Raw genomic sequence first — 144,179 nt, 5'->3', positions numbered from 1 at the left:
CAGACACAAGCAAGATGTTGAATCAGAATTTAGAATCATGATAATAAGAATACTAGCTGGAGTCGAACATAGATTAGAATCCCTTTCTGCAGAGATAAAAGAAGTAAAAAAAATAGCCAGAATGAAATTAAAAATGCTATAACTGAGCTGCAATCACGGATGGATGCAGTTGTGGCAAGGATGGACGAGGCAGAACAGAAAATCAGCGATATGGAGGACAAACTTAGAGAGAATAACGAAGCAGAAAAAAAGAGGGGGATTAGGGCAAAAGAGCACGATTTAAGAATTAGAGAAATCAGTGACTCATTAAAAAGGAACAACATCACAATCATAGGGGTCCCAGAGGAGGGAGAGAGAGAAATAGAGGTTGAAGGGTTATGTGAGCAAATCATAGTGGAAAACTTTCCTAACCTGGCGAAAGACACAGACATCAAAATCCAGGAAGCACAGAGGACTCCCACTAAATTCAACAAAAACTGACCATCAACAAGGCATATCATAGTCAAATTCACAAAATGCTCAAGCAAGGAGAGAATCATGAAAGCAGCAAGGGAAAAAAAGTCCCTAACCTACAAGGGAAGGTTTGCAGCAGACCTATCCAGAAACCTGGCAGGCCAGAAAGGAGTGGTGGGATATATTCAGTGTGCTGAATCAGAAAAATATACAGCCAAGAATTCTTTATCCAGCAAGGCTGTCATTCAAAATAGAGGGAGAGATAAAAAGTTTCCTAGACAAACAAAAATTAAAGGAGTTTGTGACCACTAAACCAGCCCTGTAAGAAATTTTAAGGAGGACTTTCTGAGAGGGGAAAAGATAAATATATATATATATATATACACACACACACACACACACACATCTATATACACATATATATGTATGTATATACATATATATATACATACATATATACATATATATATGTATACATATATATACATATATATACATATATATGTGTGTGTGTATATATATATATATATATATATATCTCAAAAGCAACAAAGATTAGAAAGGACCAGAGCACACCACCAGAAACTCCAACTCTACAAGCATCGTAATGGCAATAAATTAATATCTTTCAGCCTCACTCCAAATGTCAATGGACTCAATGCTCCAATCCAAAGACATAGGGTAACAGAATGGATAAGAAAACAAGACCCTCTATATGCTGTTTACAGGAGACCCACTTTAGACCTAAAGACACCTACAGATCGAAAATAAGGGGATGGAGAACCATCTATCATGCTAATGGTCAACAAAAGAAAGCCGGAGTAGCCATACTTACATCAGACAATCTAGACTTTAAAATAAAGACTGAATCAAGAGATGCAGAAGGGCATTATATCATAATCAAGGGGTCTATAGACCAAGAAGACCCAACAATTGTAAACATTTATGCACCAAATGTGGAGCACCCAAATATATAAATCAATTAATCACAAACATAAAGAAACTCATTGATAGTAATACCATAATAGTAGGAGACTTCAACACCCCACTCACAGCAATGGACAGATCATCTAATCAAAAAATCAACAAGGAAACAATGGCTTTGAATGGCATGCTGGACCAGATGGACTTAACAGATATATTCAGAACATTTCACCCTAAATCAGCAGAATACACATTCTTCTCCAGTGCACATGGAACGTTCTCCAGAATAGACCATATACTGGGACACAAAACAGCCCTAAGTAAGTACAAAAAGATTGAGATCATACTGTGCATATTTTCAGACCACAATGCTATGAAACTCGAAATCAACCACAAGAAAAAATTTGGAGACTGAAGAATATCCTACTAAAGAATGAATGGGCTAACCAAGCAGTTAAAGAAGAAATTAAAAAGTATATGGAACTCAATGAAAATCATAACACCACAACCCAAAACCTCTGGGACACAGCAAAGGTGGTCATAAGAGGAAAGTATATAGCAATCCAGGCCTTCCTAAAGAAGGAAGAAAGATCTCAGATACACAACCTAACGTTATGCCTTGAACTGGAAAAAGAACAGCAAATAAAACCCAAAACCAGCAGAAGACAGGAAATAATAAAGATTAGAGCAGAAATTAATGCTATCAAAACAAAAAAACAAACAAACAAAAAAACCCAAACAAACAGTAGAACAGCCCAATGAAACCAAAAGCTGGTTCTTTGAAAGAATTAACGAAATTGATAAACCACTAGCCAGTTTGATCAAGAAGAAAAAGGAAAGGACCCAAATAAGTAAAACCAAGAATGAAAGAGGAGAAATCACAACCAACAGAACAGAAATAAAAACAATAATAAGAGAATATTATGAGCAATTATATGCCAATGAAATGGCAATCTGGAAGAAATAGACAAATTCCTAAAAAACATATAAACTACCAAAACTGAAACAGGAAGAAATAGAAAATTTGAACAGACCCATAACCAGTAAGGAAATCAAATTAGTAATCAAAAATCTGCCAAAAAACAAGAGTCCAGGGCCAGATGGCTTTCCAGGGGAATTCTACCAAACATTTAAGGAAGAGTTAACACCTAGTCTCTTGAAACTGTTCAAAAAAAATAGAAATGAGGAAACACTTCCAAACTTTTTTATGAAGCCACCATTACCCTGATTCCAAAACCAGACAGAGACCCCACTAAAAAGGAGAACTATAGACCAATTTCCCTGATGAACATGGATGCAAAAATCTTCAACAAGACATTAGCCAACTGAATCCAACAATACATTAAAAAATTATTCACCACGACCAAGTGGGATTTACATCTGGGATGCAGGGTTTATTCAATATCCGCAAAACAATTAACGTGATTCATCACATCAATAAAAGAAAGGACAAGAACCATGTGATTCTCTCAATAGATGCAGAGACATTTGACAAAATACAGCATCCTTTCTTGATAAAAACCCTCAAGAAAGTAGGGATAGAAGGATCATACCTCAAGATGATAAAAGCCATATACCAGCAACCCGACGCTAATATCATCCTCAATGGGGAAAAACTGAGAGCTTTCCCCCTAAGGTCAGGAACAAGACAGGGATGTCCACTCTTGGCACTGTTATTCAACATAGTATTGGAAGTCTTAGCCTCTGCAATCAGACAACACAAAGAAATAAAAGGCATCCAAATCGTCCAGGAGGAGGTCAAACTTTCCCTCTTTGCAGATGACATGATACTCTATATGGAAAACTCAAAAGATTCCACCAAAAAACTGCTAGAACTGATTCATGAATTGAGCAAAGTTGCAGGATATAAAATCAATGCACAGAAATCGGTTGCATTCCTATACACCAACAATTAAGCGACAGAAAGAGAAATCAAGGAATCGATCCCATTTATAGTTGCACCAAAAACCACAAAATACCTAGGAATAAATCTAACCAAAGAGGTGAAAAATCTACACACTGAAAACTATGGAAAACTTATGAAAGAAATTGAAGAAGACACAAAGAAATGGAAAAAGATTCCATGCTCCTGGATAGGAAGAACAAATATTGTTAAAATGTCTATACTACCCAACGCAATCTACATATTCAACACAATCTCTATCAAAGTAACACCAGCATTCTTCACAGAGCTAGAACAAATAATCCTAAAATTTGTATGGAACCAGAAAAGACCCCGAATAGCCAAAGCAATCTTGAAAAAGAAAACCAAAGCAGGAGGCATCACAATCCCAGACTTCAAGCTATACTACAGTGCTGTAATCATCAAGACAGTATGGTACTGGCACAAGAACAGACACTCAGATCAATGGAATAGAATAGAGAACCCAGAAATGGACTCACAAACATATAGGCAACTAATCTTTTACAAAGCAGGAAAGAATATCCAATGGAATAAAGACAGTCTTTCAGCAAATGGTACTGGGAAAACTGGACAGCGACATGCAGAAGAATGAACCTGGACCACTTTCTTATACCATACACAAAAATAAACTCAAAATGGATGAAAGACCTCAATGTAAGACAGGAAACCATCAAAATCTTCAAGGAGAAAGCAGGCAAAAACTACTTTGATCTTGCCCGCAGCAATTTCTTACTCAACACATCTCCAGAGGCAAGGGAAACAAAAGAAAAAATGAACTACTGGGACCTCATCAAAATAAAAAGCTTCTTTACAATGAAGGAAACAATCAGCAAAACTAAAAGACAACCGACAGAATGGGAGAAAATTTTGCAAATGACATATCAGATAAAGGGTTAGTATCCAAAATCTACAAAGAACTTATCAAACTCAACACCCAAAAAACAAATAATCCAGTGATGAAATGGGCAAAAGATATGAATAGACACTTCTCCAAAGAAGACATCCAGATGGCCAACTGACACATGAAAAAATGCTCAACATCACTCATCATCAGGGAAATACAAATCAAAACCACAATGAGATACCACCTTACACCTGTCAGAATGGCTAACATGAACAACTCAGGCAACAACAGATGTTGCTGAGGATGCAGAGAAAGAGGATCTCTTTTGTATTGTTGGTGGGAATGCAAGCTGGTGCAACCACTCTGTAAAATAGTATGGAGGTTTCTCAAAAAACTAAAAATAGAACTACCCTACAACCCAGCAATTGCACTACTAGGCATTTATCCAGGGGATACAGGTGTGCTGTTTCGAAGGGGCACATGCACCCCCATGTTTAAAGCAGCACTATCGACAATAGCCACAGTATGGAAAGAGCCCAAATGCCCATCAATGGATGAATGGATAAAGAAAATGTGGTATATATATATGTATGTATATATATATATATATATATATATATACACACACACAATGGAGTATTACTCAGCAATCAAAAAGAATGAAATCTTGCCATTTGCAACTATGTGGATGGAACTAGAGGGTATTATGCTAAGTGAAATTAGTCAGTCAGAGAAAGACAAAAATCATATGACTTCACTCATATGAGGACTTTAAGAGACAAAACAGATGAACATAAGGGAAGGGAAACAACGATAATATAAAAACAGGGAGGGGGACTAAACAAAAGAGACTCATAAATATGGAGAACAAACTGAGGTTTCTGGAGGGGTTGTGGGAGGGGGAATGGGCTAAATGGGTAAGGGGCATTAAGGAATTTACTCCTGAAATCATTGCTTGACTGTATACTAACTAATTTGGATGTAAATTTTAAAAAATAAAAAATAAAGTTAAATTACAAATAAAAAAATTCTTTAAAGAAAATTTATTATGGATCTTAAATTTGAATTTTATATAATTTCACATATCATGAAAGGATTCTTTGTATTTTGTCAACCATTTAAAAAACATAAAGACCAAGTAACATAAGTGACATTCATCTTCTATCCTCCCATGAATGAAGATTAACAATTTAAAATCACAAGATCAACCATTTAAAAACATAAAGACCAAGTGACATGAGTGACATTCAGCTTCTGGTCTCCCATGAAGATCAACAATTAGACAGATATCCACAGCATAAACAGCTCTAGAAGATCTCTGGAGTCCACTTAAGAAACTTTAGCAACAGAGTGGGATAAAAGCCTGAGAAGAACTGCAAAAGAAGAGAAGGAAAACAGCTTCAGTTTGCCTGCATCATCCCATCCCCAAAGTAAGCATTGCTCAGTACCAAGGGAGAATTTTGTCACTAGAAAGAACTCTTCTCACCAGAAAGGGTAGAGTGAGCACCAGCATTCCCAGCCTTTTGGAGAACCACACAAAGGTCTCGCTTTGGTTTTATCCAGCCCAGATTGGCAAAGCTGAGATGTATGGGCATGGCTAAGAACAAGGGAAAAAATGCAGAGGCTATCAATAGCTAGGAACAAGGAAGAAAAGAAAGGGCTACCAATAGTAGCCATGATGAAGGAGCACTTGTAGTTCACAGTGACCTGCTGTGCAAACAAACCCAGCAGATTTTGTCACTGAAAAAACAAACAGTCAGCAAAACCACCCTGGGCCCTCTGCAGACTTCACCAGCTTTTGCACAACAGGTATTTATGTCTGTTGACACTTGAGTCCCTCCTTACTTTCTCCACCCCCTACCTTTAGAACCTAAGAACTGCAATGGCAGACAGACCAGGACATTGTGGCTGCACAGCACAAGACACCAGCCTAAACACCCACAGCTGACCATCCTCCTCAGTATGCATGTGCTCAGGGCTAACCCCTCTAGCTATGTGCCTGCATGCCTACAGCCCAACTTCCATCACCAGCCTCTATTACTGTATACATTGAACAGCCAGGGAGAGCATGCTGACAACCTGGGCAACTACAACTGCCAGTGAGCCTATACTTGGCTCTGGCCCTTTTTTCCTTCATTTGCCCCCATTACTAGGTGTGTTTCTGCACCTTGCACCTAGGCACCTACAGGTAATCCCTGCAGCCAAGTCTCCAGCCACCATTGTTGCCTGCTCACTGGAACTGGAGGTATACTGAGGACCCAAAAACCCTGAAACACTTCCTGCAGTGCTCACCAAAACCACATGGTTATCAATGATGTGGACTCCAGTAGCCTTAGCTGAAGAGACATCACACACCCTTAGACCTATGCTATCATATGCCCCCACACTTGGCACCCTGCACCACTAGACCCAGGGGTACAGTATATTCCAACATGCCCCCACCTGCAGGTGAAAATCTTCCCTTACCAGAGTCATTTCATAAAGTTTGGAAGAGGAGACTATTTCTTCAAATGTACAGATACCTTTGCAAATCTACAGGGGTAATGAAGAATCAGGGAAACATGACTCCACCAAAGCAATACAGTAAACCTCCTATAACTGGCACCAAAGAAATGGAGATCCAGAAATTCAAAATAAAATTTCTAAAGATGCTCAGAGAGCTACAAATGATATAGATAAATGATTCAATAACATCAGGGAAACACTATGAGAACAAAATGAGAAGATTAACAAAGAAATAGAAGACATAAAAAATAACCAAACCAAAACTTTGGATATGAAGAATACAGTGATTGAAGAATCCAATATAGAGATTCAATAGAAATTAAACCAAACAGAAGATGTGATTAGAAATCTAGAAGATAAGATCAGTTGAAATTATCCAATAAGAGGGGCAAAGAGAAAAAGAAGAATGAAAAGGGATGAAGAAAGCCTACATGACTAGTGGGATACCATCAAGATAAATAATATAATTATCATTGGAGTTCCAGAGAGAGAAGAGAGGAAAAATGGGGTGGAAATAAAGCCTGAGATATTTCCATACCTGGGGAGAGATTTGGATAAGCTAATAGGTCACCCCCAAAATTTCAATCCAAAATAATCTTCTCTAGGACACGTCATAATCACACTGTCTAAAATGAAAGACAGAGTTTTAAAAGCAGCAAGAAAAAACAATTTTCTCATATAAGGGAATTCCATAAGGCTACTAATGGAGTTTTCAGCAAAAATCTTCCATGCTAGAAGATATTGGGATGACATATTAACAATGTGGCAAGAAAGAAACTGCCAATCAAGAATACATTACCCACAAAAGTTGTCCTTCAGAAATGAAGGTTAGAGAAAGACTTTTCCTAACAAACAAAAACTGAAAGAGTTAATCACAACTAGATCTGTCCTACAAGAAATGCTAAAAGGTGTTTTTCAAGCTAAAACAAAATGATACTAATTATTTACATGAAAATATAAAACACATTGTTGAAGACAAGCATACTCAAGCAGATTCAGAATACTCTAATACTGTGATGTGGTGTTGTGTTAACTATTAAACTCTAGTATAAGCCCAGAACAAAATGGTTTCACTGGTGAATCCCACCAAATATTTGAAGAAAAACTAACAACAAACTCTTCTCAAGCTCTTCCAAAAAAAAATTCAAGAAGAGGTAACACTCCCAAAGCCACTTACAAGGCCACCATTACTCTAATACCAAAGCCAGATAAGGGATCTACAATAAAGGAACATTACAGGTCAATTTCCTTTATGAATATAGATGTAAAATTTTTCAACATAATTTTAGAAAACGGCCCACCATGATCAAGTGAGATTTATCTCTGGGATGTAAATATGTTTTAACATATACAAATAAACAGATGTAATATATCAAATTAATACCATGAAGGATAAAAATTATATAATTTCCTCAGTAGATGCAAAAAAATTTGACAAAATTCAACATCCTTTTGTGAAAATACACAATGCTGGGTATAGAAAGAACATACATCAATGTAATGAAGGCCACATGTGACAAACCCTCAGCTAACATCGTACTCAACAGTGAAAAATTGAAAGCCTTTCCTCTAAGATAAGGAAAAAGACAAGGAGGTCCACCTCACCACTTTTGTTCAACATAATACTGGAAATCTTGTAGCGAAATCAGACAAGAAAAAGAAATAAAAGACATACAAATCAGAAAGGAAGAAATAAATCATCTCCTTTTTTTGCTGATGATATGACCTCATATATAAAAAATCATAATATTCCACCAAAAATTGTTAGAACTAATCAATTAATTCAGTAAAGTTACAGGGTATAAATCAACATACAAAAATAAGTTGCAAAAAATAAGTTGTATTCATGTGTAATAATGTTGAAACATTTGAAAAAGAAATAAAACAATTTCATTCACAACAGTATCAAAAGCATAAAAATACTTAGGAATAAATTTAACCAAGGAGGTAAGAAATATGTACACTGAAAACTATAAAACACTGATGAGGGGTGCCTATGTGGCTCAGTCAGTCAAGCATTCAACTTCAGCTCAGGTCATGATCTCAGGTTTGTGGGTTTGAGCCCCACGCCGGGCTCTGTGCTGACAAGTCAGAGCCTGGAGCCTGCTTCAGATTCTGTGTCTTCCTTTCTCTCTTTTCCCCTCCTCTGCTCATGCTCTGTCTCTCAAAAATAAATAAACATTAAAAAAACAACAAAAAAAACCACAGATGAAAGAAATTGAAGTAGACATGAACAAATGGAAAGATATCCTATATTCATGATTCAGAGAATTACTGTAATTAAAATGTCCATACTACTCAAAGCCCTCCACAGATGCAATGCAATTACTATCAAAATTCCAACGATATTTCTCATTGAAATAGACAAAAAATAACCTTAAAATTTGTATAGGAACCACAAAATCCCCAAACTGTCAAAAGAATCCTAACAAAGAAGAAAAAATCTGAAGACATCACACTTCATGATTTCAAACTAAACTAAAAAGCTATAGAAAACAAAACAATATAGTTCTGGCATAAAAATAGACACAAAGACTAATAGAACAGAATCAAAGCCCAGAAATAAAGACTTGCATATACAGTCAACTAATGTTTAACAAGCCAAGAATACTCAGTGGGGAAATGTTCATCTCTTCAGTGAACAGTTTTGGGAAAACTGGATAACCACATGCAGAAGAATGGATCACTACCTTACACCACTCACAAAAATAAAAAATAAAATAAATGAGTTCAAAGCTTAAATGTAGGACATGAAACCATAAAACTCTTAGGAAAAAAACATAGAGAAAAAGCTTATCAATATTCATGTTGGCAATAATTTTTTGGATATGACACCAAAAGCACCAGCCTCAAAAGCAAAAATTAATAAGTGAGACTACATTAAACTAAAAATTTTCTGTATGGCAAAAGAAACAATGAAATGAAAAGGCGAGCTATGTAATGGGAGAAAATATTTATAAAATATATAGACTCATACAACTCAATTGAAAAAAAAACCCACAAATAACCCAATTTTAATAAGGGCAAACAACCTAAATAGACATTTTTTCCAAAGAAGATATTCAAATGTCCAACATTTGAAAAACGTGCTCAACATCAATAACCTTCAAGGAAATACAAATCAAAACTATAATGAGATACCACCTGTTAGCTATAATTAAAAAAAAAACAGTTAACAAGTGTTGGTGAAGACATGGAGAAAAGGGAACTCTTGTGCACTAATGGTGGGAATGCAAACTGATATAGTCACTATGGAAAACAGTATGGAGCCTTCTCAAAAAATTAAAAATACAACCACCAGGGGCGCCTGGGTGGCTCAGGTCATCATCTCACAGCTCATGAGTTTGAGTCCCACATCAGGCTCTGTGCTTGTATCTCGGAGCCTGGAATCTACTTCGGATTCTATATCTTCCTCTTTCTCTGCTCCTTCCCTGCTTGTACTCTGTCTCTCAAAAATAAATAAACATTAAAAAATTATTTTAACTTTTATTTATTTTTGAGAGACAGAGCATGAGTGGAGGAGGGCCAGAGAGAGAGGGAGACACAAAATCTGAAGCAGGCTCCAGGCTCTGAGCTGTCAGCACAGAGCCTGACACGGGACTTGAACTCACGAACCATAAGATCATGACCTGAGCTGAAGTCAGACGCTTAACCAACTGAGCCACCCAGGTGCCCCCCAAAATTATTTTAAATAGAACTACCATTGATCCACTTTTGCATACATATCCAAATAAATGAAAAGATAACCAACCTCAAAGAGATATCTGTACCACATGCACATTACAGTATTATTCACAATAGCCAAGACACAGAAAAAACCTAAGTGTCTGTTAACAAATGAATGGATAAAGATGTGGTATATATACAATGGGATATTATTCAGCCATAAGAAAGAAAGAAATCTTGCCATTTATGACAATATGGATAAGACTTGAAGGCATTATGTTATGTGAAATAAGACACAGAAAGATAAATGTATGGTATCACTCATACATGGAATCTAAAAAAGTTGAACTCCTATACAGAGAAAGAGTAGAATGATGTGGTTATCAGGGACTGGGGGTTAGGAGGAATGGGGAGATATTAGGAAAAAATGTACAAACTTCCAGTTATAAAATAACTAAGTTCTGGGGATCTAATGTGCAGCATGGTGATTACTAATAATAATTACCAACACTGTATTATATACCTCAAAGGTGCTTAAGAGATTAGATATTAAATATTCTCACTACAAGAAATATCATTCCAATTTTAGTATATGTGCTGCCAAAGTGAGCAACTCACCACAAACAATAAATGGTAATAATTATGTGATGTGATAGAGGTGTTAGGTAACACTATGATGGTAGTCATTTTGAAATATGTAAATGTATCAAATTAACACCTTGTAGTTCTTAAAGTTACACAATATAATATGTCAATTGTATTTCCATAAAGCTGGAAAAAATTATCAGTAGCAAAGAAAAAAGAAAAAAATTAAAACACAAAAACGATTCTTAGTTTGTGGGCCATGCAGAAAATCTGAAAAACAGGCTCTTCTGAGCATTTGTTAAATCAAGAACTATCTGGGCTTCTGCCTAAAGGTCTGACCAGGAGGCCCAGGTGAGGCTGAAGCACCTCAAGTCCTAATCAGTTACCCAAGATTCTAGTACATCTAGCCCAAAACTGTGCATTCAAAATCACTGTGGCTGGTGGGGGAGAGTCATTGAAAGTTTCTATTCAGGGGAGTGATGTTGTTGAGAAAATCTCCCAGGCTGAAGTATAGAGGATGGACTGAAAGAGGCAGAACCAAAGGCAAGAAGCCCCATTAAAAGTCTGTAACCAAGGGTGGAAAAAAGGTTGTGACCAGGCTCTAGGAACAACACCAGAGTCTTGTAGCACAGTAGTGCTGGAAAGACCAACAGAGGCAGAGGATGGGGTGAGAGATAAATGTTTGAGAGGGAGAATAGATGAACTGATAGAACTTGTCTGGATATAACATGTTGGACAGACAGAGTAGGTTTAGAATGCCCTGTGAGACTGAGGACATGGGAACAGTGAAAAGAGCAGTTCAAAGTGAAGATGCTAAGCTCAGGTTGGAACGTGTGGAACATGGAGGTATCTGTGGGATAGCCTGTGATACTGAGTTCCATGATGAAAATTGATGTTGACTCCAGGGATAATAGGGATCCATTGAAAGTCCTTGAAGTAGCAGTGCAACATGGAGAATTTAGAGTTTAAGGAAGGTTACATTCATGTGGAAATTGCACTGTAGATGGGGTACACAGGAAAGAGGTCAAACATCTAGCCGGTGATGGGGCTTGTCCAAGTGAGAGGTGGTGTGTACTGAAGTTGGGGAACAGCAGGGTGCTGCTAAGTGCTATCTCTAAGGAAGAATATTAATAGGATTTGTGAGCTCCTTTGTAATGAACAAAAAAGTACTTATTAATTCATCTTGATTACAAACCCACCCATTCACACTTGAGATCTTAAAGTAGGGCCACTGTGTGCCTGACCAAGATGGGACAGCCATGTTGAGATAATGCCTACCGGTTCCATCCATCTTTCATCTTCTAGAAGCTGGCTGATAGACTATACTTGAATTCTGGCAGATGCTTCTTTGACTATTGCTCAACAGTCCTACTCTTACCTTGGTTTCCCAGTTGTGCTTTCCTAGAAATCATGGCCACAAGAAACCAGACCCTGACCCTTTTGTGCCCAGGGCTGGACTAGCTGACAGTGCATGTTATTTCTTCATGCTCATGGGCCCTTCTATCCTTCTCTGCTATGGCTGCCATGTTAGAGAACAAGCCAGGAGACATGTCTGTTCATTGCAGGCTCCACGTCAGGGCCTAGTTTGAGGAAACCTCTCCAAAACCACTTTGTTAATGACATAAATAAAAAATCAACCTGGCGTAGACTTTTGAGTGAGATTGGATTGGTGAAAATCATCTAAATTGTTTTGAACCAAACCTTGCTTAACCAAGTCTTATTACTTAAGATAATGATCAAGCTGGCTAGAGCTGTTAAAATATGGAAGAAATAGAAAATTATAAGCCCCAAATACTGTGATTCTGTCTTGGTTAAAATTGTAGTTAAACACAAAGGTCATGGTAATATTTAAAGAGAAAACCTGAGGGAGAAAAAAAAGGATTGATAACTTGTGTGCTTCTGGGAATGCCAGCTGTCTCAGTGTGTTCAGGATGCCATAATAAAATACCAGACCCTATGGCCTAAACAATTTATTTTCTCAGTTTGGAAAAGACTAGAAGTCCAAGGTCAAGGTGTAGGCAGGTTTGGTTTTTCCTGAGGCCTCTCTCCTTGGCTTGTGAATGGCTGTCTTCTTCCCTGTATTCTCACATGTCTTTCCTCTGTGCATACACAACCCTAGTGTCTTTTCCTCTTCTTATAAGGACATCAGTCAGATTGGATTAGAGCCCACCCTAACAGCCCCATTTTACCTTAATTATCTCATAAAAGCTCTATCTCCAAATACAAGTCATAAATGGAGTTACAGCCTCAACATATTAATGGGGGGAAGGGGAAGAAGACACTTTAGTCCATGAAACCAACCCTTTGAAATAGAATAAGAAGGTTGAGAAATACTTACTAGTTATCATTAAGGTGCAAGGGATAAAAATCTTATCCTTTAAATACTTTATTTAAAAAATTCTTATACAGTACTTACTATAAGTCAGGTACTGGTTCTAGAAATTTACGTATATTAATTCATAAGATGAAGGACCTATTAAAGGTCAATTTGAATATTTTTTCCATCTTGTCACGATAAATTGATATACCAGCTGCATCATTTACTACAAAGAACAAAAAAGTCCCTGGTAATAATGACGAGTGTTACATCTACATCCAGATCCTAAGGTCTGTAACTTGTGTCCTTGAGACCCTGGATAATTGTTATAGGAAACTGCATTTCTCAGAATGTTTACTATAGACAATTGTATCAACTCACTCCAAGTTATACACTATATTTGTTTCAGGAAATTAAATTTACTCACCAACTTTGTTGTGATTAACCCACTATTGCCTCATCCTTCATTGTATTAATTTGATATATTACATTATATTGATATATTACACCAAGATACTGGCAAATTGAATTCAACAGTACATTAAAATAATTATTTACCATGATCGGATTTATTCTTGGACTGCAAGGCTGGCTCCGTATTTGCAAATCAATCCATGTGATACATCACATTAATAAAAGAAAGGATAAGAACCATATGATCCTGTCAATAGATGCAGGAAAAACATTTGACAAAATACAACATCTATTCTTGATAAAACCTCTCAACAACATAGGGATACATTGAATATACCTCATTAAGGCCATATATGAAAGACCCACAGCTATATCATCCTCAGTGAGGAAAAACTAAGAGCCTTTCCACTACACTCAGGAAAAAGATAAGGGTGTCCACTCTCACCATTACTATCTAACGGAGCACTGGAAGTCTTAGCCTCAACAAACAGACAAAATGTTTATTCTTCTGATCTATGAGCATGGAATGCTTTTCCATTTATGTGTCCTCTTCAATTTCTCTCATAATCTTTCTATGGTTTTCAGAGATCTTTTACCTCTTTAGATTTATTCCTAGGTATCTTATTGTGCTTGGTTCAATTGCAAATGATGTTGATTTCTTGATTTCTTTTTCTGCTGCTTTTTGTACAGAAATGCAACCGATTTCTGCATGTTGATTTTATATCCTGAGTCTTTGCTGAATTTGTATATTAGTTCTAGCAATTTTTTTGGTGGAGTCTTTCGAGTTTCTACAAAGAGTATCATCATCTGAGAAGCTTGACTTCTTCCTGCTGATTTAGATGCAATGTATGTATGTATGTATGTATAAATGTATGTCTGACTGCTTCCCCTGGAAAGCCATTTGGCCCAGGAGTCTATTTTGTGGGAGATTTTTGATTACTGATTCAATTTCTTTGCTGGTTATATGTCTGTTTAAATTTTCTATTTCTTCCTGTTTGAGTTTTGGTAGTTTGTGAGTTTCTAGGAATTTGTCCATTTCTTCCAGATTGCCCAGTTTGTTGACATATAATTTTTCATAGTATTCTCCTTTAATTGTTTGTATTCTGTGGTGTTGGCTGTGATATCTCCTCAAATTTTATCTATTTGAGTTCTTTTTATTTTCTTTTTGATTAGCCTGAGTAGGGTGTTACCAGTTATTTTATTCTTTCAAAGAACCAGCTCTTTGTTTTGTTAATTTGTCCTACCGTTTGTTTTGTTTGTTTCTGTATCATTTATTTCTGCTCTAATCTTTATTATTTCCCTTCTTCTGCTGGCTTTCGGCTTTATTTGCTGTTCCTTTTCTAGCTCATTCAGGTTGTATAAGATTAGGTTGTATATTCGGAATCTTTATTGTTTCTTGAGATAGGCCTGAATTGCAATATACTTACCTCTTAGGAGCACCTTTGCTGCATCCCAAAGGTTTTGGACTGTCTTGTTTTCATTAACATTTGCTTCCATGTATTTTTTTTTCTTTAATTTATTGTTAACCCATTCATTCCTTAGTAGGAGTTCTTTAACCTCCATGTATTTGAGGGGTTTCCAATTTTTTTTCTTGTGGTTGACTTCAACTTTCATAGCATTGTGATCTGAAAATATGCATGGAATGATCTCAATCTTTTTGTACTTGTTAAGGACTGATTTGTGACCAAGTACGTGATCTGTTCTGGAGAATGTTCTATGTGCACTTGAAAAGAATACGTATTTTGTTGCTTTTGGATGAAATGTTCTGAATATATCTGTTAAGTCCATCTGGCCCAGTGTGACATTGAAAGTCATTGTTTCCTTGTTGATTTTCTGCTTAGATGATCTGTCCATTGTTGTAAGTGGGATGTTAAAGCCCCCTAATGTTATTGTATTATTATCAATGAGTTTCTTTATGTTTGTGATTAATTGATTAATATATTTATATATTTCTTTCAAGTTGGGGGCATAAATATTTACAATTGTTAGATCTTGGTGGATAGGTCCCTTAATTACCATATAATATCCTTCTTCATCTCTTGTTACAGTCTTTGTTTTAGGGACACCTGGGTGACTCAGTCAGTTAAGCATCCAACTTTGGCTCAGGTCATAATCTCTCAGTTCTTGAGTTTGAGCCCCACATTGGGTTCTGTGTACAGCTCAGATCCTGGAGCCTGCTTCAGATTTGCTGTTTTCCTCTCTCTCTCTCTGCCTCTCCCCTGCTTGTGCTTTCTCTCTCTCTCTCTCTCTCTCTCTCTCAAAAAGAAATAAACATTAAAAATTTTTAAATCTGGCTTATCTGATATAAATATGGGCTATTCAGGGTTTTTTTTTTAATGTCCATTAGCATGATAGGCAGTTCCCCATCCCCTTACTTTCAATCTGCAAGTGTCTTTAGGTCTAAAATGAGTCTCTTGTAGGCAGCATATAGATGGATCTTGTTTTGTGTTTTTTTTTTAATCCATTCTGATACCCCATGTCTTTTGATTGGAGCATTTAGTCCACTTCCATTCAGACTGATTATTGAAAGGTATGGATTTAGTGCTATTTTGTTACCTGCAGAATTGGTGTTTCTGGACCTTTTTAGTCTTTGTTGTTTTTGGTCCCTTTTTGTTTTTCTCCACTCAAAGAGTGCCCCTTAAAATTTCTTGTGGGCTAGTTAAGTTGTCACAAACTCCTTTCGTTTTTGTTTGTCTGGAAAACTCTTTATCTCTCCATTTTGAATGACAGCCTTTCTAGATAAAGAATTGTTGGCTACATATTTCCCCCATCCAGCATGTTGAATATATCCTGCCACTCCTTTCTGGCTTGCCAAGTTTCTGTGGACAGATCTACCTTGAACCTCATCTGTCTTCCCTTGTAGGTTAAAGACTTTTTTTCTCTTGCTTTTTTCAGAATTCTTTCCTTGTCTGTGTATTTTGTGAATTTGATTCTGATATGTCTTCGTGATGGTTGGCTTTTGTTGAATTTAATGCAAGTTTTCTGTGCTTTTTGGATTTTGATATCTGTGTCCTTTCCAAGAATAAGGAAGTTTTCAGCTATAATTTTCTCACATAAACATTTTGCCCCCTTTTCTCTCTCTTCATCTTATGGGACTCCTGTCATACAAATGTTATTACATTTTAATAAATTGCTGAGTTCCCTAAGTCTGCCTTTGTAATCCCTGACCTTTGTTTGCCTCTCCTTTTCAGTCTCAATATTTTCCATACTTTTACCTTCTATATCGCTAATTCGCTCCTCTGCCTCATCCACCCTCGTTTTTATGGCCTCCATTAGTGTTTGCATCTCAGTTATAGCATTTTTAATTTGGCCTGAGTAGATTTTAGTTCTTTTATGTCTGCATAAAGGGATTCTCTGGTGTCTTCTATGCTTTTTTCAAGCCCAGATAGTATCCTTATAATCGTTGTTTTAAATTCTAGTTCAGACATCTTACTTATATCTGCATTGATTAAGTCCCTGGCCATCATTTCTTCCTTTTCTTTATTTTGAGGTGAATTCTTCTGTCTTGTCATTTTGGAGGAAGAAAAACAATAACAACAATAATAGAATGAAATAAAAATTTAAAAATTAAAAAAAAATCAAATAAAGGAAGCTAGATCCTAGGTGTGTTTTCTTGTGCTTGTTAAGAGAAGCTTAATAGAAAAAAAAAAGGAAACAAATAAAAATAAAAAATTATAGGGGCGCCTGGGTGGCGCAGTCGGTTAAGCGTCCGACTTCAGCCAGGTCACGATCTCGTGGTCCGTGAGTTTGAGCCCCGCGTCAGGCTCTGGGCTGATGGCTCAGAGCCTGGAGCCTGTTTCCGATTCTGTGTCTCCCTCTCTCTCTGCCCCTCCCCCGTTCATGCTCTGTCTCTCTCTGTCCCAAAAATAAATAAACGTTGAAAAAAAAAATTTTTTTTTAAATTAAAAAAAAAATAAAAAATAAAAAAAATAAAAAATTATAAAAATTAAATAATAAAATAAAAATTTGCTCTTTCTGTATCCAAGAAACAAAAGAAAGACAACAACATCAACAAAAACTGAAACAGCAAAAAAAGCAGACAAATAGAGCTGAAACTTTGCAGCAGTCTATGGTCAGTAGACAGAGTGTGGACGGGATTTGTACTGGTCTTCTCAGGGAGGGGCTTGCTGCTCTGATTCTCAGGTCAACTTGCCCTAGTAGAGGTGTGCTTGGAAGGCACAGGTATAACAGCTCTATTCTCCACTTGGTGGTACTGTTTAGCTCATTGAGGTCCATCAGTGTTGGGCTACTGGTGAAAGTGGCTTCACCCCACTCTAGTCTCTGGAGTGGGAAGTTCAGACCCTCACAGCTGAGTGATCTATCACCACTCCTGTGTCTCCCACTTCTGTCAGCTCCCTGCCTTCCCCTGTCTGTGTCCAAGCTGTCTGCCTACCAGGTGGTACCTCCCTCCAGAGTTTTATCTCAGGCATGGCTGTGTTTCAAAACCACACACTTCAGAGACCCCTGTGGCTGTGCTTGGACCTGCAGTGGTCCTCTGGGGGAGGGTTTTACCACCCTGTAGCTAGTGCTGGCCTGTTTCAGGAAGTGGCACTGTGACTGGGCAATGGCAGTGTCTCAGTGTTTCTGGTAAATTGCAACACACAGCTGACACCAGGGTATGCTGCTCTCAGCCGGCATCTTTGTTCCTAAATGGATGAATACAGCAGATTGATGGCACCTGCTGGGTCTTTTGTCTGTGGAGAAGTCATAAAACCTCTACCAAACACACTCCAAGCAGGGGAACCACTTCTCTCCATGTGAAACAGGGACTCCTCAGACCACACTGCCTGCTCCTGTGACTCCATCCTGATTCCTCACTGGAGCACTACCAGGTGCTGACCTCTGAAACTTCAGACTCTATGCTCTGCTATTTATAAAAACTGACAGTATTGAAACCCTCTCTATTTCCCCCTTTCAATGGTTTTGGGAAATAATTTTCTTGTGCAGTCCACTGTGTGTGTTTTCACTCTTTCTAGCTGCTTTCAAGGGGAGTGCTTTCTCGCAGAAGCCTAATGCACTGCTCTCTCCCTGCCTTCTCTTTCTCCTCTCCATGAAAAAGGTTCCCTCCCCTCTGTGGCATCACAGCTCCTTTCTCTCCAATTCACCTCTCTGTACCATGTACTTGCTGTGTTCTCTCCCTGAAATTATATAAATTGTTCTGTTAATCCTCAGATCAATTTACTAGGTGTTCAAAATGGTTTCATATTGATCTAGCTCTATTCGAGGGATGAGGCAAGCTTAGGGTCCCCTTACTAGTTTGCCAACTTAACTCCTCCCATAATTCTATTTTTACTTTTTTTAAAAGTTTTGTTTATTTATTTTGAGAGAGAAAGAAAGCACAAGTAGGGGAGTGGCAGAGAGAGAGGGAGAAAGAGGGTGAGAGAGAGAATCCCAAGCAGGCTCTGCACTGTCAGCATAGATTCTGATGTGGGCCTGATGCAGGGCTCAAACTCATGAACTGTGAGATCATGACCTGAGCCAAAGTTGGATGCTTAACCTACTGAGCCACGCAGGTGCCCCCTATTTTTATTTTTTTGAAGAAACACCATACTGTTTTCGACAGTGGTTGCACCAATTTGCATTCCTATCAATAATGCATGAAGATTCCTTTTTCTCTACATCTTTGCCAACAATTGTTATTCCTTGTGTTTTTAATGTTGGTATTCTGATATGTGTGAGGTGATATCTCATTGTGGTTTTAATTTGCATCTCCATTGTGATGAGTGATGTTGAGCATACTTTCGTGTGTCTGTTGGCCATTTGTATGTATGCCTTCTTTGGAAAAATGTTTATTCAGGTTCTCCGCCCACTTTTTAATTGGATTATTTGGTTATTTTGGTGTTGAGTTGTATCAGTTCTTTACATATTTTCGATATTAACCAATGGGTATATCATTTGCAAACATCTTCCTCCATTAATAAAGGTGCTTTTTCTTTGTTGATGGTTCCCTTCACTGTGCAAAGGCTTTTTATTTTAGTGTAGTCTCAAATTTAATTTTCCTTTTGTTTCCCTTGCCTGACGAGACATATCTAGAAAAATGAATCTATGGCTGATGTCAAAGAAATTACTGCCTATGTTTTCTCCTAAGAATTTTGTAGTTTCAAGTCTCACGTTTAGGTCTTTAATCTATTTTGAGTTTAGTTGTGTGTATGGTGTAAGAAAGTGGTCTGGTTTCATTCTTTTGCATGATGCTGCCCGGTTTTCTCAACACCATTTGTTGAAGAGACAGTCTTTTTCCCATTGCATATTCTTGTGTCCTTTGTTGTAGATTAATTGACCATAAAAGTATGGGTTTATTTTTAAGTACTCTATTCTGTTCCATTGATATATGTGTCTACTTTATGCTGGTCCTGTACTGTTTTGATTATTACAGCTTACTATACCTTGAAATCTGGGATTGTCATACCTCCAGCTTTATTCTTCTTTTTCAAGATTGCTTTAGCTATTTATGGTCTTTCCTGGTACCAAACAAATTTTAGGATTATTAGTTCTAATAATAGAACTAGCATTTTCTGTGGAAAATGCTGTTGGTATTTCATAAAGATTGCGTTAAACCTGTAGATAGATTTAGAAATATGTACATTTTAATAATAATTTCCCAATCCATGAGCATGGAATATCTTTCCATTTGTTTGTGTCATATTTAATTTCTTTCATCCAGTTTTATAGTTCTTGGAGTCAAGTTTTGTCACCTCCTTGGTCAAGTTTACTTATACATATTTTATTATTTTTGGTGAAATTATAAATAGGATTGTTTTATTAATTTTTCCTGCTACTTCGTTACTAATGTATAGAAATGCAACTGTTTTCTGTACTTTGATTTTGTAACCTGAAACATTACTGAACTCATTTATCAGTTCTAGTAGTTTTTTTTTTAATTTTTTTAATCTTTATTTATTTTTGAGAGAGACAGAGCATGAGCAGGGGAGGAAAAGAGAGAGAGGGAGACACAGAATCTGAAGCAGACTCCAAGCTCTGAGCTGTCAGCACAGAGCCCAATGTGGGGCTCGAACCCATGAACTGTGAGATCGTGATCCAAGCCAAAGTCGGATGCTCAACTGACTAAGCCACCCAGGCACCCCATCAGTTCTAGTAGTTTTTTGGTGGAATCTTTAGGGTTTTCTATGTATAGTATCATGTCATCTGAAAATAGTGACAGTTTTGCTTTTTTCTTACCAATTTGGATGCCATTTATTTCTTTTCCTTGTCTGATTGCTGTGGCTAGGACTTCTAGTACTACATTGAATAAAAGTTGTGATAGTGAACATCCTTGTCTTGTTCCTCATCTTATAGGGAAAGCTCTCAGTTTTTCACCATTGGGTATGGTGTTAGCTGTGGTTTTCCACATATGGCCTTAGTATATTGAGATATGTGCCCTCTAAGCCTAGTTTGTTGAGTTTTTATCATGACTGGATATTGTACTTTGCCAAAATAGATTTTGAAATCTATTTGAAAGGATGAAAATATTTGCATCTATTGAAATGATCATGTGGTTTTTATCCTTTCTCTTATTGATGTGATGATCATATTAATTGATTTGTTCAAATATTGAACCATCTTTGCATCCCTAGAATAAATCCCACTTGACCATGGTGAATGATTTTTTTAATGTACTGTTGGATTTGGTTTGCTAGTATTTTGCTGAGGATTTTTGCATATATGTTTATCAGAGATATTGGCCTGTAGTTTGTTTTTTAGTGTCTTTATCTTGCTTTGGTATCAGGGTAATGTTGGCCTCATAGAATAAATTTGGAAATGTTCCTTCTTTTTCCATTTTTTGGAATAGTTTAAGAAGAATAAGTATTAATTTTTCAAATGTTTGGTAGAATTCATTTGTGAAGCTATCTTGTCCTGGACTTTTTTTTGTTGTAGGGTTTTTTGTTTTGTTTTGTTTTTTTGTTATTTTTATTATTTTTGCTTTGTTTTATTTTTTATTATTTCAATTTCATTGCTAGGACTGGCCTGTTCAAATTTTCTATTTCTTCCCAGTTCAGTTTTGGAAGGTTATAAGTTTCTAGGAATTTATCCATTTCTTCTAGGTTGTCCAATTGTTGACATATAATTTTTCATACTATTCTCTTAAAATCCTTTGTATTTCTGTGGTGTCAGTTGTTATTTTTCCTTCTTTATTTCTGATTTTATTTATTTGAGTCTTCACTCTTTTTTTTTTTCTTTGATGAGTCTGCATAAAGTGTTATCAATTTGTTGATGTTTTCAAATAACCAGTTGCAGGTTTCAATGATCTATTCTATTGTTCATAAGTCTATTGACTTAGTTTTGTTGAATGTATGTTTCTAAGGATTTGTCCATTTCATCTAGATTATCCCATTAATTGACATATAAATGTTCATAGCATTCTTTTATAATCTGTTTTATTTTTATAAAATGGTAGTAACATTCCTACTTTCATCCCTGATTTTAGTACTTTGAGTCTTTCTTTTGTTTTCAATCTAGGTAAACATTTGTCAATTTAGTTCATCTTTTCAAAGAACCAAATTTTGGTTTTGTTGACTTTGCAATTGTTTTTGTATTCTCCATTTTATTTATCTCTACTCTAAGCTTTATTATTTCCTTCCTTCTGCTGGCTTTGAGTTAGTTTTTTCTTCTTTTTCTCATTTCTTAAGGTATAAAATCAGATTATTGATTTGAGATCTCTCTTTTTTTAATGTATGCATTACAGATATAAATTTCTCTCATATTGCTTACTCTGAATTCCATAAGTTTTGGTATGCTGAGTTTCATTTTTATTTGTCTCAAGGTATTTTTAAATAAAGTTCCCTGATCCTCCATGTTGAGTCTGTGATGAGCCCATCAAAGGAATTCTTCATTTCTGTGCCAGTACTTTTGATTCCAAGCATTTTCTTTTTATTTATTTCTTAAAATTATTCTTGTAAGTTGTTATTACCACTGGTTATTACATGTTGTCTACTTTTTCTCATTAGAGCTCTTAACATATTAATCGTACTTATTTTATAATATTTATCTGATAATTCCAACATCTGTGAGTCCAGTTCTGATGATAGCTTTGTCCTTCAAAGTTTGTTTCTTCTTGAACTTTATAACTTTGTGTTGAAAGCAGGACATATTGTATACAGTAATATGTACTGAGGCAAATAGGCTTTTAGTGTAAGGATTTATATTAATCTAGCTAAGAGTTGGTCTGTTTTAATATTAGTCGCAGCTAAAGGCACAAGAGCTTCATATTACTCTAGTGAGCTTACTTTTTCCTCCCTTCTCATCCTCATCCTCCTGCTCCTCATCTTCCCCCTCCTCTCCTTCTCCCTCTTCCCCATCCTTCTCCTCCTCTTCCCCCTCCCCGCTTCTCCTTCTACTCTTCCTCCATCTTCTTCTTCCCCTCCCCCCTCCTCCTCCTGCTTCTGCTTCCCTTTGTTCTGGTCCTTAGATGGAATCTTTATCTTGTAACTCTTCTGGCTGTGATTCACTGTTATTACTGGATGCTTATTAGTGTGTTGATAGGGTGAGTGAGTAGGGTGGGGAGGGAAGGGATGTTCCTTTACACCTAAGCTTCTAAGTATGTCTCAGTCCTTTGTGGGTTTGTACTTTGGGGGTGGGGTTAGACCTTAAGAAGATTTAGTCTCTCTCCTACTGTTTCCAATCTGTTTTCTTGAAGTCCCTCTTCCAATTGACTGTCACTTACTTTACTTATTTACTTATTTATTCACACATGGGAAAGGAAGGTTGGAGAGGACTAGAGTGGGGTGGAGTTCTTTTCCTTCAGCTTGGAAAAGTTTCAGAATTGCCCTCTGGAGAAGTCCTTCCCATGTGAGGTAGACCTATTAGGGAGAATGGTCTGGAGGGTTTCATAGTAGCTACTTTTCCTCTCCCTCTGCCAGGCCTATGAGAAGATCTTTGTCCTCACCCTGAAAAGGTTCCTAGAGGAAAAGGCTATGAAAGCATAGCCCCTTTTTACTGTCCAGCCTTCCAGCTTCTTGCTCAGCCTGCAACAATTTGTCAAAATTACTTTTTATCTCTTCCTAACAGTTTTTGTCATTTCGTAGCTTCTGCTCCAGGTCTTGGTTGCTATATTTCTCTGGATGCACCTGTTTCTCCATATTTCAAGGAAGTTGTTTGCTCTCTTCTCTGACGGGTCATGAATAGTCATTAACTTTCAGTTTGTCCAGCTTTTTCTTGTTGTAAGGATGGGGATGGCAGTTTTCAATGTCTTACATGTAATAACAAAAAACCACCTTTCCCTTCCTAAATATGGGTGTGTGTGATATGTGTGTATCACCATGGAGCCCAGAGCATTAACATCAAGGCCTCAGGACAGCTGGGCAGGGGGTGAGTACAGGAAACGGGATGTATTGTTCACTTTTTAAATGTATCTTTTCATTGTTAAGTTTCATTTTTATAGTTTTTAAGAGGACTTTAATAAAGAAGACTTAGGAGAATAAAGAAGTGACCAAAGCATTGTTTTTTAACAGCAAAAATCAAAATAACTTGAATAGCCATCAACAGAATATCTAAATTAATTGTTACTTATAGGAGATTGCTGTGGACTTGTTCAAGAGAATGGAGAAACTGCCTGCTGCTGGCACCTAAGAAGATGTCTGTGATGCACTGTGCAGTAAAAAAGATTAACATTCATGTGTGTTTATTTCATGGGCATAAAAAGGGTCTGAGGACATACCCAGTGTTCAAGAAGCTCCAGGAAGTGGAAGCTCAGCACTTTGCTTTGTTTGGATTGTTTGTAGTAAATGGGAATAAATTTTGTAATCAAAACAACAGAAGGATAAAAGAAGGAAAGAGACTTACTTTTTATTGTCTTCTCTTCTGTGTCTTTTGAGTTCTGTATCCTGCTTATTTATCCCCATTCCATAAAAAGTAAAATAAAATAAGAAACCAGGAAAGGTAAGAAGTATCCCCTGATGTAGTTCACAGGCTCTTCCTGTGCTGGTCTTTACCTGTTTTCATCACCTCCCCCCTGTTCTCTGCCTTGCCCCCTGGTGTACTCCAGGTTACTCTGCTGTAGGTCCAGGCCACCACCACATTTAGGGCAGGCTTGGAGGCTGCCTGGCCTCCTCCCAGCACCTCCCATTTCCCCATGCAACCCTGGAAGACTGGATGTTTGAAAGGCATAGTTCACAGGCCCCAGGGTGAACCCCAGCTCTCTACTTGCCACTGTATGACCCCAGGTGAGTCAGACTCTGTGGAATATTTATGGGCTGCAACAATTAGACATACTTCTCTGGATTTTACTTTATATGGGAGAAACAAGCTCCTATAACCTCTATAGCCATGTGAATGAGAGAGTAAAAAATGACCGGAATTCTGAAAATGCCTCATAGGCCTCTGCTACTTCCAACACTGGGCTAGGCACTCAACCCAGGAGCTGGCCCTACAGTTCGATCCTATGCTCTCCATGGATCACCTGGAGAACATCCTTGAGGCCTGCAGAACCCTGACAGATGGGCACTGCCTGGACCCCTCTTGCAGGGGAGGGCAGCCTAAGGGATGGGATGTGGAGAGAGATGGTCTTTGGCTTCCTCAGACCCTCTGGACACAAGAGAAAGGGAAGTGCCTCATCCATTCTCCCAGCAAGGTGCCTAACAGGCCACTGCTGGGACTTTCCCCAACATTGCTGAGAATAAGAATTTCTAGGGTGTCAGGATTGCTTAAGATGCTTCCCAGAGTGACAGCCACTGGGTTGGGGGTTTCTCTCAGGAGGCAGGACCTGTTCCTTGTCTGTCCTGCCCTGCTGTGTGTCACTGTAGACTACCCTCACCATAACCTCTGGGTCCTGGGTCTACTTTTATCCTGTCATCCTGACCCTAGGCCCCTCCTGACTGTGCCTGAACCTCCTCAGTTCCTGCCTCTCCCAGCGCTCTTGGAGCTGGCTGGATTTGCCTCCATCACCACCAGTCACCACATCACATCAAGGAAATGTTCCATCAGAGCTTCTGCCAAGGTAAAACCTTAACTCTGCTACTCTCCAGACACAAGACTCGCATTTAATTAAAAAATCAGAAAGCCACAAGCAACATTTTGATATTTCATTATTTTAACAAGTAAATATGCACTGAGCACTTGCTCTGCTCAGGTGCAGTACAAAGTGATAAGGGCCATGACTGAATGAGATAGCCTGCTTACAGGGGGACATGTGGCTGGCACCCACACGGTGCTCAGACATCTGTGCCCTGAAAGAAGGGAGGAGTGGAGGCTTTGAAAGAGGTGTTTGCTGCAGGAGCTCAGCAAGAGAAGTTCTAGAACCTCGTGAAGAGCTGGGCCTTAGGAGTCAAAGTGTGGGATTCAAACCCCATCAACCCCACACACTAGCTGTGTGCATCCATGGGCAAGTCACATCAGCACTCTGTGCCTTGGTCTCCATATCTGAAAAATGATGACAACAATTATATCCAGGTTGATGCAGGGATGAGATAAACTATTCCACATGTAACCTGTTTCCAGCACAGTTCAATAACACTAATCATTTGTGGAGGTCCTGAGAGGAAGCATCATGTGTGATTTCCCAGGAAGACTGGCCCTGTCTTTCCTCAGTGTCCAAGGTCTGGATAGGCCTGGTCAGCAGCCTCTAGGAGCACACAGTAGGCTCCAGTAAGCAGTTGTTAATGAGGGCAGAGCATTTTCTATCCTGAAATGAAGCCTCAGACAATCAGGAGAGGCCCCAGCCTGTGATCAGCTATCAGACTGCATCCCTATGGTTGGCATTTCTCCCCTATCCCCACTTAACCTATCCCTTTCTGATGACCTTTCCTCTAGAAACAGGTTCGTATCTGTGGTGGCCATCCTTTACATCTCACTGCAGCATGTCAGGTGAGGTAGGATCTTATCACAGAGAACCTTGATGTGTGGTCTGTTGCTGTACCCAATATCCTGACACCTGCCCTTCCTGAAGATGTGGGCCACCTTTCACTCCAAGATTCTGGACAGTTGGTGTTGTGCATGTTGTTGTGGCTTTTGGGAAGATGAGAGAGTTGCAGCTTCATTCCAAGGTAAGTTTTCCTGAAGTGGGAGGCAAGGATGCTGACAGTGTGGAGGGATGAGAATGCCAGAGTTGCGAAGAATCAATCAACTTCTTCCCTAAGAATATTTTGCCATCCTTGGCTTCATTTAGAGAGTGCAAGTTTGGGGAAATTATCGGGCTGATTTGTAATTGAGAACTCACCAACACCCACAGGATCTTCAGGGTTTGGCTAGCCCTGGCAAGGTTGCACAGTAACACATGGTGTCTGCTGATTCAAGGCTCTTACTGAGATGAGACCTGTCCTGCTTCTTACTCCCATGAGAAGTCCTTCAGGGCCCCAGCACATTGTGGCTGCTTGTCCTGGAGGTAGAGATCAGGCTTGTGTGGGGCCAGTGGGCATTCCTGAGCTCATCTGTGGCCCCCTATCCTGCCTGTATCCCATTCTCTGCATCCCACCCATAAGCCTTGGATCACACATTATTATTCTCAACCCCCTATGCAGACTTCATGGCTCCCTCTACCTCTGATTTATAGGATGTTCTGTTATCTCCCCATCAGTTTCAAGCCTGAGTTCCTCTCTATGACATGCTGTATAAGGAGAAGCCAGGTGTGGCCACTTCACAGCCAACTGGGTTTTGAGTCTTTATTTCTCTGTGGGGAAATCAGAGAGGCACACTTTGAGAGCAATGGCAGCTTTTCAGCTGTCCTTGGCCTTAGGCTACCCAGTATCTGGCCTGGCTGAACTGGTGGGTTCAGGCATAGATGCCTCCATATTAAAATGCTCTGCTCCACTTGCTTGTGTCCTGCCACCTCCTACCCCCCAATAGTCCTTACATCAGGGACAAAGATGGAAAGTTGGGTCTTAAGTTCTCTTGAATGTGGCCACAAAGATGCAGTTCCTGGTGACTGGGGGTCCGTGCTACACGTGAGGCTCAAACATGGATGGCCTAGGGCCCCTACTTCCAGCTGGTTTCAGGGGAGGCTCTTATGGTCCAGGAAGTTTTCTGGGACACTTGCAGAAGGGGTTCACTCGTGCTGGTTTTTGGAAGTGAAGTCCAGGATTCCTGGCAATTTGCCCCAGGGTCTCAGCTGGGTAGCAGGGCCAAGAGGGGTTATAAGTCCAGCTGGCCCCTGTGTGCCCCTGCTCCACAGCCCTTGAGTTGAGCTACAGGGGCTGGTCCTCCACAGAGGCACGAGACTGGGCATCCATCCTGGTGTGCTCCACCCTGAGCTGGCTGAGGTCAAGAACATGGCCTGGGCACCTCTGGTCCTGTGAGCTGTGTAGTGGACTACCCAGGGAAGGCAGGCCACATGAAACTGCCACGCTAGGGAAGCTGTTAGGCTGTTTCTGCTGCAGAATTTCAGGGCCCCTGGTTTGAGGTTGCCTGCAGAGCCCACTGCTCATATCCTGCCTTGGGGGCTGTTTAGTAGGGGGTTGGCAGTCTGGTTGGATCTGCAGGGCTGCAACCTGGGCCGCACAACCTGTCAGGGTGGGCTCTACATCGAGGGTGCTTTCCCCAGGACCAGGCCTCCAAGAACCTCTGAAATACTCCAGATTCCCAGGTGGTCTGGGCTCCTGGGAGCTAGGCCAAAGGTTTGAGACTTTGTTTTTGCTGCAAGTGTCTGTTGTTGCAGCAGTTGCAGACCCCACAGGGGAGAACAAGCCTTCATAGCAGCCTTGTGTCCCTCCTTCCCCAGAGACCTGCACACACTCCAGAGATGGGTCCCTGGACAGAGAGCTAGTTACCTGCTCAGGCCCTGCTAGGACCTTGCTCTCTCCAGCAAGTAGGCCCTTGGTAAGCGAATGTGCCCACAGCTCCCGCCTGCTGGGTACTGAGCCCACAATGGTCCTACCTGCATCTGAAGCCCCAGGCCCCCTGACCTCCAGCTTCACTGGACCTGGGCTCTTTTGCTCAGAGCCAGCTTCCAGTTTCTCTGTCTGTCCCCTGGGTGAGGTTGCAGTATCCCCAGGGGCTGAGGCAGGCGGGGTGCGGAGCTCAGGGCTACGGCGAAGCCAATTGATAATGCCCATGGTGATGGCAAGCTCAGTGTCACAGAGCTTTAGCAGACACTCTTTGCCCTTCCAGGAGCTTTGCAAAAAGCTCTGGCTGAGTAGGTCTGGACCTGGTGTTGGGGCCAAGTTCTCCTCTGCCCCCACATGGAAGCTGCACATGGATAGTGGTGCTCCTAGTGCTGGCCCTGACAGACTCTCAGACACACACAGGTCATCATCCAGGCTTGGGCCAACAGGGCCCTCGCTGGGGTCATAGAAGAGCTCATAGAGGGCATCTCCACTGTAGCTATCCCGGGGGAAGGCAGCTGCAGGTGTGCCTGGGCTCGAAGCCTCCTTCTTATCCTCCTCGAGGCCAGGTGAGAAGGAGTCATAGTAGCCTTCATCACTTGTGGACACAGATTCTGGCTGTTCACTCTTGGGGGTACCTGTGTCTATGGAGCTGGCTTTGGAGCCACTGTGGGGGTCCCTGCAAGGACACAGGGGGAGCTCAGCAAGCCCAGCTGTATCCAGCCTGGGTCGGTCTGTATCTGTCCCCTGGGGACTCCCCAGCCATGGGCCCAGTAGGGTGCTATGCTGCTGTCTCACAGAGCGATTCACACTGTCCCAGAACTTGGCAAAGTCAGACATCTCATTTTGGGCGGGTGATGCCAGCTGTTCCATGCTGCCCTGGAAGGGGCCCCTAAGAACTTTGTTTTCAAGGGCCTGTGATACCTGAGTTGGGCTCTCCAGGCCCTCGTTCAGTTCCAGGGAAGGCACAGAACTTTCATCTGCAAAGATCTCCCCACAGCCTGTGAGAGAGTCAAAGCTCTTGAGTGAGGCCACATCCTCACACAGGGCCCTACAGAGGTCAAAGGAAGAGTCGGGCAGGAGCTCGCTGTCAGATAGGTCTTGACATAGGCCATCTGGCCCCAGTCCTTCACCAAAGGGAAAGAAGCCTGTGTCTGTCTGCCCTCCAGCCTCTGATGGGCCTCCAGGCGAGGACAGGCTCTCCCTCTTGGTTACCAGTGAGGCCAAGTTCTCAGTCTTGTTTCTGCGAATGTGGAATAGGTTCCGAAAGCACTTCTTAGGTCGTTTCAGGGAGATCCTCTTCCTTGGTATGCTCTTGGCCACAGCTGGCACGAAGGGCATCTGGGGCACAAAGTGGCGGTAGTCAATCATGCGCTGGCTGCTAGAGGGTCCTGGGAAACTCGCGCTGCCCACCAGGTGCCCTGTGGTGGCACTCACCCTGCCAGCCCCAGGCACACTGTCATGAGTCTTGCTCTTTCGTACCAGTTTGAAGGTGGCCCCACAGAAGGCTGTAGCTCCCACCTCGGGTTCTGGTTTCGCTCCCTTGTTGGGGCATCTGTCATATCCTTGGGTGTTGAGACTAACCTGTGGGGCTCTCTCACTGTAGGGCCTCTGTTGCCCTCCTGGTGAGACTGACCAGGGACCTGCATCCTCCCTGACTGGAGCAGTGGCTGCTGGGTCTGGGGGTTTCTCATGGGAAATCTGCAGGCTGGATTTGATGAAGGTCTTTCCTCTCTTCAGCTCCATGCTGCCAGTGCCCCAGGCTGCTGTGAAGGAAAACAGGAGGCACTTAGTATCCAAGATGGAGGCCTATGGTTCTAGAAGACCTCTGCCTATCCCTGCTTACATAGTTGCTTTGGAGCTGAACTCTGACATCTAAACTTGGATCCTTTCAGAGGTTAAGAGAGAGGAAGATGGGATGGCCCCACCCAGACTCACTGCCCCAGGGCTGCTCATTGCTCCATAGACAACTGATCCCAGAGAAGTTAAGTCACATGCCTAAAGTCACATAGTAGGAGCCTAAATGAGGACAGACTGGGGTCTGATTCTATTGTGTCTGTGATCTCTCAACTCAACCAAGCATCATCTCAGAGTTTACCTGGCCAAGTCAGATTCCCATTTCTATGCCCAGGCACTCTACAAATAGCACCCATACTCACAGGGGAAGTATCATCGCTCTTTCGAGTGGTGGAGGAAAGGATTCAACAAATAAGTTCCTGCCTTCATCTAAGAGACAAAACTGAAAGGGAAACCCAAGCCTGTATCCTGGGCTGGATGGAGTAGCTCATCAGTTGGAAGGGGAGGCACATACACTGCCCTTCACGGCTATTGCATCTGTCTGAGGAGGTAAGACTTGGTCTACACAGAGACCATCAGCAAGGCACAGCTGAGTATCTAATGGTACATGTTGAGCTTGAGCACTGAGAAGAGAGACAGCATGATGGTAGAAGGCAAAAGAGAAGAGGCAGGCATGAGGCCGGGATCAGACAGATTAGATAGACACAACACAAGATGGGCTGGAGAGCAGCCAGGTATCACCTTCTATGCACATCTTAACTGAGAGGCATTGATGCCTGGAATGCCATCCAGAGTGCCATCCAGATGAATGCCCAGTCTAAGTTCAATGGGAAAGGGTGTTGTGGTTGACTATTGATGTCTGTCCTGGTATGGGAGGGGGAAGCCACATAGGAGTATTAACTTGACCATTTTTGCATTGCTAGGGAGTATGGCCTTACTCTGAGATCAACGAAGAGCTATAAAAGTCTTCTGAGTGAGTGGGTGGGTGGGTGTAAAAAGTGGCATAATGAATTTGGTGGTCTAAGACCATTTATCTGATATATAAGTGGAGGACAGAATAAATTAGGAGAGAAGCTTTGAGCAGAGAAGATTCACAAAGGGCAACTAAAGTGGTCTGAGTATGTGGAGATAAGATCCAGATGGAAACTGCAGTCAAAGTCATGAAAAAGAGAGGTAAAGTTATAAGGACCTTTCAAAGGCAGAAATGCTAGAATTTGGCAACTGAATAAAGAGAGAGAAGTCATCAACAATGAGGAAACAGTAAATACTGATCCAGACAAAGAAAAGTGGGAAACAGTAAGGAAGTGGGAGTGGAGTGAAGGTGAGGAAGGGGCTTGTGCTAAGAGCTGGTTTGAAAAAGGGAAGCAAGGCTCTAGTTTTAAACATGTGGCCTTTGGGGTGAGCTTGGAGACCCCCAAGACCAGACCAAAAGAAGGTGATGTCCAAGAGCACCTGCAAACTTCCCCAGACTCTCCCTTGCTGTGTCTTCACAGGTACCCAGCTCACAGCTCAGTCTGTGCCAGCAGCTGGGAGTGGTGAGTGACCTGTGGGTCAGTCCTGTCAGTCTGGTGAAGGAAAGACTAGAAGAGAGAGTTTGGGGATGGTTTCTTTGACTTTCTTTTTTTTTTTTCTTCTTAAAAAAACTTTGTTAAATGTTTATTTTTGAGACAGAGAGAGAAAGAGAGAGCAGGAGAGGGGCAGAGAGAGAGGGAGACACAAAATCTGAGCAGACTCCAGACTCTGAGTTGTCATCACATGGCATGTGACATGGGTGTTGAACCCACCAACTGTGAGATCATGACCTGAGCCAAAGTCAGCAGCTTAACCAACTGAGCCCCCCAGGTGTCCCTCTTTGGCTTTTCATAAGGACTTCTCCATAGGGAGCATCTGAATTCACTCCCCACCCCCGCCCCTGGTGCACAGCCTGTGAGGGACATACACCACAGGTGTGAAGGCAAGTGGCTCTGTCAGCCTGCTTGCCTTTCAGACCCACTTCCCAGGAAGCTTTGCAGCTACCTTCAGAAAGCTGCTTGACAGTTATTAGCTGACCAGGGTCAGCTTCGGAGTCTCTCAAATGCTTAGACATGAAGACCTGGAGGTGAAGAGAGGGGCTGCCTCACAGCCCAGGTGACAACATTAAAGCTGAAGATGAGAAGTGGTGACAAAGCTGCCACTGCAGGGGCTCACAGGGACAAGCTGACTGGCCTCAACCCTACTCCCACTCATGGGCAGCACTTCCTCCCCCACAGGGGGACACTTGGGACTTTTGGCTGGAAGATAGGAGAAAGTGCTATGCCAGGGAAAACCACAGAACCTGGACTTGGCTCTGGCAGCAGCTTAGCTCTTGGTGACAGCATCCTGGACAGTGGGACAGTGCTTCAAGTTACCTTTCTGCCTCCTATGAGGTGTCATGCGCCCAAGCCTTTCCTACCCTATACCTGCAAATCCCATTTTCACTCACCACAGTCCTCTGTGGCTGAGACAAGTCCTTCCTTAGCTCTGATGAATTTTCTTTACACAGCATAGTGGTTAATATTTGGACTCTGGAGTTGGAGAACCCAGATTTGAGTCGTGGTTGCATCTACCTAACCAGGTGAGTTCTTCACCTATAACCATATAAGAGACATAACTTCCATTTTACAAAGGAGAGAGAATAAGGTCGAAAAAAGTCAGTCAATTGGCCCAGGTCACACATGTGGTAAGTGACAGAACTAAGATTTGAAACCAAGCCTGTCTGATTCTGGTCATGTGCTCTTAACCACAACAGACATTCTGTGAACCAAAAACCCAAACTCTTCTTCATGGGAAACTTAAAAATCAAATACTAAATGTGCTCTTATGAAGAATTTTGAAATCACAATGAAAATGGAGATTAAAAACCAAAGTGCAGCTTACACAAATTCAGAAAAATTATAATTGAAGGTCATATACTTTCTATGACAAGAAATCTTGGAGATATTTTATTATGAGATCTCTATTCTATGTTAGAAAAATATTTTTATTAACACACTTTTGGAAATAATTTCAAGTAAGCATGACAAAGATTACTTCACTGTGTGCAGAATTTGCAACTACAAGAACTAAGGTGGTTCATTTGATATCGATCTCTATCAATAAAACTGCTGATTTCTTATTTCTCAATTCAGTGAACTGATTTAAACTCATGAAGAACCAGAAATTTCACCACATTCTGAACTTGGAAAATAGCCTCTCAGAATAGCAGTCACTGCTAAAGATGGCTAGACTCAGTGTCACTGATGTTGCCAAACCTATTTCTTGAGTTCATTTAATACTTTGGCACATTGATGGGACAATAAGCGGTAATGTCCAGAATAATGAATGAGAGACTTGCAAAACACTGGAGCAATCATGTGAAATCCAGTGTATGTTCAATCTGGTCACATTCCACATTAAAATATTTTATCAGAGCCTGACTCTCTGGAAATGTGAGGCCCATATGTGAAATGGGTGGGAACACCCTGAGGGGTCAGAGGCCTCACTGTCCAACTGGAGATAAGCTGAGCAGTCTCCTTCCATGACAGTTCTCAGGGACAGAATGGAATTTATCTGGAAAGCCAGATGCTGGCACTGTCATTGCCTAAGGGCAGAGGCCAAATATGTCCAGGTTCCCAGCTGCAAAAATGTACACTCTGCTCTGTAACTCTCTGGCTAAAGACCCCCTAAGTGGATCCCAGCATGAAACCTGGGAAAGAATCCTCTACCACGTGCCACATCCCTCCCCAAAGGACAAAGTAGGCCTGTCCCTTTCCTGGTTTGGTGCCTTCTTGTATATAACACTCAGGGATCACTGGCTGCTCATTCTGGTGCTTGCTTGGTCTTGCAACTCCCCAGTGAGGTTGAAAACTTCTTTAAGATTCAGGACTCCAATGGTGGTCAACTGTGAGCTACTACTTATTTAAATGAAGTATTTATGTTTTTGAGACATCTTAGCTATATATTTACATCTAAGTTTCCTAAATGGAACACTGAGTCTAGTTTTTAATTCCATAATTTATGTACATCATTCTTTAAGAGAGTTCTCAGTGACACCAAGACCCTGGACCGAGTTCTTCATCTCTAAAATGAACTTGCAAATTCCACGAGAACAAGAACCATACCATGTACTTTATTTAATCAACTCTGATTCACGGATGTGCTATTTTAACCAAGATCTAAAAGACAGCTGAAGACAACCAGGCAAAAGACGTGGGAAGCATATTCCAGGCAGAGGGAACATCCTGCAGAAAGGCCTTGAGGAGCAAAGGAGGAAGAATGTTTAAAACTCTGAAAGCAGGCCCAAGTGTCCAGAGCAGCCGGATGAAGCTGGGAAATGGGCAGGGCAGACTGTACTCTGCCTGAGGTCACAGGGAGGGTCTTGGCTTTTATCCTATGCACCATGGAGAGCATATGCACCATGCTTTTATCCTATGCACCATGAGATCCAGCCATCAAGGGTGAGTAACATGGCTAATATTCAGTTTTTAGGGCTGCCTGGGTGGCTCAGTTGGTTAGGCATCCAACTTTGGCTCAGGTCATGATTTCTCAGTTTGTGGGCCCGAGCCCTGTTTTGGGCTCTGTGCTGACAGCTCAGAGCCTAGAGCCTGCTTCGGATTCTGTGCCTCCTCTCTCTGCCCCTCCCATGCTCATGCTCTGTCTCTTTCTGTCTCTCAGTAACAAATAAACATTAAAAAAATAAAAATTAAAAAAAGACAGATTAGGAGCCAGAGCAGGGTCTAGCTGAAAGTAGTGACAGAGACTGCTCATGTATGTAAACCTTTCCTCTCAGAACCTTACACAAAGTATGTACTTGCATATGGATTTATTACAAACTGAGCAAATGAAGTAATTCTAATGGCTGCTTTTCTACATGATAAATAACTTTAGCTCAACTGCCTACAATTTTTTTTTTCCTTTGGGAAGGTAATTCTGTGCTCTTCTTTCTTTTTTTTAACATGAAAGTGACTGAGTGTTTCATGGATGAAAATAAAAATCGCTCAGGTACACATATGTAAGAGAAGTGGTTGGAGATACAAACATTTTGACTAATAGTTTTGGCATTGCCATGCCTTCTCCGGCTCCGCCCCCAACATCCAGTAAAACCAGAAGCCTAGACATACAAAGAGGTGAATAGTGATTAGAAAGCAAAAGCCTCAGAGGGGAGCCTTGCCCAGGGACATCCAGGACATTGGGGCCAGGGTGAGAGGCTATAAATGGGGCCATAGTTTATCTCTGTAGAAGGTACCTGTCTAAGCCAAAACCTTCAGGATGGATGGAGTGAAGGCTATTGTGGGGAGAGAAAGCGTCGTGTTATGGGGTGGGTGTGGGTTGGGGAATGAAGCAGAAATAGAATCCGCAGTGAAAACATCACCAATTCACCCAACCCCCACGTCAGGGAGACAAAGGGCCCTTTAGGGAGAGAAGGTTCTGGCCCACCTCCTCTAAAGGGAGTCTCTAGGTGTTCCTGGGCTGCTCAACTGAAAGAAAATCGGTCTTGAATCTAATCTATTCTTTCCCAGCCCCTGCATCCGCGCGCAAGGGGTCTCTCCCTCCCGTAGCCAGACCTAAAAGGATCGTCTCCCTCAGACCCCAGATTCCTCATCAGCCACGCAGGACACCGCAGGGTTGAGAGGGTGCAGACCCTGGTTCCTCCACTCAGCCCGTCCACTGCGCAAAATAACGCACAAAAATTCCCCCCAAATCTTTCCTCCAAGTCTACATCGGAGGGCCGTTGGCGACTTACCGCTGGTGGCCGGCCGGGAGTGTCGCAGTAAGGGTCCTGGGCAGGGCCGGGAGCCGCTCCCGAGCCGCGCACGGAGCTCAGCACCACGGTCAGCTCCCGGCGCCGCGCGTCCCCGCCAAGTGGGGGAGGAGGAGGGCCAGAGCCCGCCCGCAGCGGCTGGAGGGGCTGGGCGGCTGCGGCAGGAGGCGGGCAGGCGAGGGTTAAGCTGCCGGAGAGCACTGGGGCGGGGGCGGAGCCGGGCCGGGAGCCAGCTCGCGGGAGAGGCAGGCGCCCCCAGCGAAGCAGTGGGCGAGATGAAGGGCTCTGGGCCTGGGTGGGGGATGCTCCCGGAGAACTGCAGCCTCCTTGTGCCGCCACCGCTTGGGCCCCGCTCGGTCTCGCTTTGTTAGTATTTCTCCCGGTCTCTGTCTCTGTTTGTCTGTCTCCCCGCAGCGCTGTGGTTTTACATCCTTCAGGCCTTGCTGCCAGGGCTGCCAGGATGTACAGACGCCCAATGGTCTCTCCTGGTCCGCGACTGCACGCCTGCGCGGCGGTCTGAACCCCTTAGAGCTCACAGGTGTGGGTGCACTAATCCCTGCAGCCGGTAGCGCCCAGGCAGATTTAATCCCAACGCTCTCGGAAGGGCTGGGCACACGGGGCCTAGTTAAAGATTCCTACTCAAGATTCCGAGCTGGCTTGGAAGAAGTGGCAGTCCAGTCTCGGATGCAGGGCTGAGTTTTACAGAACCTTTTTTACAGAGTGCCTTTCTTGTACCGAATTGTATTACTAATGGAACGCTTCCCTTAAAGCGCTTCCCTTACAAGTACTTACTGTGTGAAGTCAGCCGGTGCTTTGCCCTGCAGCAGTTTTGTGGGGAAGAGCAGAAATGTTGTGGGGACTCTCCCCTCTGAGCTCAGGACCAAGGACCTGATGGTGGGAAAGGAATAAAGTAAGGATTAAATAACTTCTGGATGGCTCTGGGAGCGGTGCCAGGACCATGGGGGAAGGTGTGTGGGGTGGAGAGGGGCGGGAGCGCACAGCTGGTGCTGGTGAAGGTGCCTATCCCTCAGGAGTGTGTAACAGAGACAGAGATCCGGGTGGTGGTGATGGCTGATCCCACACAACAGGGGTGAGTGCAGGCAGTGAATGATGGAAGGAAGGACTCAGGGGTCGCCTAGTCCAGCCTTGGGTTGAGACCCAAAAGAGGTCAGGACTAGGGCAAATGACAAAGACCATGAGTTCCTTTCAGCCTGATGGTCTCCACTTCGTCCCCATGTCCGAAAAACCCTCTAGACACAGGGTGTGTCATGTTGGTGTGGGCTGTCTTTGGCATAACCCATCAACCTTCTTTTTTTTTTTTTTTAATTTTTTTTTTCAACGTTTTTTATTTATTTTTGGGACAGAGAGAGACAGAGCATGAACGGGGGAGGGGCAGAGAGAGAGGGAGACACAGAATCGGAAACAGGCTCCAGGCTCCGAGCCATCAGCCCAGAGCCTGACGCGGGGCTTGAACTCAGAGACCGCGAGATCGTGACCTGGCTGAAGTCGGACGCTTAACCGACTGCGCCACCCAGGCGCCCCCATCAACCTTCTTTATAGTCATCTTGAGATCATTTCACCCTAGAGTCAAGAAGCTTCTCACTGCTGTCCCCTCCTCCAGAGAGTGTCTGCCACCACCTTTGGATAAGTCCACCTAATTAATTGCATTTCTTGCTATTAAAGGGCCTTTCTACCTAGTGACTGATGCAAGATGACCCCAGGTGTCCCCTCTCCCTGTGGTGTAGTCCTGACCTTTTCTGGCAGTTTCTGGCTATCAGACTTCCCTCAGTCAATTCTTCCCTGTTAGGTAGAAGCAAAGGCTGGTCTATGTTTCATCGCCACATACACCCTGAATCAAGAGGAGGACTCCCACAGACTCCACAGTCCTCACTAGCTGAAGTTAACAAACGTTACTTTCTTCTGTTAGGATCTTCCATCCTCTGCATTACAAGGACTTTATATTTTTCTTAATTTTCTCCTGTTTTGAGGATAATTATGGGCTTAACTTCTTCCAGTGGGTGATAATTGCTCTTTTCCATCTGAACCTGTCACCCTTGGGCCAATGAGAGCTATTCTAAGCCATCTACTCTCATCCTTTCAGAGAATTTTAAAACATCCTTACTTTTAGGGGCAGGTGGGTGGCTCAGTCGGTTGAGTGTCCGACTTCAGCTCAGGTCATAATCTCACAGCTTGTGGGTTCAAACCCTGCATCAGGCTCTGTGCTGACAGCTCAGAGCCTGGAGCCTGCTTTGGATTCTGTATCTGCCTGTCCTATGCTCATGCTCTGTCTCTGTCTCTCTCTCAAGAATAAATGAACATTAGAAAAAATTTTTAAATAATATAAAATATACTTTTAGGTAACAAAACAAACTATGTGTATAATTTATAATATATAATTTTTTTCTTTCCCAAAGATATGGGATCAGGTCTTCTCCAAGGATCCCCTGGAATGATCTTTCACAGCAAGATTTCCCAGTTCAGAAACTACTGATGATTTTTCTTTAATAGTGTCCTATTGTAAACTTCCTTTATGTAATTTTTATAACACACTTAGTTTTCTTATCAGACCTCACAATATTTGTGGGCCATGGCTGTAACTCTTTTCATCCCTGGCATGAGCCCTTAGGGTTCTCTGACCTTGCTCCCTGTCCTCTTGATTGGCCAGCGGGTCTCAGACCTTCTGGCCATAACCCTTGCTTTCTGAAAGACCCAAAAGATTTCAGTTGACTGAACACAAATACAATACGTAGGTGCTGATCTGTCAACTGCATTGGTCATGGTTCAAGAATCCAGGTTTGCAGCCTGAACTCAGTAGTTCCTTATGGATCCTACATCAGAGAAGACTGGGAAACGAGACAATGGGATCCTAGGAAGGCTGGCAGGGCTGGGACTGTCAACTTGGAGAAGAAATGCTTCAAGGGCCACAATTTGGAGTAGGTATCTGGGTGAGGAGGAGGAACTCTAGTACTCAGGCTAGTTCTCCTGCAGAAAGTTGTTCTCCCCAATCTCAAACAAACGCACATTAGAGAGTACATTCACATGATGTGGCCTACTGAAATGACTTGGTGGTTTCTTGTTCTTCAAAGCTATCTGTATTTTGTTTTATTTAAAATATGGAATACTTCATGGATCTGCATGACATCCTTGTGCACGGGCAATGCGAATCTTCTTTGTATCATTCCAATTTTAGTACATGTTCTGCAGAAGTGAGCACAAAATCCATCTATATTGTAAAACTTCCATTTAAAAAAATTGAACACAGTTTGTTTCTTTTTCTTTTTTAAAATTCTGGTAAAATATATATAACATTGAATTTTCCATTCCAATACGTTTTAGGTGGACAATTCAGCATCATTAAGTACATTCACATAGTTGTGCACCATCACCTCTAGCCATTGCCAAGATATTTTTATCACCTCAACAAAAACTCTACGAACTAAGCAAAAACTCATCCTTCTCTCCCTAGCTGGGGGTAACCTCTACTTTACTTTCTTTCTCTGTGAATTTGACTGTTCTAGGTAACTCTTAATGAGGGAATTATACAATATTTATCCTTTTGTGTCTGGTTTATTTCACTGAGCTTAAGGTTTTCAAGATTCATCCATGTTGTAATATGTATCAAAATTTCATTTCTTCTTAAGGCTGAATACATTGCTTTATCCATTCTTCCATTGATAGACATTTGAGTTGTTTCCATCTTTTTTCTATTGTGAAAAATGCTGCCATAAACATTGGTATATAAATATCTGTTCAAGTTTCAGCTTTCAGGTCTTTTGAGTATATTCCTGGAAGTGGAATTATTTGATCGTAATGGTAATTCTATGTTTAATTTTTTGAGGAACATTCTACTTTTTACTACATTCCTGCTAGCAATTCCAAAGTTCTCCATTTCTCTACATCCTTACCAATACTTGCTATTTTCCATGATCTTGTTGTTTTTCAATTAATAGTCATCCTAATGAATATAAAGTAGTATCTCATCATGGCTTTGACTTGCATTTCCTTAATGATTAGTGATGGTAAGAAATCTTTCATGTGATTATCAGCCATTTGTATATATTCTTTGGAGAACTGTCTGTTCAAGTCCTTTATGTATTTTTAAATTGGATTGTCTTTTTTTTCCCAGCTGTATTGAGGTATTACTGACATATCCATATGGAAGTTTAGGGCATACAACCTGGTTATTTGATACATGTATATATGGCAAAACATCCCTCCTCAATATTAGGGTGTTGTAGTAACATTTGAAGTTTACTCTCTTAGGAATATTCAAGTATATAATACAGTATTGTCAATTATTGTCATTATGTTGTACAGTAGATCCCCAAACTTATTCATCTTATGCTGGAAGTTTCATCCTTTGGTCAACATCTCCCCATTTCTCCCCCCACCATCCCCTGCCAACCACCCTTCCACTCTCTACTTCTATGAATTCAGCTTTTTTAGATTCTACATACAAATAAAATCATATAGTATTTGTCTTTGTCTGACTTATTTCTCTTAGCCCTCAAGATAGGTCCATGTTGTCACAAAAGGCAGGATTTCCTTCCTTTTTTATAGATGAATCATATTCTATTATGTTTGTGTGTATATATGTGTGTATATGTATATGTACATGTATATACATGTACATATTATTTATCCATTCATCCATTGATGGACACTAAGGTTATTGCCAAGTCTTGGCTATTATGAATAATGCTGGAATGAAACATGAGGGTGCAGACATCTCTTTGAGATAGTGATTTCATTTCCTTTGGATATATACCCAGAAGTGGAATTGCTGGATCATAAGAAATTCTATTTTTAATTTTTTGATGAACCTCCATTCTTTTTTTCATAGCGGATAAATCAATTTACATTCCCAACAACCACATACAAAGATTATATTTTCTTCACGGTCTCTCCAACACTTGTGGTCTCTCGTTCTTTTGATAATAGCAATACTAACAATTGTGAGGTAATATCTTGTGGTTTTGATGTGCATTTCCCTGATAATTAGTGATGTTGAACACCTTTTCATGTTTTTTGGCCATTTAGAAGTCTTCTTTGGAAAAAATATCTGTTCAGTTCCTCTGCCTATTTTTTAATCAATTGTTTTGTTGTTGTTGTTACTGAGTTGTATGAGTTCTTTATATACTTTGGATATTGGCCCCTTATAACATAGAGAGTTTGTGAATATTTTCTCTCATTCCATAGATGCCCTTTACATTTTGTTGATTGTTTCTTTTGTTGTGCAGTGCAGAAGATTTTTAGTTTAATGTAGTTGCACTTTATTTTTGCTATTGTTGCTTATGATTTTAGTGTCATATTTTAAAATTCATTGCCAAGACCAAGACAGCTTTTTCCCTTGTCTTTTCTTTTATGAGTTTTATAATTTCAGGTCTTAAATATATTAAGTCTTTAATCCATTTTGAGTTAATTTTTATAAGTAATCTAAGATAGGGCTTCAGTTTCTTTTTTCTGCATGTGCATATACAGTTTATTGAAAAGACTATTCATAGTCTATAAATATGCTATTGTATTTTGATTACTACAGCTATGCTATGCTATAGTACTATGCTATTTTGATTACTACAACTTTGGCATAAAATTTGAAATCAGGAGGTGTGATGCTTCCAGCTTTGTTCTTTCTCAGGATTTGTGCTATTCAGGGTCTTTTGTGGTCTTTTTGGAGTTTTAGGATTGTTTCTTCTGTTTCCATTAAAAAGTGCCATTAGAGTTTTGATAAAGATTGCATTAAATCTATAGATGACTTTGGATAGTATGGACCTTTGAACAATATTAATTCTTCCTCCACAAACTTGGAATATTTTCCCATTTATTTCTATCTTCAATATCTTTCATCAATGTCTTGTAGTTTTCAGTGTACAAATCTTTTACCTCTTTAGTTAAATTTACTCCTAGGTATTGTATTGTTTTTGATAATATTACAAATATAATTATTTTATTTAATTCTTTTTCAGATTATTGTAAGCATAGAGAAATGCAACTGATTTTTGTATGTTGATTTTGCATCTTTCAACTTTACTAAATTTGCTTATTAGTTCAACAATGTTTTGGTGGAGTCTTAGGAATTTCTATGTATATCACATCATCTGGAAACAATGACAGTTTTACATATTCCTTTCCAGTTTGGATTTCTCTTTTTTCTTTTCCTCAGCTAATAGCTCTGCCTATAGTTTCCAGTACAATGTTGAATTAGGAGTGGTGAAAGTTGTCTTATTCCTGGTCTTAGCAGAAAAGTTTTCAGCCTTTCACTGTTGAGTATGATGTTAGCTGTGTGCTTGTCATATATGGCTTTTATTGAAGTATACCCTTTTATATCCATTTATTGAGCATATTGATCCTGAAAAGACATTGAATTCTGTCAAATGCTTTTACTGCATCTATTGAAGTGACCATATGATTTTTCTTTCATTCTATTGATATGGCATATCATATTTTATTGATTTGTGTATTTTGCTTGCTTGGGAGTGTTTCATACATATGAAAGTATATAGCACACTTGTAAAGGTAAATATGCAATCAGATTTAGAAAATGATAATTTGTAATAGAATGGTATGTTAACCACTTAACTATAGTTTGAAAGTCAGAGGGGAAGAGTATTAAAAATAATTATGGCTACTATACTTTGTTAATGAATTCAATATAAAAAGAAGTAAAAGTGACATCAAAAATAAAAGCAGTGGATTAAAAGGTGAATTTTTTAACAGGTGATCAAAGTTAAGTTACTATTGGCTTAAAAAGGACTGTTTTATCTATGATATGTCTTATGTAAGCCTCAGGATCATCACAAAGCAAAACCCTAGAGTAGATTCACAAAAAATAAAGAAAGGGGAAACAGAGCACACCACAACAGAAAATCACCAATTTACAAAAGCAGGCAGAAACAGAGGGAAGAAGAAACAATGAAACTACATAGCATCAGAAAGCAATGAACAAGATAGCATTAGTAACTCAACAACAACCCAATTCACCAGTCAGAAGGCACAAGTGCTGGAGTGGCTAAAAACACAAGACCAGCTCACATACTGCCTGTAAAAGACTCACTTCAGCTTTCAGGACACATGTAGGCTCAAAGGGAAGGAATAAAAAAAACAACCAGGCAAATAGAACAAAAGTGGGGTAACTATATTTAGGTAAAATAGACTTTAAGCCATAAAAGTTAACAAGAGACAAAGAAGATCATTATATAATGATAATTGGGTCAATACATCAAGAAGCTATACCAATCATAAATATATACATACCCAACATCAGAACACCTAAATATATAAACTGAATACTAGCAGATCTGAAGGGAGAAACAGACAATACAGTAATAGTAGAGGTCTTCAATATCCCACTTTCAACAATGAATAGATCATCCAAACATAAAAAATCAATGAGGAAACATTGAACTTAACCATGCATTAGTCAAAATGGACCTAACAGACATCTATAAAATGTTCCATCCAACAGCAGCAGAACACACATTCTTCTCAGGTGCACACAGAACATTCTCCAGGATAGATCATATGATAGGTAACACAGAAAACCTCAGCAAATTTAAGAAGATTGAAAAGATCATACCACTGATCTTTTCTGACCACAATGGCATGAGACTAGAAATCAACAAGAAGGGGAAAGCTGGAAATTTTTAAAGCATGTGGAAACTAAACAGCACACACCTGAGCAACCAATGCATAAAAAAATCAAAATGGAAATTTAAAAATCTCAAAACAAATGAAAATAAAAACAACACACCAAAACCTATGAGATCCTGCAAAAGCAGCTCTGAGAGGGAAATCTATAGCAACAAATGCATATAGTAAGAGAATAGAAAGGTCTCAAACAACTTAACTTTACACTTTAAGGAACTAGAAAAAAAAAAGAACAAATTAAGCCCAAAGTTTGCAGAAGGAAGGAAATAATAAGGATCAGAGCAGAAATAAATGAAATAGAGATCAGAAAAACAATAGAAATGATGAATAAAACAAAGAATGGGTTTTATTGAAAGGTGAAAAAAATTAACAAACCATTAGCAAAACTAAGAAAAAAAGCAAGAAGCCTCGAATGAATAAAATTAGAAATGGGGGTGCCTGGATGGCTCAATACAATTAAGTGTCCACCTCTTCATTTTGGCTCAGGTCACGATTTCACTCACAGTTTGTGAGTTCAAGCCCTGTGTTCAGCTCTGTACTGACAGCGCAGACCCTGCTTGGGATTCTCTCTCTCTCTCCCTCTCTCTCTGCCCCTCCCACTCTCACTCTCTCTCAAAATAAATAAATAAACTTAGAAAAAATTCTAAATGAAAGAGGAGATATTATAACTGATACCACAGAACTACATAGGATTATAAGAGACTTCTATGAACAATTATATACCAGTGAATTGGATAACCGAGGAGAATTGGAAAAATTCCTAGAGATGTATATTCTATCAAAACTGAATCAGGGAGAAATAGAAAACCTGAGCAGACTAAGTATATTGAATAAGTATTCAAAAAACTCCTAGCACGGAAGTGTTCAAAACCACTGGTAAGTTTACTAAACATTTAAAGAAAATTAACCCCAATATTTATTAAACTCTTCCAAAAAATTGAAGAAGAGGGGACCCTCCCTAACTTACTTTAAAAGGCAGCATTATCCTGATACCAAACCCAGATATAGACACTACAAGAAAAGAAAACTAAATTCCTGATGAATATAGATACAAACATTTGCAAAAAATAGTAAACTAGGGGTGCCCAGATGGCTCAGTCAGTTGAATGTTCCACTCTTGATTTCGTCTCAGGTCATGATCCCCAGATCATGGGATCAGGCCCTTCATGAGGCTCCTCGCTAAGTGTGAAGCCTGCTTGAGATTCTCTCTCCTCCCTCCCCATACCTCCCTACTCACATTCTCCTCTCTCTCTCTCTCTCTCTCAATTAAAAAATATATATATTAGCAAACTGATTTCAATAACATATTAAAAGAATCATACACCATAACCAGGTAGGATTTATCCTTGGAATGCAAGCATGGTTCAGCATACACAAATCAATCAATGTGATAAGCTACATTAATAGAATAAAAGAAAAAATAATATAATCATTTCAATAAATGATTGAAAAATCTGTTGACAAAATACAACATCCTTTATGATAAAAATAATTCTCAACAAATTGGGTGTACAAAGAACATACCTCAACATAATAAAGACCAATGGAACAGAATGAAGAGCCCAGAAATAAATCCAAACTTATATGGCCATTTATTATTTGACAAGAGAGACGAGAATACTCAATGGGGAAAGGATAGTCTCTTCAACAAACGGTGTTAGGAAAACTGGGTAATCAAATGCAGAAAAAAAGAAATTGGAACCTTATTTTAAGCCATTCACAAAAATTAACTTAAAATGGGTTAAAAACAAACATAATTCCTGATGCCATAAAAATATCAGAAGAAAACATAGGGAAGAACCTCATCACAATGATTTTTTAGTTAACACACCAAAAGCACAAGAAATAAGACGCAAAAATGAATGAGACTACATCAAACTAAAAAGCTTACATATAGAAAAAGAAGCAATCAACAAAATGAAAAGGCAACCTAGAGAAGGGGAGAAAATATTTGCAAATCTGTATCTAATAACATGTTAATATCCAAGATATATTAAAAAATAAACAACTCCTACAACTCAATGACAAAAACCAAACAATTGGATTGAAAAATGGGCAGAGAAACTGAATAGAAATTTTTCCAAGACGACATTCAAATGGCCAACAACTACATGAAGAGGTGCTCAACATTGCTAATTATCAGGGGAACGGATGCCAAAACCACAATGAGATATCACCTCACACTTGTCAGAACGGCTATCAACAAGAAGACAAGAGATAACAAGTTGGCAAGGAAGTGGAGAAAAGGGAACACTGTACACTGATGGTTGGAATGCAAATTGATATAGCCACTATGGAAAACAGTACGGGTTTTTGAGGTTCTCAAAAAACTAAAAATAGAATTACCAAATGATTCACCAATCCCACATCTGAGTATGTATTTAAAGGAAATGAAAACAGGATATTGAAAAGATATCTGCATCTCTATGTTTACTTCAGCATTATTGATGGAAATAACCCAAGCAGAAAAAGAAGATGTATATATACATAGGCACACAATGAAATATTATTCAACCATAAAAAAGAAGAAAATTGTACCATTGATAACAACATGAATGGACCTTGAAGGCATCATGCTTAGTAAGATAAGCTGGACAAAGACAAAAACTGTACGTCACTCACACATAGAATTCAAAGAAGGCAAGTTCATACAAATGGAGAGTAGATATAGCATAGAAAATTGTTAAAGGATTCAATATTGCAACTGGAAGATTAGAGTTTTGCATGGCATAATGATTACAGATAGCAGTACTGTATTATATACCTCAAAATTGCTAAGAGACTGGATCTGAAATGTTTTAATCATAATAAAGAAATGATAATTATGTGTTGTGTCAGTGGTGTTAGTTAAAGCTATATTGGTGATCATATTGCAATATATAAATGTATCTAATCAACATATTGTACACCTTAAACATATACAATATTATATGTCAATGATATCTCAATTAACTAAAGAAAATATGCATGTGCAATGATAAGTGTAGGATAAATAACTAGGAACAGAATCCTGGGTCAGGTGTATGAGTAAAAACGCTCATATGGGCTAAGATTTGTGAGCATGTGATTTAACACCAGACTGCCTGAGTTTGAATCCCAATTCTACTACTTATTAGATGTGTGATGTTGGAGAAGGTACTTAACTTCTCTCTCTGTGTCTGACTTTCCTAATCTGTAAATGGGAAAGATGACATGGTGTCTATCACACAGCGTTATTATTGTGTGAATTTTAAACATTGTTAGTTACTGCAAATTGCCCTCCCTAGAGTTTAGAACAATTTATAATCTTACAACCCATGCTTATCACAGTCGTCAAAAAAAAGGTATTCTTTTTTTTTTTTAATATGTGAAATTTATTGACAAATTGGTTTACATACAACACCCAGTGCTCATCCCAAAAGGTGAATTTTTATCAATTCAAGAAGTGGAAAATGTTATGTCATTGTTTTATTTTCCATGTCTATTGTATTAGTGTAGTGAATCACCTTTTCAAAAACTCATAAGACTTGACTAGTTTCTTTTATGTGCACCGGGTATATGTTTTTCAGCAGTTTTTAATTGTGTGATTTGGGGTTAAACTTATGGACTATATAATACATATACATATGTATATATTATATATATATTATAGACTATATATATTATGGACTATATATATATTTATATATATATATTTAATGTTTATTCATTTTTTTTTAAATTTTTTTTTTCAATATTTATTTTTGGGACAGAGACAGAGCATGAACGGGGGAGGGGCAGAGAGAGAGGGAGACACAGAATCGGAAACAGGCTCCAGGCTCTGAGCCATCAGCCCAGAGCCCGACGCGGGGCTCGAACTCACAGACCGCGAGATCGTGACCTGGCTGAAGTCGGACGCTTAACCGACTGCGCCACCCAGGCGCCCCTAATGTTTATTCATTTTTGAGAGACAGAGATAGAGCGTGAGTTGGGGAGGGGCAGAGAGAGAGGGAGATACAGAATCCGAAGCAGTCTCCAGGCTCTGAGCTGTCATTAACAGAGCCCAACGCAGGGCTTGAACCCATGGACCATGAGATCATGACCTGAGCTGAAGTCAGAAGCTCAACCAACTGAGCCACCCAGGCGCCCCTGGACCTTATATTTTAAGGAAACCACTCATTTTTGAGATCAGTAGCAAGTATTTTGTCACAACTTTTGATTTGTCTTTTGACTTTACTTATGGTATTTTTCCCTTCTGTAGAGTTTTATAGCTTTAGATAAGTAAATCAATTAATATTTCCTTGTAACACTTCTGTGTTCTATATCCCATTTAAGAAGGCTTTCTACTGCCTTTGATGGCTTTATTTTTATATTTAAATATTTCTTTCATGTGAGATTGTTTTTAAAGCTAGATGGCCTCCCAGGTGTCCTAAAATAATTGAATAATTCATCATTTCTCACTGATATAGAATGATGCCTTTACTATCTGTTATCTATCATCTATCTATCTATCTATCTAGCATCCATTTACCATCTATATTATCTTATCATATTATTTTATCTTATCTAGGATTGGGAACAAAGGGAAGTGATTGGGGTTACCAGACCTAGAAGCTCAGTGAAGAGGTTTTGTGTCACTGAAACTCAGACTCTCAGAGGAAGAGGTGCTGTCTGATGATGATACTTCTGAGGGACACAAAGAGAGAGAATCCAAAAGGGTGGAAACTGGAACAAATTGTTACTGCTGAGGTAAAGGGCTATTATTGAGGTGATGCAGACAAGAACAGGGAGCAAAACTGGAAGGGTCAGTATTTTATTCCTCCTTGTGCCCTCCATTCTCTCTCTAGGACCCTTTTGGACAGAGTTTAACAAGAGACGAGCGGGCAAAGGAGAGTGTGGCTTGAGAGCCCAGCTCCAGCATCACAAAGATAAGTATAAAGGGTGGGAATTTTTGCAGGGGGACAATAGCTTACTAACCTGCATGCCATATGTTTTAGAACTACTTCTGGACTTTCTATTTTGTTCTGTTCTTCTGACAGTTCATGTGCTAGTACCACATTGTTTTATGTCTCTGCTATGACTAGTGCCCACTCATTAGTCTTCTTTTTCCGAATATTCCCCGTTCCTTTATCTTTGTTCACTATTTCTTTTTCCCAAAGCAACATTGCTGTAAGTATGGATTGGTATAATGTTAAACCTATCAATTGGTAGAAATAATTGTCCAGTGTATGATGTAGAATATTCAGGACAGGGCTTTCTATGAGTTCAAGGCTTCTTTGTTGTTGCTTAAACCCATAATTTATAACACCCCCACTTTCTGGACCAAATTCTGTATAAGTTCATGTTCTTAGTCGCCAGCAACAGAACTGTCCTCTGACTGGTTCATCCAGAGAAAAGACTGCACTGAAAAATTTTGAGTAGGTCTCAGAATTTTCAACAGCCCTGCAGAACAAGACACAGAGGCCATGTAGCCATAACCCAGCCCAAACCATAGTACCTCCTCTGCTCCTGGCAAGGTGAGGCTGTGGCTTGCACATTGACCACCCAGCATGGACCTGGCTCTTCTGCTGTCATCACTGGCTCCTGTTTCCATGTATGGGTTGGGGACATCCCACCAAACAAGCCCAAGTCATGCACCCACCACTGGCAGGACAAACTGTAAGGGAGGGGAAGCAGAATCTGGATGTTCTAACTTCCCAAAACATATCGAGAGAGTGCAGAGCTCTCTCATCCAGGTGTCCACAGATGGCTTCCATTGAGCCTACAAATGAGAAAATCTGTGTCCCATTGTCCAAGACTTCCCTGCCATTAACGGGAAAGTTAATATACATGCTCATCTCTGGGCCAGTAACAGCCAGTTACAGTTGCCCTAGAAATGCTTGTTCTCTTGACCACATTCCTTATCCTCTCTAGGTCTTTACCTTCTCATATATAAAGGGAGGTAGAAAGGTGGGAGAGCTGAAGAAGGAAAGGCTGTAGGTCATGTATTTTATTAATTCTTTTGTTTAACACAGCATATGTTAAACAGTATGTATAAGTTCTATGCAATTTTAAATATAAGAAATGGAACAAATACTGTGGACCCTGCTTATAAAATATATTAAACATAATTTAGAAAATCCCTGTTATCTCCAGTGACATCTTCTTCCTTCCCACATATAGTCTTTTTTCTGAATTTTGTGTTAATCACATTCTCTTTTATACTTTCCAAACATAAGCATGTATTGGTAAACTTCATGTTGTTTAATCTTCTCCATTTCCTTCTGCTTTATAGAAACGAAACTGGAAAATATGTATTCTTCTGTCACTTGCTTTTTCCAGCAACAATATCCTTATGAGATTCACCAATGTTAATGTGTACGCTCTTTGTTCACTTTTCAATGCTGTATAGTGTTCTGTTGTATGAATATTCCATAATGCATTTACCCATTCTTTTTTTCCTGGCCATTGGTGTCATTTTCCATTTTTAGCTATAGTAGCAGTGCTGCCGTGAACACAAAATACCTGACAAATGTTTCTCTAGGGACTGTATCTTGAAATGTAATTCCTGGATTATAGAGTAGGGCATCTTCAACCTTGTTATTTTCCAAAATGGCTTTAAATTGCTATAGTAACCCTCCCTGTATCCTTGTCCCTTGTAATGTGATTTGGAGCTTCTCCCATCAGGAGGTAGAGTCTGTTGTTTCATCCCTTGACTGTGGGGTGGTGCTGTTCTTTATCCAACAGAATGTGTTGGAAGTAATGGTGTGCTTGTTCCAAGTCTCTGAGTACTTCCCCTCCCTTGAAACTTCCACTGCCATGTGAACTGCCCAGGTTAATCTGTGGTAGATGTGACTATGGGGAGCAGAGAAGAGCCATCCATAACCAAACCCACTGTATTATTTTCCTATTGCAGTTGTAACAAATTACCAAAACTTAGTTGTTAAAAATAATACAAATTTATTATCTTACAGTTCTGAAGATCAGAAGTCAAACATGGGTCTTACTAAACTAAAATTGAAGTGTCTTTTGGAGATCATAAGGGAGAATCTATTTTCTTTTCTTGTCTACCTTTTAGAAACCTCCCACATTCTGTGGAAGATGGCCGCTTCTCCATTTCAAAGCCAGCAGTATAGCATCTTCAAACAGTTCCCCCTCTCTGGCTTGTGATTCCATCATCACATCTCCTGCTATCCTCCTGTTTCCTTACTTCTTTGTAAGAATCTTTGTGATTACATTGGGCCCAGGCAGATAATCCAGGACAATCCTCCCTTTTCAGGATTCCATCTGCAAAATCCTGATGAGACACAGCCATTGCTAACTGATAACATACATGTTTTATCTTCAGTTTCTTAATTTGGATACTAGCTCATTAATTTTGAGACTTTTTCCTTTTGGATAGAGCATATATGATTATGTATTGTCCTCTAAATTCTGCTCACATGTCAAAATTTTTGATATTTAATATTTTATTGTTATTCAATTCTAAACATTTTCTAAGTTCCAATATTAATGAACTGGTTTTTGGTCCATGAGTTGCTTAGATCATGGCTTTTAAATTTCCAAGCATACAGCAAAGGAAACAACCAACAAAACTAAAAGGCAACCAATGGAATGGGAAAAGATATTTGCAAATGACATCTCAGACAAAGGGCTAGTATCCAAAATCTATAAAGAGCTCACCAAACTCCACACCTCAAAAACAAATAACCCAGTGAAGAAATGGGCAGAAAACATGAATAGACACTTCTCTAAAGAAGACATCCAGATGGCCAACAGACACATGAAAAGATGCTCAACGTCGCTCCTCATCAGGGAAATACAAATCAAAACCACACTCAGATATCACCTCACGCCAGTCAGAGTGGCCAAAATGAACAAATCAGGAGACTATAGATGCTGGAGAGGATGTGGAGAAACGGGAACCCTCTTGCACTGTTGGTGGGAATGCAAATTGGTGCAGCCACTCTGGAAAACAGTGTAGAGGTTCCTCAAAAAATTAAAAATAGACCTACCCTATGACCCAGCAATAGCACTGCTAGGAATTTACCCAAGGGATAGAGAAGTACTGATGCATAGGGACACGTGTACCCCAATGTTTATAGCAGCACTCTCAACAATAGCCAAATTATGGAAAGAGCCTAAATGTCCATCAACTGATGAATGGATAAAGAAATTGTGGTTTATATACACAACGGAGTACTACGTGCCAATGAGAAAGAATGAAATATGGCCCTTTGTAGCAACATGGATGGAACTGGAGAGTGTGATGCTAAGTGAAATAAGCCATACAGAGAAAGACAGATACCATATGGTTTCACTCTTATGTGGATCCTGAGAAACGTAACAGAAACCCATGGGGGAGGGGAAGGAAAAAAAAAGAGGTTAGAGTGGGAGAGAGCCAAAGCATAAGAGACTCTTAAAAACAGAACAAACTGAGGGTTGATGAGGGGTGGGAGGAAGGGGAGGGTGGGTGATGGGTATTGAGGAGGGCACCTTTTGGGATGAGCACTGGGTGTTGTATGGAAAACAACTTGACAATAAACTTCATATATTGAAAAAAAATAAATTTCCAAGCATATTTTAATTATATTTTTCATATTTATTTCTAACTTAATTGCACTGGACTCAGAAGACGTGGTCTGCACAAGAATTTCAATTGTTTGAAATTTACTTAGATTTGCTTTGTGGGTAGCATGTGGTCAATTTTCTTAATAATTTCAGACGTTTAGATATCCTATATATTCGCCAATTGTTGAGTGTCATATTTTAAATTTGTCCATTGGGTCAAGCTTGTCAATTGTGTTGTTCAAAATTCAATATCCTTGTTTATTTTGCTTGCTTGATCTACCAATTAAGGAGAAATGATCCCCAAATTCTTTAAGAGGGTTGATTTATTCATTTCTCCTCATGACTTTATCAATTTTGCTCTGTTATTCTGTGTTATTCTGTGTTATTTTTTTGTCCTGATAAACTGGGCCTCATATCATTATGCAATGAGCTTTTTTAGTAATGCTTTTCTTGCTTGAAAGTCTACTTTCTGTCTTCTGTTAGCTTACATTTAATGAGCATTTGCTTTCTGTATCTTTTTCTGTTCTTTTTACTTCCAGCTGTTCTCTGCTATTTATTTAGGGCTATCTTTTATAAATGACATATATCTGATTTAAAAGAAAACTGACAATATTGTCTACCCATCATCAAATTTTAGTCAATTTAAATGTATTGTTTTTGTACATTTAAACTAGTTGTTTGGATTCTATCATATTATTTTATGCTATTTTTCCTGACTTTTCTATATAGTTTTTCCTTTCTTGCTTTATTTTAGATGATTTCTGTTTTCTCTTATTGTATTTGTTCCATAGATTTTTTTGAAAGCTTTCCTCTTTTTGCCTACTCTGTTAGTGGTTACCTTGGGTATTTTAACATACTTGCTTAACAAAGTCTTAGATTAATATTTCTACCCTCGTCCTGAAGACTGCTAGAACTTTAGAATGATTTGTGTGCAATTATACCATCCCATTCATATGATATTTTTGTATGATACTTTTTTTAACCCCCTAATTAGACATTTTTATTGCTTTCATACAGCCAACCAGACCATGACTGTTCAGATTTATGCACATAGATTTCAATGTTTATTCCTCACCATTTTTTTCATGCACCTCAAATCATCCATGTGGAATAATTTTCCATCTGCCAGAAATATATCCTTTAAAATTTCTTTAATGTGCACTGTTAAGAATAATGTCTTTTGGGTTTTGTGTTCTATAATGATTTTTATTTTGCTTTCTGAAAAGATTGTTTTCCCATGTGTAGAATTCCAGATCAACAGTTATTTCTCTCATTACATCAGACTTTTGCTGTTTTTGTCAGAAGTCAGCTGTCTTTTAAATTGTTATTCTTTTGTCTCTTATCTCTACCTGCTTTAAATAGCTTGTCTTTGTATTCAGTTCCCTGCAGTTTCACATGATGTGCTTCAGGTGGATTATTTGTCATCTGTAGTATTTGTAACTAGTTAAGAGTTCTTGGGTCTGAGGTTTGATATCTTTCAAACATCTGAAAAATTATCAGATATTATGTCTTTAAGTATTTTCCTTTCCACGTTGTCTCCATTGTATTCTTAGATGTCAGTCTTTTCTATTCTAAATACAATGTCTCTTAATCTCTCATTTATATTTTTTTATTTCTTTGTCACTCTAGGCTGAATTTTAGATCATTTATTTAAACCTATCTTCCAGATTTCAAAATATCTCTTCAGTTGTGTCTAATATACTTTTTTTGTATTGCATAAAAGATTTATTAACATAACTTCGGAGAGTTCAAAATTAGCTGTGATGAAGAATCTGCTGCATACTATACTTTTTAACCCATTTTAAATATAACCCATCTTTTCCAATTCTAATTATTATGTAAATATTTTTATTTCTAGAAGTTCTATTTAATTTTTTTCCCTAATCTTCTCAGTTATTGTAAAAATGTATTACTCTTTATTCATATGCCCATGTCATTTTTCATGTCTTAAAACATATTGAGGGGTACCTGGCTGCCTCAGTGAGTAGAACGTGTGACTCTTGGTCTCAGGGCCATGAGTTCAAGCCCCACACTGGGCATGGAGCCTACTTAAAAACAAACAAACAAACAAACATTGAACATTTTTGTATTAGCCAAGTGTCTGACAGTTCAAGGAGCTGGATGGAGTATACTGCTGCTATCTTTTTTCTTCTCACTTTCTTTCATGGTGCCTTATTCTTTTGTGTGATTTTGTGAGTTTTGACTACATGCAATTCATTTTCTTTGGCATTCTTTTACCAGGGAAATTCTTTGAAGCATGAGCTGAAGCTCTAGTCCTACAGAAGAGCCACATCAACCACAGTATGAGGTTTGTTGACCACAAAAATAATTTGAAACCTAGTTCTAGTCCTGTCTGAAGGGTAGCTTCTATTTAAGAATTCTTGAGGAATTTTCTTCCTCTTCTGCACAGCACCAATATCAAGGCAGTAAAGTCCTTGCTGTTTGTTAGTTGTCATATATCCTTGTTCTGAGACTATAATCGTTTGGGGTTCCAGCTTTATAGATGTCTTCATGACACTCCCTGGTATAGATGGGTCCTAGGTTTGCTCTCCTCCCTCTCACATCCTGAGAAGCTACCCAAATGGAGGTTCCTGGTCCCAGATTCAGCAAATCTGCTTGCTTACACTTCAGGTTCAGATTACTTTCAGTAATCTTTTGGTTTCTGTGTGTTTGTCAGCAACATGCTTTGTCAGTGGCCTTGGAGGATATGGGGGAAACCATTGGAAAGGCACAGATCTGGCCTCAGCTTCACTTTGATCAGAGCTCTGCTGAGTCATTTTACTTGCTTCAATTTTCAGGTAGGGCTTCAGTGAGAAGTTAGCTTTCTCTACTTAAAAACTTTTTTATTTTTTTTTTATTTTTTTTTTCAACGTTTATTTATTTTTGGGACAGAGAGAGACAGAGCATGAACGGGGGAGGGGCAGAGAGAGAGGGAGACACAGAATCAGAAACAGGCTCCAGGCTCTGAGCCATCAGCCCAGAGCCCGACGCGGGGCTCGAACTCATGGACCGCGAGATCGTGACCTGGCTGAAGTCGGACGCTTAACCGACTGCGCCACCCAGGCGCCCCTACTTAAAAACTTTTGAAATGTTGAATGCTGAGGTCATCTTAAAGGTCCTGTTGCACAAGTATATTACAGTTCTCTGGAGTTGATGATAATTGAACGCTGATGCATCCAACATGTAATTTTTAACCTCAGTTTGCCAAACTGTGAAATTTGTAGCTCTTAAAAATGGTGAAGATGTCACTGTGCCTCCTGGAGGAGAAGTGGCCCCCGACCATCCCCAACAGCTACCAGTAGTGGAGTGTATACAAGTATGGGAGCATGGCACGAGGAGCATCATTAGCACCTCGCTGTTGGCTGCCATGAGCCACACATGAGTTTTGGCATCAATGTGGTTGTACTTGGTTAGCATGATATCCAGGCAAAACACCATAACAGGGCTAACGTACAGTATGAGTAGCACTGTATGGATGAGCAGGGTGCCTATGGCCCAGGAATAGCCCTGGACCCAGATGCCTGAAGTCCTGGTCTCTGCATAGATCCTCCAGAAGCAGTAGGTGATGAGACCTGTGCATAGAAAGTGAATGCATAAAATGTAGGTGTGGGTAATAGTGACCAGGGGGCCACAGCCTGGCTCATTGCACAGGGTCAGCTGCAGGATGCATAAGGCCCCTTGTTTCTCTAAACTGGCATCTTGCTGCTTGCTAAGCCAAATGAGACATGTAGAGAAGAATTAGGCCAGCAGCCAGATGAGGGCCACCACTTTCTGGACAGCCTCACAGGACATGAAGGAGAAGCAGCACAAAGGATAACCAACTGCCAGGTAGGTGTGCAGCACGGTGGCCATGAAAGACAGGATGGAGACAGCACGGAGACAGGCACCCTGAGGTCCCCAAGGTTTAGGAGGTGTTGCTGGCTAACGTGGCCTGCTGATGAGCTGGTCAGAGGCTGGCCAGGCTGTTGTGTCCAGGGGGAAGGGTGCCAACTGAACCCCCAGGCTTCCTGGCAGGAATGGCAGGCTTTCTCACAGGCGGTTGGTTCTGTACCCGCCCAAGGTATAGATCTCCCCTGCAGGATCCTCATGGTGCTACTCCTCTGCAAAAATGTTGAGCTTGAGCAGGTCTTAGGGATGACTGTTTAACAAAAATAAAACAACAAAGCAAAATTCTGCTCATACAGGGCTTTCTACATTCATGCATAGCTGTCAGCTGTCCTGGCTGCATGTGTGTGGGCACATCTAAACGGATCAGCCTATTGCCATGATTCACTGGTCACTGATCTCTGATCTCTTGAGAAGTGTCCCCCATTTTGATGTCCCCCAAACCCATCTGGTTGGCTAGCAGGGAGTGTGCAATGAATGCTCACCACATTGGATTGAATTCTGTGGTCATAGGCAGTCCTATCTGAAGGGAAGGAGCAGCCATCTGGGAACTAGGATTTCTGGACTGTGGAACAGGCCTAGCTTCCGTCTGAGGCTGCACATGACAGGGCCTCAGGAAGTGGTACCAGGCTAGAGGGGCCTGGGTATGCTCACATAGGTGACCCTATGTGTGAATGTGTGTGTGTCCCACAACCCTTCTACACAGGACTCCACATGGGAGAGCATTCAGCTGCCCTCTTGTGGTGTCCCTGTGTGGCAAGACAGATACCCCACTTGGCAGAGGCTGCACAGATGCTAGAGGAAAGGGGCGGAAGGCAGGAGAGAGAAGAAGATGGGAGGTTCACAAGCAGCTGGGACATCACAGGTTATCCAGAAATGTATAGACGGTTATGTGCACTTGGTTGGGGCCCACAGTGGGGTGGCCTGGGAAAGAACAAGGCATGCTCCAGTTCAGGTAAGCAGGCTTTCTGTTATTGAGATCCTGGCTTTGAAACCTTAGGAAGCTTTGCTCATCTCTCTACATTTGTTTCCTTATCTGTGAAATGTGAGTGCTACCTATGCAGACCTCATGGAAATACTGCAAAAACCTAGAGGTTACATACTTAGTGCAATGTGTAGCCTGGGGTAAATGCTCAATACCAGAACACTAGCCCTTACCTTACCACACTCTCCAGAGGCTTGGGTCCTCTCTGCTCCACAGACCCCCTTGCCCTCACTGCAGAAGGAGTGCACTAAATGCTTCATGCCCCTAGGACCCCCACCCCATGCTGCCTGTGCCACACTCCTCCAGCCCCTCTCTGGCCCCACACCAGGCCCCAGCTTGACACCATACTGAGCCCAAGGAAGGAGCTGCTACAGAGCTATTGACTTCCTGAGCACAGGCGGAATGTTCTTAAGATTAGAGGGAGACAAAAATTTGAGACATTGAGCCACAAGAAGCCCAGCCTCACATCATGAATGTCACTTGGAACATATTCAGCAAGTGACACACCAGAGTCCTGCTTCATCCCTCAGCTAAGGGCCCTCTGACCACATAGGCATTTGCTTTCTGCCTCCCTTCTCTTTCTCAGCAGTGTCATAAGCTGAAGACTTCAGAGGAAATCTGGCTTTGCCTCTTATGATTAACTGTAGCCTTGGCTGAATTACTTTGCCCCTCTGGGTCTCCATGACCCCACTGGGGGCCCATGATAATACACCTGTCCTGGAGGCCTGCATCCAATTACACAAGTGCTGACAGTCACTGCCAAGTAGCTTCTTTCCTAAGAGTGCCCCATGGACAGAGCCTTGCCATAGAACATATCTGGGGTACAGGTAAGGGGAGACCCCCACTTAACTCCCACTCAACCCAGGGACCATGCCTTTCTTGAGGGTTTGTTACAGTATTTGAGGAGGAGCAGCAACTTCATCCTGAAGGTACACTATGGTAAAGACTCTAAGGGTTGTTCTGACAAAGTACATCTCCCTCCTCCAGAAAATTTGCAACGCCAGAGAGCTAACCCTGCCTCCCTATCTCCTCTGTCAGGGCCTGTGCTCCCCAGGGGGTCGCCCCTCAGAACTTAAGTGGCCCCAGGTCTGGGGAGGGAACAGAGCCCTGCCCTGCAGGTGTACTCTGAAGCCTGTATGCCTAGAGCTGGGCTGGAGGTAAGGCTGCCCCCTGCTGTCAGCCTTACAGATACCCTTGCCAGTCCCTGGCTGTCAGTCTTGCCCTCAGCAGGTGCTTGTCTTAGAATACAGATTCCCTGGGAGAGGGAAACCATTAAATGACAACCCTTCAGTAAAAATGTAACTGAAGGCTCAATCCTTCTGATAGCTGGTGACAGGCAACAGCTCCAGGGAAATGGAAAGTTAGTAACTCCCATGATGAATGAGCTGGTAAGTGTAGTAAGGAGCCTGCCTTACTGTTGAAAATCATGCACCACCCAGGTTGCCCTTTCTGGAAAAATCCAGACTAGCATGGATGTGGGGTCTCTGGTATCAGCCTTTCTCGAAGGTCAGTATGTGCTGACTGCTATAGGGATGACATAGCACTGCCCCTTCTTGGTTAGTGACATCAGCACCTTTAAATGCTCTATTCCCCTCCATTCTCTGATCTCAGTATGGGTCAGAACATGCCTGTCTGTACACGTTGTGGGTGCTATAGGAGACCACATACTGATACAGAGAAAATGAGCAGTACAGGTTAGCAAATCTACATGTCACTTTGGAAATAAAATCTTCACCATGTGTGGCATTTCAAAAGCCTCTGGCTCCTGGGACTGCCCTTGTCCAGGGACCAGACAGAAGGCACCATCCAGGAAGCTGGAGATAAGCTGAAACTATGGAAAAGCTTGATGCAAATTCAAACTGCCAAGTGGACAGGCCCCCAAGTCCTGCCCCCCAAGGGAGAGAGAAACTAAGTGACTGCACACAGCCTCACTGTGGGGCACCTACTGCATGCAAGCACCAGCACATGACATCATGGAAACACTACACTGAATCAGCAAGACAGCTTCTAGATGGGAAACTGAGACCAAAGGAGGTTAAGTGCCTTGCCATTGTGGGAAGGCTCAGGATGAGTACAAGCTGCCTTTCCCGAGACATGCAGAGTATTCATTGCTGCATCCCCCAGAGTTGGCAACAGAACAGGAATTACTGTAGTGTTAGCATGAAGCTCAGGTGTGTCAGGGTGTGGGCAGTTGAAGTGGCAGAAGTAGCCCCAAGCAGAACCTCTACCTCACATAGCTGTTCCCATAGACAGCCAGCAGCCAGGACTCTCAAGTTGAAGGGAATGATCTAAACAAGAGCTCTTGGGCTCCTAGCAGCAACACTATGTCCCTCAGCAATAGGCAGTGTCACCTGACTGGGCTGCAGGAATGAGGTCCTCATCGTCATATGCCTAGCTACATGCCTCTGTGTCAGGGAGAAACAAAGGAAACTTACAGTTGTACCTACTGGGTGCCAGGTAATTTTATACACATTGTTTCACCTTTGGGATTCTTTTTGAGGGTGAGGAAATTGAGGCAGATGTGAGATGAAGGCATTTTCTCAAAGGCATCCAGAAAATAGATGGCAGAACTCTGGTGTGTCTCACTCCACATCAAGTGTTGTTTCTTTCCATCCTTGCTCCATCAGTGTCCAGGACAGTCCTCTTGTCTCTACTGTCCTAGCAGGTATTGGTGCTGGACTCTTCACCACCATCACCATTTCCATCAGCATCTCAGTCAACACATCTTTTTTAAAATTTTTTAGATTACATTTTTGTTTTTTTGAGTATAGTTGACACACAGTGTTACATTAGTGTCAGGTGTGCAACCTAGTGATTCAACAAGTCTATATGTCATGCTGTGCTCCCCACAAATGTCACCACACAGCGCTGTTACAACACCCTTGACTATATTCTCTGTGGAAGCCTGTACCTCCCCTCACCTGTTTTGCACATTCCTCCACCCCCATCCCCTCTGGCAACCATCAGTTTGTTCTCTGTATTTATAGGTCTGGTTCTTTCTGTTTATTTGTTTATTCATTTTCAATCTACATATCTTCATCATCACCATTATTATCACCATGTCAGCATTACTGTCACCATCACATCGGTCTTATCCTTATTTCATCCCTGTTATCACTGTCCTCATCATCACATGATCATCACCATCGTCACTGTCACCATAATCTTCCTCCTCAACAGTCTTACCATAACAGGATCACTAGCATAGCATCAACATGTTGCTCCTATTTTAAATAAAACTCTTCTCATTGCTCTTAAGATAACGACTAAGGTCTTTGTCCTAATACATGAGACCAAGTGCAGCCCATCCCTTGCCCCTCCCTCCATCTTCAGTCTGTTCTCCAGCTCACTTCCCTCCTTTCCATTCCTTAAAGAACATGTGACTCTTGCTGCCTGGAAACATTGTTACCCCCCTTCCTTATCAGCCAGTTATCAGTTTGAAGGACTTTTTTGGCAAATGTCTCCTGCCTGCTGGAATGGATCACAGCTATCTTCTTTATACTCATATATTTCCACCCCTGCTTTTTTTTTTCTATTTACAACAATTTGTTTTAGTGTTTCCTTGTGTGAGTCACATCTAACTTTGTTATCAGAATCAGGTCCATAGAGGCTGTCCTGCTCATTAGCAGACCCTCAGTGCCTGTCACACAGAGAGGTCATGTAAATGCTAGGCTGAGGCTTAAAGTGGCTTGACCTGAAGGCCAGTTGCTGAGACAAGGAAAAGAGATGGGGTAGAAGTTCCAAATGAGGGACTCAGCTTGAGCAGAGCCAGGAAGATGAAGGACCCAACACTGCCAGGGCACTGCCTGTGGGCCACATGGGCTGTGGCAAGAAGGAGGAGGGGGGAAGCAATGAACACTGAAGAGCAACAAGACAAAACTTACCTACTATGAGGACAGAGCTGACATCCAGATGGACAATGGGCTGGAGGAGGCCTGGAGGCAGAGTGAGATTTCTTTGTGATGGACCAGATGTGTAGAAGAGGAATACTTTTGCAAAGACAGGTCCTAAGTTGACCGTTCCATTGGTAGATATGCCACTTTTTAAGAACTGTCCCTGAAATCCTAGAGGCCTTCACCATACTGACATCTTTAGAATTAGCAAATTTTCAGAGTACCTGCTGGCTTAATCAGTAGAGCATGCAACTCTTGATCTCAGGATCTTGAGTTCAAGCCCCACATTGAGTGTATAGCATACTTAAAAGAAAAATTATATATACATATAAAATATGTATAAATATAGGGGCGCCTGGGTGGCGCAGTCGGTTAAGCGTCCGACTTCAGCCAGGTCACGATCTCACAGTCCATGAGTTCGAGCCCCGCGTCAGGCTCTGGGCTGATGGCTCAGAGCCTGGAGCCTGTTTCTGATTCTGTGTCTCCCTCTCTCTCTGCCCCTCCCCTGTTCATGCTCTGTCTCTCTCTGTCCCAAAAATAAATAAACGTTGAAAAAAAATTTAAAAAAAAAAAATATGTATAAATATATACAAATATATACATATATATACATATATATATAGCAGAGTTTCAATCCATAATCAAGTAATATTGGAATGCCATCTGCATCTCCTGGTTAAACCTAGATTTTAAAAATAAAAAATATATACTGATGAAATATAAATTAAAACTCTGATAGCTCCCACAGGCCCTACTATTCTCTCCATCTCCTGTGTTCGGTTGTTGGCCTTGTTCTCTACCACACCGAGCTCCCTGAATGCAGGGCCACAGCTTATTTGCATTCAGCCCCTTTCAGATGGTGTTTCCAGGTCAGCACTCCTACCTGGTAAATCTTAGGATAATAAATAAATGGGTGATAACACCTGGAGCCTGGCTGGGGTAGCTGGGCCAGAAAGACCATAGTGTTTGGTCCTCATTACCTGTATGCAAACCTGAGTGTCTCTTCAGGGCTGGCCCAGGTCTCACCTTCTACACACACTAGGGTGTCCATTAACCTTTCTCCACATTGTAGTCAGAGAAACTTTTTTTTTAAATTTTTTAAATTTGTATTTATTTTTGAGAGAGAGAGAGAGAGGGCATGTGTAAGTGAGTGGGGGAGGGGCAGACAGGGAAGCAAAGGACCCAAAGCAGGCTCTGTGCTGAGAGTGGGGCTCAAACTCAACCAACTGTGAGATCATGACCTGAAGTTGGGCGCTTAGCCAACTGAGCCACACAGGCAACCCCAGAGGAACTTTTTATTCATGCAGTCACTGAGGCAGTAAGTAAAGATTATTTTATTGTATTTTAGCATGAAAAGCCTCTTTCGGGGCGCCTGGGTGGCGCAGTCGGTTAAGTGTCCGACTTCAGCCAGGTCATGATCTCGCGGTCTGTGAGTTCGAGCCCCACGTCAGGCTCTGGGCTGATGGCTCAGAGCCTGGAGCCTGTTTCCGATTCTGTGTCTCCCTCTCTCTCTGCCCCTCCCCTGTTCATGCTCTGTCTCTCTCTGTCCCAAAAATAAATAAACATTGAGAAAAAAATTAAAAAAAAAAAAAAAAGAAAAGCCTCTTTAACTGTGCATATAATTCTTACCATCTCATTTACCCCCTCCTGAAGTCCAAAAAGGCCCCATAAAGACTGGAAAATCATTCTCACTTCTGTCCCAGCTGAAGAAGTATTGGGACTGTGCCTCCCTGTGCAGCAGCTGCCCACGAGCCTCCCAGCCTTGTACACTCTGCTCTGCCCTCACCTGGTGCTCTCCTCCATAGCCAATTCCTTGGTTTCTTCCTGTCTCTTCTGTGGAGGCTGCTCCTTCCCATCTTCTGTAGACTCAGGCCCTCTTCTCACCTCACCCTGCTACTACTTAGGATTCATTTTGTTCATTTATTTAATTCTAAAAGTTAATATATAACACTATGTTCTTTTATTATCATTGTGAGCTATTTTAAATATATTGAAAAATGCAGAGAGGAACTAACAAATGTTCATGGGCCTACTATCCAGAATTAACAAATGTTTGTATTTTGCCATATTTGCTTCCAATAATTTTATATACTGTTTTAATGTTATATATATATATATACATAGATATATAAAATATAAAATATCGTATATTTTATATGCAATATATACATGTGTAGCATATAAGTATAAAAAAAACATTACACACATGGCTTACAGCTGCCTTTGTCACTATCCTCTGGCCTGCTCCCTTTCCTACCTCCCCAGGGGGAAGGCTCCATCCCAAATTTAGTCTATATTCCTCCTACCCATGCATTTGAACTTTCAATGCAAATACACAGTTCCCAAATCATATATAGTATTGGTGTTCATGTTTGGTGTTGAACTATGATTAATTCCACTATTGCCTTTTTTTACTTAATATTATACCTTGTAAGCCAGTGTTTTTCTTACACAGATTGTTCATTCTATGAAAATGCCCTACACACATGCACCCCAATGTTTACAGCAGTGCTATCGACAGTAGTCACAGTATGGAAAGAGCCCAAATGAGCCATCGATGGATGAATGAGTAAAGAAGATGCGGTATATATATACATATATGCAATGGAGTATTACTCAACAATCAAAATGAATGAAATTTTGCCATTTGCAACTATATGGATGGAACTAGAGGGTATTATGCTAAGTGAAATTAGTCAGTCAGAGAAAGGCAAATATCATATGATTTCACTCATATGCAGAATTTAAGATACAAAACAGATGAACATAAGGGAAGGGAAGCAAAAATAATATAAAAACAAGGAGGGGGACAAAACATAAGAGACTCTTAAATACAGAGAACAAACAGAATTGCTGGAGGGGTTGTGGGTGGGGGGATGTGCTAAATGGGCAAGGGACATTAAGGAAGACACTTGTTGGGATGAGTACTGGGTGTTACATGCAGGGGATGCATCACTGGATTCTACTCCTGAAATCATTATTAGACTATATGCTAACTAAATTGGATGGAAAGAAAGAAAGAAAGAAAATGAAAGAAAATGAAAATTTGCAAAATGAAAATTAAAGAAAGAAAGAAAGAGAAAATGCCTTACCACATTTCATTCTCTGTTTATACCACCACTCTATATCCTTTACCTATTGATGGATATTTATGTTATCTCCAATATAAGCAGAGCAGTGATGAGGATGCTGGATTGAGTCTCTTATGTGCATACATGATGTTTCTCTAGTAGCAATAATGATCAACCATAAGACATCATACATTCATCAGAATTTTCCTTTGGCAGGCAACATGTAGGCAGATACGTACCCCAAGAAATGGAGAATACCACTATGCACACAGTCCTGTCTCAGCCCTGAGCACCCACGGAAGAAAAGACATACAGAGGTCACATGGAGGGGAAAATGCACATGAATTCCAGTGGAGCAAACTCTTCTCAGCCCTGCCTTCCATGGCTGGGAGGGGAAGGTCATTATAGGGTCCTTGGATGCAATATTCCAGCTGCAAGCCATTGCTCCACAATGAGGCTGTGTCACAGACACCAGAACACAGCCTCTGCCTCTAGGAAGCTTGTTGTAATACAGCAAGAGGGTGGGAAAAGGACACTGCACACACAGGACAGAACAGGGGAAGACAATGTTTTTAAAACTCCCCACAAAGATGCAGCAAAGGCAGTCCTAAGAGGAAAATACATTGCAAGCCAGACCTATCTTAAGAAATAAGAAAAATCCCAGATACAAAATCTAACAGCACACCTAAAGGAACTAGAGCAGAACAACAAAGAAATGCCAAGGCCAGCAGAAGAGAATAAAGATCAGAGCAGAAATAAACAATATAGAATCCAAAAAAACCAGAACAGGTCAATGAAACTAAGAGCTGATTTTTTTGAAAAGATAACAAAATTGATAACCCCCTAGACAGACTTCTCAAAAAGAAAAGAGAGAGGACCCATATAGATAAACCCACAAATGAAAATGAAAATTAATCCCTCATAAATACAAACAATTATCAGAGAATACTATGAAAAATTATATGCCAACAAAATGGACAACATGGAAGAAATGGACAAATTCCTAGACACCTACACAATACCAAAACTCAAATGGTAAGTAATAGAAAATTTGAACAGACTCATAATTAGTGAAGAAACTGAAACTCTCCCAACAAATAAGAGTCCTGGGCCAGCTGGCTTCCCAGGGGAATTCTACCAGACATTTAAAGCAGAGTTAATACCTATCTGTCTAAAGCTGTTCCAAAAAATAGAAACAGAAGGAAAACTTCGGGACTCATTCTATGAAGCCAGCATTACTGTGATTCCCAAGCCAGAGACCCCACCAAAAAGGAGAATTACAGGCCAATTTCCCTGATGAACATGGATGCAAAAATTCTCAAGATACTAGCAAATCAAATTCAACAGCATATAAAAAGAATTATTCACCATGATCAAGTGGGATTCATCCTGGGCTGCAGGACTGGTTCAATATTCGCAAATCAATTAATGTGATATGTCACATTAATAAAAGAAAAGATAAGAACCATATGTTCCTGTCAATAGATCCAGAAAAGCATTTGATGAATTACAGCATCCTTTCTTAATAAAAACCCTCAAGAAAGTCGGGATAGAAGGAACATACCTAAACATCATAAAAGCCATATATGAAAAGGCCACAGCTAATATCATCCTCAATGAGGAAAAACCAAGGCTTTCCCCCTGAGATCAGGAACATTACAGGGATGTCCACTCTCACCATTGTTGCTTAACATAGTGTTGGGAGTCCTAGCATCAGCAGACAACAAAATGAAATAAAAAGCATCAAAATTGGCAAAGAAGTCAAACTTTCACTTTTTGCAGATGACATGATTACACAGAAAACCTGAAAGACTCCACCAGAAGGCTGCTAGAACTAATACGTGAATTCAGCAAAGTTGCAGGGTACAAAAATCAGTGTACATAAATCAGTTGCATTTCTATACACCAATAATGAAGCAACAGAAAAAGAAATAAACTGATCCTTTAGTTTACAATTGCACCAAGAACTATCAAATAACTAGGAATAAACCTAACCAAAGATGTAAAAGATCTATATGCTGAAAACTATAGAAAACCTATGAAGGAAATTGAATAAGACACAAAGAAATGGAAAACATTCCACGCTCCTGAATTGGAAGAATAAATATTGTTACAATGTCAATGCTACCCAAAGCAATCCACACATTCAATGCAATCCCAGTCAAAATTGCACCAGCATTCTTCTCAAAGCCAGAACAAACAATCCTAAAATGTGCATGGAACCACAAAAGACCCTGAATAGCCAAAGTAATGTTGAAAAAGAAAACCAAATCAGGAGCATCACCATTCCGGATTTTAGCCTCTACTACAAAGCTGTAGTCATCAAGACAGTATGGTAATGGCACAAAAACAGACATATAGACCAATGGAGTAGAATAGAGAACCCAGAATTGGACACAAATATAGGGCCAACTAATCTTTGACAAAGTAAGAAAGAGTATCCAAAGAAACAAAGACAGTCTCTTTAGCAAATGGTGCTGGGAGAACTGGACAGCAACATGCAGAAGAATGAAACTAGACCAACTTTCTTACACCATACACAAAAACAAATTCAAAATGGATGAAAAACCTAAATGTGAGACAAGAAGCCATCAAAACCCTAGAGGAGAAACTTCTTTGACCTCAGCCACAGCAATTTCTTTCTTGACACGTCTCCAAAGGCAAAGGGAATTAAAAGCAAAAATGAACTATTGGGACCTCATCAAGATAAAAACCTTCTGCACTGCAAAGGAAACAATCAACAAAACTAAAAGGCAACCGATGGGATGGGAAAATATATTTGCAAATGACATATAGGATAAAGGGTCAGTACCCAAAATCCATAAAGAACTTACTAATGTCAACACCCAAAAAACAAATAATCCAATGAAGAAATGGGCAGAAGACATGGATAGACACTTTTCCAAAGAAGACATCCAGATGGCTAACAGACACATGAAAAGATACTCATCATCTTCATCAGGGAAATACAAATCAAAACCACACTGAGATACCACCTCATACAGGTCAGAGTGGCTAAAATTAACAACTGAGGAAACAACAAATGCTGGCAAAGATGTGGAGAAACGGGAACCCTCTTGCGCTGTTGGTGGGAATGCAAACTGGTGCAGCCGCTCTGGAAAACAGTGTGGAGGTTCCTCAAAAAAATTAAAAATAGAACTACCGTACAAGTCAGCAATAGCACTATTGGCAATTTATCCAAAGGATACAGGAGTGCTGATTCATAGGGGCACATGTACCAGAATGTTTATAGCAGCACTTTCAACAATAGCCAAATTATAGAAAGAACATAAATGTCCATCAACTGACGGATGGATAAGGAAGATGTGGTTTATATATACAATGGAATACTCCTTGGCAATGAGAAAGAATGAAATCATGCCATTTGCAACAACGTGGATGGAACTGGAAGGTAGTATGCTAAGTGAAATGAGTCAGAAAAGACAGATATCATGTTTTCACCATATGTGGAATTTGAGAAACTTAGCAGAAGACCATGAGGGAAGGGAAGGGGAAAAATAGTTACAAACAGAGGGAGAGAGGCAAACCATAGGAGTCTCTTAAATACAGAGAACAAACTGAGGGTTGGTGGAGAGCAAGGGGGAGAGGGGAAAATGGGTGATGGTCTTTGAGGAGGATACTTGTTAGGATCAGCACTGGGTGTTGTATGTAAGCAATGAACCACCGGAATACACCTCCAAAACCAAGAACACACTATACACACTGTATGTTAGCCAATTTGACAATAAGTTGTATTTTAAAAAAGGAAAATAAAAATAAAATTTTCTCTTTCTGTTTTCAAGAATAAGAAAAGAAAAAGAAAAAATTGAATAGATGGACCAGTGAACAGAATGAAATATGATTGAAATTACATCTGGTTTCCCCTAGAAGTTGAACTATGAAGCACTTTATAGTCTGTGAACTAACCAGGCTGGGAGACTTATAGTGTTCCCCTAGAGCACGCTTATGTGCCTTTGGTCAGGGCTTGGTGTAACGTCCACATTCTCCACTAGACGGCGGTGTTTACTGTAGTGGGGCAGATGGTTGTGGTGCATGTACTGGTGTAAGTACATGTGAGGGAGAGGTGAAAATGGTGTCACCCAGTTACCTAGTCTCTAGTATCAGAACTCTGTGCTCTCGTCAACCAGCAATTGAGCGCTCCTCCTTTGTCTCCAGCTTCCATCCATTCCCCACTTCTATGCTGTCTGTGACCAAGCCATCAGCCTGCCAGGTGTCACACCTCCCTCCTGAGTTTTATCTTAGATGGAGCTGTGTTTCCAAACTCCTCACTTCTGAGGGTCCTGCGGCTTTGACTTGCTCCGACCCTCTGGGGGAGGATCTTGCTGAGCAATGGCTGGGTGCCAGCACCCCCAGGAACGTTCACGTGACTGTGCTACTACAGATGCCCAGAGACTATGGCTGGGTGACAGCCTGCCCCAGAAGAAGTTCATGAGATCATGTAGCAGCAGCATTTCAGGGATTATGGTAAATCACAACACACATCTGGCCCCAGGATTTACCCTTAACGTCCTTGTTCCAATACCAGCAAATGTGGCTGTTCTCTGGGGTCCAGTGGGACCTCTGCCTATGGAGAAGCCACAGAACTTCTACCAAATGTCCTCCCAGCAGAGGAACTGCCTCTACCTGGTGGCCCAAGGACCCTTCAGACCTTGCTGTCTACTGCTGGGGATTCACTCTTCCCACCAGAGCTCTGCCAGGTATGGAGCTGAGGAGTTTCAGACTCTGCATTCCCCTGTTTATAGTATTTATACCATTTATCTTAATGGTATTTAAACCCTCCCCTTTCTCCCTTTCTTATTCAGTCCATTGTGTGTGTTTCAACTCTTTCTCTTTCTCTCCAGCTGCTTTGGGGGAGTAGTGCTTTTCCTGTACTCTCCCCCCTGTCTCTGTCTTCTTTCCACAAGCAAAAACAAGTCCCTACCCTCTGTGACTTCTCTCTCCCCCAGTTTACCTCTTCACGCTGCATACCTGCCAAGTTCTGTGGTTCAGGTTATGCAGATTGTTGTGTTAATCCTCAGATAAGTTTTCTAGGTGTGCAAGATAGTTTGGTGTTGATCTGGCTGCAATCAGGGATGAGAGAGACAAAGAAACTTCCATGCTACTCTGCCATCTTGGCCCCTCCCTAATATTTGCTTCTTTTATACTCTCTGAACTGTTTTGTTTTTCTTTCCCTCTTCCTTACTTTTTCTTGCCCTTTAATATTTTCTTAACCTTAACAAGAAATCTTCAAACTTTATAAGAGAACATTTGTAGTGCTTTAGAGATTTACATGAATGAAGTTCTAAATTTTTCTGCATGAGTCGTGTAGTCCTTAATAGATAATTTCATGAATTATAGCTGCAATCTCAATGACTATATTTTAAAGAAGAACTTTAAAATATTCCTCTAAATTTATTTGGAATAATGGAGGCTCTCTGAAAAAAATAATAAAGAAAATAATGATTGGAAACAATTATTGTGTCCTTTTTAGGGGGAAGTACTACATAGCTGTACAAAATTTGTACCTGAGTAGGTCTGTCAACTTGCTTCCCCCTAGTAGAGATCTAAGGGTCCAACTTCCATTTTGTATTTTATCTGTCCCTGTCAGTAGAAAACCCCAGTACTTCTGCTGACATAAACTCCAGAACCTTGTGGTCCTTGGGTGGATTTCATTAGGTTTCACTCTATTAGATAAAGCCACATCCACACATATTTTTGAGACAATTCTTTCTCTAAATTGGCCTCCTGTTGAGAAGTTATGTATATCCCTCCCACCTCACCACACACAAAAGCTGAAGAATAAAAGTACTACACCTCTCCCTAATATAGTGTGAGACATAGAGGACAAGATTGAGAGTTTTGAACGGAAGCTGGAGAAAGTGACCAGAATGGGCAGGGTGGGGAAGCATGATGACTGGGCCTCAAAGGGGGCATCAGGTGTGGGGAATTGGAGACATTTCAGAAGCTAGGAGTCACTACTGGGCAGGAGCCAGGGCACACCAGGCAGGTGGGTCTAAGGACAAAGGCAGCCTGCCACTGAAAAACCACAGGAAAACTGTTTTCAGGAAATGTGGGAAATAAAGGGAACTTTGGAGAAGATGGGGTATAGGACATTTGTTGCTCACCATCTGAGATGCTTTTGAAGGTGCTCAGGGTGAGGGAAGGACATGTCTGGCATTGGGACATGTGCCTTCCAGGCTTCCCACATGTCATTTCCACAACTACGCACATGAGAAGTTTGCAGGTGAGGAAACAATCCAAGGAAAACCCAATAATTATGCAGGAAACGCAGGGCCAGGACTCAACTCCAGGTCTGCTGGTGCCCCACTGTGTCCTGCTCCTGGTCAATCAGAGCTCTAACCTTTTCCCCGCCTACCTCAACTCCATGCTGTTTCCAAGGAAGTGCAGAAGATAGGCTTGGGACAGGGGTGCCACCATAATGAAATCGGTGGTTTTGGAGAGTGGAGAGCACCCTGTGAGCAGTGGCAGGGTGCTAGGTGGGCTGTGGGGATGAACTATCCTAATCCCCACCTCACACATAAGGAATCAGCATCCTCAAGAGACAAACTGGCATGCAAGCAGGGTCTGTGCCAAGACTGGGCCCAGCTAGCAGGCTCTAGAACCATGACGGTAAATGATGAGAAAAATCAAGGCAAGATAACTATAGCTTAAATTAAATCACATAGCTTGTAGCCCACCGATAGACACCTAAAACATTCAGAGTGACCTTCCTCAAGCAACTCATGGCTGCCTTAGTGTCTTAGTGTTTTGTTTTATTAAAAGCTAAATGTAACCATATCTTAACAGCAGCTAGTCCTTCAAGGTCCTGAAAGCCTGGCTTCCAAATTCCTTAGAAAACTTATTTTATTTCCCTCCTTCCACATAAAATAAAAAAGGAGATAAAGAATAGGCATAAAGAGAATAGATTAAATATGTCTGCTTAAACAAACCAAGAACCAGAGTGACCAGACTAGAGGAGGGAATAAATAAGGAAAAAAGGAAGAAAAAAAATATGTATAAGAATTGCCCAAAAATTAAATCAGAAAATGAAAAATCACTGGGTGCCTCGGAACCAGTGGCAGCACTGGTCTGGATGAGGGCCTGTCTAGTACATCACGTTAATCCCACTCCAGTAGATACAAAGTTACCAGGTGTGGAAGGGCGTGGTTTTCTATAGGTGGGTCCCACCTCCACTGTGGGCCCACTGTTGGTTCCCTGAAGCCCCCCCTTGTTGGTGATGGGGAGAAAAATGGTGACACCCCAGTCTCTCTTCCACAGACAGAGTGACCCAAACCACTCTGTTCCGACCATCCTCACAATGCCACGGGTGTGAACGAGGCGGTTTGTCTTGCTCTGTTGACTCCCATGCCTCTCTGGCACTCAGCTGGGATTTAAACCCTGATGTCTTAAAGAGTCCCTCTCTGTGTGCCCTGTTTCTTAGGAAGTGCTTCTCCACACCTGGACATTTGGCCTCTGGCTGGCAGGCATAGGCAGTCTTTGTCCTTTGAATGGTTATATACTTTCTTCCCACTGCACTCCAGGGAGGGGATTGCTTTCTCCCACTGCAGATTGCACCTCTGAACTAGTTACTGAGCCCGGGGCTGGCTCCCCTCCTCCCCAGGTGTGCGAACAGGTCAGCTGGCCCCAGTTGGAGAAAGCCTTGAAGTTAGAGATTGGATCTCTGTCTGTCCCATTCCATGGTTTTTCTCTTGTCCAGATACAGTACTACACTTCCCCAGCCTCTCTTTCTCTTCCCTTTGTTTCTCCATAGAAGGAGTTACCATCCCTCTATGCCCACGCCACCTGTTTTTTCTCCACCAGTTTGCAACACACACTTATGGCCCTCCAGGTTGTCCCCATGGACGCCTGGAAATGTCTTTACCCTAAATAATGTTTTAAACTACTTATTTTAACAATATTTTCTTTAAAATCACACAATTAAAATAAAGGGTGTTCAAAAGTCAAAGTTTTTATATGCTACCATCTAGTGGAGACTAGAACATACTCCACTAATTCCATCTGAAAATGCATTCAGATCTTTTGTTCATAAGACAGAAGTAAGAGGAGTTTTGCATACTGCAATCATTTGAAGTCCTTCTCAAAGTATAATCCAATGACCTGGGGTATCAGAATTAAGTGTTTAATCACAGTTTCCTAGAGCCCATGAGAGGGTGGCCCAGGAATATGCATGGTTTAACCCCACTGGAATTTGAAAACTAATGTTCTATCTCCTTGAGAGGCATGGTATGAATGTAAGCATTATCATAAATCTAGTGTCTAGTTAGGATGCAAATCTCTAAATCTTGATGGGATGTATGTATTGAAATTCTCTTTTCTTTATTCCAGGGTTTAAAACAAGTAGAAAGTAAATATTCAATCAGTTTCCTATAAACTTAGGAAAAAGGATCATGCGTGCACCTGAGTGGCTCAGTCAATTGGGTGTCTCACTTCAGCACAGGTCATGATCTCACTGTGTGCTGACAGTTGAGAGCCTGGAGCCTTCCCCAGATTCTGTGTACCACCCCCCCGCCCCCGCTGCTCCTCCCCCACCCATGCTTTCTATCTTAGTTATTGGAATGAGATAGTCTCTCACTTCACATACCATGGAGTAATAGTATGGAAAATAATGAGGCAAATAAATATGCTCCAATGTGAAAGATCTTATAACAGATCAAAGATCAGATGGTTCTATTATCCTCCAGATATGACGTTCATCCTTGACTCCAAGGTGGCTGCTACAGCCCCTGTCATCACATATGGATCCCACCTGGAGCCCCAGTCTTCAGTCTGGGAACTGTGCTGCCAATGGAGCCAGTCATCATTTCTGTTTTTATAAAAAAAGATTATTCTTTCATTTTTTTCTACTGTATTTTTTTACTTTTTTGTAAATTTTTAAAAATTCTGTTTTACTTTCATCATTTCATTTTATTCTATTTTTTATTTTCAAAAATTTTCCTTCCCTCCCCAACTTTTTTCTTTTCTTTCCCTTTTTTCTCTATTCTATCAAGCTTATTTCAACAACCAGACCAAAAAACACCTAGGATTTAGCTTCCATTATTTGATGTTTTTGTGCTGTTCTTAATTTTTCCATTTTAATTTTAAATTTTGTTAATCCTTTGTCTTCCTCCAAAATGGCAAGATGAAGGAATTCATTCCAAAAGAAAGAACAGGAAGGTATGACAGCCAGAGACTTAATACAGATACAAGCAAGATGTCTGAACCAGAATTTAGAATCACAATAATAAGAATACTAGCTGGGGCTGAAAAAATCATAGAATCCCTTCCTGCAGAGATAAAAGAAATAAAGTCTAGTCAGGACAAAATTAAAAATGCTTTAACTGAGCTACAATCTTGAATGGATGCCATGGTGGCAAGAATGGATGAAGCAGAGCAGTGAATCAGCAATATAGAGGACAAGCTTATGGAGAATAATGAAGCAGAAAAAAAGAGGGAAACTAAGGCAAAAGATCACGATATAAGAATTAGAGAACTCAGTGACTCATCAAAAATGAATAACATCCAAATCATAGGGGTCCCAGAAGATGAAGAGAGAGAAAAAGGGATAGAAGTTTTATGTGAGCAAATCATAGTGGAAAACTTTCCTAACCTGCAGAAAGACACAAACATCAATATCCAGGGAGCACAGAGAACTCATGTTAGATTCAAGAAAAACCAACCATCAACAAGGCATATCATAGTCAAATTCACAAAATACACAGACAAGGAAAGAATCATGAAAGCAGCAATGGAAGAAAAGTCCTTATATTACAAGGAAAGACAAATCAGGTTCACAGCAGACGTATCCACAGAAGCTAGGCAGGCCAAAAAAGGAGGGGCAGGATATATTCAATGTGCTGAATTGGAAAAATATGCATCCAAGAATTCTTTATCCAGCAAGGCTGTCATTCAAAATAGAAGGAGAGACAAAAAGTTTCCAAGACAAACAAAAACTAAAGGAATTCATGATCACTAAATCAGCCCTGCAAAAAAATTTAAGGGGGACTCTCTGGGGGGAGAAAAGATGGAACAAAACAAAAAAGACCAAAGCAACAAAGACTAGAAAGGACTAGTGAACAGAAACTCCATCTCTACAGGCAACATAATGGCAATAAATTCATATCTTCCAGTACTCACTCTAAATGTCAATGGACTAAAAGCTCCAATCAAAATACATAGGGTAACAGAATGGATAAGAAAACAAATTCCATCTACATGCTGTTTAGAAGAGATTCATTTTAGACCTAAAGGCACCTTCACATTGAAAGTAAGGGGATGGAGAACTATCTATCATGTTAATGGTCACCAAAGGAAAGCCAGAGTAGCCATACTTACATCAGAAAATCTAGATTTTAAAATAAAGACTGTAACAAGAGATGAATAAAGGCATTATATCATAATTAAGGGGTCTATCCACCAAGAAGTTCTAAAAATTGTAAACACTTATGCTCCAACTGTGGAGGAATGCAAATATATAAATCAATTAATCACAAATAAAGAAACTCATTGATAATAATACCATAATAGTAGGGGACTTCAACACCCCACTCACAGCAATGGACAGATCATCTAAATGGAAAATCGACAAGGAAATAATGGCTTTGAATGATGCACTGGATGAGATGGACTTCACAGATATATTCTGAACATTTCTCCATAAGGCAGCAGAATACACATTCTTCTCAAGTGCACATGGAACATTCTCCAGAATAGACCACATACTGGGACACAAATCAGCCCTCAACAAGTACAAAAAGATCGAGATCATACTGTGCATATTTTCAGACCACAATGCTATGGAACTCAAAATCAACCACAAGAAAAAATTTGGAAAGACAACAAATACTTGGAAATTAAAGAACATCTTATTAAAGAATGAATGGGCTAACCAAGAAATTAAAGGGGAAATTAAAAAGTACATGGAAGCCAACACAAATGATAACACCACAACCCAAAACCTCTAGTATGCAGCAAAGGCGGTCATAAGAGGGAAGTATATAGCAATCCAGGCCATCCTAAAGAAGAAAGAAAGGTCTCAGATACACAACCTAACCTTATACCTTAAAGAGCTGGAAAAAGGGGCACCTGGGTGGCTCAGTTGGTTAAGCGGCCGACTGTGGCTCAGGTCATGATCTCGCAGTCTGTGAGTTCGAGCCCCGCGTCGGGCTCTGTGCTGACAGCTCAGAGCCTGGAGCCTGTTTCAGATTCTGTGTCTCCCTCTCTCTGACCCTCCCCCATTCATGCTCTGTCTCTCTCTGTCTCAAAAATAAATAAACGTTAAAAAAAAAAAGTAAAAAAAAAAAGAGCTGGAAAAAGAACATCAAATAAACCCAAAACCAGCAGAACATGGGAAATAATAAAGTTTAGAGCAGAAATTAACGCTATTGAAATAAAAAAAAAATCAGTAGATCTTATCAATGAAACCAGGAACTGGTTCTTTGAAACAATTCACAAAATTGATAAATCCTGGCCAGTCTGACCAAAAAGAAAAAGAAAAGGACACAAATAAATTAAAACAAGAATGAAAGAAGAGAGACCACAACCAACACTGCATAAATACAAACAATAGTAAGAGAAAAGAGCAGTTATACACCAACAAATTGGGCAATCTGGAAGAAATGGACAAGTTCCTAGAAACATATAAACTGAAACAAAACGAAACTGAAACAAAAAGAAATAGAAAACTTGAACAGACCCATAACCAGTAAAGAAATTGAATTAGTAATCAAAAATCTCCCAAAAAACTAGAGTCCAGGGCCAGATTGCTTTCCAGGGGAATTCTACCAAACATTTAAAGAAGTGTTAACACCTATTCTTTTGAAGCTGTTACCAAAAATAGAAATGGAAGGAAAACTTCCAAACTCATTCTATGAAGCCAGCATTACCTTGATTGCAAAACCAGACAAAGACCCCACTAAAAGGAGAACTACAGACCAATTTCCTTGATGAACATGGATGCGAAAATCCTCAACAAGATACTAGCCAACTGGATCCAACAATACATTAAAAGAATTATGCACCATGACCAAGTGGGATTTATACCTGGGATGCAGGACTGATTCAATGTCTGCAAAACAATCAATGTGATACATCACCTCAATAAAAGAAAGGACAAGAACCACATTATCCTCTCAATAGATGCAGAGAAAACATTTGACAAAACACAGCATCCTTTCTTGATAAAAACCCTCAAGAAAGTAGGGATAGAAGGATCATACCTCAAGATCCTAAAAGTCATATATGAAAGACCCACTGTTAATATCATCCTCAATGGGGAAAAACTGAGACCTTACCCCCTAGGGTCAGGAACAAGACAGGGATGTCCACTCTCACCATTGTTATTCAACATAGTGTTGAAAGTCCTAGCCTTAGCAATCAGACAACACAAAGGAATAAAAGGCATCAAAATCAGCAAGGAGGAAGTCAAACTTTCACTCTTTGCAGATGGCATGATACTCTATATAGAAAACCCAAAATATTCCACCAAAAACCTGCTAGAATTGATCCATGAATTCAGCAAAGTCACAGGATATTAAATCAATGCACAGAAATCAGTTGCATTCCTGTACACCAATAATGAAGCAACAGAAAGAGAAATCAAGGAATTGATCCCATTTGCAGTTGAACCAAAAACCATAATATACCTAGGAATAAACCTAACCAAAGACATGAAAAATCTATACACTGAAAACTATAGAAAGCTTATGAAAGAAAATTGAAGACACAAAAAATTTGAAAAATATTCCATGCTTATGGAAGAAAAAAATGTTGTTAAAATGTGAATACTACCCAAAGCAATCTACATATTCAATGAAATTCCTATCAAAATAACACCAGCACTCTTCACATAGCTAGAACAAACAATCCTAAAATTTGTATGGAACCAGAAAAGACCCTGAATAGTGAAAGCAATTCTAAAAAGAAAACCAAAGCTGGAGGCATCACAATCCCAGACTTCAAGATGTATTACAAAGCTGTAACCACCAAGACTGTATGGTACTGGCACAAAACCAGACACTCAGATCAATGGAACAGAATAGAAAACCCAGAAATGTACCCACAAATGTATGGCCAACTCATCTTTGACAAAGAAGGAAAGAATATCCAGTGGAATAAAGACAGTCTCTTTAGCAAACGATGTTGGGAAAACTGGACAGTGACATGCAGAAAAATTAACCTGGACCACTTTCTTACACCATGCACAAAAGTAAGCTTAAAATGCAAGAAAAACCTAAATGTAAGACAGAAGCCATCAAAATCCTAGAGGAGAAAGTAGGCAAAAACCTCTTTGATCTCAGCCACAGCAACTTCTTAACTTGTCTTTGGGGGAAACAAAAACAAAGGAAACAATCATCAAAACTATAAACTAAAAGGCAACCAATGGAATGGGAGAAGATATTTGCAAATGACATATCAGATAAAGGGTTAGTATCCAAAATCAATAAAGAACTTATCAAACTCAGCACCCAAAAAACAAAATAATCTACTGAAGAAATGGACAAAAGACATGAATAGACACTTTTCCAAGGAAGACATCCAAATGACTAACAGACACATGAAAAAATGCTCAACATCAACATCATCAGGGAAATACAAATCAAAACCACAATGAGATATCATCTCACACCAATCAGAATGGCTAAAATTAACAACTCAGGCAACAGCAGATGTTGGTGAGGATGTGGAGAAAGAGGATCTCTTTTGCACTACTGATGGAAATGCAAACTGGTGCAGCCACTCTGGAAAACAGTATGGAGATTCCTCAAAAAATTAAAAATATAACTACCCTACAACCCAGCAATTGCACTACTAGGTATTTATCCAAGGGATTCAGGTTTGCTGTTTCGAAGGGGGCACATGCACCCCAATGTATAGCAGTGCTATCAACAATAGCTAAAGTATGGAAAGAGCCCTAATGTCCATCCACAGATGAATGGATAAAGAAGATGTGGTATATATGTACAATGAAGTATTACTCAGCAATCAAAAAGAATGAAGTCTTGCCATTTGCAACTGTGTGGATGGAACTAGAGGGTATTATGCTAAGCAAAATTAATCGGTCAGAGAAAGACAAATATTATATGACTTCACTCATATGTGGAATTTAAGGTAGAAAATAGATGAATGTAAGGGAAGGGAAGCAAAAATAGTATAAAAACAAGAGGCAGACAAAACATAAGAGACTCTTAAATATAGAGAATAAATTGAGGGTTGCCAGAGGGGTTGTGGGTGGAGGGATGGGCTAAATGTATAAGGGGCATTAAGGAAGACACTTGTTGGGATGAGCACTGGGTGTTATATATAGGGGATGAATCACTGGAATCTACTTCTGAAATCATTATTGCATTATATGCTAACTACTTTGGATGTAAATTTAAATAAATAAATAAAAATAAATAAATAAATAAAAAGCAAATAAATAAATAAATAAATAATGAAATAAGCAAATATTAAAATTAAAAGAAAAAGCAGGAGGATAACCAAGAGTCTAAAGAGCAGAGCCAAGAGTCACAGAGAATTCTTTCCTAAGGCCTTGAAATCTTGTCCAGTAGGATATACAAACTTATGCACAAGTAACTCCTTTGTATTTTCCATCTCCCCTCCTCCTCCCTCTTTGAATGGCAATGTCTTGCATTGTTATCCTAGGCCTGTCCCACCATTGTGTGTTGGGAATGTTGAGTAGGTAGTTTCTTTAGTTTTATAGGTCCTCAGATGGAGGAAAAATTTTGTTTAAGAACGATGTTTAATGGATTAAAGCTAGGAACCTCATCCTCACCTAACTTAGAGGATTTAAATGATGAGATTTTGCACTTTGAGCTGATGAGATACTGATGCTTACATTTAGATGACTAGGTTGGCTCACAGATTGGCCCCTGTTCGCAGAGGTCAAGGAGAGGCTAGAAAAAGTGGCAGGCTGCTGCAGATTGGTTGGTGGCAGATTTAATTAGCAAGAGAACTTAAATATGAGGCTTGTCTTGGGTGTCCTTGAAGCAGCTCCCACTTGGTGGGCAAAGCATACATTCCAAAGCCAGGGGAGAGTGAGGGGCCTCTTCTGCCTGGATCTAGCTCTAAGATCAACCAGTGGTCATATCCTCTCAGTGACCTTCTCTAACAGATGAGACTCTGAATTTTGAGTTGATACTGTAATGGAATGAGACTCTTGGGGACCTTAGAATATAGTGAATGATTTTGCATTTGGGAAGAACATAAGTTGTTGGCAGCCAGAGGTTGAACTCCGCATACAACCCATACCCTTGCATAATGCCCTCTTGCCACCTGTGACTATAATGAAATATCCACCCCATTACTATGCCATGCTGTATTGCTCAAGTGAGTTTAAGAAAGAGATACTATCCATAGTGGGTCTGACCTAATTATGTGAATGGGGGAGGGGTAGAAATGAGTGCATTGGATCTTGAAAGCCAGTTAGAAATATTTGGTGACATTATATAAGCACATGACCTCTGACCATTAGTGCATATTCCTAGGCATACACCATAACCACGCTGTGTCTGCCATCAAACTGGGGTCCTTTGGCAGAAGACTCTATATGTCCTCTGCTTCTCCCATCAGCCTAGGGACTCTGGCATCGTGTGTGGGCCCAATGCCTCCTCCTGGTACCCACACAGGCTGCAGGGCAGGAGGCGACACTCCCCACAGAGGGAGACGGTTTCCCAGCAGCCCTTGCGGCCTCGCGTGGCGCAGGCCCCTCGTCTGGGAAGACGACGTGGACTGGCCCAATGGCAAGCGCCCGGGCCGAGGGCTCAGGCCCAGGCTGGCAGGGGGCCTGCGTGCTGGCCACAGCCCTGCTCTGGCTGTGCCCACTGTTGCTTCGTGCTGAGCCTGAGGGAACTGCTGCGGATGGTGAGTGTGGGGGGGAGTATGGTGAGGGGCGTCAGGTTTCCCCACCTCTCAAGTGTCCCTCACCCACCCCACCAGCCAGGAGGACCTCTACCTGGCTGAGTGGGGCCCTAGAATTCCTGGGTTCCCCTTCGGCAAGGTCAGGGAGACCCATGGCTGAGGAGACCAGGGCACCCCCTCTTCTTGCCAGCTCTTTCCTTCTGGATCTCAAGCCTCCTCAGTTCAAGAGCGGAGGTTCATCACTGGCCTGTCTGTGTGGACCCCCAAAACCTCTTCATTTTAAGAACAGGATGCAGTGCTTCAGGAGAATTATCAAGCAAAATGTGCTCCATTTGGCCTCAGTCTCCCTAGAATATTGGACTGAGGTGGGAGGGGTGCAACCACTTAATCCTCAGTGGCCCTGAGTAAACAACATCCCTAAGTAAGTCCTTAGTTTCTGGGACTTCAAATAATGGTGTGCTAGTTAAGTGAAATAAGGTCTGGTGAAGCACCTGGGGCAGCACCACCTCCTGGTCTTGACTTGCACACCCCAGTGGTATGCAGATGTGTACCTCTGCAGTTGCCTGCACCACAAACCTCACCCCCACCCTTCTTACTGAAACCCACAGGCTGCTTCCTTAGTACTACCATCACCAGCAAAGCCAGGTGGCTCTTTGTTACATGAGCCATGTCTCTTCACACTGGGCCTTGGATTTCCCAGCTGAAAAGTGAGGAGGGGCCACGGGGGCCCTGTGTCCTGTTGATGCTGACATCCAGAGACACCAAGGCTGGCATCCATAATACCTCATGGTGCCTTATGGGTAGGATTGTCTCCACAGTGTGTGGGAAGCCAGCAGTAACTGGGAAGATCTTTGGTGGCCAGAATGCACCGGACCGTCGGTGGCCATGGCAGGCCAGCCTACTCTACCATGGCAAGCACATCTGTGGAGCTGCCCTCATAGATGCCTACTGGGTGATCTCAGCTGCCCACTGCTTCCAAAAGTACGTGTTCCCAATGGGCCCAGTGACTCGGGTGGGATTGGGGAGGGAACACAAGATGGACAGAACAGAAGGGGGAGAATGATGTCCCAGACCTTTTTCCCTAGGCTTTGTTCCTGGCCACCACCAGGTGTCTGTGTGCACTGTTGCCCCTGCCTTTGACTGAGCATTCCCCTCTACTTGGAATGCAATCCCTTCTCACCACCTTACTCCAGTTTCCTGACTCTCTGAGTTCACATCTCCCAGTACAAAGGCCATTTACCTTATCTCTTCCTTCAGGGATGTTCCCATCTGTCCCCCTCCTCACACTTTGGTAATACCAAGATGGTATGGCTGTCTCAGCTACATGTACATTACTTGTACATAGATAAGTGGAAATTAACTTTAACTGTGATTATCAGTAAGTACTGGAAAACAAACTTTAGTTCTAAAGTCATTGCCTCCAGCCCACTTTTTGTCTTCTTTAAATTTTAGGATTCTGAGTCCTGTTCCCACTCAAGGTAGATTTTGCATTCTACATCTTGCCCAGCTCTAGACAGGCCAACAAGATGTCAGTGGGTTTGTTTCCTCTTGTGCAGATGGTAGTGGGTGTGTAGTATCCCTGGCTGAACATATGGCACAGGTTTTAGGCTTTAAGTCAGAGCAATAGTTCTAGGGTCCCCACTTTCCAGGGCTGGGGGAGCATTAGAGCCTGGACAAATTGGGCAATTATTTTGTCCTCTTCCAATCAGGCTGTTCAAAGGTCATCATTGGCACAACTGCCAGAGGCTTCCCTGGGTCCTAACCACCTGCACATTCTAGCACATTTCTCTATGGAAGCATCATGGGACTCTGGCTGTTTAACCAGCATCCAGAAATTCCTGTCACTTCTGTAGAAATATGTGCCTAAGAGCAACTGTGTTCACCACTGTCTCCATAGGCCAGAGTGAGGCATGAAGCAAATGGCCTCTGTCCTCGGATGGGACACAGTCAGGAGAGTGGGCTGCATCTCAGGTGTATCCTGAGCTTACTCTGTGCCCAGAGGGAGCGGGGAGAATATCACACTTGAAGTCAGAGGAGGTAAGAGCCACTGGCATCAACTGGCTTTGAGAACCACTTGGGTTCTGTTCATTTATTCAGCACTCGTGGTTGGTAGGCCCCTTGTGAGGCCCACCGTGGAGGATGTGGAGATGCAAGACCCACCTTGAAGTTTCTCATCCTATCAGGAAAGTGACACATGAACCCAGCTACTGTGCTGCAGGATGGAAAGACCAGAATATGCAAGAGGGTAGACCCTGAGCCAGTGTCAGGAGAGGTTGCATCAGAGGAGGGGCTTGGAGCTAGTACGGCCTTGTGGGAGAAGAATCCAGTCACATGGAGTCTGGGCAAGGGAGCAGCACGAGCAGACCACATATGTTGGAAAGCTGCTCACTTTCCAGAAGCAAGTTCAGTTCCATGTGCTCGCCCGTTTGCTCCACACAGGCTTATTGAGTGCCTGTCTCCAGATGGGGTTCATCCTTTAGGGAAGTCTGAGTGTGAAGAATGGGAAGAGGGAATGGATGATTCTGTCCTGAGAAATGGGGTCTTTGAGAACCACTCCAAGCCATGGGACCTTCCAATTGTTCTGGTCAGAGCTGGGAAGGAGCCAAGTCTCCTCTGTTCTAAAATGAAGGGGTATAGTTTGATGTGCCCCAATGTTTCTTTCCAGCACTGAGATTCTCTGCTCCTTTGATTTGGGGGCATACTGGGAAAGCCATCAGAAACTTTCAAAGGACAGATTTCCTGAGGCAACAGACAGACAAGAATCCAGCCCACCTGATGAGAATATTAGGAAGGGAGGAGAGAGCAACCTCTGGAATAATGGTGATGTCTGGTTGCTTATGGGGTTGGGAGAGTTGGGGGTAGGCAGTCAGGTGAGAGTGCAAGGGTGTTAGCCCAGTGCTCAGAGGAGACAGGTGATAATACAGCCTCTCACAACAGGTCCCATGAACCATCTGACTACCAGGTCCTGCTAGGGTACCATCAGCTCCAACATCCCACTGAGCATAGCCGGCAGATGACAGTGTATCGAGTCATTGTTCACAATGACTTTAACAAGCGCTACTACATGGGCAGTGACATTGCTCTGTTGCAACTGCATCTATCTGTGAACTTTACTTCTCACATCCTCCCTGCCTGCCTGCCGGGGCCTACCATGAAGCTGCCCCTTCACAACAGCTGCTGGATAACCGGCTGGGGGATGATCACTGAGGATGGTGAGTAGGAGCAGGGCAGGTAGGGAGGGTAAGGGTGGTGGAGGAGGAAGGTGTGTTAACTATTGTGGGGCCCTTCCAGCCCTGATACCATTTCCTTCTAAAGCTTCAGTTTCCTTCTGTCATGCTTCAAAAAGTCTGAGCATATCTAACTTTTGGAATCAAGAACTTGGGCTCTTTGACTCCAAGCCATTTAGGATTCCACTCTGATTCACAGGTCCTGCATGAGACCATGTCAGGCCCCTCCAAAGCTTCATCAGGCACCTCTTGGGCTTTCCCTACCATGGAAGTTACTCAGGGAAGCATAACAGTAAGGAAATGAAAACAAGTTTGCTTGTTGGCTTGAGAGGCAAAATTGGGTGTTTCTGGATTAAGAACATATTCCTATGTGAATCTCACTTCCCCTCATCCATTAATTCAAGTAAAACTTACCTGTTCTGCCAGCTTGCTGGGCTTGTACATTTTTAGGCTGAGAGAGGAGAAATGGTGGGCAAATATTTTTTTAACACAATGGAAAATGCTTTTAATTTAGGAAAATGTAACATAGAGTGAAAAAAGCAGAATGTAAATTTGCCGTGATTTGTAGGGTCATAGGGTCATGATCTGGCAGAGTATCTCACTGGAGGTATTTGGGGCAAGATTTTCTTTGCTGTGCTCTGGCCACAAATATCAATCACACTGTCTAGTCATGAAAACAGCCAATGCTTCAACATTTCCAAAGACACCCTCTTGGGAAGCACTGTCACTCATTAAGAACCACTGGCAGAGCAAGGAGGATTCTGCAAAACTGGTCGGAGAGTAGGAATTGGGGTATGAGGGGAAGTTGCAGGCTAGAGCAGCCAGCAGGTCAGGGAGCATCTGACATCAATGATAGACTCAGCCTGCAGCTGTTCTGTCCTCTCCCTGACCACAGTTGCTGGGCCTGGGTTCACCCCAAGGACATGTGAGAGCTGTACATGGCAAGCACTCCACAGGACGGAGCTGTCACTGTGACACTGAAAACACCAGTCTGATCTGTGAGAAATCTGTGGAAATAGAATCCACATGGAAAGCATCCACAGACCAGCTGCTCGTTGAGGCTGGGCCATGTCTTATTTGACATACTACCTCACCCCACCCAGCATCCATTAGGTGCATCACTGGAACCTGAGCCAAGCCAGGACTTTCAACTTCCACCCTCCACCTCTACTTCTATATCTGCATAGCTGCCGGATTATTTTCAAAACACAAGGAGACCCTTCAGTGGTTTCCCAGTGTGCTTGAGAGAAATCCAAACTCCACATACTGGTGAAGAGGCCTTGCTCGCTCTGGACCCTGCTGTGACCTTGTCTCATTTTTTTCAACTCCCACGCCACTGCAGCCACCCAGACCTCCCTCCTGGCACTTCCCACCACAGACCCCTCACCTTTGCTCTCTTGTCTGCCTTAAATGTCTTGTCCCTTCATCTTTGCAAGTCCTCTGAGAGACTTCCCCAATCCTGTCAGTTGGAAATGGCAGCATGTCCATTAGCAGGCCGGTTGGGGAGGTAGCTAGCCCTTCTCTCAGGCTCCAACCCACATCTGACCTTCCCCCACTCCTGACCCCTGCAGATTTCCTGGCTGCACCATTTCAGCTGCAGGAGGGAGAGGTTGGCATCATTGACAGTGAGGTCTGTAAAATGTATTTCCAATCGCCAGACTCCAGCAGCAGTGAATATTCTATACACGAGGATATGTTTTGTGCTGGGGACCTCATGACAGGAAAGTCCATCTGCAGAGTAAGTGAGATTGGCTCTGTTTATCAAGTGGGAACTCCCCTCTCCCTTTGTGTCTTCTCTGGATCCTGCCCCTGACTTCCTCCTCCTAAGCTCACCCCAGCCTGAAGTGTCAGAACTGAAGGTCAGAAGACCCCAAAGAATACTAGTTCATTCCATACATTTCTTCGTTTAAAAAAAAACGTTGTTGAAGAATAGCATGCATAGAAAAGGGCATAATTTAGACATGTGCCATTTGATGCATTTTTAGAAATTTGCACAATCAGGGACACCTGGGTGGCTCAGTCTGTTAAGCATCCGACTTCAGCTCAGGTCATAATCTCGTGGTCCGTGAGTTTGAGCCTCATGTCCGGCTCTGTGCTGACAGCTCAGAGCCTGAAGCCTGCTTCAGATTCTGTGTCTCCCTCTGTCTCTGCCCCTCCCCTGCTTGCACTCTATTTGTCTGTCTCTCTTTGTCTCAAAAATTAAACATTAAAAAAAAATTTGGGGGGCGCCTAGGTGGCTCAGTCAGTTGAGCGTCTGACTTCGGCTTAGGTCATGATCTCGCAGTTCGTGAGTTTGAGCTGCATGTCGGGCTCTCTGACAGCTCAGAGCCTGAAACCTGCTTCGGATTCTGTATCTCCCTCTCGCTGCCCCTCCCATTCTCTCTCTCTCTGTGTGTGTGTTAAAAATGAGTAAACATTTTTTTAAAAATTAAATTAAAAAAAAAAAGAAATTGGCACAATCACGTAACAACCAGCACCTAAAGAATCCTCCTGATACTTCCTTCCTGTTACTAACTCCCTGAGACTAGTCCTGGCTTCTGAAGCTCTGTGGATTAGTGTCGGGACTTACCTACATGGAATTATAGAGGATGCATTCTCATCTGGTCAATATTATGTTTCTGAGATTTATGCATCTTGTGTGTAGTTTACATTGTTCATCTTGTTGCTGTATGGTATCCAATGTGTGAATATACTACAATTTTATTTATCTATTCTAGTCTTGGTGGCATTTGGATAGTTTCCACTTGAGACCATTACAAATAGATTTGCTGTGAATATCCTAGTGCATGTGTTTTAGTGCACATGGGTTCACATTTTGGTTGAGTATAACCCTGGGAGTAGAATTACTGTGCCATAAGATATGCACAGGTTCGTCTCTCACAGGTACTGAGGAGCAGCTTTCCAATCCACTGGTACCAGTTTGCACTCCCCCCAGCAGGGGCTGACAGTTGTGTTTGCTCCACATTGCCTCCAGTACTTCATGTTGCCCGCCATTTTCTTTTTTTTTTTAATTTTTTTTTTCAACGTTTTTATTTTTATTTTTGGGACAGAGAGAGACAGAGCATGAACGGGGGAGGGGCAGAGAGAGAGGGAGACACAGAATCGGAAACAGGCTCCAGGCTCCGAGCCATCAGCCCAGAGCCTGACGCGGGGCTCGAACTCACGGGCCGCGAGATCGTGACCTGGCTGAAGTCGGCCGCTTAACCGACTGCGCCACCCAGGCGCCCCTGCCCGCCATTTTCAATGTGATTTTTAATTTGCATTTCTCTGAGAATTTCTCTGTGAATAATGAAGATAAGCACTTTTTTCATATGTGTATTGCCCCTTTTTAAAAGTGTCTATTCAAATTTTTTTGCCATTATTTCAATGAGATTGTGTGTCTTTCTCATTGAATTTTAGAATATGAGTATGTTATTGAATATATGTATTAAGAATATTTTCTCCTACTCTGTGGAATCCTTCTATTCTATGGTGGAGAAACTGAGACCCAGAGAGGAAAGTGGATAGCTCAAGGTGAAGTGGCATGATCATAGTCAAACCTAGAAAAGCTTGGAGCTATGGCCCCCACATGCTTCCTCATACAGAGCTCCTTCCTCTCCTGCTCCTTTTGCTACCTCTTTGTCTCTCTCCTTGACCATCTCCCATCAGCTGAAAAACATACTGTCATGATGCCCATCTTAAAACACCCTACACATACCTTCCCTTTTCCCCAGCTCTCTGCCCTGGGCCCTGATTCTCAGCCTGCCTTCCCACAGGGCTCACCCACTTCAAGGGCCCTCTCTGTCTTACTCACTTCTCTTTCTTGCCTCAGCCCATTCTAGCATTTTGTGCTCGCCCTTCCTCCACAGTTTTCTCACCAAGACAGCCAGATGCCTAGGTGCACCTCTGACCTCCTCCCACTTGGTGCTTGGCCATGCACCCTGCAGAACATCCCATCATACTTGAAGGGCAGCCCCTCTTGTGTCTCCTGCTTTCTTCCTCCTCTTTCTGACCTCCACACACCAAGGACCCACCACTCAGCCCTTATTCTGCTTTTCCTGCCTTGCTCCATTTTTACCTTAAATGGAGGGAAAGGGTCAGGTAGGGCAAATCTGTGCCTCACCATTTCTTGCCTGTCTTTATCAGTCTCTTTCTGCTGCAGTAGTTCATGACTGGTCTCCCTGTGCTGATTTCTGCCCTGCCACATACTGTGCTTCACCCAGCCCCAGAAATCCTACCATCCTTTTAGAATCTGTATCAGGTCACACTACCTCCCTGCTGAGTGTCCTTCAATGTCCCTTCATCCATACCCTCCCAGCTGATAAGCCTGGGCCTGGCCCTGCCACTTCTCAGCCTCACCTGTGCCAAGCAGGCCGCCTACCTGTGCCTGCAAATTCCAGGTCAGGCCTTGCTCATCCCTCCCATCTCTGCTTAGAGGCTCTCTGATGGTCCAGTTAGGGCAGCCCTTCCTGCCATTTACCACCCCCTGGGTGCCTCTGTTCCACATCTTGCATCTGTGCATGGTGTGTGCTGTACTGTCTGTGTTCATGTTCTGTGTCATATCAGTGTCTCCTACACACAGGGTACTCGGTCATGTTTATTCAACAGAAGGCTGGAAGGGTGCTATGTTTCTTTGGTCCCTACTTTATAACCCATGAGATAGAAGCATTATGCCCAATGGTGCCTTCCTGCCTTGGAGTCCTGACCTCAAAGTCCTTAGCATTTTTCTGGGACCCCCTTGGGCTCCCTGCCATTCTGACCACCCTACCAGTTTGGACTTGGGATCACTTCTTTTCTGCTGAGCACATTTAACAGTTTGCATTTTCTAAAGAAGCTCCACAAACCAGAGACCTTAATAAGTCAAAAACAAATGCCCAGGTGGGATGTTGTACTGGACTGATAATTACCCAGAGGCCTGCAAGCCCCATGGGATTTCAGGTGGTACCTTCACTCACTTAGGATTGGGAGCACAAAGGGCTGGTGTCCAATATCTGGAGTCTGCCTGCATATTCTGATAGGTCTATGACTGCCAGCTTAGAAGGATGCTCAGAGTCCCCTCCACAGGCTTTGTGAAGTGAGCTCCAAAGCCCTACCCTTGCGATTTTGATCAAAGAGGTCTGCAGTGGGACTCTGTGTCTGGATTTTTCAAATCCTCCATGTAATTCTGATGAGAACAATTCACAGCCCCACCTTGACATGAGGCTTCCTAAACTCCACTCTAGTGGAGGGCAAAGGCACTTCACACTGTCTAAACCATGTGTGTCCCCCTCTATTTTGGTCCCCATGACTCATGCTGTCTCTTTCCTCAGGGAGATTCTGGAGGCCCCTTGGTCTGCAAGCTGAATGGTGGCACTTGGTTTCTGATGGGGCTGTCTAGCTGGAGCCAGGCCTGCCGCTATCCCATAGGCCCCAGCGTCTTCACCAGGCTCACCTACTTTTCCCACTGGATCAGTGAGAAGCGGAGCACCTTGCCCAATCCTGATCCTTCTTTTGCTCCTTCTCAGGACAAACCTCCTATTTTGAGTGACTTTTCTTCTCTGGGCACTGTCCACAAGCCCAGCACCTGCATAACCCTTGTGTCTTTACAGACCTTCCTCCTACTGCTGATTTTCCTAAAGATTCTGTGACAGACCCTGTGATGCCCCTCCTGGCCCTCCCCAACAAGCTTGTTTGCATTAATGCCAACAGGCTCTACATTCTTCTTAAATGTGTCCATCTCTGAGCAATCCTGTCCATCTGAAGCTTACTCCAGGCCTGATAAAATTTTTAAAAATATATTAAAGAAGCTTCCTGCTCCTGTTTCTGACCTATCAGAGCTACCTTCTGTCCCCACCTTACTGTCATTCAAGCTCCTTGGCACATGAAGTTCTCCCCGCTCCCACAGCTGGGAGTAGGGAAGGGCAAGGACACTGAGGGCCTGGCTAGCTATCTGGAACTGAATCACTAGCCTTGAGGAGTCTTCCAAAGAGCTGTCATGGCTTAGGGCCCAAGGCCTCACCCCATGGAGGAAGTGGCATCCCCTAGGTCCCACAGAACACTAATGGCCAGTGTGATAGGGACGGGTCGCCCTACGGGTGGATGATTTGCCGTGAGCTGGAGATGAAGAAGGATACTCCAGGCCCACAGGTCACAGAGGTTCTATTTGAAAGGCTCTATTTAAAGTAGACTGTGAAGGGCTCTGGCTACCAGGCTAAGGTCCAAAATCACAGGTCAGCTGCCCTCAGATCTCTGCTGTTAGTCTATTCCCCTTGTACCCACAGTACCTGTCCTCCCCCTATCTCCAGGGGCCCAGCCCCCCACCCCGGGGGAACCTGTCATAGCTTGTGGTTTGGCTGACCCAGGACTTGCTGGCCCAGCACTGAGGCTTAAGCCATGTCCTGAACTGTCCCCTACAAATATGTCTGGGTCACAGAATTGTAACTAGTTAGCAGAATACTCAGAAGAGTCTCATAACCACAAGACCCACCCTGAACTCTTGGTGATCAGGGAGCAGCCCTCAACCATTGCAGATCCACTATATCAAAATGCCATCAGGTGTTCTGTGCAAATTCTTTCCAATCCTGTCCCCCAGATAGCCTGGACTCTCACCAGCAGGTGAAAATAGGTGAAGTCACATCCACATGGTCACCAGAATCTTGCTGGCTTTAAGCCCTCTGCTACTCATGCAGAGGTTTCCTTCCCAGCTCAGCAGTGTCTGGAAGTGATAAAAAAAAAAAAAAAAAAAAAAAAAAAAAGCATTCTCTCCCTATTAGTAGACTCAGTTATGAGGCTTCCTGGCTGGATTGCTGGGCCCAGAGGTGGGAGTCAGCACTTAGTTCAGATTTGGAGCATTATCTACCCACTGCCCCTAGAACTTCCACTTACCTTCAACCCATGGTGGCTTTGTGCTGACTGTGCTGGGTTTCTCTCCCACAGTGACTTCTGCTTTGTCCATCAATAGCCATGTTTCTATGTGAAGCACCAAGTGGTGTGACTGTTGGTCCTGCATGAAGTTTCTTGGGTCCCCTAACTCAGTAGATGCAAATACATTTCCAGTCCACTCTGAAGATCTGCCAAATCACAACTTTCCCACAGCCTACTTCCCTGTTACAGCCAGCTTCAATGTTTGGTATTATTATCCATGTTTGATCACTTTTTACAGATCTTAACCCAAGATCTAGCATGGTTAAGTAACTTGTCTGAGGTGATGTGGGTAGTAAATAGCAGAGCAGAAATTCAAACCCAGATTTCTTAAGGATCTCAGAGGTCTTCCCTCTAATGCAGGCCATTCTCAGGCACCTCAGGCCCTGTGTGATTTCCTCTCTCAGGTTAATTTTGAGAGGTGCCTTGAGAGGCTTGGGTTAACTGTCCCAAGTGTGGCGCTGGTCAGTGACAAGGAAAGATCCCAAATAACAAGACTGATGTCAGGGTGCAGAGCAGGTCTGGAAGGCCAGTAGGACTGGGGCTGGGGAACAAGCTGGGAGTGCTGCTGAGGTGGATTTCACCAGACCCGCCATCAGAAGCTCCCAATGGGCTGCTAGGTCGCACTCCCACATCAACCCTGGATGAGCAGGGGAGGTGAGAAGGAAATGTAGAATCAACAAGAAATCCTAGAGGAAGTAAAGTTTTCCTGAAGTGGCCTGTAGCTGGGTTAAGAGAGTAGGGCAATGATAGGATGGGCTTGAAGGCTGTTTGCATGTCCCACTCTCCCCCCATCTGATACCGTGTGACAAATGCTGCCTAATCTTTCTCAGGTGCCAGTGTATTCCAGGGTGGATGTGTCAACTAGTGTGTAGCTTCTGATAGCCATCTTGAGTACATGCCCTCCGTGCCCACACTTCTACCCCTGAGGTCAGGGGGAGTACTACATGGGGAGACTTGATCCTTCCACTATGATTTCTTCTAAGAGCTTTAATGTTGAAGCCTTGGCTGCAGAAAATGCCTGGCAGATATCAGTATGGAGGAGAGGTTAAGAGTGGATTTTTGATGCCTGGGACCTCTGGTCTAGGGTCACCCTCCCTTCTCCTTGAACTCACCAGGACTTCTGTCCTTCTCTGGTATACTGTACCAAAGAGTGACAGAGTAGCTGCTAACCCATGGGTTATATGAGCACATGTGCCAAAATAACTGCACAACTGAGAAGTATGATTGCCACATAAGAAATACAGAAGATTTGACGTTATATGTTATTTGAGATAGAATTATTAGAAGAGACAGACCACCAAAAATTAATAAACGCAATAAATGTCCTTATGGATATTGGAAAATATTATTAGCAATAAGACCCAAGACAAAGAAACCACAGGAAAGAACCAAGTCAAAATATTGTGTATGAAAAATACAATGGTTGAATTAGAAGGCACAACAGATTGGATGAATAACAGGTAAACACAGATGAAAGAGGCATACAGTTGCTACTTTGTGTAGACATTACAAAGTATGGACTTTGGAGCTGGCACACTTATGGTAGGATAATGTGTGGAGTTTCTTTACAAAAGATCTAATTTCTAAGGTATGGTTGGGGATAAGGAGAAGAGGAGGCCAGTGCAGGAGCCTGGCATAAGCTCTGCCACCCCCCACTTCCCCCACCCCTGGCCCTAAGGAACAGGGAAGGGAGAAGAGGAGCAAGGACTGACAGCTGAGGGACATAGCTAACTGAGGAAACCTCACAAATAGGGTTTTTGTGGAAATAAACACTGTGACCACTTCTGTCGCCTCCTCAGATCTTCAGCTGAGTCTCCCCTCTGGTTGAACCCACTGTGGCCAGAGAGAATAGGAACCTGTCAGGCCTTCCAGCTTGCACTTCCACCCCCACAGAAGGAGTGGGATGGGGTGGAGAGTATGCCTGGAGGGACAGACAGAAGATAATTGCTACAGGGGGTCTAGATTACTTGGGTCCACTCTCCTGCTAAAAAAAAAAAAAAGAAAGAAAGAAAGAAAAGAAAGTCTTTATTAATTCAGTAAAGAAAATATTCATGAGGTACCCGGCTGTCTCAGTTGATGGACCATGCAACTCTTGATCTCGTGATTGTGAGTCTGAGCCCCACACTGGGTGTAGAGATCACTTCAAAAAATAAGATCTTATGTAAAGAGGCAAACCTAGAAGTTGACTCTCACCTATAGAGAACAAACTGATGGTTACCAAAGGAGAGGTGGGTGGGGTCATGGGTTAAACAGGTGATGGGGATTAAAGAGGGCACTTGTGATGAGCACTAGGTATTGTTTTGAAGTGCTGAATATTGTACACCTGAAACTAGTATTATGCTGTAGGTTAACTAACTAGAATTTCAATAAAAACACACAAAAAAGTAAAATAATAATGAATAAAATAATGAATAAATTATTTGAATAATTTGATATTTGAAAATTGAATAATTTGAAATTTGAATAATTTGAATAATTCACCAGGTATGTTTTGATTGCTCATTGAAGTAACCCTGGAAAAAATGGAAAAGAGTGGGGTGGCAGAAGCCTTTTACCATACAAAAAGAGAAATTTCAGGGGCAGAAAAAAAGACCAGGCAGAGAATCAAAGAAACTATAAGGCTTAATACAGAGAGAAACAGAGGAAAATAAAGAAAAAGGAGATACAGAAAATATGTAAAAAGAATAAAAATGCCTTCGGTTTAAAATTCTCCAATAATAATACGGTCCTATAAAAGTTGGCAGCATAAGGTTGGCAGGGATTTTCTGGGCTTAGTGACAATATAAACTAAACTCATTTTCTTTTTCATGTGTGAATTAGATCAGGAAGTTACAAATGAGTGCTTGAGCTTGGAGAGCTGGGCCAGGCTCTAATTTGAATAGTTCAAATAAGTTATTTCATTAGTAAATTAAATGAATAAAAATTGTAATGAATAAAATAAAATCCTTTTTAAAAATCTTCGGGGTGCCTGGGTGGCTCAGTGAAGCGTCTGATTTCAGCTCAGGTCATGATCTCACGGTCTGTGAGTTCGAGCCCCGCCTCGGGCTCTGTGCTGACAGCTCAGAGCCTGGAGTCTGTTTCAGATTCTGTGTCTCCCTCTCTCTCTGACCCTCCCCCGTTCATGCTCTATCTCTCCCTGTCTCAAAAATAAATAAATGTTAAAAAAAATTAAAAATCTTCATAAAGACATTGAAAAGGTAGGAAGAGAGCAGGGATCTGCCGGGGCAAATTCTGAGAGAAAAGCCTGCAATCAGAATATAATCAGAATATCTGATACCCAAAGTTATTTTTGTTGCAAGGATATATTCTTACAGCTCATATGTGGGCCTCAGGAGACTTCCGCAAAGACCATGGGAAGGAAGCTGTATTAGACAGGGTTCTCCAGAGAATCAATTAATGTCTGTATATAAATATATAGAATCTATATCTATACATCTACAGACACACACACACACACACACACACACACACACACACAGAGATTGATTTATTTAAAGGAATTAGCTCATGATTATGGAGACTAGCAATCCAAAATCTGCAGGGTGGGCTGGCAGGCTTAGACTCAGGAAGAGATGATATTGCAATTCAAAGCTATATTAATTGTATTTTTTGTTTTCTGTATTTTATAATAACTTGAAATCTCAGTGGGGGTTGACCACGGAGAGGCTGTTCCATACCTAGAGATAATAATCAACTGGGAACATACATTTCATATGCAAACCAAACCAAACCGAAGTCTGTAACCCCAATGCGTCTGTCTTACTCTCACACACCAAACCAATATTTTTCCCACCTTCAATCACTGCAAAGCTAGATGGTAGACAGAGACCACCCGTATAGCCCAGAGCCTGTTGACATTATTCCAACTGACCAGTCCTAAACTGCTTCCTCTCCCCTGCCTTACTTTGTCCATGCAAACCACAATAAAGCGCTGGGCTATGCTTTCACCTCACTCCTGCTTCTGTCTCCTGACCAAACAGGTGTTTCATTATCATGTGGCCCTGTGTGAAGTGGCATGTTCACTCTTCTCGGGAAATGTAAACAACAAAAATCCCTCAATGGTATTTACCTCTCTGGGCCACCACATAGTCACCTCCATAAATTAAAATCACACAGGTATTTTAACACAAAGTCCAAAGGTTGTCAGGCTGGAGACTCAGGAAGAGGCACGTTTCAGTTCAAGTTTGGAGGTGGTCTGCTGGCATAATAACCTTCTTCCTCTGGGGCAGTTAGTCTTTTGTTCTATTTAGGCCTTCAACTGATTAGGTGAGGCCCACTTACATTATGGAAGGACATGTGCTTTACTCAAAGTCTGCTGATTTGTGTTAATCTCATCCAAAAAAACACTGTCACAGAAACATCTAGCATAATTTTTGACAAATATCTGAACACTGTGACCCAACCAAGTCAATACATAAAATTAACTATCTCAAGAATTTTATGGGAAATGTTCCCCATATTACACTGGGACCCCAAAAAGCCTAACAGGATAAGACACACTGGTCTCCTTCAAGCCCTAGAGCCTGCAGGGAAGGCCACATTGGCACTGAGTTGAAAGCAAAGAAACGGGTGGATGTACCCTTGCAGTTTGACTGGCTAGAGCTCTGTCAACCAACATCAAGATGTGAATGTAGTTTGAGGTGGTCTGTGACCAATAGGGCTCCAGCCTCCTGGCAGAAGCAAATGCTGAGCTTCCCTAAAGGAGGGTACATTCATTCTTGGTATAAGAAAATCACTGCAAGTTCTTCCAAGAATAAAAACCAGCATATGGTCAAATAGAAGCAACCATGAACTGAAACAAAACTCACTAAATAAGAACTAGAAGATATGAGAGAAAGCAGAAATGGACCAAGATTTCAGACTTTGTAAATGTCAAAGATTACATATACCTCTACTTGTTCCCCTGTGTCTGTTAGCTTTTACATATCTCTACTCATTTCCCTGTATCTGTTTTTACTGAATAACAAATGACCTCAAAACTACCAGCAAGGAGTGCCACTGTGGCATGGCTCTATGGACCAACTCTCCAGTGAAAGTGGTGAAGATTGTTTTCAAAAATTAAAGTGTTCAAAAGTGGTCCTATGGACATATAACAAATGGAGAAAAATTTATTCAAGAAAACCTACAAAAACTTAGTAAGAATGGCAAGAGTCTGTGGCACTTGAACCACACCTACTTCCTCCCTTTCCCATTCCCAGATCAGCATAACACAAAGTCCACTCCAGATTCCTGCAGCCAAGGACACAGGGCTCCCTGTCCCCCAGTTAGAGGGTTACAGCATCCTCTTGGGAGAGGCAGGATGTCAGTCTTTCTTATCCTGACCCCAGCTACCTATGAAGTTCTGGGCAAGTGTGGCCAAGAGCTTGGGGATCTTTCTACCATCAGCCCCTACTCTGGAGGAAGGCTCTACATTGGGTGTGCTGCACTAAAAATACCTGTTCTTGCCCTGGACTTTAAAGCAAAGTATGCGCAGATTGGCAAGACAAGATGACCTGAGGCTACCACCCTCCTTCCCCCATATCATGGAGCATCTAGCTCCTAAAACAGTGTGATAGACAAGTGTGTCTGTCCCCAGAGCTCCAGTTCTGGCTCAGAAATTTGGTCCAGGGAGAGAATCAGGCTATACAACAAAGAAATCTGAAGCTCTTCCCAACAGAACTGACATTGTTTACAATGGAATGTGGGAAAATTCAAGCTGAAGGGCTTCCTCAGAAATAATGGATTTTGTGGCAAAAAGCAATTAAGAGACTGGTAGATTTATTTGAGATAAAAGTTAAACTGCAGGGCAGCTGGTTTACTGGAGAGAACGAGGTCAAGAAGCAGCTAAGAAAAGCCCTGCTGGAATCACAACAAATCTGAAACATTTACTTCAAAAACTATCCCCCCAAAAGAGCTTGAATCTAATTGGATCAGGCCAATTCTATATGACACACTTCCCATGGCTTACTGTGCCCATGTCCCTGAACCCCCAGGTGCATGTGCCCATCTGGAGAACCTCCTCTGCTGTCCTTGTGCACACACTCTGTTATAAGTCACAAGCTCAAAGATAAAAATTACTGTGCTACCTGCCTGTGAAGCTGGGTCTGCCTGACTGTTCTACTTAACTGCCTTCCTTGACATCCAGGGAAAGACCATGATCCCATAGTCACTTGGCTGCACATTTGAGAGCACTCTGTACTCCCTTCTGCCACCCTGTAGGACTCTGCTTGGGTGGAAATCCAGCCATCTCTACTCCTCCCTTGACACATGCTCCTTGATGCCTTGGCTACAAATCTCCTATTCTTATCTCTTCTCCTACATTCTCTCTCTCTGGCTCTGCCTATCCTTGGGGAAGTGAAACTTTTCTGCCCACCACTTGGAAAGCGAGTACAGGACAAGTCCGTAACTTGATTATGTGAATACCCAATATCCTAGAAGTTACTTAGATCAATGGTCTTTGCCGGTGAGCCCTGTTGAGGCCCAGAGAGGTGACAAATATGCTCATGGGATGTAGTCAGCCAGCCCAGTGCTCATCTACATGTCACATATTCTGTCATCCATGAATCAAGCCAATCTTTACTGGAAGATTCTAGGACAGGGCTTCTGTGGGGATCAAATTTTGAAGGGGTCTTGTATGATGTAGCTCTCATCCTTTAGTGAAGAAAGATCTCTTGAGAATGTGTTTCAGATGGAGCTGTGACCACGGGTGCTTGAGTGGCTCAGTCAGTTAAGCGTCTGACTTCAGCTCAGGTCATTATCTTACAGTTCATGGGTTTAAGCCCTGTGTCAGGCTCTGTGCTGACAGTGCAGAGCCTGGAACCTGCTTTGGATTTTATGTCTCCCTCTCTCTCTCTGCCTTTTCCCTGCTCATGCTCCCTCTCTCTCTCTCTCTTAAAAACAAATAAACATTGAAAAAAAAAGATGTAGCTGTGACCCTGGTTCGATGACTTCCCGCACTAACAGTCTGCTGGCAGTGAGACGCAGAGCACCCTGGGCATGGCAGTCTGCGAGAGCATTTCTGAACCTCTGGAATGTGAATATTCCTCTCCATATGCAGAGGACGAACATTTATGTGCTGTAAGCCACATAATTCTTAGCTTACATGTCTATTTTCAAGAGACCGAGTAATCAGAATCATAGCATAATGTGGCTGACGTTTTTTATGTACACTTGTTAAAAATAAAAATAAGTAAATTAAGAGTTTTCTTTTTAGAGGTTATTTCCCAAACAATACTTTTATATATAGTATGGACAAGTATTTAAGATAATACTTAGAGGCTCTGTGGCTTACACAAGATCTGGTGGGGGAGCCTGGTGTCTGTGCCTGATAATAGCAAAAGCCATTTGCTGATGAAGTTGTAGGCCCAATTAGACATGGTTCTGAATCTACATGACTAGGGATCCGAAGAGCTAGAATCAAAAACAGCCACTTAAGCACTAAAAATAAATTGCCATAATAAAAACCATATCCTTTTGAAAGTAGTCAAATCTAAAATAAATAAAGTAATAACCTTCAGACTTCGACATGCATCAAATGTCCTTCCTTTTCTCTTTTGGAAAGTTGAGTGTTATCTCCTACATGAAATCTTTATCAGCTATGCCTGGAAGTGTCACCTCCATAAGACTTCGCCTGTATACTTTTTAACATCACTTTTGACATTGTAATATATAAGAGTTTGCCTAAAGCTGTAAGCTTCTTTGGGCTGGGATCTTTATCTTATTTGATTTTCTCTAAAAACCTAGTAGAGAAAATTGTATTTGCTAAACAAATGACCTATTCTAATTTTTAATAGAAAATGAAAATTAACAACTCCAAAATCAAAAGACTCAAATATAAATAACAAAGGAAAATCCATGACTAAAATAAATAAGAAATTAAAAATTAATGATTATAAGAATAAAATACTTATTAAAAGTAAGTTTAGAGATGCCTGGGTAGCTCAGTTGGTTGAGCGTCCAACTCTTGATTTCAGCTCAGGTCACTCTCTCATGGTCCTGAGATCGAGCCCTGCATCAGGCTCAGTGTGGAGGTCTGGAGCCTGCCTGGCCTCCTCTCACTCTACCTCTCTCTTTGCCACTTTCCCACTCCTGCTCTCTCTCTCATTCTCTCCCTTAAAATAAAATAAATTAAAAAAAATATTTTTAAATAAGTTTAAAATTCTAAATTGAAATAATTAAAATATATGCATATAATTGAAAATAACTTCAAAGTTAAATGAGTCTGAAAGTAAATAATCCATTTAGGGATGCCTGGCTGGCTTGGTGAAAACATGCAACTCTTAATTTTGGGGTTGTGAGTTCAAGCCCCATGTTAGCTATAGAGATTAAAAATTAAATCTTAAAAAAAATAGATATCCATTTAAAGGAGTAGCTGTATACTTGGGGAAGATGAATGCAGCTGTTCCTTCTAAGTTGTACAAGTTGCTCCTGGTATTAAAGGACAGAATCAAAATAGAGCAGGACAGTGCAGTAGGAGTAGCAGGAGGCACCCTACGAGTGAAGGGTAGGGGAATACAGCTAGGAAAACTCCAGAATCAAGCTGCCATGTTTTCAAGCATTTCACAGCAACAACAGGAGAGAGAGCCCTGGGAGGTTAGAAAGTCTGTTTAAATCATACTGCTTTTGCACTATCAACAATAGCCAAAGTATGGAAAGAGTCCAAATGTCCATCGATGGATGAATGGATAAAGAAAATGTGGTATGTATATATATATATATATATATATATATATATATATATATATAATGGAGTATTACTCGGCAATCAAAAGAATGAAATCTTGCCATTTGCAACTACGTGGATGGAACTAGAAGGTATTATGCTAAGCGAAATTAGTCAGAGAAAGACAAATATCATATGACTTCACTCATATGAGGACTTTAAGACACAGAACAGATGAACATAAGGGAAGGGAAGCAAAAATAATATAAAAACAGGGAGGGGGACAAAACACAAGAGACTCTTAAATATGGAGAACAAACAGAGTGTTACTGGAGGGGTTGTGGGAGGGGGGATGGGCTAAATGGGTAAGGGGAATTAAGGAATCTACTCCTGAAATAATTGTTGCACTATATGCTAACTAATTTGGATGTAAATTTAAAAAATTAAATCAATCAATCATACTGCTTTTGAGACGCCTGGGTGGCTCAGTTAAACGCCTGACTCTTGATTTTGACTCAAGTCATGATCTCGAAGTTCATGAGATCAAGCCCCGTGCTGAAGCATGGAGCTCACTTGGGATCCTCTTTCTTTCTCTCTAAATAAATAAATAAATAAACTTAAGAAAAAAAATGAGAGGCAGAATGACCTTAGTGGCAGTCACCAGGGAAATTGCCTCATAATAATTTTTTAAGAGCTTTCTTGGTTTGGGGTACTTTTCATTTATATAAAGATTTTTTTTTTATGAAATTTATTGACAAATTGGTTTCCATACAACACCCAGTGCTCATCCCAAAAGGTGCCCTCCTCAATACCCATCACCCACCCTCTCCTCCCTCCCACCCCCCATCAACCCTCAGTTTGTTCTCAGTTTTTAACAGTCTCTTATGCTTTGGCTCTCTCCCATTCTAACCTTTTTTTTTTTTTCTTCCCCTCCCTCATGGGTTCCTGTTAAGTTTCTCAGGATCCACATAAGAGTGAAACCATATGGTATCTGTCTTTCTCTGTATGGCTTATTTCACTTAGCATCACACTCTCCAGTTCCATCCACGTTGCTACAAAAGGCCATATTTCATTTTTTCTCATTGCCACGTAATATTCCATTGTGTATATAAACCACAATTTCTTTATCCATTCATCAGTTGATGGACATTTAGGCTCTTTCCATAATTTGGCTATTGTTGAGAGTGCTGCTATGAACATTGGGGTACAAGTGGCCCTATGCATCAGTACTCCTGTATCCCTTGGGTAAATTCCTAGCAGTGCTATTGCTGGGTCATAGGGTAGGTCTACTTTTAATTTTCTGAGGAACCTCCACACTGCTTTCCAGAGCGGCTGCACCAATTTGCATTCCCACCAACAGTGCAAGAGGGTTCCTGTTTCTCCACATCCTCTCCAGCATCTATAGTCTCCTGATTTGTTCATTTTGGCCACTCTGACTGGCGTGAGGTGATACCTGAGTGTGGTTTTGATTTGTATTTCCCTGATAAGGAGCGACGCTGAACATCTTTTCATGTGCCTGTTGGCCATCCGGATGTCTTCTTTAGAGAAGTGTCTATTCATGTTTTCTGCCCATTTCTTCACTGGGTTATTTGTTTTTCGGGTGTGGAGTTTGGTGAGCTCTTTATAGATTTTGGATACTAGCCCTTTGTCCGATATGTCATTTGCGAATATCTTTTCCCATTCCGTTGGTTGCCTTTTAGTTTTGTTGGTTGTTTCCTTTGCTGTGCAGAAGCTTTTTATCTTCATAAGGTCCCAGTAATTCACTTTTGCTTTTAATTCCCTTGCCTTTGGGGATGTGTCGAGTAAGAGATTGCTACGGCTGAGGTCAGAGAGGTCTTTTCCTGCTTTCTCCTCTAAGGTTTTGATGGTTTCCTGTCTCACATTTAGGTCCTTTATCCATTTTGAGTTTATTTTTGTGAATGGTGTGAGAAAGTGGTCTAGTTTCAACCTTCTGCATGTTGCTGTCCAGTTCTCCCAGCACCATTTGTTAAAGAGGCTGTCTTTTTTCCATTGGATGTTCTTTCCTGCTTTGTCAAAGATGAGTTGGCCATACGTTTGTGGGTCTAGTTCTGGGGTTTCTATTCTATTCCATTGGTCTATGTGTCTGTTTTTGTGCCAATACCATGCTGTCTTGATGATGACAGCTTTGTAGTAGAGGCTAAAGTCTGGGATTGTGATGCCTCCTGCTTTGGTCTTCTTCTTCAAAATTACTTTGGCTATTCGGGGCCTTTTGTGGTTCCATATGAATTTTAGGATTGCTTGTTCTAGTTTCAAGAAGAATGCTGGTGCAATTTTGATTGGGATTGCATTGAATGTGTAGATAGCTTTGGGTAGTATTGACATTTTGACAATATTTATTTTTCCAATCCATGAGCAGGGAATGTCTTTCCATTTCTTTAAATCTTCTTCAATTTCCTTCATAAGCTTTCTATAGTTTTCAGCATACAGATCCTTTACATCTTTGGTTAGATTTATTCCTAGGTATTTCCTGCTTCTTGGTGCAATTGTGAATGGGATCAGTTTCTTTATTTGTCTTTCTGTTGCTTCATTGTTAGTGTATAAGAATGCAACTGATTTCTGTACATTGATTTTGTATCCTGCAACTTTGCTGAATTCATGTATCAGTTCTAGCAGACTTTCGGTGGAGTCTATCGGATTTCCATGTATAATATCATGTCATCTGCAAAAAGCGAAAGCTTGACTTCATCTTTGCCAATTTTGATGCCTTTGATTTCCTTTTGTTGTCTGATTGCTGATGCTAGAACTTCCAGCACTATGTTAAACAGCAGCGGTGAGAGTGGGCATCCTTGTCGTGTTCCTGATCTCAGGGAAAAAGCTCTCAGTTTTTCCCCGTTGAGGATGATGTTAGCTGTGGGCTTTTCATAAATGGCTTTTATGATCTTTAAGTATGTTCCTTCTATCCCGACTTTCTCAAGGGTTTTTATTAAGAAAGGGTGCTGGATTTTGTCGAAGGCCTTTTCTGCATCGATTGACAGGATCATATGGTTCTTCTCTTTTTTTTTTGTTAATGTGATATATCACGTTGATTGATTTGCGAATGTTGAACCAGCCCTGCATCCCAGGAATGAATCCCACTTGATCATGGTGAATAATTCTTTTTATATGCCGTTGAATTCGATTTGCTAGTATCTTATTGAGAATTTTTGCATCCATATTCATCAGGGATATTGGCCTGTAGTTCTCTTTTTTTTTACTGGGTCTCTGTCTGGTTTAGGAATCAAAGTAATACTGGCTTCATAGAATGAGTCTGGAAGTTTTCCTTCCCTTTCTATTTCTTGGAATAGCTTGAGAAGGATAGGTATTATCTCTGCTTTAAACGTCTGGTAGAACTCCCCTGGGAAGCCATCTGGTCCTGGACTCTTATTTGTTGGGAGATTTTTGATAACCGATTCAATTTCTTCGCTGGTTATGGGTCTGTTCAAGCTTTCTATTCCCTCCTGATTGAGTTTTGGAAGCGTGTGGGTGTTCAGGAATTTGTCCATTTCTTCCAGGTTGTCCAATTTGTTGGCATATAATTTTTCATAGTATTCCCTGATAATTGTTTGTATCTCTGAGGGATTGGTTGTAATAATTCCATTGTCATTCATGATTTTATCTATTTGGGTCATCTCCCTTTTCTTTTTGAGAAGCCTGGCTAGAGGTTTGTCAATTTTGTTTATTTTTTCAAAAAACCAACTCTTGGTTTCGTTGATCTGCTCTACAGTTTTTTTAGTTTCTATATTGTTTATTTCTGCTCTGATCTTTATTATTTCTCTTCTTCTGCTGGGTTTAGGCTGCCTTTGCTGTTCTGCTTCTAGTTCCTTTAGGTGTGCTGTTAGATTTTGAATTTGGGATTTTTCTTGTTTCTTGAGATAGGCCTGGATTGCAATGTATTTTCCTCTCAGGACTGCCTTCGCTGCGTCCCAAAGCGTTTGGATTGTTGTAGTTTCATTTTCGTTTGTTTCCATATATTTTTTAATTTCTTCTCTAATTGCCTGGTTGACCCACTCAATCGTTAGTAGGGTGTTCTTTAACCTCCATGCTTTTCGAGGTTTTCCAGACTTTTTTCTGTGGTTGATTTCAAGCTTCATAGCATTGTGGTCTGAAAGTAAGCATGGTATAATTTCAATTCTTGTAAACTTATGAAGGGCTGTTTTGTGACCCAGTATATGATCTATCTTAGAGAATGTTCCATGTGCACTTGAGAAGAAAGTATATTCTGTTGCTTTGGGATGCAGAGTTCTAAATATATCTGTCAAGTCCATCTGATCCAATGTCTCATTCAGGGCCCTTGTTTCTTTATTGACCGTGTGTCTAGATGATCTATCCATTTCTGTAAGTGGGGTGTTAAAGTCCCCTGCAATTACCACATTCTTATCAATAAGGTTGCTTATGTTTATGAGTAATTGTTTTATATATTTGGGGGCTCCGGTATTCGGCGCATAGACATTTATAATTGTTAGCTCTTCCTGATGGATAGATGCTGTAACTATTATATAATGTCCTTAATCTCTTGTTACAGCCTTTAATTTAAAGTCTAGTTTGTCTGATATAAGTATGGCTACTCCAGCTTTCTTTTGGCTTCCAGTCGCATGATAAATAGTTCTCCATCCCCTCACTCTCAATCTAAAGGTGTCCTCAGGTCTAAAATGAGTCTCTTGTAGACAGCAAATAGATGGGTCTTGTTTTTTTATCCATTCTGATACCCTATGTCTTTTGGTTGGCGCATTTAATCCATTTACATTCAGTGTTATTATAGAAAGATACGGGTTTAGAGTCATTGTGATGTCTGTATGTTTTATGCTTGTAGTGATGTCTCTGGGACTTTGTCTCACAGGGTCCCCCTTAGGATCTCTTGTAGGGCTGGTTTAGTGGTGACAAATTCCTTCAGTTTTTGTTTGTTTGGGAAGACCTTTATCTCTCCTTCTATTCTAAATGACAGACTTGCTGGATAAAGGATTCTTGGCTGCATATTTTTTCTGTCTAGCACCCTGAAAATCTCGTGCCAATTCTTTCTGGCCTGCCAAGTTTCAAAAGAGAGATCAGTCACGAGTCTTATAGGTCTCCCTTTATATGTGAGGGCACGTTTACCCCTTGCTGCTTTCATAATCTTCTCTTTATCCTTGTATTTTGCCAGTTTCACTATGATATGTCGTGCAAAAGATCGATTCAAGTTACGTCTGAAGGGAGTTCTCTGTGCCTCTTGGATTTCAATGCCTTTTTCCTTCCCCAGTTCAGGGAAGTTCTCAGCTATGATTTCTTCAAGTACCCCTTCAGCACCTTTCCCTCTCTCTTCCTCCTCTGGGATACCAATTATGCGTATATTATTTCTTTTTAGTGTATCACTTAGTTCTCTAATTTTCCCCTCATACTCCTGGATTTTTTTATCTCTCTTTTTCTCAGCTTCCTCTTTTTCCATAACTTTATCTTCTAGTTCACCTATTCTCTCCTCTGCCTCTTCAAGCCGAGCTGTGGTGGTTTCCATTTTGTTATGCATTTCGTTTAAAGCATTTTTCAGCTCTTTGTGACTGTTCCTTAGTCCCTTGATCTCTGTAGCAAGAGATTCTCTGCTGTCCTCTATACTGTTTTCAAGCCCAGTGATTAATTTTATGACTATTATTCTAAATTCACTTTCTGTTATATTATTTAAATCCTTTTTGATCAGCTCATTAGCTGTTGTTATTTCCTGGAGATTCTTCTGAGGGGAATTCTTCCGCTTGGTCATTTTGGATAGTCCCTGGCGTGGTGAGGACCTGCAGGGCACTTCCCCTGTGCTGTGGTGTATAACTGGAGTTGGTGGGCGGGGCCGCAGTCAGAGCTGATGTCTGCCCCCAGCCCACCGCTGGGGCCACAGTCAGACTGGTGTGTGCCTTCTCTTCCCCTCTCCTAGGGGCGGGATTCACTGTGGGGTGGTGTGGCTTGTCTGGGCTACTTGCACCCTGCCAGGCTTGTGATGCTGGGGATCTGGCGTATTAGCTGGGGTGGGTAGGCAAGGTGCACAGGGGCAGGAGGGGCAGGCTTAGCTCGCTTCTCCTTAGGTGATCCACTTCAGGAGGGGCCCTGTGGCAGCGGGAGGAAGTCAAATCCGCTGCCGGAGGTTTGGCTCCGCAGAAGTGCAGAGTTGGGCGTTAGTGCGGAGCGAGCAAGTTCCCTGGCAGGAACTGGTTCTCTTTGGGATTTTGGCTGGGGGATGGGCGGGGGAGATGGCGCTGGCGAGCGCCTTTGTTCCCCACCAAACTGAGCTCTGTTGTCAGGGGGCTCAGCAGCTCTCCCTCCCTTTGTCCTCCAGCCTTCCCGCTTTCCGAGCAGAGCTGTTAACTTATGACCTCCCAGACGCTAAGTCGCGCTTGTTGTGGGAACACAGTCCGTCAGGCCCCTCCGCTTTTGCAAGCCAGACTCAGGGGCTCTGCTTGGCCGGGGAGCCGCCCCTCTGTCCCGGCTCCCTCCCACCAGTCCGTGGAGCGCGCACCGCCTCGCCGCCCTTCCTACCCTCTTCCGTGGGCCTCTCGTCTGCATTTGGCTCCGGCGACTCCGTTCTGCTAATCCTCTGGCGGTTTTCTGGGTTATTTAGGCAGGTGTAGATGGAATCTAAGTGATCAGCAGGACGTGCGGTGAGCCCAGCATCCTCCTAAGCCGCCATCTTGCAAAAAAAAAAAAAAAAAACACTATATAAAGATATTTTTTAAACAACTGGTAGGGGGCTCAGTCAGTTGAGTGTACAACTTCAGCTCAGGTCATGATCTCAGGTTAGTGAGTTCAAGCCCCACATCGGGCCTGCTGCTGTCAATGCAGAGCCTGCTTCAGATATTCTGTCCTCTCTCTCTCTGCCCCTCTCCCACTCATGCTCTCTCTCTCTCTCAAAAAATAAATAAATAAATAAACATTAAGAAAATAAATAAAGGAAACAACTGGTAGCAAATATTGTGTAATGTAAAACTTCCAACATCAAAAGTAAAGAATATTCACCAAACTAAGTCTAGGTCCACACATTCAGGAACTAAATAACCGGCACTACAGTAGCTGACTTGGGAGAGAGGAGTGTTCAGGAGGAGCCCAGGGGCACCTCTGTTGTTGGCCTCATGACTTAAGGCCCCCAGCGGTGGACATCTCCAGCCCCTCTGAGGCCTCTGGTCACCAGTGCCCGAATCTGTAGCACAAACAGGAATCCACGGGGGTCAGAGTGATGGATGGAAGAGGGTGAGTGTGTAGGATGTGTCTTAGCCCCTGGGAAGGTGACCTTGGCCCCTAGAATCATCCGGGGTCATATGCACAAGGTACTGAGACCTATTTGCTGCTCTGTACTGAGTGTGTGATCTATCAACACACAGAGCCATTCACCCCAGGTGATGGGCAGGGCAGCCTTCAGAGGACTGGTACCCTGGAGAGTGAAATAATGCAGGGCAAATGGGAAAACTCTAGGTCTCCAGGATGAGCAGTCTGAGTCCCACAGACCTGGGCTGAGTGAGGAGCTGCCTGTCTCGGGTCTCATGGAACAGGAGTGGAAGGGATGACCCTTTCTTTTCCCCCACCCCTCCACCCAAGACAGTCCTGTCATGAGATCTGCACTTTAAAAGTGGTTAGCTCGCAGGGGCGCCTGGGTGGCTCAGTCGGTTGAGAGTCTGACTTCAGCTCTGCTTGTGGGTTTGGGCTCCCCATCGAGTTCTGTGCTATCAGCTCAGAGCTTGGAGCCTGCTTCAGATCCTGTTTCTGTTTCTACCTGCCCCTCCCCTGCTCATGCACTGTCTCTCTGTCTCTCTTTCATATATAAATAAACATTAAAAAAAATCTTTAAAAAAAAAGTGGTCAGCTTCTTGGAGTGCTTCCCTTTTGCCCTAATAAGGATTTTTCTTTCTAGCACAACCACCAAACCTTGCCTGTACCTTTCAGTTTAAAAAAAAAATATTCTTATGCAGTGGTAATAAAAACATAAATTCTATGGCTTTAGTATATTCCAATGTGAAAATGTCTACAGGAGATGCTCCTTTTTAAAATGTAAGATATCCAGTTATATTTATTTATTTACAAAATGAAAAATACATGAATACATTGTACTCCTACCCTTTAAACACGTTTCAAGTTAACTTTGGTTTTTCACCTTCAGGTTTTTGTATTTCGTTTCACTTTTACACACCAATGAAAAAATATACAGGACTCCAGCTTTTGAAAAATTGTGTCACGTTGTAACCATAGGCCTTGGACAGGGCTCTATAGAGGCCGTGGGACCCCAGGGCTTGGGCTACTCCCAAGTGTACCATGTGGGCTTTCCTGCTTGCATGGGAGGGGGCCCTAGGTGCCTCTATGCTGCTCACCATTTTCTGAGATCTGAAGCCACAGAACCCAGTACTTAACTGTGGATGCTCCATGCTGACCTTAAGAGATTGAAGGATGGGGTTGGTTCCTGCAGGACAAGCAGCTCTCTTCACATGGAATACGTAACAGCAAGTTCTAAAGTCACTGGAAGGTGGTTCTGCAGGTACCTATAACCTTCTCCTCCTAATTAAGGAACTATTAGAGGTCTAGCCATGCAACCTGAGGGACTTTTATGGAACAGACATCCACTCCCTGGGAGGATGTTCTAAAGACATCCTTCACTTGATGGCACTGATCCTCCTCCTACAGTCATACACAATAGTGCCCATCCCAGTGCTCTCCTTGGTTTTGTCGGTTTTCCTGAAATGCCAAAAAGAACATGAGGAAAGCACCAAAGTATACATGAACTTGTTTGCCTTCTCTACTTCATCTCACTTGCTCCACATGCACATTTCTGCTACTTTATCACATCCTTTTACTACTCAGTCCCTTCTCTTGAGTCCATGACAAGAGAATGTCTGGAACCAGACTCCTGCTGGAACAGAGTTGACAGAGCCACCCAATGCAGGAAACTTCCTGTGTAGGGAGTACCCAGGGCACAGCCAGCCCTATTGCTGCCACTTCAGCAGGATGGGCTCAGTTCTTCTGACTCTCAGCCCTGCTCCCTTGGCATTCAGGGCTGTTCAATACACTACAGTGCAGCTCAGCACTCAAAAACCAAGGACATACTAGGAAAGTGGGTGAGGGGCCTGCAGAGAGATTATTTATAGACACTGATGACCCAATGACCTCAATTGCCTGGATGAGACCAGGTCCTTCAGGGTGAGAATTGTGAGAGAAGGAATGGGGAAGAGCTACAAAGAGGAGCCTATGACTAAGAAAGAGAATTAAAAAGAGACAGAAAAAGGAAATAAATCACATGCAGGTTGCTACTGTTTCTGAATCTTTGGATTATGTGAAGTACAAGGACAGCAGCCCTGTGCTAGGCTCAAAGCAGCTGCCCAGGACAGCATCTGTGAGGCAGGGAGATGTTCTCTCTGCACAATCCAGCATGGTGGTCACTGGCCACAATGGGTAGGTTGACAAGCACTTGAAATGGAGCTTATGTAACTGAGGGACTGTATTTTAATTCACTGAAATATAAGCAGGCTCATCTGGCTAGTGGCTGCCATGGCCGATAGAGTAGTTCTAGAATTCCATTGATGAGGAAGATCCACTGGTTTTCCTTGCAGAGTGGTTCACTGGCCTGGGCACATACAAGTGCCAGGGCCTCTGTGAGGCCCTGGGGACACTAAAACAGTAAGGTCAACATTCAGGTCCTAGAAGAGTTCCCAGCAGAGGGCCACTTGAAAACAGAGGTGCAGATCATGGCCCCACAGAGCCTGTACTAGACAAAATCAAAGCAGAAAGTCCCTTCACTGTCTTCAGAAGCCCACCCTTGATGAAAGCCTGGGCAGGCACTGGCTCCATCTGGGGCCCAACAGGCCTGAGCAGGCTGAGAAGGGGTCCTTTTCAAACCTGAACTAGATCCTACTCCAGGAGTGTATTCACCTGACATTGCCCAGTGTTGAGCACTGGCAATGAGGATGGCATGTTGCTGCCCTTGCAGGGCTTGCCCATAGCCATGATTCCCATCCCCATGAGACGAAAGACTTATAAAGGAAGAGTCTGGGCCTGAGAATTCCAAGACACTTTTAGAAAAACTCCCAGTGGGAGCACCTGGGTGGCTCAGTCAGTTAAGCGTCCAACTTTGGCTCAGGTCATGATCTCACCATTCATTAGTTTGAGTCCAGCATCAAGCTCTGTGCTGACAGCTCAAGAGCCTGGAGACTGCCTCAAATTCTGTGTCTCCCTCTCTCTCTGCCCCTCCCCCTACTTGCACTCTGTCTCTTTCTCTCAAAAATAAATAAATGTTAAAAAAAATTAAGAGAAAAATTCCAACAGAAGTTCTGGCCACAAAGGGAGCAGCAAGGACCACCTGAGCTCCGGGATATGCTCCTATCTCTGCTGGGCTTGCCCTGCACTGAAACCAGTGCCCTGCCCTCTTCCACTGCAACAGAACATGCTACCGCAGCTGCCCTAGCCTCTTAAATTGCCCTTCTGGGCCAATGCGTTTCTGAGCCAATCTTTGGAGACTTCACTTCGCTGCCTTTCACTAATTTCTGTCGGTGAAATTGCTAAAGTCATGAAAGAAAATACCTGGTATGTCACACAGTTAGAGAAGACATGAGAACAGAAGGAAGCTCTAATGCAGTCTTGTAGGGGGACCTCCATACAGCGCTCATGCTAGCCATAGTGGCATATCCTGCCTCATCCCCACTCAGGGGAGCACAAATATTGGTCAGTTGTAGCTGGGCTCAGGTGATGATGCTCTACTGATTCTTCTGTTCTTGAGACCTTTGACCTCTCCTTCATCCCATCATCTGGTGTGCCTAGTGTCTTCCTTCTGCTTTCATAAATCTTTTTTCTTATAACATCCAGCACTAGGCTCTGAGTGCTGCACTCACCCATGGAGCCCACCAGGTAGTCATCTCCTAATCCTTAGAACCTCCCTGTTAATGTCATGGAAACTATCACCCAGAGATTAAGAATTTCAAGGAGTTTCTGGGGGTGAATTGTGATATTTTTCAATCCAGCAGTCTCAACTGTTTGTTTTGTGGAGGAAAATATTGACACTGACAGGACAAACAAATTTCACTAAAATGCAACATATTTCACACATATACAGGATCTAAAAGGAAAATTCAAACCATAATTTGTCTCATTATAGATTTATATTCACTTAAAACAATGACATAGGCATGATTCCTTGCAAAGGTCCACAGAAGACAGCAAGAGCCTATTTTAAGTGGTCGACTCCACACGAAACTGAGTGGTGTTTTCCCTCTCCTACTGCTGAACTTTCCTTCCTCCACCTTGCAATGCACAGCCTGTTTTTTCATCTCTTGTAAAAGAGCCAGGTGCCCACCTTAATGGCCAGTCCCTGAAGATCTCTTGCTTTTCTTTTTATTTTATTGTGTCTTTTGCGCATCACACAGAAACCATGGCTTGCACAAATGAGGGAGAGAGATTTTCCACAAGGGAATGGCATTTCCTGTTTTGGGCAACATTATCTGAAGTGAAATGTTAGATCCCAGTTGGTGAAATCTGAAGTGAATTTCTCCAGCTCTGCCTGAAAACTCCTCCTTTCTCAGATTCCTACCAGAGCTGGGTGTGGCATGTGGCTGCCCCAGGGCCTGACTACAAAAGATTGTAGGAAGCCTGTAATTGAAAGAGTTTGGGAATGAGGAGAAGGGAAGGAATGTGGCATCAGAGGGGGAAAATGCCCACTTGATCCTAAAAGTACTTGAGGGAGCAAGGACTGGGTTACTGAAGTCTTGGGGCTGGCAAGCGCCCCACACAAGGAGGCTCTAGAGCAAGAACTAACATCACAATTGATGCCTAATTCATAGTAGAAATTTACAGTCCCTTCCAGGCAGTAGAGATGTGAGAGAAAATGCATCATGGGCTTTGGAATCAAGGCACCAAAACTTCAGTGCCCTGTTTCTTATTTGCTGGCTATGTACCTGCTTAGTCCTCAAGCCTCTGTTACCTCACATGGCAAAGAAAGACAGTTATGGTGGCTTTTCTTTCATTATGATTGATCAAATTCCATGAGGGAAATATAAAAGCCTCCTTCAAGGTAAGGTTTATTATTAGATGAAGTTATTATTGACTCAATAACAGAGATTCTGAAATATGGTTTTTGTTCATTTACAACCTTGTGAACATTTTGAGTGGTGATGACCTTTCCCCCGCCCCAGATGAACTGAGGTATCTCTCGGTATACAGTAAACTCCAGAGGCCCAAGCAGTACCAGGCTTCCCTCGAGACAATGCCTGGAGTCCAAGTGTATGCTCATTACTAACCATCCTTGTCTAGACATGTGGGTCACACTTGCATGGTTGGCCTTTGTGGAGGTTCAGTCAGCAGTAGATACAAAGTTACCACACTAGCATTTGCAGCTTTCACAGTGATGACCCAGTGCCAAAGCTTACACGGTTCTTTAGTCCATTATAGTTCTAATGTATGAAAAACTCATTCCTATGTGTCTTAAAATGTAGCTTCTATTACTATTCAGGTATGACAAGGCCATTGAAAAGATAGTTTGTTATACTCACAAATCTCAAGAGGACAGGTAGAGAAGCACAGAGTCAGTTAGGAGGCAGAGGGGGCAATGGAAAAATGTACCAGGAAACTAAGGACAGACTCTCTGCCCCAGAGTCTGCTGAAATTATTCAAACTAGCCAATCCTAAGCCTTCTTACCTTGCCTTGCCCATTCCTTCCCATGGAAACCAAAATTTAAGGCTTTTGCCTACATTTTTCCCTTGTTCCCTCTGTCTCCTGAATGACCCTGGTGTTTCCCCATGTGGCTCTGTGTGGTGTTCTATGCCTTCTACTTCTAGGGATCTGTAAGTGTAAACTTCTTTCTTCATGACAGTCATTTCTGTGTCCATATGTCTTGCCGTTCTTGATTAAAACAAATCCCGGTTACATTCTAAAACAGTAAAGAAGTTATTCATGTCAACAAGCAAGTGAAGTTCTCACACATGTACCAAAGTTCAAAAAGGTTTCAGATATTTAACATCATTTGTACGGACATTAGACATAGATTCACAAATCACATATCAGATGTAATGACAATGTATTGGAGAAAGAGTCAGTGAATGAGGATGCAGCACCATTTGTCAAATTATTGTTGAATCACAATCATAGGTTGGGCACAGATGCAAAATTTGGTAAAAAGTCAACAAAAGCTTATTGGCTATGTGGAATTCATGACAGAATATTATATATGTTATTATTATGTACAAATTCTGTGCTATCTATATTTATAAATAACAAACTGTATCTACCTTACTTATAATAAACTGATAGATATGCCTATTTATAATATATAACATATTTATAAATATACAAAGTAAATACTATAACATTTTTTATAGATATTTTTCTGGAGAGCTGGTTATTGAACATTTGTTTACATGTCAGGGTATGAACACCAGTGGAAGTGTTGCAAACATTTCCAAGCACAGCACTCCCACTCAGATTGGCAGTGTTCACCTGCTGGGGACCCTGCTATCTCTCTGGCTAAACTTTCATAGTGTCTAGTTGGGATCCAAAAGGTGTCCAGCTCCTGGTCAGATCAGTGGAGTGCCCAGCAGTTCTAACTGGAGGTGACACCACTCTCTGTTTTCCTTTCCAATAGCAGACAATCCAGGTGAAATGACAAAAACCTGTGTATATAATGTTTATACAACTTCCTTTTAAATATTCAAAAATGAATTCAATAGAAAGGTCAGTCACAGGACCTACTGCCTGTGTGATATAAAGCTACTTGTGCCAGATGGGTTTTGCAGACTACAGAGATTGGAAATACATATACAGCTGCTTTTAAATGCTACCAGTCAAGAAGTTAGTGACTTCAATCCTGGGGCAGAGGGAGTGTGAGGTGGCTGGAAGGTAAGAGAGGGCTCCTGGACTGGCAGGCATTCGCTTTGGCTCTTAAGTAAATTCTAATGCAGGAATGGGTTAAAAGCTCTGAACAGTCAGGAAATTGAAACCATGTGACAGGTGGCATTCCCTGTTCCTTTTCTCAGTGTCCCCAAGTGGTTCCCCGAATAAGAGCTTACATGGCCTTATAATAACAAACCCTACTTTTCTAGGATATGCCAGGGTAGACTGAGTGAGAAGGAAAGCTGGCAAGGAAAGAGTCGCTTCTATAAACAATATAGAATGGAGACAGATTGTAATTACTTTCTCCAAAGGAGGTCCCTTCACCAGCTGTCAGGGTGAGCAAAACCAGAGGTATGAATAGGCTCATCCCTGGGATGGGGCAGCTCTGAGATAGTGGCCTAGGAAAGTTGCCTTTATCTGCTTTCCTCAATGGCAGGATACAGATAAGATGTGTGACACATTTATGTGAAGTTTCCAACCATGAGCCCAGGATCCCCTTTTGTCTCCTGGGAAGTTTCTGCCTTTTAATGATCTCTCTGGACACCTGGAGAGCTATTTACAGGGAAAATACCTTTTATCCTCAAATTCTCCAAACACTACAGAAGAAGGTGGTGGTTTACTTTTCACCATTGCTGGATGAGATTTTATATTATTTCAGAGCTAGGTAGGTAGGTGGGTAGATGATTGATGATAAATGGATGATAGATAGATAGATAGGATGGTTAATTTGCTTTTATTATTTATAGTCAGGAATTATTCTATTAGGAGGATCCAATTTCCCACTTATAATGTAAATGAGAGTTTGTATCTTACATATTCATATTAGTAAGGAAGAAATCTTGCTTTTCCGTTTCACCACAACTGTAGCCTCTCAAACATGGAACAGTTCTCTCAGTTCAGTTTCCTAAGTGCAGCTATCAAAAATGAGACAATTTTTGCCTGCCTATGTTTTTCAGCATACTTCATATTGGTATAAAAATGTAAAAAGTGTAAAACGTATTTTGTGAACATTCTACACATAGTATAAACATATTCATCAAATTCTGAGAATACATGTTCAAAGTTCATCACTTGTTTGCTTCTACAACATTTGAGTTGCAATACAAGGTACTGACCAGAATGCACTTGAAACTATTTAAAGGCAACTTTGCTATCAAAAATCACTATTGCCTAGAAATATTTCTCAAAAGTTTAGTAATTACTTTTTCATGAACCATAGTCCAAATAAACCCTTTATTGACCTGAACTGACATTTCCCCAAAGAAGACACACAAATGGTCCATAGTATATGAATAGGAACTCAGCATCACTAGTCATCAGGGAAATGTAAATCAAAACCACAATGAGATGTCCAACCTGTTAGGATGGCTATTATGCCAAATACAAGAATTAACAAGTATTCACAAGGTTGTGAAGGAAGGGGAACACTTGTACACTGTTGATATAACCATCATAGAAAACAGTATGGAAGTTCCTCAAAAAATTAAAAATAAACTACCTTATGATCTAGCAATTCCATTTCTGTTTATATATGTTAAGGAAATAAGAGATACCTGAAATCCTTTCATCATTGTAGCATTATTCACAATGGCCAAGATGTGGAAAAAACCTAAGTGTCTGTCAATGGAAGAATGGATAACAATATGTGTCCTAAGTGTCTGTCAATGGATGAATGGATAAAAATATATGTGTGTGTGTGTGTGTGCGTGTGTGTGTGTATGTGCATATACATAATAAGTACACATATATACAGAGGAATATCATTCAGTGTTAAAATGAAGGCAATCCTGCCATTTTGGACAATATAGATGAACCTGGAAGACATTATGCAAAGTGAAATAAACAAGACACAGAAAACAAACCCTGTATGATCTTACTTATATGGTGAATCTAAATTAATTGAACTTAAAGAAAGGTGGTTGTCAGCACTGGGAGGGTGGATATATGGAGAGATGTTGGTCAAAGTGTGTAAACTCAGGTATAAGATGAGTAAGTTCTGGGATCTATTGCACAACATGATGACTATAGTTACTAATACTTTATTGTATACTTGGAATTTGCTAAAAGTAGAACCTAAGTGTTCTTATCTAGAAAAAAGAACTATGTGAGGTGATGGGTGTGTTAATTAACTTGACTGCACATACGTATATCAAATCATCACATTATATGCCTTAAATATAAACAATTTTATTTGTAAATAAATAAAAAGATCCAATATAGGGGGATAAGTCAATCCTTTCCTGTATTCTACCTTCTTTAACATTCATTTGAATATTGCACATTCTGAATTCATATTTTCATAATTAATGGTTGAAAATGCCAACAAACTAATTTATAATATAGATTTTTAAAGTAATTGTATTACATAGGCTAATAAAGTGAAGTGGACTTAAAAAGCTGAAAAACTCAATGGAAGTCCAATCTATTTGAAATGTATGCTTTCAAAGTGGATCTTCTGGACATGCCCCTCTCATCTGGTGTCTCCAATGTGCCCCTGCCCCATTCTGATGTACTTCTGTAGTCACTGACAACCTTTGCATTGTTTCACTTCTCTCTCCTATTTCCTGCTTGAAGGACTGTGCCAATGGGCCCAGCTTATAGTGGGCCTCAAAAGATTTTGTTGAATTGTTACATGTGAGTGTGTAGTGTGTGTATGCTATGTGTAACACTAAAGTAGTAGCCTATTTAATTCAGCATCACTTCCCATTTTAGTGCTCACACCAAGAGCTCTCTATTCACCTATAGGTAGAGTGTTCTACTATCTAAATAGAGTCAAAACTACCCTCCAATGCAGCATTTTGACAGTTGAGCATTGTGGCAACTGTCTCGAGGCAGGGCACTTTTCTGTCTATAAAAGTACTCCAGTACATGCAGCTTTACATCACATGAGCAATGGGAAGGCCTTTCTATTGAACTCAGCTATGAATTCTTTAAATGAAGTTCTATAAGCCTTATAAAAATATCAATATCTTGATCAATTAATATATTAATTCAGGCTGTATTATCTATTCCAGAGTCCATTTCTTGATCCCATTTTATTCTTATCATTTACTTGAATAATTTGTAATATTCTTCTTGTTTTCACTCCTCTGATTTCTAGTTGTGGTAACTGTCCAGAGTTGTGATTATCTGAGAGCTAATGTACTTGACAGATCCAGCTTAGAAATGCCTAACTCCCAAGTACTGTGTGATTGATAGGAAGATGGGTCCTTCAGTCCCTTTATTTTTCATAAATTCTTTATACATACTTGATTTCAGATTGGGATTCAGATTGAGGCTGGATGCTTGGTGGCTGGACCTGTTTTGAAAGCATAAACAGTACTACAGTTGTAGGATTTATATTATTAACCTAACTTCATGTTGCTTTTTATGTTCCTATATTTTATCCTCCTTTCAGCCCCATTAACTCTGCCTTTTTCACTCTCTATTCCTTGTTTACACATTGATATAGAAACTTAATAGAGACCAGATGATAACATCTGTCTTGAAATTATCTGATGCCCCCCATCATGAATGCATACCTTCAGGTTGTTTCAAGGCTCCCCCACCCAAGATTTCAAGAACCCTATCACTCTCCTTTCATGTATTCACCTCCTTCCCCAATCACTACATATAAACTGTTCCTAGGTTCAACAGAGCAAGGCAGCTTTAGGAATTACAAGCAAGGCACATCATGTTCGTGGACAAGTTTGAGTCTGTAACAAGATTTAGTGGCTGGCCTGCTGCAGGTAAGCTGTGCTTGCTTGGTTGGCTATCAGATCACTAGACTCCAAGGGAGGAGGGCTAGCCTAGAGCCTGAGGCTCTGACCTCTTTTTGCTGAATTCTCTCTGCCTTGTCTTTAGAATGGATTCTGCTATGGAGAATCTTCCCCTTTTAAGGAGATGGTGATAATCCGAAGAAGTGCCAAAGGCCCTGAAAAAGGTGTCACAAAGGAGCTGGTTTAGTAGGGGAAGCTGCAGAAAAGGAGGTGAGAAAAAAGTGGCTGTCAGCCTCCAGTCTTGTCTCCCTCCTTCATACCCTTTCTCCCCCTTCTTGCTTCTTTATCAATGAAGCATTTTTTAAGGCAGGAGCTCTTTGCCAGACCCACAGCACATGTGGTGCTGTCCCTGCCTCCCAAAGATTTATAAGAGTAGTGGGGGACACTGACAGTAAACAAATGCATGACATGAAGTGCTGCCACATCCATGGTGTATCTATGTGTGTGGGAGATGAAGGGGTACTCAAAGGGAACTTGTTATCTGGGAGGGGCCGCATGCTCAGTTTATTCTTAAATCATCAGAGGTAATTTAGGCTTGAATAGGCCCCAGCACAAGTGTTTACTCATGGTTGCTCTAGGTTGCAGACCTTGAAATAAGGCTTAGAGGAGAAAATGTTTCATGAAAATATTTATTAAACAATAAAAATATTCACCTAATGCTTCAGTTCTAGGAAATGAAACAAATCTATTACCTACAACACAGAAAACGATGTGGATGCACAGCCCTGGCTTTCCCACAGAGAACCATGCTTGCTCAAGCTTGTGCTGGGAACACCAAGGTTCTTCCATTGTGGAACTGCGAGTTAGGTCCTCTAAGATCCAGTCAGGAGTCTCCCGCTTCACTAAGGATGCTTTGTACGAGCAAGCAGGGAAGGAGGAAGAGAACACTCAGCATGTGTTGTGTTCTTTCTCCATTAGACCGTGCAGCAAGAAAGTCTTCCAGGTCTGAAAAAAAAAAAAATCCCGAGTATGTAAGACACACTGTCACAGGCCGGCTTTAAGAGACTGAAGCAGAGAGGTCTGTACCTGCTCTGTTAGAAGCCCTACTCTGCTGGGGCCTCCTCACTAGACTGCTCTGGTGAGGCTCCGAGAATAGATGGCTGTGAAGCCCCACCCCATGCGACAGTGAGCTCCCTTGGCAACAAAAGGAAGCCACCGCTGTGGGGGTCACAGCTCAAGGAAGAAGATGTGCCTTCCTCTAGCTTTTATATTCCTTTCCTTGCAGCCAGAAACAATGGGATTTTTGTGGAACTTAGAGAGCTGAAGGAGAATTTATTGGTTTTAGGGTTTAGCCCTTCTTATGTAGCACAGGTGATCTGTCAGAGAATTCCACACCAAATCATTTAACAATCAGGAGCAAATAGATCTGATTTGAAATGCAGTAACATAAAACAGCTTGCATCCATGTGTTTCAAAGAAGGTCCAACTTTTCCCCAACTTAGTCCTAACACTATGATAGGGAAAGATAGGGCAAAATAGGCAGAGAGGGAAAGAAAGGTTAGGACCTGAGGTCCTTGGATGGAGAAAAACACATATTTTGGAACAACGCTGAGAGGGACTGACCAGAGGAGTGGGACTGACCCTCGGGAGTAAGGTTCCTCTTAAGAATATAACAGACACTTGGGTGGCTCAGTCGGTTGAGCGTCCAACTTTGACTTATGTCATGATCTCACAGTTCACGGATTCAGGCCATGTTGGGCTCTGGGCTGACAGCTCAGAGCCTGGAGCCTGCTTTGGATTCTATATAGTCTCCCTCTCTCTGTGGCCTTCCCCCATTCATGCTTTCTCTCTCTCTCTCTCTCTCTCTCTCTTTCAAAAATGAATAAACATTGAAAAAAAAAAGATAGCTGTTAAAAAAAAAAAAGAATGTAACAGAAACCACCTACTCCCCTTCAGGAATTTGACAATCAAAATACATAACTAAAATAGGTAAACCATAAAACTTATGTTATATGAGGGGCATTATGACCATACCCTGACTCCTCACATGATGGAGTCAAGCCAATCAGGAATAGACAACCCAGCACCTAGAGTTATCAAGCCAATAAGGGTAGGATCTGAGAAGGAGCAAGGGGGAAGTGGGGGGGGGGGGGCTACCAGAACCTTCTAAAACAAAGACCCTTGCCTATAGTCATGGACATTCCCTTTTAAATGCCCCCTCTCTGCAAAGACAGTTTTCATACCATTCTTACTTCCTAAACTTATACTCTAATAAACTTTTGTGTGTTTTTCATTTTATTGTGTCCACCTCTTCATTCTTCAAAGCAGCAAGACAACAAACCCTGGGTATTGAGGTAAAAAATCCTGCAATAACCCATTTCCTTGACTAGGGACTGCTTATTAAACAGGAGGAAAGCACCAATTCCTAAAGCAATGGCTGGTATTTCCACAGAGTAAGTCACAAAAATAAATAGCTTCACAGCATTTTGGAGGCTAGTGCCACACCCCAAGGTGCTCACCTTCCCTGTTGTCACAAGGGGGTTCCTCCACAGTAGGTCTCCCTTTGAGCCCTAAGGGTCTATGATTCTGGCTGCCTGTATGGCTGGACCCCATCCCAAAGGTGCTGGGTGGGAGTCCTGGGGTAGTGGGGCCCAGCAGAAGTCTTGGCTAAAGTCCTTACTGAGTGATTACTATGTGAAAACCACAAGCCCCATGGGCAGGGGGCAGTGTCTCTACTAGAACACTCTCACAAGCAAACCTGGAGCTACATGTGGGGAAGGCTTGGCAGGTAAGCATGCAGATGAGGAAGGGCCCAAATATAGGAAACTTCTCCCCAGGACTGCTCAGCAGAGGCCAACCCTGCTGGAAGCTGAGCTATCCCAGCCTGAGTGGCAAAGCCCGGGCTGTGGATGGATTGGTGACTGCAAGGCGGCCCACCGACGGTGAAGCTTCTTGTACTCCTGCTTTTAGGTAATTTAGCTTTAAAACTACCTGGGGTATTGTCTGTTGGGGAATTGCCCTCGGCAGGCCCCCTGGGAAAAGAACCATTAGGGAAGAAAATAAGGTTCCACAAGAAATGGTGTGGCCTTACATTTAGCCCTTGCCATCCCCTAAGGAGACTCCTCTACTTATAGGAAGGATAGCCTCGTACCTTTGCCAGCAAAGAGGGCCTGTATAGTAGAGACATGTGGATTTTGAAAGCCTCACTCCGGCAACTAAGGAGTGTATCTCTGGGCACAGGTGACTTCAACCCTTAGGCCCACCTGGCCCCTGGAGGCATTCCAGAAGATGACTGAACCTAGTCAGTTTAGCTACAGAATGGTTCATTGGTTACTAAGTGCATTGTCTCTCTGAGAATGTATGAGGCATGGGTTTCTAAGGTTTTTTCAGCCCCTTTCTGGCACCTTGGACCAAGGCAAAGACATTGTTCTTCTGGCCTCATGTGGTTAGGAGGTCATGTCCCTGTAACTGTTCCACTTGAGGTGTTGAGAAATGGAGGGCCTTTCACGAGAACAGCAAAGCAAATGCTTTGTAGATTACAGATAAACGCAGATGCATAATGGAATAATGTAAGAAGTAAATCTATAATCAAAGGGTATGCGGGAAAGTTAGGGGAAAACCACCATGTTATTTCTTAAAGGTCGTTTATACATAGGAACATTTTCAAAATTAGGTAATGTTAGAAAAACACAGATGACGTATGCTACAAGGAAATCACTAGCATATATAATGCCACGTTTGCTACAATAAATGGGCCAGTTCAACATGCTGCTGTTGTCTCTGTCCATTTTTATTTTAGTTTTTTTATTTTAGTTTTTTATTTTAGCTTTTTATTTTAGTTTTTTATTTTCATTTTTGTTTTAGTTTTGTTTTATTTTCACTTTTTTGCCGACACCGTTCATCCTTCAGAAACCCCTGCACCTGCTGGAGCTGGACTCCAGCACAACCTGGTGTTTTCCCCCCTCCCCCTGACCCCACCCCAGACAGGCCTGCCTGGTCCTGCCCTCTGAATGTGAGAACCTATGGTGAGCATGAAACACTGGAAATTAACAAGCAGTGATAAGCAACTGCAACAGGGACCCACTCTGCACATGTTCACAGGTGGGCTTTGGTGGGACCATCTAGGCTAGATTAAGGATAGGACTGAGGTCAGGCCCACTCTAGGCCTGGGTACCACTTCTCCATACCACCCCACCTTCGGAGAGGGTTGTTTCAGAGTACCAAAACCCCACAAAATAGAAAACCTGACATCTGGGCCCAGAGAAGTCTCCAGAAAAGCTGATGCTAAGACAGGTGCTCACAGTGTACGAAGGTATTTAAGTGAGAAAAGAGTCAGCCCATACTGACCTTCAATGTTCACTCTCCCCTGGTAGAAAGAAACAGGCTTCCCATAGGAAAGGATTCAGGCCCGTTGGCAATCATTGCTTATACATAAACTCAAAGGCTGTTTTATTTAGTCAGCTTTGTGAATTTGGTTAGACCAAGGCAGCCCTGCAAGCAGGGGTCCCCAAACTGGGACTGTGAACACCATGTGGTGTCCCTCTCAGGAAGCCCAAGGTCACCCACAGAGCTTAGACAGAAAATATTAGAACTTCTACTGTACATTTATAGGAAAATTTAAAACTAAGCTTAGTAATATTTACTGTATTTATTAGAATCTACCAAATTAATGGTTCTATGGCCCACCATTATTCACATCATACAAAAAAGAAAACTCTGTTACCAATAGATGACTTACTATAATCTGGGATTTTTATTATATACTTATCAAAAGGCCTTTTTTAGACTTGGTCAGACATAGCAAAGATTTAAAAAAAATTTTTTTATGTTTATTTATTTTTGAGAGAGAAAGAGAGAGAGAGAGAGAGGCAGAGTGTAAGTGGGAGAGGGGCAGAGAGAGAGGGAGACACAGAATTTGAAGTAGGCTCCAGGCTCTCAGCTGTTAGCACAGAGCCCAACGTGGGGTTCGAACTCACAAACTGTGAGATCATGACCCAAGCCGAAGTTGGATGCTTAACCGACTGAGCCACCCAGGTGCCCCTCATGGCAAAGATTTTTATCATGTGTAAAGAGGAAGATATAAGTAAAATCAAGTTTGTACATGCTAGCATGGCAACTGTGTTACCGCCACTGAATGGGGAACAATCTCAGGTATTTTTACTGGAATGGAGTGGGAAATTAAAAAGTTTGGAGACCACCCTGGATGAGTATAACATCAGGTTTCAGTGTGAGGTCCAGAACCAACATTCCCAAAAGTTTCCAATTTGCAGATATCTCTGGGAGCCAGATGGCTTTGTCTCCTGCCATGACACCCAGAGAAGCTCACCTATTGGAATGGCACCTATCATGGGAGGGTGGTTCCTGGAGGGCAGGACCAAGGGTCTCTCTCTCTCTCTCTCTCTCTCTCTCTCTCTCTCTCTCTCTCTCTCTCTGCCATACAGCACACTTGGAGCTGGCCAGGGCCAGGATGCTGGAGGGCCATCTCTCCTATGGACCTATATAGGCTGGTTCTGGCCCAAAGATGTTTGTTTGCTTGTGTGGGTTGATTGGCTGGTGCCAGAAATGTATTTTTAAAATTGGGTGTGAAGTGTGAGGTGAGGCTTGACCTGACCCCAATCTGACATTCACATTACCTATTTACTCTGAAGGCACTTGAGTTTGCTATTTCATTGTATCAGTATTTAAGACTAAATCTTAGGATATTAAACTGGTTCCTGAGGCTAACAAAATACTTAATTCTTTGGGACTATGTGTGGGAAGAACCACCCTGTTGGTATAATGAGATCTTGGGCTGGCTCAACACAAAGCAAAGGTCCTGGTAGTTGGAATGTTGTCTTTTTTTTTTTTCTAATGTTTATTTATTTTTGACAGGAGAGAGAGAGAGAGAGAGAGAGCGCGCGTGCAAGCATGATGTGGGAGGGGCACAGAGAGTCACAGAATGTGAAGCAGGCTCCAGGCTCTGAACCGTCAGCACAGAGCCCAATGTGGGGTTCGAACTCACGGACCGCAAGATCATGACCTGAGCTGAAGTCGGATGCTCAACCGACTGAGCCACCCAGGCACCCCTGTCTTTTTTTTTTAACCCTAATTAACTTAATGCCCCTCGATTAGTGGATATTGTTCACAACCTAAAAGACACATTTCTTTAAAAAAAATTTTTTTTAATGTTTATTTATTTTTGAGACAGAGAGAGACAGAGTGTGAGCAGGGGAGGGGCAGAGAGAGAGAGAGAAAGACACAGAATTTGAAGAGGCTCCAGGCTCTGAGCTGTCAGCACAGAGCCCGACGTGGGGCTTGAACTCACAAACTGCAAGATCATGACCTGAGCTGAAGTCGGACACTTAACTGACTGAGCCACCCAGGCGCCCCCTAAAAGACACATTTCGGTAAACTTGCATATAAATGCTATATTATGAAATAATTTTTTAAACCTCATATTGACTTGAATACTGTTGATGGTAGTGATAATAAAATAATTTACTCTGTGCATAACATGTAACAGGTTTAGTGCCTTTACATCTTATCAATGGGGTAAATATTCAGCTCTAATTCTGCAGTTGCAGAGACTGAAATACAAACAAGTTATTCAACCTTTCATAAAGATCATAAACATTATAAAAAGTATTTTTGGGGGATTTGAAAAAGTATTTTGGAGGTATGTTCCCACGCTTTTTCTATTATGCCACACTGTCTCTTTATTTATTTTTTTTTCAACGTTTATTTATTTTTTGGGGGACAGAGAGAGACAGAGCATGAATGGGGGAGGGGCAGAGAGAGAGGGAGACACAGAATCGGAAACAGGCTCCAGGCTCCGAGCCATCAGCCCAGAGCCTGACGCGGGGCTCGAACTCCCAGACCGCGAGATCGTGACCTGGCTGAAGTCGGATGCTTAACCGACTGCGCCACCCAGGCGCCCCCACACTGTCTCTTTAAATGCAAAATTAACAGATGTAAATGGAGAAAATAGTAGAAATAATGATAGTTACCTGCAATGTAGGTAATTGATAGAACCCTATCATTTTGATAGATTGATAGAACCCTGCAATTGATAGAACAATTGATAGAACCCTGCAATGATAGAACCCTACAAATGGTTTCTTTTAATTGCAATATAATAATAGGTAATGGCTTTTATGGTGTTTCTTCTTTCGAGCTGTATTTGGAACTAATTGGTCAAAGGTCATCCATTCAATATTTATTTAGAATTATTATTCACAAAGCATTATTTTAGATCATGGAACAGAAAATAGCTCACACCACAGACAAGATTATTTTGCATAAAATTTATCCTTCAACATGTATGTGAGGGTAGAGGGCAGGTTATCCTCATTTTATATAAAAACTGAGAAACAAATAGAGCTCTTCTGAATCAGAATGCCCTTGGAAAGGCATTATATTTGGGATTAAGACAGCCTGTCATTCTTGGACCCAGACAGGATTGAGCAAGAAGGCCCCTTAGAGACCCTGTGGCTTTCAGGTAGCCTGCAGGTGCCACAAGGCCATGATTTTATAGTGTGTTATTTTCTGTTTGTGATTCCTGCATCGAGATGTATCCTTTCACCTCATTATATTATAAACATAATTTTTTATTCTATCTTCCATATGTTTTTCACAATCCTCATAACATCCCATTACAGGATTTATTTACCTATTACTCTGCTGTTAAATTTAGAATATGGTCATATTTTCAGTATTCTAAATAACACTATCAAAAATATTTCTTTAGTTTATATTGATAATTATTCTTATAGGATGAGTATAGAAATGGCACAATAGTTAGGATTCACATCCTGAACGCTTGTGCACTGTTGGTGGGAATGTAAATTGGTGTGGCCACTATGGAAACCAGTATGGAGGTTCTTCAAAAAATTTAAAAAAGATGGGAATGCAAGCTGGTGCAGCCACTCTGGAAAACAGTATGGAAGTTCCTCAAAAAACTAAAAATAGAACTACCCTATGACCTAGCAATTGCACTACTAGGCATTTATCCACGGGATACAGGTGTGCTGTTTCGAAGGGGCACATGCACCCCCATGTTTCTAGCAGCACTATCAACAATAGCTAAAGTATGGAAAGAGCTCAAATGTCCATCGATGGATGAATGGATAAAGAAGATGTGGTATATATATACAATGGAGTATTACTCAGCAATCAAAAAGAATGAAATCTTGCCATTTGCAACTACATGGATGGAACTGGAGGGTATTATGCTAAATGAAATTAGTCAGTCAGAGAAAGACAAAAATCATATGCCTTCGCTCATATGAGGACTTTAAGAGACAAAACAGATGAACGTAAGGGAAGGGAAACAAAAATAATATAAAAACAGGGAGGGGGACAAAACAGAAGAGACTCATAAATATGGAGAACAAACTGAGGGTTACTGGAGGGGTTGTGGGAGGGGGGATGGGCTAAATGGGTAAGGGGCATTAAGGAATCTACCCCTGAAATAATTGTTGCACTATATGGTAACTAATTTGGATGTAAATTTAAAAAATAAAAAATTAAAAAATTAAAAAAAGAAATGTCATATGATCCAGCAATTCCACTTCTGGGTCTTTATCCAAAGGAAACAATCATACTAACTTAAAAATATATATGCACCTCCATATTCATTGCATATTATTTATAATAATATGGAAGCCAAAATATGGAAGCAACCTAAGTGTACATTGATGGATGAATGGATAAATATATGATATAAATATGTATAAATATAATATAAATATGATATAAATGTGGGTAAAATATGTATATTTAAAATTTTTTTTTCAACATTTATTTATTTTTGGGACAGAGAGAGACAGAGCATGAACGGGGGGAGGGGCAGACAGAGAGGGAGACACAGAATCGGAAACAGGCTCCAGGCTCTGAGCCATCAGCCCAGAGCCTGACGCGGGGCTCCAACTCACGGACTGCGAGATCGTGACCTGGCTGAAGTCGGACGCTTAACCGACTGTGCCACCCAGGTGCCCCAAAATATGTATATTTATATATAAAACACAAACACACAACAGTGGAATATTTTTCAGCCACATAAAAGAAGGAAATCTTGCCATGTGTCACAACATAGATGGACCTTGAGGACATTATGCTAAATTAATCAAACTGAGAAAGACAAATACCATATGCTCTCACTTATATGTAGAATCTTTAAAAAAAACAAAAACAAAAACAAAAATGGAACATAGCTACAAGAACAGTTTGGTGGGTACCAAAGGCGAGGGTTGGTAGGTGGGCAAATGGGTGAAGATCAAAGGTCAGAAGGTACAAATTTCCATTTGGAAAACAAATAACCAATGGGATTGTAATGTACAGCATGGTGACTATAGTTAATAAAACCATATTGTACATTTGAAAGTTGTTAAGAGAGTAGATCTTAAAAGTTCTCATCACAAGAAAAAATTTTAACTATGGAGGGTGATGGATATTAAGTAGACTTAGTGTGGTGAACATTTCACAATATACACAAATTTTCAATCATCATCTTGTACACCTGAAACTAATGTAATGTTATATGCGAATTATATCTCAATTTTAAAAAAAGTATATGACAAATTTCAGGGATGTCCTTACGTACTCCATAAATGGTAGCAATTTTAGTCATAGATTCATATTAGTTATTATTCACAGAATAATGTTAATTATTATTATATCAATATGCTATGGTATGTTTCTTTACAATATTTTTAAATAATCGTTATAAAATATATCTTACTTTATATTTATATATATTTATATACCATACTATATTATATATACCATATTATATATTATATATATTATATATGTATATATACATATACCATATTATATTGTATATATTTATATATCACATGTATTTTATATATTTATATATTTTATTTTATATGTATATATATTTTTATACCAACTAGCCTCTCATGATTATCTCTTAAGAAATAAATATCAGACCCTGTTTATTTGCTGTAGGAGTTAATTCCTCTAAGTCTCAGTTTCCTCAAATATAAAAAAGTATAATAATACCTATTCCATGGGCCTAAGAGAATCGGATGGGATGAAGTGTACGAAGTGCCTGAAATATACCAAGTGCTAACAAAAACAGCCATCATCATCATCCCTCCTATCATAACCACTGTCAGCACAGCCACCACAGTCATCTGCTATGAAGAAGAATCAACAGGCCAAAGAGTCCAAAAGTGTTACTGTGCTTTCTGCACCTGACAATTCACTCTGAAACATGACTATTTCATTCAACATTCATGAGCAGAAACCACATTTTGGAGCCATTTTCACTGTCCTTGGCAGACAGCATTCCCAGCCTTGGATGTTTCCAAAGATACAAAATAGTAAGCAGAGAGCCTGGGACCTAGTCTTTGCCCTGCTGCTTCTGAAACCAAGCTGGCTTTGCATAGGAGACTGGGAAATGATCACAGCTAATCCCTTCCCCACATTACTGCTGGGAGTGCCAGTGGCACGTGGGAAATGACTTCACTTGTAGGACTACACAGGTTCCACCTGCAATATCAATATCTGTTCCCTAATTTGTGTGTCCTTTCTCTGGAGCACAGAAGGAACAGCTAGTGAATCACAGGTCAGCAAACAGCCCAGTAGGAGAGGGGGTGCTTTGGGAAATGTGATGGGCATGACAGAGGGAGGGAAAGATACAACGTTTTCCAATACTGTACTATAATCACAGTCTCCCTACTGGCACCACCCACACCATGCACAGCTGGATGAGAAGGGCAGGGCAGGAAGTGGGGTTGATGGGTTGTTCCTTCACTAAGCATCTTTGACAGGTAATCCTACCCAAGGCTGCAGAAGAGGGAGAAAGGTATAGGAATGTGGGTTGAAAGCTGAGCATTCATTCAGTGTGCTCCTCCACTACTGGCCCCACCAAGAAGGCAGGGGCAAGAACTTGGTTTGGAGGGTTCTTATCCTCACTTACTGCTGCTCCTCCACTGCAAGTCCTGACAGTGGACAAAAGGGTGGGAAGTGGGGTTGAAGGGCTATGATATCATTAAGTGTGCCCTTCAACTGTGGGATTTGCCCAGGAGCAAGGACAAAGAAGGACAAGAAGAAGGACAAAGGAGGAGCATAAAAGGGGACTTAGGAGTTTTGACTTCTCACAGCCAAGGCCACCAGGATTGACTGAAGAGGGCTGAGGGCTGTGCCTTCATTAACTGCTCCTCAGTGAAGTCCGGTCAGAGCATGCTGAAGAGGGGAGAGGGTGCAGGATGTGGGATTGAAATGCTGTACCTTCTTTAACTGTGCCCTTGGGGTCATAGCAGAGTGTTACATCTGTTTTCTGACCCAGGAAATTTCATGTTTTGTACTGCGTTTTAAAAGTGAAACATTTGCACGAAGTTTGCTCCCTGCTCAGAATCCTCACAAATGAGCGTTCACCCCATGTGTTCTCCACACCATGCTGGCTTTTAATATGTGTGGCAAGCCTGAACACCTTCTTTCCCTGGGAGCACTACCTGGTAGGCCCTAAAGGGTGGCGTGTAGCCATTCATCCCTGTTCCTGTCCTGCTCCAATGCCCTCCTCATTTCACACTGGAGAAGATGGTGTTGGTGTGGTTTAAGGAAGTCACTGGAGATTTAGTCCGGTAAATCAGTCCGGTAATCTGTCTGCCAGGCTTGGCTTGGTTTACCAGCTTGTGTGCTCCCCAAAGTAGGCTCACTGAAAGGATACTTGAAGAACACTGGAAATCACTTTTAAACCCAGCAATCGGGACATAGTAAATTTAGGAATAAAAATTTAAATAATAATAATGATATGCTGATAATCACAGAATGATTATATGTGATTCACGACGAATGTGACTTTCCTAAGTGATGCATTTTTGCTCATTTCTGTGTCGCCTGGCACAGCTAGATCTCTGAGGATAGATAGGTACAAAGGAGCAACCACCTGCGTGTGTGGACTGTGCTAATAGAAGGCGGGTACTCTTACCGCAGCTGCCGGGTGTCTGGCGGGGGAGGCAGTGCAGGGCTGCGAAAACACACCTGCAAAGGCGGCAGCCGAGGAAGGTCCAGGCTCCATGCTTCACCGAGCCGCATTCGCTAGGGAGGCCGCAAGGTGGAGTTAGCCTTGCCTACGCGCATGCGCTCCCTTCTCCCACGCCCATCCACGCCCCACCCCGCACAGGCCCCGCGGCCGCTCCCATCCACTCCCCGCTCCCCTCCCCCACACTCCACCTGCGAGCCCCCAGAGCCTGCTCCCCTCCGCCACGCGCCGCCCCGCGGGTTGCCCCAGTGCCCGCTCCAGGGCCCCCGCCCCATTATCCCCGCCCCACCCACCTAGCAGCCCGCTCAGTGACGCGCTCACCTGTGCCTCTGGTCGTGCTCGCAGTAACGGCCGGTGAAGTGGGCGGGGCACACGCAGAAGCTGCCCAGCACGCAGGTGCCGCCGTTACTGCAGCAGCGCAGCAGCTGGGGCTCACCTGTGGGGGAGTCGCCTGGCTGTCAGCCTCAGCCTGCCGCTCGGCTTTCCGCGTTAGACAAGCCCGAAGAGGGCTTCACGAGATCACCCCGGAAAGGCAATAAAATTTAACTCCCTGCTAAGTGTGTTTGCTCAGGCAAACCCTACTTGTTAAGTTAAGGATTAAAAGCAAACTGCCAGGGGTACCGGAGGGTCAGAAACCAGTCCGAGGACCCGACGAGAATCCCTGCCCCCAGCAAGTAGGATTCTCTCTCTTCATTCCTTTCACATGTTAAAGTCAGGCTGTGACCTGCCTGGACAGTGATTAAAGACAGGCCTCCCGGGAGGGGACCACCCACCGAGAGAGGACTGTAGAAAACCCTCTCACCTCCAGCCCTCCCGCCAGAAAGACTGCCTACCCCCGCCCCCAGCCTCCACGCCCCCGGGATGTGGGGTCTGGAGGCTGCCAGTCTGCAATAAGCCAAGCAAGGGTCCCCTATTATCTTGGGTTGGGAGGTTGTTTTGAATATATTTAAATCGCAGTTCTCTGGACCTGAGCAGATGGAAAGTTTTACCAATAAAATAGTAAAACTTTTCAGAGCAAAAGAACACCTCACTAGGAAATAGTTTTCACTTTATAGTGTATCATCATTTGAAGATGATAAAATGTGCTTTGTTGGATTTTTCATTTTATGCTAAATTTATTCCAGGTTTTTCTCAGATCCTAAATCTGCAGACCACCGACTGAGATGACCACAAAGGTAATGTGGGCGCCTTCGCGACTTGCAACTTACGCTGTTGGAGATCCGGAAAGTAGGGACGTGAATTCTGGGGCCTCCAGCCATTGGCGCTTGCATTCACCTCCCCAAAATTATTCAGGGTCCAGTTGAGTGTTTTCTGCAGGAGCTTTTGGACTGTAGCATTGTTGATTTCTTCTCTGTTACCTTTATGTTTCTCTCTTTGATAACCTTTTAAAAACACCGAAAATATGAGACTGATAATGGTTAAGAAACAAATAGGCAATAAAAAGTAAGAGACTATAAATAAAATGCTTCTTACTGTTGTTTCCCAAGTGGATGATCTGTAATGCCAAACTGGTAAAAAACAGAAGCCTAGAATATTTAAAGGAAATTATTGAAGTTTAAAATATTAAAAGTATAAGTAGAAATTTACATATGTTCAAAACGTAATGCAATCATATATAAACATAAGTCTATACAATATTTAATGTGTAATAAATATTATGCCATGTTTTATAACTTGTAGATTTTAATTAATGTTGTCATGACTTAGAAAGATTTTGAGACCAAAGAAGTGTACATGTCCCTTAATGAGAAGGAACAAATGTGCATGCATTGCAGTTTATGCTGGAGGCTTTTAAATGCCCCTCTTGGCTCTCAGATCTGGATGATCTGTGTCCTTACCTAACAGGGTGGCTCCGGACCATTTTCCCACTGACACGTCTGCTGTGAGAGTCTCCTCTCATCCATACACTGAAGGCCAACTTCCAAGGAGGTCAAATATGACTGGGTTTTGTACTTGAAGGTGTCTTTACTCCAGCTCTTGTAACAACTGCACTAGGACATAAAGGTGGATAAGTAAAGAAGATACGGGTATTTCCTATCCTCTGCCTAGGCCATGAGAAACAACAGTGAGATCTCTGGGTTCTGCTGTGGAGGCACATTAGGCAATGACCTGCTGTGACAGGCAGGGCCCATGCGGAGCCTCCAGGACTGTTCCCTCAATGAGATCTGGTGGGGTGGGGGGTAGGGGCCGGACACTTGGACTAATTCTCTCCCCAGTAGTGTTAACAGTGTTGACAGCTGCAGGAGTGGTCCACCCCTGATGTAAAACATTTGTGGCTAAGGCAACAAGCCTTTCCCTCACCAAAACAACAACAAAAACAAACAAACAAACAAAAATTAAAATCCAACATGAACAAAACCTTTTCACAGGAAAATGGAAATTTTATATTGCATACTCCTTGTACTGGTGGTGAGGGCCCAGCTAGAGAAGGGATCCATTGTATGGGACATAACCAGCAAGTGTGGGTCCCAAAAGTCTTGACTGAGAAACATGAATATAAAGAGAGACATTTCAACCCCTATTTTCTGAGGATGTATCAATACTTTAACAGACTGATTCATTTCTCTGTGCCCAGCATGGTGGTGAATATGATACAGCATGCCCCTGGGGAAGCGTTATTATTATCCCCCATGTAAAGGGAGAGGCAACAAGAAGCTTAGAATCTAAGTCTGTTGTGGCAGTTAGATCTTTGAAAAATATGAAATGTACAGATTTTATAAGAAGGGGCCTACAGTGTGCCCAGTATGTGAAGACTACTGAGTATAGAGGTGACCCCCCCCCCCATTAAGCTCTGAATCCAAGAAGGGAGTGATTGCCAAAATAAGGACCAGAGGCCCTTTTATCAGCACTGAGGAGGATACCTTGCAACTCTGGGGCAAATTGTTCTGTGATTTTAATATAAAAACTGTTTTCTAAAAATAGCATGCTTCCTCTGAGGATGAAATAGTCTTTGATACTTATTTAATTTTTTAAACATTTAATATGAGGTTTATTAAAGAGGCTGTTACATAAACCAATAGGGAATTGGTGAGCCTGGCTGCCATGGGGCCTCCCAGGGACTGGGTCTGTGAGCTGCCAAGACCAGGTCAAGACCAGCAGACCTGGCTAGGCAAACCATATGGAAGATGATACCTCACACTTTCATGGAAACATCTGTAACTGGAGTCATGACAAATACATTTTTAAATTTAAGGGTTATTACTTGTGAAGTGCATAATTTAGTTATATATAAAAGGGGCACCTGGATGGCTCAGTAGGTTGAGCATCTAACTCTTGGTTTCGGCTCAGGTCATGATCTCTCGGTTCGTGGGTTGGAGCCCTGCATCAGGCTCCATGCTGGAGAAAGTAAGTATGTTTTATGACTTCAAATCAGGAGAAACTTTTATTTGAGCAAATGGGTTGTGCTAAAGTAAAACCATGTATAAGCTAAAGGATTATATTTCTTTGAATAAGAAGATTTAAAACTGTTCACTTTGCAGGATATCGAATCCAAGCCTTTCTGATAACATTAAAGATCTAAGACTAATATCTAAAATCTAATCCCCCCCCCCCAGTTTCTTCTGTTGAATTTTGTATTGTGGACATTATTTTTAAATTTACAATCTGATTCTTTTTTTTTTAAGTTTATTTATTTTGAGAGAGAGAGAGAGAGCAGAGGGAAGGTCAGAGAGAGAGAGGGAGAGAGAGAATCCCAAGCAGGCTCTGCACTGTCAGCGCAGAGCCCAACTTGGGGTTCAAACTCATGAACCGTGAGGTCATGACCTGAGCCAAAACCAAGCTTAACCAACTGAGCCACCCAGGTACCCCTGTATTGTGGACATTTTTCAACATACACAAAAGCCAGGATAATAAGGATTCAATAAACTGGGGTTTATCGATTAAGTATCAATTTTTGCCAATCTTATTATTTCTCCCAAACATATATTTTTTTCTGGAATTTTTTTAAAGCAAATCTCAGACATCATGATATTTTCTATGTCAAATAAGGTTTTGAAGATATAAACTTTATAAAAGGAAAATGCAGGGAAAGGAAAGGAAATGTCTTGACAGCAAGACAGGATTGAGAGTCTAGAAATATGGATGGAATGTCCCACTAGCTGTTTGCTTAAGACCTAAAGTCAGCTCCAGGGAGGGAAAGGGCTGATGGCCTAGCAGTGAGAAAGCTGCTGATTCCTATTTTTCAGTATCCTGTCACTTGATCTCATTTACTTACAGGCATTATAAAAAAGAGTTTTGCATTTCATGGCAGAGGAGCCCAGGTTTGCTTAGTTAACAAGGCCCAGGTGGCCAGCTGGAAGGGGCTGTCTGGGAGCAGCTGTAAGCCTAGTGAGGGGGCAACAGATTCCCAGCTCTGGGGAAGGTTTTTTCTTGTTATCAGTTATAAATAGATAAGATTGGAGCCAACCCACTCACCAGACCTCCACTGGTACTTGTGACTCATTTTGAGCTGATATAAAGTGTGTGGGAATTGGGGCACCCGATCCCAAGATTAGAGACTACCCCACCTCTGTGTCCACAGTATATCAAACAATCTCTTAGGGAAATGTTCTGTAACAAATTAGGTGTGAAGGAATTCTCTGAGAATGACTCTAAAGCAGTAGTTGTCCATGTGTGCTGCTCATTCAGGTCTCTGGGGAAACTCTGAATCCGTACTTAAGCCACACCTCAAGCCCTGAGCAGAGCCCAGCATTGGGATTTTTTTTTTTTTTAACCTGCTAAGGGGACTCCAGTATTCAGCCAGGACTGTGATTCTGCTGTCTGTGTTTTATGTGGCTATGTGTTCCCAGTGATGGGAGTGCTTCTTTCTTGTTGCATTCCTGACTTTTAGCTCAGTGCCTCATGTATGGTATCACACAATCTGGTGTTATTTATATGAATAAAAGAATAAATGGATTATCATATTTACACTCATTTTTCAGTGAAGAAATTGAGATCTAAGAAGTTAAGAAACTGGCTTGGGGATGTATGACTAACAGCTGTGTGGAGTCTTGAACCCAGGTTTATCTGATCTAAAATCTTGTTTGATTCAAGTTGCTTTAAAATTATTGTGTTTAATGTAGACCAGGCATACTATACTCACTGAATTACACAGAATGCTTTATTTTATTGTCATCCATTCTTATGACCTAGACATTAATTTCTCCATTTTATAGATGAGAAAAGTGAGGTTTCAAGAGTTGAGGACTTGCACAGCACCTCTCAGCACTGGCACAGGCGGTCAAAAGCTGAGCTACTGCTTGCAACCATAATAGCATGCTGCTGCCCCCTGAAGCAGGCTAAGGGCTTCTGAGTGGGCACAGTGGAAAAGACTAAACGGAGAGGCACTGCCCCAGTTCTACACTGTAAGGGAGGGGTTTAGAGAGCCCAAAGTATTTACCAAGACAGGACATTACAGGGCAGTGACAGGATGTGGTCTCTGGGAGGCAGTGTTGACAGCACTGACTGAGGGAGGGAGGTGTCCTGGAAACAACAACAGGGACCACGAGGGTCCCTCGGAGGGGCAGAAGGGCAGAAGGAGGAGCTGTAGGTAGACACATGATGCAGGAGAAACTATGGCATATAGAAAGACCAGTTGATGGGGAACCTCCTGGATGCTCCTGCAGGAAGTCATGAAGATCTGAATAGGGATCAAGTGGGAATTTAGAGAAAAGAATAAATTCTAAACATATATTTAGCAACCAATATCATTTGTCTCTAATTTTGAAAAACATAATATATCCTCATGTTAATATTAGGGTGACTGATGCCATGGACAACAAAGAATTGTACAGAGTGGAGGACACCAAGCAGGACAGAGTTAATTCACTTTCCAAGGGAAGAGAGGGGCCAGACGTCAAGAAAAATGTCAGCCCTGAGTCAGGTTGGGCTTTTTAAGGGGTTTTGAAGGATGTCCAAGCTGTGCTCATGGCAGAGTGTGGGGAGGGGGCTGACTCTTGGCCAGGTGGAGCAGGAGGTGTCAGGTTTCTGGAGGGGCTCTGTCTGGGGCTCCTCCAGAATGTGGGTTGTGGTCAAGCTAGAGATGGGTTGTGGTCAAGCTAGAGAAGAGTGTTTTGTAGTTGGAGTCTTCTTTCTGAGAATGTAGGGCACCATAACCTAGAAAAACAAAGTTAAGGCCAAGTGCAGACACCTGTGACTTTTGTTTGTAAGTGTGGCTGGGGGTAGGTGCTTTGAACAGATTCCTTTCAGTTAGTTTGAGTAGAAGAAAACATGAAAAAGAAGATAAATATTACTCCTCTTGTTCAGAAATAATGACTATTAGCTTTTTCACCCAAGTCTTTTATTATTCCCCCATGTAAAATGTGAGGCAAACAAGCTTTAGAGCTTCAGTCCCTTGTGGCAGTTAGATCTTTGGAAAATGTGGAATGTACAGGTGTTATGGGAAGAAACCTGTAGGGTGTGTGCGCAGTATCTGAAGACTGCTGAGCACAGAGTAACTTCCACCTGTTACTGTGCCGTTTTTTAAAGTTAATCCTAAGTGGTTTATATATTTTAATTTCACTGTAAATAATATTATCTTTGTTACTTAATTCCTTTCTTTGCTGCTTGTATTTAGGAATAAAATAGATTTTGTTCTTGTAAAATATATATAACACAAAATGTCTTAGCTCAGGTTGCTATAACAAAATACCACAGACTGAATGGCTTAAACAACACACATTTATTTCTCACAGTTCTGGAGGCTGAGAAGTCCGTGATCCAGGTGCTGGAAGAATTGGTTCTCGGTGATGTTTCTCTTCCTGGCTTTCAAACAGCTGCCTTCTCACTGTGTCCTCACATGGCAGAAAAGGGGACAAGAAACAAACTCTCTGGTCTCTTCCTATAAGGCACTAATCCCATCTTGAGGGTCCCAGCCTCATTCCCTGGTCTAAACCTCCCAAAAGCTACCTCCAAAATTCCATCACATTGGGGGTTATAATTTCAATATGAATGGGGGGGGCAAAATTCAGTCCATAGCAAAAATAGCCATTTTGCCATATATAAATGTAAAATTTAGTGGCATTAATTATAGTAATAATGTGCAGCCATCAGCACTACTTAAAAGCATAAAAGCATTTTCACTACCCCATAAGAAACTCTGTACCCATTAAGCAATAACTCCCTGTTGATTGCCTACCAAGCCCCAGGTAACCTCTAATTTATTTTTTTGTCTCTATGAATTTGTGAATTCTAGATATTTTGTGTAAGTAGAATCATATACTATTTGTCCTTTTATTTCTAGATAATTACTTAGCATAACATATTCAGGTTCATCCATGTTGTAGCATATAACAGAACTTCATTTCTTTTCACAGATGAATGATATTCCATTGTTTCTATATATACCAATTTTATTTATCCATTCTTCTGTTAATGGACACTGGGGTTGGTTTTAGCTACTGTGAATACTGCTGTTATGAACACTGGTGTATAAATATCTCACTTGAGTTCTTTTTTTTTTAATTTTTTTTTCAACGTTTATTTATTTTTGGGACAGAGAGAGACAGAGCATGAACAGGGGAGGGGCAGAGAGAGAGGGAGACACAGAATTGGAAACAGGCTCCAGGCTCTGAGCCATCAGCCCAGAGCCCGACGCGGGGCTCAAACTCACGGACCGCGAGATCGTGACCTGGCTGAAGTCGGACGCTTAACCGACTGCGCCACCCAGGCGCCCCGAGTTCTTATTTTTAATTCTTCTGAGTATATACCTACGAGTGAAGCTGTTGGCACATGTGGTTATTCCATGTTTAACTTTTAGAGGAATTATTACACCAGTCTTCATAGCAGCAGATGAACTTTCCCTCACTGCATTGCAAGTATAGTGCAAGTAAGTAACCCCTCACTCCAGAAAGGTAGCGTGCTGGGTTGGGGGCAGCTCCTGTACACACCAGCCTAGAAGTCCAGGGTGCCTGAGGGTAGGATGTGCACAGGCAGCGATGTGCATACATTGAACAGTCTGAAGGTGCAGCCAGGATCCTGGGTTTGGCCCATGAATCAGGGACATGGAAATATAAATGGGGACTTTGGCAACACATGGGGCCAAAAGGTTCTATCCAGCTCCAAAACAAAGCAGCTAATTCCTCTGATGCCAGATCTCTTGGGATCATGATGGGCATTCCAGGCCTGACCAGGGCTATAAGAGATGGGAGAAAACTTGAAATCATGATTGTCAGAGAGGCCCGTAGTCCAGTAAGGACAGAGGACCATATGGGCTATGATGGTAACAACTATTCAAACCTTTTCGACACTGGATCATTGAGTAAAAATGATGCTCTAGGAAAATGATGTTGTAAGCAAGAGCAGAGCCTAGCCAATAGTGGGTGTGGGACTGACGCCTGGGGACAGGTGTGCAGGACTGAACTGTTTATGCATGAGCCAATTCAGTATGTAAGCACCCTGGGATCAGTTTCTGGGTCCTGGATTTGTGAGGGTGGACAGGACCCTCTGTGGGGACTTCTGGGGAACTCACAGGGCTGACAAGTTTCACCCCACTGCAAACCCAAGTTGCCTGTTATCCTGAAGCTAGGTCTCATGGGAACTCCCAGCACAACCAGGAAGTTCACTGATGAAAGTCACCTAAGGGATCTGATGCCCACGGATGCTGAAAGTATGCCCTGGCACAGAGCTCCAAGGGGTCTCACTGAAATATCCCTCCTCTGCTTCAGGAATGCAGTGAAGGTAACCCTAGCTACAGGAAAATGTCCTGCTGGGCTGAGGTGACTCCTACTTCCACAGGACTAGAGGTCCTGGAAACCTGAGGGCAGGAGGCAGGCAGGGAGCATATGCTGGCCTCTCCAACCCTGAAGCCAGGCTCCCTGTCATCATTCCCTGGTCAAAGCTCTCTTGGGAGAGTCCCTACCACAAGTTCAGACTTGTGCAGTGTACATGTGTTTGCCAGTGGCCATTCTGCTCCAAAACAAGATAGCCAATTTTCCTGATGCCAGATCACCTGGGATCTTGGATGCCATTGCATGCTTCACCAAAGTGCTGAAGAATGAAAAACACCAGAGAATAATGATTGCCAGGTGGGTGCTCAGTCCCCATAAAGACAGCACACCCATATGGGGTTTGACAGTAGCCACCATTCAAATTTTTTCATCAATGGCACAGTGTGGGAAAGGAGGCCCCAGGAAGATATCCTGGACAGTGAGGGCAGGCACATTCCAACAGGCCAAGAGGACCTGATGCTTGCATGAGGGGCACAGCTGGGAAGTACACTGATGACACACCTGGGAGACCTGACTCTAAAAATGGCACTGAGTATCCTAGCAGCACAAGGCCACAAGGGGTCAAACTCAATGATATTTCCTTCCCCACATCTGTAGTGCAGCAAAGAACCCCTAGCTTCAGGAGGATGGCCTTACAGTTCAGGTCTAGAATCTGGGAGACCTGAGGGTAGGAAATACACAGGGAATGATGTGCCCATGCATAGGCCAGTCAGAAATGAAAGCCAAGCTCCATGTCTTAGCCTCCACATCAGGGCCCCATGTAGGCATAGTTTGGGCCACAGGCAGGGACTGGTGGGTACAAATGGGGCCCAAAGTGCCCATCATGCTCCAAAACAGAATGGTTATGCTGATGCAGGATCTCATGGAATCACAGAGGCAGATTTCGAAGGATCTTGATAGCCATCCCAGGCATGATCAAGGCTATGTAGAGTGGGAGACAGCTTGGAATCATGATAGCCAAACAAGTCCTTAGTTCAATAAGGACATGAAGGACTCTATGGGTTGTGAGGGTAACCACCATTCAAGTCTCTTCATCAATGGATCAGTGCACAGAAACACTGCCCCAGGAAAATGGCAGAGTAAACAAGTCCAGGACCTGCATAATAGGCCAAAATGGGAAATTCACTGATGAGAGACACCTGGGGGACCTCATGCTCACAGGTGTCCTGAGTATCCCCTGGCACAGGGTCCCAGGAGTCTCATTCAAACATCTTTTCTCTCTCTACTTCAGGAGTATAGTGCTGTAATCCCTAGCTACAGGAAGGTATCCAGCTGAGATGGAATAGGCCTATTTCCATGTCACTAGGGGGTCCCAGAAATCTGAGGACAGGAAGTACAGAGGGTGGAAAGTGAGTATACACTGGCCCTTCTCACCCTGCAGCCAGGCTCCCCAGCACAGTTCCCCAGAGAAACATGTAAAGATATTGAAGGCCAAAAGTGTGGACTTGAGGGGGACACAAGGGGCTACCAGAGGTCATCCTGCTCTAAAACAATGTAGCTAATTCCCTTGACACCAGATCTCTTGGGACCTCAGATGCCTTTTCAGGGTCACCAGAACCTAGTGGGATAGGAGACACCAGGAAATTATGATCATAGTCTCCTAGACTGCATAAAGACTGCAAGGTCCATTGATTTCTAACATGAATAATCATGATTCAAACTTTTTTTATCAATGGCACATTGCAGGGAAAGGCTGCTCCAGGAAGATGTCCTGGTAGATGAGGGCAGGCTCATTCCAATAGGAAAACTGGGCAAGATGCCTGTGGCAGATTCCCAGGAGTGGACTGCCAATGCCTGAGCCTCAGTGACTCTGCGTTCAGGCACCCTGGGTTGGGTCTTCAGGTCTGAGGAGAAGCCTAGCCCCTTTTGAGGACTTTTGGGAGACTCACAGTGATGTCAATGTCCACTTTGCTCCCAAACACTCCTATTCCCTGAAGTTGGATCTCATGGAACTGCTTAGCCTTACCATCCCAAGTATGGCCAGATTATCCACTTATAATTATAAGACTTCTGGGAGACTTAACTCCCCCAGAGGCCCTGATTATCCCACCAGGTGCACAGAGTTACAAGGGTCTAAATCAAAGGAATGTTTCCATCCCCCCACCATAGCACAGTGCATGGAATCCCTAGATCCAGGAAGAATGTCTGCTTTGTGGAGAATTCTACTTAAGGCCTAGATGTCTGAAAAGTCTAAAGGCCAAAAGTGCTTGGGGAGCAAAGTGCACATACATTGGCCAATCCAAAGCAAAAGCCAAGCTTTCAAGGCTCGACCCCCAGGTAAGTGTCAGGTATGTCAATTTGGGCTAAATGTAGGGTCCATCAGGGTACCCACTGGGCAAAAGGTCCATACTAATCCAAAACAATGTAGCTAATGACTCTGGTGCCAGATCTGGTGCCATTGTGGGTCTGAACAGGGTTTTTCACAGGATGGGTGTCAACTTGGAGTTGATTGTTGAAGAAATGTTTAGTCCAATAAGAACAGGACAGTCCAGTGGGGTCCAACTATAAATGACATTCAAACTTCTTCATCACTGGATTGGTACAAACACTGCCCCAGGAAGGTAGCATGGTAAGCTATAGTAGGTTCTATGTAACGGATCAACTAGGCCTGATGCCTGGGGGCAAGTGGGTGGGAACCAACTGAGCACACTTAAAGTGCTATTACTCAGCATCCAAGCACCCTAATTCATTTCCCAGTGCCAGCCTTGTGGGTATGGACAGGGTCTCTGGTGGGGACTTCTATGAATCTCACACGGATGCCCAACCCACTGCAAAAGGAAGTTGCCTGCTCCTCTAGCCAGATCTCATAGGAAATTTTCAGCCTTTCCAACCTGAGAACAGCCAGGAAATTCTTGATGAGAGAGACACCTAGTGACCTCACTCCCACAGGTGCCTTGAGTATTACCTGGCACAGGGTTGGTCCCAAGGGGTCTCACTGAAATAATTTTCCTATCACTACTTCAGTAAAGCAGTACTGATAACCCCTAGCTAAGGAAACACATCCTGCTGAGCTGGCAAAAACTCTATTGCAAATGGACTAGAGAGGTGCCTGGGTGGCTCAGTTGGTTAAGCATCCAACTTCAGCTCAGGTTATGATCTCATGGTTCATGGGTTGGAGCCCCGCGTTGGGCTCTGTGCTGACAGCTCAGAGCCTGGAGCCTGCTTTGGATTCTGTGTTTCCCTTTCTCTCTGCCCCTCTCCTGCTTGTGCTTTGTCTCTCTGTCTCTCAAAAATAAATAAATGTTAAAAACAATCAGATGGACTAGAGGTTCTGAAAACTGGAGGGCAGGCGTTTGGTGGGAAGCAAAGTACACATGAGCTAGCTTCTCTGACTCTGCAGCCAAGCACACTGGGAAAAGTCACAGTGTCTCTCTACCATTTAGGAATGTTTGGGGCCAAATGCAGAGACCTGTGGAGGACACAAGGGGGCAGCCTCCAAAGGAACTCGCTAACTCCCCTGATGTCAGATTTCATGAAATCAAGGCAAGATTTGTGACCAATTCCCTGCCTTCTCATTGGGCTGCCCTTCTAATAATAAAGCTTTCTCTGCTTCAAACCCAGTGATTCAGAGACTGGTTATTGCACATCAAACACATGAATCTGATTTTAGGATTTGGTAACAATTTCATGTGGCAGGAAGGCCCTGAGTGATGGGGTCACTTGGGGGATTCCCTGTGGCTGCTTGGACCACAGACTGAGTCCAAGGGAGTTCTCTTGACTGTCTGACCTGGTTGACAACCTGACCAGGTTGGCTGCCTTCAAGCTCGAGTCACCACTGGAGCAGAGAAATCTCTGGCCACTAGGAGGAATTCTGCAGCTCAAGGGTGAGTTTCTAGTGCACACACCATCAACTGTGTTTTCCTCTCATTTTGCTTTTGGTCCTCTCAGGGAATTTTTCAGATAGGCTGTTTTTACATTTTCCATTTTACAAAATGGAAAAAGTTGTATAACTACCCTTATTTGATTTTGCTTCCTCTCACAGGTCCTTAATTGTCTTTGTGTGTTATTGTGTGTTGTCTTGTTTGTACCATGGGAAATGCTGATTCCAGACTGTAGCCCTTTGGGATGCTTACTCCAAAATTGGTATACTTTTAGTTATGAGTCTATGAAAAAGAAAAAGATAGTCTTTTGTAATGTGGGTTGGCTGCAATATGCATTGAGTGACAGAGAAGTAGCCAACAAATGAAATTTATTGAAATGAAATTATAATACTACTTTGCAATTAGAACTATTTTGTAAGAAGGAAATGAAATGGGATGAAATGCCCTATGTACAAGATTTGCATCAAATGAATCTGCCCAGAAGTCATGTAAGTTATGGTGCAACAGGCCGTGAAGATTCGATCTATCCTCCCTGATTCTGACAAAGGGGTAATACAAAAATTATTATTGATATGATAACAAACACCCACCCAGGGAAGCAGAAAATGGGACAGAAGTTCCTGCTCTAATGCCAGCTCCTCCATCTGTTCCTGTCACCCAAGATGGAACAAAGCCACCGCAATAGGGAACAAAGGACCCTAAACCAGGGACCCCTCAGAGGGAAGCTTAGGAATAGTCTCCCCCTGCACACCCATCAGGGTCCCCCTTTCAGTGTTGGTTTGCAGCCTGGCTTGCCAACAGGGCAATATCCAAATGACAATACATATTTGGGGGATTAAATGTTAATGGGAAACCAATGAGAATGGTTTGAGTCCATTCCCCACTTCCACGTCAGATCTATTTAACTGGAAAAACAACCTGCATTCTTATGATGATCCACTCAGCATGGAAGGATTATTTGCCTTGATATTTGCTACTTACTATCACACTTGGGCAGATATCCAATCCTTCTGACAGTAGAAGAATATTGTATGGTTTTGGATGAGACATGGGAGGAAGCTCCACCTTCTGGACCCAAATAATCAGGCCAGACTGGAGGCCCTAAGAAGTGGTACCAACCTGCAACCCCAAATAGGCTGTTAATGAAGGTGGGCTTCCTAGGCTCCAGAACTATCCGGAAGGCATTTTAGGGGTATCTCAGTCTGTAAAGCATACAACTCATGATCTCGGGGTTGTAGGTTCAAGCCCTACATTGGGTGCAGAGATTACTTAAAAATGAAATCTTAAGGGGCACTAGGGTGGCTCAGTTGATTGAGGGTCTGACTCTTGATTTCAGCTTGGGTCATGATTCCAGAGTCATGGGATCAAATCCTGTGTCAGGCTCTGTGCTGGCATGGACTTCTTAACAGTCTCTCTCCCTCTACCCCTCTCCCCTGCTTATGCAAGCACTCCCTCTTTCTCTAAAAAAATAAACATAAATAAATAAATAATAAATAAAATCTTAAAAAGCATGCATTTTAGTAGGATCTAAAGGAGGGTTCCTAAACAGAAAACTTTGAATAAAGTTCAAGAAATGTTTCAAATGCCTCAGGAGGACCACTTGTCCTTTAAAAACATTTTTTTTTTTTAATTTATGCAAGATCAAAAGGATCCAAGTACTGAAATGCCTGAAGACATCTTGACTCTGGTAAACATGCTGTTGGGGCAGATGGGAAGCCAGGAAAACTTTGATCGCTCAGCTGGTCAAAGTTCTTTTAAAGAAGGAACATGTTATTCCTCATTTGAAGCAATATCCTCTCAAGAAAGAGAATACAACCCTTAATAAAAGACTTCTTGGGGCGCCTGGGTGGCTCAGTCGGTTAAGCGTCTGACTTCGGCTCAGGTCATGATCTCACAGCTCGTGAGTTCGAGCCCCACGTCGGGCTCTGTGCTGACAGCTCAGAGCCGAGAGCCCGCTTCTGATTCTGTGTTTCCCTCTCTCTCTGCCCCTCCCCTGCTCATGCTCTGTCTCTCATGTCGCTCATGCTCATGTCTCTGTCTCTCAAAAATAAATAAAAGATTTAAAAAAAAGACTTCTAAAGATTTGAACTCATTGGGGCATGTCAATTGCCTTATAACTAATACTCGCATCCCTCATATGGAGGGATATTGGTTTGTTCAGGACCTTTGAGCAATCAACCCAATAGTACAGGATAGAGATCCAGCAGTGTCAAGTTCATATTCCCTAACAGCCTTGCCAGGGGACTTCTGTTGGTTTACTGTCTTAGAGCTAAAGGAAAGCTTCTTTTGCGTCCCCTTAAAGAAAGACTTTTAAAAACTTTTGCCTTTTAATGGTAAGATCCAGATACCCAGATGAAACAATTTTGAGGGATGGCACTTCCTCAGGACTTAAAAACTCTTTGACTCTGTTCTCTCCACAGACCTGAGGGACCTCCAATTAGAAGAAGGTACTCTTTTACAACATGTGGATGATATTCTAGTTGCTAGCAAAAATGCAGGACACCATCACCATCCTCAGTTTCCTTGGAAGAGAGTGGCTATAAGGTCTCTAAGAAACAGGATCAAATATGCTAGCCAATAGGAAGACACTTAGAATTTGAGCTCTCCTAGGGATAAATTTGCTTCCTGATTGATGAAAAAGGTCTTGCCTGTGCAGCTGCTTCCATGCCACAACAACTGAGGGTATTTTTAGGCATGACTAGATTCTGTCAAACATGGATCCCAAATTTCATTTTAATTGTTAAACCGCCTATATGAGGCCTTAAAAGGAGAAGATCATGAACTTCTAATATAGACTAAGGAAATGATCCAGGCATTTGACAAAGTGAGAGAAAAACTGCTCACTGCCCAGCCTTGGGCCTGCCTGATTTTAAAAAGCCTTTTGATTTGTTTACACATGAGAGACAAGGTATGGGCCCAGGGGTTACTTACCCAAACATTAGGATTTGCTCCACGTCCCATGACCTACTTCTCACAGCAACTAGAACAAACTGCTAAGGGATGGCACATCTACCCCAATAGGTGCTCTGCTTATCAAGACAAAAAGGGGGCTAATGATTAACTGCTAGATGACTTGGAAAATACCAAGCCATTCTTGACAAGTCCTAATGTCAAATTAAAGGCAGTAACTTCTCTGAACCCACCCACCTTACTGCCTAGCTGTTTCGAGGAACCCCAATTGTCTCCAGACCATAGAGCAGATGGATTCCAGCAGATCAGATCTGGTGTACCAGCCCCTCAAGAGACCTGAAGTTGAATTCTTAACAGATGGGAGTAGTTTCCTGGAATGCAGCATAGCAATGGGTATGTGGTTATAACTCTTCATGGAAATGTGGAAGCCCAGGACTTGCTTTCCAGGGTCTCAGTACAAAAGGCTGAATTCATTGAACTACCTGTGCTCTTCAACATAGTAAGGACAAATGGATCAATTTGTACACAGACTCCAGGTACACTTTTTCTGTTATACATACTCATGAGGCAGTATAGAAGGAAAGGGGATTCCTTTATTTATTTATTTATTTATTTATTTACTTTTTAATTTTTTTTTCAATATATGAAGTTTATTGTCAAATTGGTTTCCATACAACACCTAGTGCTCATCCCAAAAGGTGCCCTCCTCAATACC

At 41.9% G+C, this 144,179-nt stretch overlaps 4 protein-coding genes and 1 non-coding gene across 5 annotated transcripts; 1 reads left to right on the top strand and 4 right to left on the bottom strand.

Annotated features, from left to right (window-relative positions):
* Positions 1-24,391: 24,391 nt before the first annotated feature.
* On the bottom strand, positions 24,392-36,771 carry AMER3 (APC membrane recruitment protein 3). Its single transcript, XM_043576410.1, has 2 exons — positions 35,917-36,771; positions 24,392-30,145 (listed from the first exon to the last, which is right to left on the bottom strand). The coding sequence occupies exon 2, from the start codon at positions 30,123-30,125 to the stop codon at positions 27,744-27,746; it is 2,382 nt and encodes a 793-aa protein (XP_043432345.1). The 5' UTR covers positions 30,126-30,145; positions 35,917-36,771; the 3' UTR covers positions 24,392-27,743.
* A 2,270-nt stretch (positions 36,772-39,041) lies between these two features.
* LOC122482249 lies at positions 39,042-39,148 on the bottom strand. Its single transcript, XR_006297054.1, has one exon. It is a non-coding gene; the product is annotated as a U6 spliceosomal RNA (small nuclear RNA).
* Positions 39,149-55,285: 16,137 nt separating this feature from the next.
* GPR148 (G protein-coupled receptor 148) lies at positions 55,286-57,219 on the bottom strand. The gene is given in 3 exon segments (XM_043573359.1): positions 55,286-55,428; positions 55,431-55,977; positions 57,133-57,219. Coding segments are annotated over 3 exon segments (777 nt in total).
* Positions 57,220-79,649: 22,430 nt separating this feature from the next.
* Positions 79,650-88,793, top strand: LOC122479668 (serine protease 40-like). Its single transcript, XM_043573433.1, has 5 exons — positions 79,650-79,784; positions 80,600-80,762; positions 82,719-82,993; positions 84,580-84,746; positions 88,297-88,793. The coding sequence occupies exons 1-5, from the start codon at positions 79,661-79,663 to the stop codon at positions 88,612-88,614; spliced, it is 1,047 nt and encodes a 348-aa protein (XP_043429368.1). The 5' UTR covers positions 79,650-79,660; the 3' UTR covers positions 88,615-88,793.
* A 27,916-nt stretch (positions 88,794-116,709) lies between these two features.
* CFC1 (cripto, FRL-1, cryptic family 1) lies at positions 116,710-129,287 on the bottom strand. Its single transcript, XM_043573358.1, has 4 exons — positions 129,237-129,287; positions 128,350-128,486; positions 127,975-128,084; positions 116,710-117,041 (listed from the first exon to the last, which is right to left on the bottom strand). Exons 1-4 carry the CDS (start codon positions 129,285-129,287, stop codon positions 116,920-116,922), a joined length of 420 nt encoding a protein of 139 aa, XP_043429293.1. The 3' UTR covers positions 116,710-116,919.
* Between the last annotated feature and the right edge of the window lie 14,892 nt (positions 129,288-144,179).

Source organism: Prionailurus bengalensis, chromosome C1, assembly GCF_016509475.1.
Source record: "Prionailurus bengalensis isolate Pbe53 chromosome C1, Fcat_Pben_1.1_paternal_pri, whole genome shotgun sequence".
Classification (NCBI taxonomy): Eukaryota; Metazoa; Chordata; class Mammalia; order Carnivora; family Felidae; genus Prionailurus; species Prionailurus bengalensis.
This window is presented reverse-complemented; position numbering and strand designations above follow the sequence as displayed.

Excerpts from the sequence above, each read along its gene's own strand:
- CFC1 (XM_043573358.1), bottom strand. The coding sequence starts at position 129,287 with ATGGCTGGAGGCCCCAGAATTCACGTCCCTACTTTCCGGATCTCCAAC. Across the intron at positions 128,085-128,349 it reads GAGCACGACCAGAGGCACAG|CGAATGCGGCTCGGTGAAGC; the intron begins GTGAGCGCGTCA and ends CGGCCTCCCTAG. Across the intron at positions 117,042-127,974 it reads CCAGACACCCGGCAGCTGCG|ACCTGGAAGACTTTCTTGCT; the intron begins GTAAGAGTACCC and ends TTTTTTTTTCAG.
- LOC122479668 (XM_043573433.1), top strand. The coding sequence starts at position 79,661 with ATGGCAAGCGCCCGGGCCGAGGGCTCAGGCCCAGGCTGGCAGGGGGCC. Across the intron at positions 82,994-84,579 it reads GGGGATGATCACTGAGGATG|ATTTCCTGGCTGCACCATTT; the intron begins GTGAGTAGGAGC and ends TGACCCCTGCAG. Across the intron at positions 84,747-88,296 it reads CAGGAAAGTCCATCTGCAGA|GGAGATTCTGGAGGCCCCTT; the intron begins GTAAGTGAGATT and ends CTCTTTCCTCAG.
- AMER3 (XM_043576410.1), bottom strand. The coding sequence starts at position 30,125 with ATGGAGCTGAAGAGAGGAAAGACCTTCATCAAATCCAGCCTGCAGATT.